The sequence below is a fragment of the Lepidochelys kempii genome, chromosome 3 (assembly GCF_965140285.1).
Source record: "Lepidochelys kempii isolate rLepKem1 chromosome 3, rLepKem1.hap1, whole genome shotgun sequence".
Lineage (NCBI taxonomy): Eukaryota > Metazoa > Chordata > Testudines > Cheloniidae > Lepidochelys > Lepidochelys kempii.
In genome coordinates this window covers 4,347,908-4,487,069 of record NC_136382.1, presented here as the reverse complement: position 1 = coordinate 4,487,069, position 139,162 = coordinate 4,347,908, and the positions used below count along the sequence as shown (strand labels likewise).

The 139,162-nt window shown below is 55.4% G+C and overlaps 4 protein-coding genes and 1 long non-coding RNA gene across 7 annotated transcripts; 2 read left to right on the top strand and 3 right to left on the bottom strand.

Moving 5' to 3' along the window:
- The first annotated feature begins 18,597 nt into the window (after positions 1-18,597).
- Positions 18,598-28,140, top strand: LOC140908094 (uncharacterized). The gene is made up of 3 exons (XR_012157749.2): positions 18,598-19,253; positions 21,498-21,641; positions 26,560-28,140. It is a non-coding gene; the product is annotated as an uncharacterized LOC140908094 (long non-coding RNA).
- Positions 28,141-44,974: 16,834 nt separating this feature from the next.
- SCARA3 (scavenger receptor class A member 3) lies at positions 44,975-75,219 on the bottom strand. Of its 2 annotated transcripts, none has more exons than XM_073335520.2 (7): positions 74,868-75,219; positions 74,716-74,783; positions 63,690-63,746; positions 62,034-62,153; positions 55,052-55,150; positions 53,215-54,258; positions 44,975-48,188 (listed from the first exon to the last, which is right to left on the bottom strand). In XM_073335520.2, the coding sequence occupies exons 2-7, from the start codon at positions 74,720-74,722 to the stop codon at positions 47,758-47,760; spliced, it is 1,758 nt and encodes a 585-aa protein (XP_073191621.2). In that variant the 5' UTR covers positions 74,723-74,783; positions 74,868-75,219; the 3' UTR covers positions 44,975-47,757. The 2 variants fall into 2 exon arrangements, with proteins under 2 accessions (XP_073191621.2, XP_073191622.2); XM_073335521.2 differs by having other exon boundaries at positions 63,690-63,743.
- A 6,383-nt stretch (positions 75,220-81,602) lies between these two features.
- CLU (clusterin) lies at positions 81,603-97,642 on the top strand. 2 transcript variants are annotated; one of them, XM_073335515.2, is made up of 9 exons: positions 81,603-81,711; positions 86,993-87,117; positions 89,187-89,335; positions 91,004-91,174; positions 91,709-92,162; positions 94,109-94,222; positions 95,127-95,353; positions 96,289-96,470; positions 97,409-97,642. In XM_073335515.2, the coding sequence occupies exons 2-9, from the start codon at positions 87,033-87,035 to the stop codon at positions 97,413-97,415; spliced, it is 1,389 nt and encodes a 462-aa protein (XP_073191616.1). In that variant the 5' UTR covers positions 81,603-81,711; positions 86,993-87,032; the 3' UTR covers positions 97,416-97,642. The 2 variants fall into 2 exon arrangements, with proteins under 2 accessions (XP_073191616.1, XP_073191618.1); XM_073335517.2 differs by lacking the exons at positions 81,603-81,711; positions 86,993-87,117; positions 89,187-89,335 and adding an exon at positions 90,070-90,642.
- A 2-nt stretch (positions 97,643-97,644) lies between these two features.
- Positions 97,645-105,954, bottom strand: LOC140908436 (uncharacterized). Its single transcript, XM_073335518.2, has 5 exons — positions 105,085-105,954; positions 102,519-102,602; positions 100,894-101,131; positions 99,928-100,134; positions 97,645-99,213 (listed from the first exon to the last, which is right to left on the bottom strand). The coding sequence occupies exons 1-5, from the start codon at positions 105,571-105,573 to the stop codon at positions 98,996-98,998; spliced, it is 1,236 nt and encodes a 411-aa protein (XP_073191619.1). The 5' UTR covers positions 105,574-105,954; the 3' UTR covers positions 97,645-98,995.
- A 2,092-nt stretch (positions 105,955-108,046) lies between these two features.
- On the bottom strand, positions 108,047-129,519 carry SLC35F6 (solute carrier family 35 member F6). Its single transcript, XM_073335519.2, has 6 exons — positions 129,346-129,519; positions 116,815-116,887; positions 116,126-116,297; positions 113,997-114,209; positions 113,677-113,787; positions 108,047-112,908 (listed from the first exon to the last, which is right to left on the bottom strand). Exons 1-6 carry the CDS (start codon positions 129,420-129,422, stop codon positions 112,427-112,429), a joined length of 1,128 nt encoding a protein of 375 aa, XP_073191620.1. The 5' UTR covers positions 129,423-129,519; the 3' UTR covers positions 108,047-112,426.
- Positions 129,520-139,162: the final 9,643 nt, after the last annotated feature.

Genomic DNA, 139,162 nt, shown 5'->3' with positions numbered 1-139,162 from the left:
AGTGAATTATGAGGCAGCTCTGCTCGATGTGTTTGGAAGGCTCCCCTGCAGACAGATGGCTTCAGAGACAGGGTTATAAATTACAAATGGCAGAGAAAACGAAAGGGAATGGGAAATAAAAATATTATGGCCTTTAAACTCTGGGTCCTTTTCCTGTTTAAGACGATTTCCTGTCTGAGCTGCCCTCTCTCTGTGCTGGGATGCCCTGAATCCAGCTAACACAATGCTGGAAGCACTTAAGGTCTGAAATCTCATGGTGTTTTGCCTCACTTTTATAGCCTGAATAGACTGAGTAAAAACAGCACATTTCAATTAGCTGCCTAAGGGCAAGAAATGGCCTTAAGTGGGTTCTGCTGATCAGTTTGTGGCCAGACATGTTAGTATTTGTTTTAAAATGCAGGCGGGGCAGGATAGGATTTACAACACACCATTGTGTCCAAGCTTTAGCCTTCTAAGAATTCACAGGTGTTACTATACTGCAGATCCCAACCACTCACAACTGCACAAAACTGCTGGAGCTCAAGGAGACTCTCCATTAGCTGTTAGCAGTGTAGGGCTGCTGACACTCGGTGGGGCAGTTCTGATTCCATCCGGTAGAGGGGATGATTTGGTTTTTTTTGTTTGTTTGTTTGTTTTTAAGTATGGCTAAAACCAAGCGTTTTTAAGCTGTAAACTTTTCTCAGCTCCCTGCTGCCACCTCTGGGACTAGGGAATGTGAAGGAACAAGAGGAAACAAACTGGGGTGGGTGTAGCCCTGATGCAAGGCAGAAACAAAGAGCCCACATCTTCATCAAGCCCCAGCCCCTCTGGAGCCTAACCCTGTGGTATCTTCCTGCTTCCCTCTGTCAGCTGCTCCTCTGGAGATGGGGCATGGCAGGGATCCGCTTTATATGCAATCAGATGTGCAGATGATGTCAAAGTGGTGTAATGGGGTGGAATTCTATGGCCTGTGAGATACAGGACAGCAGACTAGATCACTGACTTGACCGTCCCCATGCCACACACCTTGTTCGACACCACTATCTGTGGAGCACTACTATAGCCTTGTTCCCCATTATTCTTCCTCTCAAGACCCTTGCTTGTCAATATCCTAACTCTCTTTTGAGGGCCTTGCGGATCTCTTAAACAACCCCTGACAGACGACACGTCCCTGACTTCTGGCTTTGCCAAAACACTGAGCTTTTACTTAATCAGATGAAACATGACAACAGCATTCAGTAACCCTTCCCCTCGGGAAACCTTATATCACCCGAGCGATTCTTCCTTTCCTCATCACAGTCTAGTTCCCCCACCCTCTCTGTGATCCTTCGCCAACCGCTGCCCCTTCCGATTCAAACCCACCCGCTCCAACGTTCCCGCCGAGCTTCCATCCCAAAATCCCAGCCTCCGTCTCTGCGTGCACCCACCGTGTTCTTTTGGTCGTCGTCCCACAACGTAGCCCCTCCAAGTTTTGCTTAACGCTTACCCTGTGACGCCCCCTGGATCCGTACCATTTCAATGTAGCATAGTCCCTTCTCCGCATCACCATGGTCCCTTCTGGCCTATGAATCTGTAGGCTGCTCTGCATGCAACAATCCGATCAACCTAGCTAACGTGGCTCAGCCCCTGTGCGCTGTCGTTCCATTGACCTAACCCCTGTGTGCACATGGAGAAGTTCACAGAAGAATTCTGTTGAGCTAGTTACCACCTCTGGGGGGGGGGGGTTAACTACGGCGATGGGGAGCGACAACAGTGCAACGGCCGCTCCAGAGCTGTGCTTTTTTGCAGCTGTAGTGTGCTTGGGGAGGAGATGAAAGAAACAACCCAGAGCCAGCGGGGCAGGAGGTGCCCGAGGCTCATCTGTTGCCATCACGTTCAGGGCAGTTAGTTTTCATCCTGCCTTATTACGTCCCCATGCAACGGGGCGCTCTCAGCGCTGCAGACCGTGGAGGGTCTGAGATCTGACGGGCGGGTCACCCTCGCCTGGATTTTGTCCCTCGCCCCACGTGTGATTAACGTGGGGGCCGCTAGATGGAAGCAGAGAACAACGGTTGCTCAGCAGAGACGTCTGCCTCCCAGGCTCTGAAAGTCCCTGGTGCCTGTGACAGCTCCCCGTCCCCTCCCCTCCACGGGGTGTTTCGGGTGGAGTCCCGTGGCGTGGAGTCCCTCTGCCGGCTGAGCATGAAAGGTGAGAATTGCACTGGAGCGGGGCCAGTCCTCTTGATCCAAGAAAACCCCAGGTGAGCCTGAAACATCAGAGGGCTCAAGCCACACAGCATGTAGTGGAGAGGGGTCACAGGTCACACAGCGGTGGGACCAAAAGGTGGCTGAACCTACCTCTTACCTGGAACAAGAGGGGCTGTTCTTCCATCCTAGTGCTGAATATCTTACCCAGGCCAGCAGGATCCCCTTTGCGGGAGTTCTGCATCCTTCTTGGCCTCCGGCTCCCCACCAGACCTGTGTGATCTTCTGCCCCGGCTTTAAAAGCACATTGTAGGCTGGCTGTATAACTGACCCTCCTGGGGCTGGCAGCAGGAGTTGAACCCTGGACCATCAGCATGAACCACTCGCTACTACCTGAACTAAAAGAGCGTATCTGTTAACAAGCAGCTATAGCAGACTTTTAGCCTCGTCTGTGGACGAGCCTCGAGCCTCGCAAACTCCTAATGCCCCTGGGTCTTTCCAGCAGAGCTCCACCACCAGGATAAAAGGTCACATGACAAGATGATTGAGGGGGGGGCTGCACCCGGGCATGGAAGGATCTGATTTGAAATGGTAAATATCTGTTACCATTGGTAACCAAAACCCAGCTGGGGTGAAATATTCCAGCATTATTGATGTTTAACGGAGAGGGGAAGTTAAAAACAGAGATGGAGCCAAAGATCAAAGGTGCTTGGATCGAGGGTTTGGCTTGGCCCAGACAGGCAAGGCCTGGCCAGCATGTTCAAAGCTGGCTTTGAACCTTCCCTCTGTTGGGAAGTGTTTGTGCAACACAGTTGCTTTGTGTCTGTCTACATTGCAATCGGGGCGTGTGACTGGAGCTAGTGTAGACGGACCTGAGCTAGCTTTAAGCTAGCTAGACCAAAGGCCATGGCAGTGTAGACACACCCTGAGTGGGCAGGACCCTGTCTCCCTCTAGTGGCCCCACTGACTATTGCAGCCCGCTGTGTACTCACAGCTAAAGGAGCCGTAACATTAGCTCAGATTAGGGGTAGTCTCTGGTTTTGGGGCAGCAGTTCTTGGGATCTTGCCATGTCTGTATTACTGCAGCTGTGGTTGGTTGCATTTGGATGTAGGGAGTTTGCGGTAAGGCCAACCTCACTTGTTCACGAAGAACGAGTCAAGGCTCCAAAATCACAAGATCGCAAGACTCGTAAATGTTGGGATCTTTCTATTTGCCTTGTTTCCTGAGCCTTGAGTGGTGTTTTCAAGCTTTTCTCTGCCATCACGAGGGTGAGAAACTTTTACTTTTAAATGAAAGCTGCAATCCTCCCATAGTTGCCTGAGGGGGGCCGGAGCTGAGACCTTCAGGAAAAGCACCAGCTAGCACGAGGCTTGCACTAGATCAGGAGACCTGGTGCCCCTGTGTTTGGTTCAGACCCATTACAAACCTACATTGCACCAGTAGACGCTCAGATACTAGAGTGATGAGGGCCATGTGGGTAGCTAAATAATTCGACTGATGGACAGCTGGTGCCGTTGTAGCTGTCCATTCCACCTGCTGATCAGTCAGTCAGAATCAGTCCCTTTATTCCTGAATCCCAAACTCCACAGTCACTGAATTTTGCACAAACCACAGCTAGCCCAGGACTGACCGTTTAAGTCAATGGAAAATTAAAGGCCCAGCAAACAAACTTGGGAATCAACATGTCGACCCTGATCTCCCAGAAATAACCCAGCAAAGCACCTAACTGAGCTGATCCATGTGGGAAAACCTACCCTTCCCTCAGAGCGGCTCTCCCCCATGGTCACCTGGGACTCCTTGCTCTTTCTCGGGTCTCGCTGCCCTGCAGCATCAATCCGGGCATCTCCTCTGGGTAGGTCTGTCTGCCAGGCTCAGCGCGGCCGTGTCTTGCAGCCAGGCACTCCTTGGGGAGCTCTCTCGGTGACCCAGGGGCTGCTAGCAGCACTGAAGCCATTGTCATAGCCCCGGGTCCAGCTTAGCAGTTGGGTCTGACTGGAGTTGGATTATCTGCCTGGCTCCGGCAGAACGACGAGGATTAATTATTTGGATTGCGCTCGGCGCTGTACGACCAGAACACAGAGAGGGTGCCTGCCCGAAGAGCTACATATGTAAGTAGCAGACAAAAGCCAGCAGGTGGAGAGAGACAGAGGAGGAAACAGCGAACAGTTCTGGGTGGGGGATGGACAGAGGTCTCGGCCCACCAGCTGCCTGGCCATCGTCGAGTTTTCTGCAGGCACCAGTCAGAGTTCGAAGGAAGACGACGAGGTGGCTTTGTGGATACAGGAAGCTCCTTCCACCGGTGTGCCGCACAAAGGCATGTTAGGCTGGTATCCTAGGCCGATTGAGGGTAGGAGCCGACGGTGCACTAGCGAATGGGAGGATCTGAGGGCGGGGATGGGCCATGCAGGGCCCTGGAAAGTGCAGCTGAGCAGTTGGTGTGTGATGGGAGGGAGAAAGGGGAGCCAGGAGAGGGAGACATGGTCGAAGTGACGAGCCAGGGACTCGGTCTTTGCAGGAAGACAATCTCATTGGAACGCCAAGTAGCCATCGCCTTCCCACGGCCAACAGAGATCCCAGTGCATGGGCAGTGCCTACGTGATCCCATTGACTAGCTGAGGCCGTGGCTTTGGGTTTCCTAATGGTCCGCACCCAAGGTACGCTAGGTGCTGTGCAGAGCGATGGACAGACACCGTCCCCTGCCAGGGAGATTTCCTGTGAGCGAAAGTCATTCCAGTGCATCCCAGTCTCCGTCCCAGCCTTCTGTAATCTGCCCGCTTTGCCTTGGCTTTCAGTAGGTGAAGATCTGGGTCAGGGAGTCACCTCAAAGGACGGAGGCGGGTGGACCCACGGCCTGAGCGTCATGGCCACAGTGGAGGTGGGAGAAGGGCTGCAGCCTGCACGCCTGGCCACCTCAGTTGTTCCAGGCACCCAAGTGCCTGCAATGTTCAGCCAGCGCCTTCTCAACAGCCCAAACCCATTCGAGCCGGGAGGGCCTCGCCCACGGCCCCGGGGAGGCCCTGGCAGCAAACCAGCAGGAATGATGCACGGTGTTCTGCAAACGCCTCCAAAACAAGCAAGTCCAGGCTGGAGAGCGAGAACGTCCCCACCCCCCGAACCCTGCTGTGCTTTCCCAAGTGCCAGGGAGACAGCCACTTCTCCTGCCACGGCCGCAGACACCTGCCTCTCACCCCAGAGCAGATACAGCACCCAGCTAGAAGACCCAGTGGGGGTTGCTGGCCGGGGTGGGAGCCGAGGAGCATGAGTCTCCCCATGTAGGGCCTGATTCCCAACCACCTGGACCACTGAGACATCCTTTGTACCTGTGCAAAGCGAGAGCCACGACAACGCAAGGTGGGGGCCATTGATGGAGCGGGGTTACTCCTGATTTATGCCAGGGTCAGCGAGAGGAGACTTGGGCCCATGGGGAGGCTGGGTGCCAGTCACTGGGATAAGGAGGAGCTATTGAGCTTGATGGGTATATTTAAAAATCTAGCTAGAAAATTTGGATCTTGATCCAGGTTCCAGGGCACATGGAATCAGTGTTTGTTTCCAGGTGATCTCTAGTAAAGCTGAGCGGCCCTTTGCTGAGAGATCCTCCCCGTACAGTCTGTAACATTCCCAGACACTCCAGCTTTTGCATACCTCTGCTCCAAACTGGCCTGGCACTTTCCCGGAACAACCCTTTTCTAGACCAGGTGATCAAAGTGCTTTACAAACACTGGAAAACTAGTGCATCACCCCTGCCTCCCAATTAGGAATCCTTGTCCCCATTTTGCAGATGGGGAAACTGAGGCACAGAGAGGTGAATTTGTTTCCTTGCAGTCACATTGAGAGAGGAGTAGAACCCAGGAGTCCTGGCTCCTAACCCTCCTTGCTCTCACCTGTTCAGGTATTCTGGCTGACAGCTAAGGAGCACTCCCCCCTCGCGCTGCGCAGAGCAGGGAGTCCAGCAGCACGTGGCTGGAGCAGGAGCGTGCTAGCACTCAGGTTCACAGCCAGGCCTCACTGTACCAGGGCTAACCGACAACGTGTCACCCAGGACAAAGCAAGTGTCTCTTAGCAGGGAGGATGGTGGAATGAGCCAGTGAGCCCATCCCTGTCCCTCAGGGCAGCTGGTTCAGTTCGAGGAGTGACTCAAGCTCTCTGGTGCCTCCGTCCCTCCCTTGCAGCTGGTCAGACTCAGCCCCAGATTGCTCAGTGCCAGGCCAGCCGCTTGCGGGCCGACTGCCCTGCTGGGGTCTCACATGGCCTGGAACGAGAACCAGTCACGCCCAGGCCCAGCAGCCATCGGACGGGGTCAGCTTTTGCTCTCTCCGGGTGTTGTCGATGCCCTAACATGGGCAAGTCACTGAGGCCCAGCTTCTCAAAGGAATGTAGGGGCCTAACTCCCATTGATTTCACTCACTACACCTGAGGATCTGGGCCGTAGTGTCTCTGTGCCTCAGTTTCCCCATCTGTAAAATGGGGGGAGGGCACCAGCCCTGCCCTGTTGCACCACCAGAGATGCTGAGGTGCTCAGATGCTAATGGCGATGGGACCATGTAAGTGCCCAAGAGAGCGATCGGCATCGTGACTGAGCCGGGCTGAACCATCACCAATCCATTGAGCCAGCCCCAAATTCCATGAGCGGGAGCCAGAAGCTGGAGCTCAACCCATCTAGATGTGAGGGAATTTTGGATCCAGGTTAAAGCTCCAGCCCTTGTTTATACAGCAAATCCTGGCACTACCCTGTGTATCTCCCACACCCCACCCACACTCTCTAACGCCTCTCCTTCCTGAGCCTTCACCTTGCCTCTCCGCTAACGCCCCAGGACCCCATGTGCTAGGCCCTGCACAGATACAGAACAACAAGTCAGTCTCTGCCCCCAGGAGTTTCCAATCTAAGTATAATTCCAAGCTACCGGGGAGTCAGTAGAATAGCTCTGCATCTCCATGCAGGGTCCTGGATCCTCACACCTGGTTACGCCATGGGTGGCTCCTGCTCTGCCGAGATTCATTTAAACACAAAGGCTTTTCTGTGGCTTAGGAGCTTTCTATCAAGTGAGCAGCGTTCAATGGGTCCAGACGGTTTTTGCTTGAAGGCAACTGTAAGAATTTCTGTCCCCTCCTGGGACTTGAACCTTAGAAGCCAAACCGGTATTTGTGCCACTCAGCGATAAAGAGCACACTCCAAAAGATCTCAGTGGCACTATGATGGCCCATTCAGCGGAGACTGAGCTGAGCTACTTGCACCAGGATCAGGATCTCCTAGGGGCATCTGGCGCCAGAGTTTTCATTGGGTCTGTTGCAGAGAAAAGGGTCATTGCTAAATGTGGCGTGAGACCAATGTTTACATTTTGGGAGGTGCTCGTGTGGGAGGTTTAGCTTCAGGGCCCAGCTGTGATGCAACACAATGCGGGGGGGGGGGGGGGGCAACACAACGTGGGGGGAGGGGGCATGCTAAGGCTCCGGGTCCCATTGTGCTAGGCACTGTACAAACCCATCGGAAGCGCTCGCAACCTCCAGAGTTTCAGTTCTAGTGTGACTTTCCTGTGGGGAGTATCTCCGTCATCCTCTCCGAGTTAACAGCAGCCATGTAGTAATTGGCGCATGCTTTGCACTACTAGGGCCTGACCCGTGTCAGCCCTTACAGTCAATCCCCAAGGGGCTGGGGCGGGATTGTCCCCAAGGGGATGTTCTCCATCGGTCTGGTTTAGTTTTTATGTGTCCCAAGTGACGGGGCTTGCCCGCTTCCTCTGAGCCCCAGCCAGCTACTGTCAGCAAGCTTTCCCATCACGCCCTGCTTCATTTCCTTGCCCGCCCCTGGTTGTAGCCCTCTGGGAACACCCCAAAAAACCCAGTTCCCTCCTTGGTGTTTAGCCCCGTTAGCACCTTGCAGCCATTCCTCCGGCCCCTGCACTCGGTCGCTGCTTAGCCAAGCGAGGCAGATTTAGATTAAGCTCTTCTAATCCTTCCCCCGGAGTCAATAGCCTCTTTCATAGAGCGGGCCGTGTTTTTCAAGTGTTCGCACATTGAAAGCTCATCTTTTAAAGTTACTTTGTCATCAGAAATGCCCGGTGCCAGCCCCGCAGCTGGGAAAATGTTGACATTGGCTCTGGTGGCTCGAAAATAAAGCCTCCAAGCCCCAAGGCTTTGGCGTTCTCTCAGCACTTATCTTTATGTAATCGCGCACCTTCCTGCTGAGCTGGTGGCATCAGGGGCACTTTTCAGTAACAGGCCGACTGGGGGTGGGGGCCTTTAACCCCACGGGCAGGCCCCTAGCTATGGAAAATTGCCCTCTCCTGCCTCCAGTGCTCCGGCTGGAGTGATGCCATTTTGGAAAGGGGGAGTGTTGTCTGGTGGTTAGCGGAGGGAGCTGGACGTTAAGGTGTTCTGAATACTAATCCTACCTTACCATGTGACCTTGGGCACTTCCTTCACCTTTTCTGTGCCTCAGTTTCCCCAGTTGTAAAATGGGGCTATTACCACATTCGTGAGGAAGGAGGGGCTCTGAGGCTTAGTTCATGCTTCTCAAGCACTGTGAGACCCTCCCATGAAATACATAGGACTGTAGCAAATCTGGACATCACAGATTCTGCCCACCATCACCATTTGGACCGTTATGGCAGCAGGATTAGAAACTTCTTGCTCCAAAATCCCATGCTTCTGCCACTTGAACTAAAGAAGACTCTCCATTAGATGTTTGCAGTACAGGGCCTAGGACACACAGTTCAGCAGTTCTGATTTTTTTCCAAAAAAGGGTCAGGGTAACACAGACACCCCAGCTAGTTCTTCATCAGTCATTTAACCTGACAGTGCCTCTTTGCTTTGCCTGGTATTTCTTCTTGGGGTCTAAAAGTCCCCCAGATTAGGTGCAATAACAATGTGAAACAGCCAGGTGGAGACTGATGGAGCAAGGCAGGTAGAGGATCTCCGAGTCTCAGCTCCCAGCAAGTGTGCACAGAGATCAGGAGACAAGGGGTTAATCTGATGGGGGTTGGGGTGCTCTCACCCCCATTTACACATGGGGGGCTTCCTTTCCAGGGTGCACCAGGAATATCTCTCACCCCTTCTCACTTGGTTTGGCCAGACAGCAGCCCTTGCATGCCGCTCTTGGCATCCAGTGATAACACGAGTGGTAAACGTTACCAGCCGCTCTCTTGGCTCCAGGTGAAAGAGGCTCTTGTGCCGAGGGGGAGGTTTGCCTCCCTGCGTATGTAAACGATCATCCGATTATTCCCAGGGCCTCTGGCTCAGGCGTATCCTGAGAGCCTGAGCTACTGCTGATTCTCTCCTTCTCGCTAAGCGTATTGGGGCTCAGAGGGTGGCGATTTTGTCACCAGTCTTGCAATGCTGGGGGGGTTCCCCTCAAGCCCCAGCTGCTGGAGTCATGGGATTAGGTGAGATCTCAGCTTGCGTTACACCAAGAAAAGGCAGCTGCTAGCCCACCTGCTGCAGAGCAATGCTTGGAAACACAAATGGCAGGCGACCATAAAGGCTCTGGAGCCAGAAGGGAGTGAAGCAGAACCCAAGGGAGTGAAGCAGAACCCACCATCGGTTATATAAATCTCACGATTTTTAAGGTCAATCTCATGGGCCCTGACTCATGAGTCGGGAACCCCCCAGGCTGGCGGGGCTGGGGCGGCTGGAATTCCGGTGCCCGTCTGGGCCTGCCTCCCTCCTGGGATCAGCCATCACCCATGCCTCCTGCAGGGCCAGGTTCTGCCCATTATCACAGGCAGGGCTGGACCCAAAACATTTGGCAGAGCCTCTCAGCTGGAGGCAGCCCTGGGCATATTTCCACCCAAAGTGGGGGTGGCTGTGATGGGGGCTTGGAGCCAGCGCCAAGGGGACCCCTGTGGCTGGAGGTGTTTTTATCCTTCCATCAGGTGTGGCCCGTGGCTCCCCCGTGACAGCCCCTAGGCAGCGGCTGCAGAGCGCACATCTGGGCTTGGTTAGCGGATGGTGCTCAACTTCTGCCAGTCCCTTTTACGCCCCAGAGTCCCTGGAGCCCTGCCTCGCCCTTTCCCTCACTGCTGACCTGTTGCTGCCGTTGGAGACCTGCCAGGGTCTCTGCCAGCCCAGCGGAGGGGGCCTGCCCAGCACAGAATCCCAGCCTTGCCTTTAACCCTCAGGCTGCTGCTGGAGTCCTGGAGGTCGACACCCATTATCTGGACAAAATAACCCAGCTGCATCGTCCTCTTGGGACAGGCACCAGACTGACAGCCCTGGAGATCGCTAGCTACCCCCGGAGCAGCTTCCCCGCCAGCCCCCCCACCTCTGGGACCTGGCAGAACCCCTCCAGGAGGCAAATCTACGGCCCACTCCTCGCTTCCAATAGAGATGTAGATTTGCGAGGGACATGGCTGCTTGGGGGGAGCAGCGCTGAGACCCCCCACCTTCTCAGATGGCAATGCCTTGGGGTCGGCAGGAACCGGGGCCAGTTTCAAACCCAGCCCTCCATGCCCCAACACGGGCTGCTGGGGGTTGAGCTGTGGGGGAAGCCGGCCCCTGGGGCAGGGGGGAGCCGAACCCGGCCCTGGAGGCAATTGGGTTTGCATTAAAAACACGGGAACTGCCAGCCTGGCTCAGACCTGAGATCCGTCCGGCCAACTAGCCTGTCTCTGACCCCGGCCAGCACCAACTTCAGAGGAAAGGCCAAGACCTGCCGGATAATCTAGGTCCAACCCGCCACAGAGACTGGCTGACGCAGGGGCTTTTGAACATCTGGTCACCCTAGGACCAAAGGCCACTCACCCCATGCCTTCCCCCGACCGCTCCTCGCCTCGGCTGAGTTTTGCTAATGCATTTGAAATGTTACCCTCCCTCCCCGGCAGGCGAATGCCCGGGAAGGGCTGCCCATGGCACTAGTCAGCTGCCCTGGCCACGGGAGGCTGCCAAGCCAGGCCCTGCACATTGTCCCGCAGCAGGGGAAGGCATTCACACTCCAGTGTTAACACGCTGGCTGCCGGTGTGCGGTGTTATCATCAAGTGGTTTGCAGGCCTCTCTTGCCAGCCGGGCTCTAGACCCGCCCTCTTCCCCCAGCAGAGAGCCTGTTCCCTAGGGTGACCAGATAGCAACTGTGAACAAACGGGACATCTGGTCACCCTAGTGTTCCCGGGACATCGGTTCCAGTGGGATTTTGTGATTCAGGCCATGCAAGTTTCCATGGACTCGAGGAGATCCTGGGAAAGAGGCTGCCGGCTCCATTAACAGCCCCAGGGGCTTGTTTGGGGAGAGGAAGCGTTTTCGTATCCCTGCCAGCCAGGCCTTTACCCAGCCCTGGTGTAACCTGGAGCCATTTAAAGGGCCGACTGGGGTGAATGAAAGGGCCAGGGAGACCTCCTCGGGCTTTGGGTATAAGATCAGCTGCTCCTCCTTGGATCCAGCCCTGTGGAGGGACTGTCGGCAAAGGGATTTAGCGGCAGGGCTCTTGTCTGTGCAGGAGGCGGCAGAGTGGGCTAGTGTAGAAGGGGCTGTGCTGTGAGACCTGGGTTTTAGTCCTAGCTCTGCTACGGACGAGTGACAGCCCTGCTCTGTGCCTCAGTTTCCCTGTGGGTGCAACGTGATGCTATAAATAGAGTTGGATGGGGAGAGAAAGCCGTTGGTTTTCTTCCATGCAAAATCAAAAGCCCAGCCTTGCATGGGATCAGAGGGACGAGACTTTGTTAAGTTCTCTTGCAATGGCAGAATAGAGGCTTCTGGGTACTGGATGAATCGACTGATGAGGTCACTGGATCGTGGGCAAAAAGTGCTCCTCCCAAACCCCTCCAAGAACCCCTCTTCCCCACTCCCTGCCCTGACCCCGCCCTGGGTGGGAGCATTGTCTTTCATGGGACTCAAAGGGGAAAAGAAAACACACACACACCCACACTCTGGAAAGCTGGGGGCTTCTTTGGTTTCTTTGGTTGTTTCTTTTGAAAATCGAACGTACCTTTGGCTTGAGGCACCATTGCTGAGAGCAGCAGAAATGCCCAGCTCCTGCACATGACCCCACCCCACTCCCAAAACACACAGACACACACACACCCGCTCGGTTCCCAGTAATCACAGACAGTAACAGATCTACGAAACAAGCTGACACCCCAGCCTTCTCCCCACTCGCCGGTCATTACGAGGCTGCTTAGCCCTGGAAGGCGACACCAGCAGGGAAAATACAAACTGGTTGTGGGAGCCTTTTGCTCCACATATCCAGAGGCCTAGCGCCCTGCGAGAGGAGGATCCGCTTAGATCAGGGGTGGGCAAACTTTTTGGCCCAAGGGCCACATCGGGGTATGAAACTGTATGGAGGGCCGGGTAGAGAAGGCTGTGCTCCCCCAAATAGCCTAGACCCCCCCATCCGCCCCCTCCCACTTCCCGCCCCCCTCAGAACCCCCAACCCATCCAACCCCCCCTGCTCCTTGTCCCCTGACCGCCCCCTCCCAGGACCCCCGCCCCTATCTGCCCCCCAGACCCCATCCCCTATCCAACCCCCCCTCCCGCTCCCTGTCCCCCGACTGCCCCCCGGACCCTCTACTCCTTTATCCAACCTCCCACCCCCCTCTGCCACCCCCTTCTTACCATGCAGCTCAGAGCAGCAGGAGCTCGTAGCCACGCCACCGGGTCGGAGCCCGCCACGCCGTCCGCTGAGCAGCGTGGCTGTGGGGGAAGGGGGACAGTGGGGGAGGGGCGTCCCCAGCCGGGAGCTCAGGGGCCAGGCAGGACTCTCCTGCAGGCCGGATGTGGCCCGCGGGCCGTAGTTTGCCCACTTCTGTCTTAGATCCATTCTACACCCATCTCTCGGGGGTTCTGCTGCACACTGCCCTCCGCTGATGTACCCTGGCCCTGACCTTCAGGGGGTGGCAGAGGAGAGTTAGTCTCCATGCTGCCTCTGTCCTTGGCCTCTTTGCTGACTCTGAGTTCCCTCCCCACTTTCTCCCCCCTCCAATTCCCTTTTTCTTGCCATAAAATGTATAACAAATCTGTGGTGGTCAGGAGGGCTAGAACTGGATCCTCCTGTGCCAAAGGTTTCTGCCTGTTGAGCTAATGGAGAACCACCATTAGCACTTAGCAGTATAGGGTTTATGACACACACAGGTGAGCCGTTTGGATTCCAACCAGCAGAGGGCAGCGGTACAGCACACACCATCCAGTATACTACAAGTTCAAATGAAAGCAGACCGTAGAGACCGTTGGGGCTGTTGACAGCTTCCAGTTACACTTTGCTTCTGGATTAGTCTGTATTAAAAGGCAGTGTTGCCTAGTGGATAGAGCACTAGGCCAAAGGAAGCCTGGGTTCTATGCCCGGCTCTGCTGCTGGGTGACCTTGGGCAAGTCATTTCCCCTCCCCGTGCCTCAGTTTCCCCATATTTGAAGTGGGGAGCATGACACTGACCTCCCTTGTAAAGCGCTGAGGAGTGCTACGTAAGCACTGGGTGTTATTACAGGGACTCTCGTTACTGTGGGGAAAAAGAAGTTTCACCGTCATCATCCTGATAAACAAAGAGCAATCTGCTTGGCCCCTCTGCGGCATCGGCAGACACGTCGCAAGCATCGCGGGACCTTTCCTCCGGCTCTTTACTTCTCCGGCCGTCAAGTCAGAATGCTGAGGAAGGAGACGCAGCTCATCAGGGAAAGCAAACCAGTCAATCAATGGTGCCCCCCAGTGTGAGCAAGCTACCTTGTCCCCAGGAGAAGGGACTGGAGCTGCGGAAGAAGTGGGAGATGGGAGACGGGAGACAGGTTAGCCCCATTTTATGGGGAAACGGAGGCACAGAGTGATGAAAATCAGTGTTTTCCACAGCGATCTCTGATTTTGGGTCAGCCTCCCACTGACTTCAGCTGCAGCTGTGGATGCTCGGCCTCCCCTGAAAACCAGGCCGCACTGGTCTCAAGTTGGGAAGCTGAGGCCTTTGAAACCCCTGGCCCCAGTGACTTGCCACAGGGTTGCCCAGGGAATCAGGGGCAGAGGCCGGGAGCAAACCCAGGTGTCCTGTCTCCCAATGTCCCGCTCTAACGCCTAGGCACCACTTTCAGCAAACAACAACAAAGGAATACAATGCAGAATGGGCCATTTTAACGTGGTGTTCACAATTCAAGAGAGTTGTGCCACGAGAATGATCAAAGGGATAGAAACCACGTCTCAGAATGACAGCCGCAAGAAGCTCAGCCTGTTTAGCTTAACACAAGATGGTTAAGGGGTGACTTGATCACAGTCTGTAAGTACCTACATGGGTAGCAAATATTTAGTCATGGACTCTTCAGTCTAGCAGAGAAAGGGATCTCACGATCCAATGGCTGGAAGTTGAAGCTAGACAAATTCAGACTGGAAACAAGGATACATTTTTAGCACTGAGAGTAATAAACCATTGGAACAATTTACCAAAGGCCATGGTGGATTCTCCATCACTGACCATTTTTAAATCAAGACTGGATGTTTTCCTAAAAGACCTGCTCTAGGAATTATCAAGGGGCAGTTCTCTGGCCAGTGCTATACAGAAGGTCAGACTAGATGATTACAATGGTTCCTTCTGGCCTTGGAATCTATGAATATTTTTATCATCCAAACCTGGTTTACCCCAGCAATGGAGAAAGAAATCTGTGGAAGCAGAAGCCACCAGCTGGCACTATGGTTCAGGGCACTGGCCTTTCATATCAGCCAGACCCATCTCCAGCTGCCATCCTACAAAAGCTTGGGTTTGTAGCATATTGGCATTCTTTGCAAAGAAAAAATTAAGAAGTAGCTTCGGTTTGGGATGGAAGACAGTTTGTTTGAAGGCCGACGAGCCGCTCAGGTCATAAGGCAGGATGCGGTTGCTGGTCTCTCAACCATGAGGTCACATGCATCCCACAACCGCACACAGTTCAGTACTGCCGGAAGGGTCTGTTTAGAAGATGTCTGGGAGCGGGATAACGGGGAGCAGGGGCCTGCAGGCCAGGACCCAGGGAAAGCTGCAGAGCTACTGTGCGGGGAGCCCGGGGCTGGGCTAGCAGAAAGAGCTGCAGCTCCAAAGTTTGGAGCCCCAGACTGGGCTAACAGGGAATGCCGTGGCTCAGAATTTAAGGTGGCTTTTCAACCCTGCATCGCGATTGCAGGGAGTTCCCCAGATACAGCCCAAGGCACTTTGGCAGAGTCAAGAAGGCAGGACTGGAATAAGAGGGGCAGAGATGCCATAGGTCAGGATTGAGGGGCACTGGCGTGGAATAGAATGGCCATTTCACCACTTCTGGGGTGTATCATGGCAGCTGTTTAACGGCCCACAGCAACACCACACAACAGTTTAGGACAGGAAGTTGTAGAAGGGCAGACCCACTGCTGGGGCGCCTCCTCGTGGCTGAGTGTAGCATAGCAGGCTCTCCTTCTCTAGAGCCCTCTGCTGACAGTCGGTCCAGGCCCATGGCAGTCGACCTCTTCTCACAACTTGGTCTTCTGGCCAGGTCTTGTTTTAGCCCCACTCCTTCCAGGGTAACAAATAGTCCAACCAACCAGTCCAATAGCTTCACAAAAGATCTTCAGCCCTGGCTCTGGGCCCCAGGATCCTCATGTCATCCATATCCCCTTCTCAGGGCCGCACGCTGCCTTCCCAGTGGCTGGCTGGGGAGGCCCAGGCACTCCCACTATATGGGGTTCCAGTCCGGAGACCCTATAACCAGCTGCCTCGGTCTGCTCCCTCAGACTCTTTGCTGCGGCTTCCCTGGACTTCTGCCTACCATAGCCTGCCAGCGGCCCTCTCCCACAGCTTCTCTAGATCCAGCCTTTCCTCAGGGCTGGGATGTGCAGGGCTCTCCCAGGGGATCCCCCAACAAAGCCAAAGTAGAGGTGCCAACTTTCACCCGTTTCTGCTCTCCTCGGCCTTGGCCTTTCATGCCACCTACGTTCCCCTAATGCAGCCCGTGATTGCACAGTGTATCGTGTAGCTCTGTCCTTTAGCCCATGGATGCCAACTCCACAGGGGCACGCACTCCCCTGGTGTCACCCTGGTAAACCCAGGCGCCAGCCGGGACAGGCTGAGAGAGCATTCAGAACAGGTTCCTAGCAACTGGACAATGACAGCAAGTCGTTTGGAATAACAAATACTAATAAAGGCAGGCCCCAAAGCAATGGCGTTGGGAGACTCATTCTGTCAATTACCCAACCTCTTCCGCAGCTCTCCGAGCTAGTTCTGTACCAGAGGCCGGGGGCAAAGTCTACTTTAATTATAGAGTGAATCAGAGCATTAGCACAGCACTCCGGCTCATCAACTCCATGGCCACCAGAAGTCCCAGGGCATCGTTAACCTCCCTAGCGCCGCTTCTCCGCCATCTTGCTGGCAGGCTGTGGGCTGCCAAGGCGTACTGCTTCATAAACGCAGGCAGCTCGCAGGAGGTGCCTTGCTGGGCGACTCCGCTTGCTCCCAGCCGGTCTGTTTCGGGTGACTAGAACGTACCACCCGAGCCATCAGAGCTGCCTGGCCTGGCCCTACCCACGTCGGTCGAGTCCAAGGGAAGAGCTAGCTGGGCAGTGGCAGACTAGGACTGTCACGTTAGAGAGGGTTGGGGGCGGGTGGGCGCTCAGGATTACAGGAGCAGGGTGGGGTTTGGGGACAGCAGCAGACCTAGGGGTGTACGGGGAGCCCTGTTATATAAACCAGTAAAGTGCCTGAAGCCACTATGGCTTATTGCTAAAAGCAGCCAAGTCAGCAGGCTGTAAATTGGCCAAGTCAGCAGGCTTAGCTTAACCAAGGCAGGAGGAGAGGAGGGGTCTTTGGGTGCCACAGAGAGGGCAGCTTGACCCCGCGTCCTTCCTGATAAGAATTGCCTTGAAGTAGCTGATACATGCATCTTAGAAGAGCAGGATGTGCCCCAGGAATGTCTATTGGGGCCTCAAGGCTGCAAACTCTGGAAAAACCCACCCCTGGTTAATCGATAATCAGAAGGAACCTCTTGCTTGACTATTGAAATGGCTTACTTAACAAGTTTTCTGTAAGGGACATGTCTTTCTATTACTAATGTATAAATAAGGGGGGAAAATTTGAGGTAGTTGGACTCTTTTTGGACTCTCCCTCTGGATACAACTTGCAGTCCCCACTGGCAGACGGAAGATTTGGCCACCGGAAGCCTGCCCCTGTGCCACTCGAGAGCCGCAGTCAGCTTTGGTAATTATCAAGGGTTGGGGTATTTTACTAACCTGTTTGCTTGAGACTAAGTCAAGTTTAGCTTTAAGTGAAAGCCCTCTTGTGTTGTCCTGTTTGTGCCAGCCATCGATCGGCCCCGTGTCTCCCCTGATTTATTTCCTGACCCCACCTCGCACAGAGTAAAGGTTACCAAGAGCTTTGGGTTGAAAGAACCTCGGGTAACAGGGGAGGCCCAGGACTGGACTAGCCGGAGCTGGGTCAGGACTGAGGGGCAGCCGCAGGGGAGCGCTTGCACTGGAATAGCAGGTGGGGCTGCAGATGAGGACAGGGAGACTTTGGCACGGTTGGGTAGAGGAGAAAGAGCAGTGACTGCAAACCTTGCTGGCTCCTGGCTTCACCCTCTTGGAGGCTCTGCGAAAGGGGAAACTGCCTGCATTAGCTTCCCACCCACATGTCCAGCCAGGCAGGCTGGTCGGAAGATTTCAGTCCAGCGAGCCCCAGTCACATGGAACCACCACCAGAGCCCTTGTTGCTTTGCCTTCCCCATACGACTCAGCCTCTCCGTTCAGCCTGAACTCAGCTGGGTTCTCCGGCCGGGGGAGAACCAGCTTGGAAGGGGAAAATCATTGGCTGGAAGACGAAGGGCCGCCCTGATCCCGGGGCACTTCAGCGACAGGTACAGGAAATCAAGCCACAAGGAAGGGTGGAGGGCGCAGAGGAGCGTTAAAAGCACCTTCACCTCTTGATTGCATGTTTGAGTCCAGCAGCAGGCACTGCTAGTTATTTGCCCAGCCAGCAGGGCTGTTTGGTGGCCTCTGTGTAATGAATTCACTGGCCCTCTGGTTAGCAATCCTAGCGGAGGGGCCAGGCGTCAAACTTCACTGGGGATGAATCACCTGCCACAGAGCCCTGTTATATAAACCACACATGCAGTGGGGAAGCCCAGGTCTAGAACCCTTGACCTCCAGGGCCCCAGACATCTAGATCTTGAGCTAAAGAGCAGCTCCCTTAGTGGCACCTTAGAGACTAACCAATTTATCTGAGCATAAGCTTTCGTGAGCTACAGCTCACTTCATCGGATGCATGCAGTGGAAAATACAGTGGGGAGATTTGCAGCAGCAGGTCTGTTGCACACCTTTGTCCCCTGGGGCTCAAACCCAGGGTCAGTGCAGGGTTCCGAACTGAAGTGCAAGGGAGGAGCAGCTGGCGTCTCTCCCCGTCTAACTTATTCCCCCAGTTTCTTACTTCTTCCATTGCCAGTGGATCTTTTCTTTGCCGTCCCCCCCATCCCACTCCTTCTGCAGCGAGGTGGCAGGACATGGGTTATTTGACTGGCTTAACAAAGAGCCCCACAGCCAGGCTTAGGCAATTAGTAACTCTGGGAGGAAAACAGGAAGCAGCATTGCCAACAGCAACAAGCAGCCTGGGGAGCTGGATCCCGCGCCCTGCGGGGGAGCAGAGGGTGGGGAGCGACTGCCTTTCCCACCGGAAGTCTGCAAACACCCTGACAAAGGAACGGAGCCAGGAGGGGAGCCCCTCCCCCCAAGCACCTCTTCTCGAGGTCCGGTCCAGCCCCACGTCTCTGATTCTGTAAGAGACTTGGCAGTGCCGTGCAAATCGCTGTCGCTCCGTCCCTGCTCTTCGCAGCGCTCCGAGCGCCTTCCAACAGCAAAGACGCAGCCTAACCAGTAGGAAAGGGGGCAGGCCAGTGAATGGTGGCCCAGAGCTTCTGGAGGAGTTTTTCAGCAGTAGCGCCTGGCAGGCCTGGTCCTGGGACCACGGACTACGTCGCGCCAGGCGCTGTACAAACACAGAACCAAGAGACAGTCCCTGCCCCAAAGCGCTGCCAGCCAAAGCACTGTATAAGAGACAATGGCTGGAGACAGACGGAGAGTCCAAGGAAACACCGAGATGCTATTGGTCAGCCTGACGGTGGTCTCGGCACACCAGCAGCCGAACCGTTGTCAGGCTTTGTCCAGGCCTCATGGCAAAGGAGGGGTTTGACAGAAGATAACAGGTAGTTTGGTGGTGGGTTACGGGAGTGCCTCCCACACGTGAGGGGCAGCAGGGGAGAAGGCACAAGGGTGCTTGTTTGAAAATGTAATATGGGGGTGATGGAGGGCAGAGGTTGCCCTGTAGCGGCTGAGACCCCAGACAGGATAAAGGACCTGCTACTGCTGCTAGCTAAGGGAGCTGTCCTGTAGCTCCAGAGCCTAGAGGCCTGTGTCTTTGGAGCTGCTGGGCCAAAGCTACCTGGGGAGGAGCACGCTCAGGTGGGAACAGGAGACAAACGCATCCAATGCGGGGCAGCACCTGCTGGATACAGGGAGAGGGGCCGGCCCCTCCAAGAGAGCGGGACTCTTAGGGGCAGGGTGACACCTTCAGCTGGGCTAGTTGGAGCCACGTGACGCTCACGCCTGCACCTTTGCAGGCAGACTTTCACCAGCAGGCACGGGTGCTTCAGCAGGGCCCTGAAACAACTGAAGAGCTTCGCAGCCGCCTGGCTTCGCCTTTCACATGCGTTGGCCCCACTGGTGTAGCGATGACTCTACTGCCCTCTACTGGAGAGAACCAGAACTGCTCCAGTGTGTGTCCCGAGCCCTCTACTGCCCACAGCTGCTGAGGGAGGATCCGATTCCAGCTGGTGTGACAGGGGCCTGTGGAGCGGGAGGGGCGGCATTCTGCCCTTGCTGTCCCTGGGACGTTCAGAGAGGCTGCAGGAAAGTGACAAGGGCAACGGTCCCAGTGGCCCTAAATGGGGGGGCCCAGCTTCCGTGGAAGGATGGCTGGTACAGGGTCGGGCAGCGTGCACGTAACAGAGAGCTTTTGTGCGCTGGGCTCTTGCGGGCTGAGCAGAGCTGTACCTGGCCAGTGTGTGGGCGGGAGATCACCGCGAAGGGCAGCTCAGCAGATGCAGACAGCCACCCTGGAGGAGCAGGAGCGGGCAGCGTGGCCCCTTGCTTGACAGCTGGCAAAGGCGCCTCCGACCCCATTCAGTCCTCCACAGCTGAAGGAGGCGTGGGTGGCAGATAAGGAGGCCGGACAGATACAGGCATCTGGGGGGTCCCTGAGCTGGGTGCGTGCGGAGGGAGGGGGGGTAATACATGTGCTAAGGCATTTCCCCTGCCCCCTGCCTTAGGAAAAAACAGTCTTCTGCAGGAGGCAGCAATCTGTAGTGGTTAGGGAAGGGGAGTGGGGATCAGGACTCCTGGGTTCTATTCCCAGCTGTGACCTTGGCCTCAGTCTCCCCGCTGCATACGGGGCAGCCCCCAGCCCAGTGCCGCCCCGCTGTGTGTGCTCGGTTACTAGTCAGAGTGCTGGGCCCTGCAGCAGGAGACGGTCGCGTTTGCTCTGGAACCTCGATCCTTTGCTCAGCCGCAGTCATCCAGCAGGCTCCTCACCAGGGCCCTGGGCTTCTGCCTCCCTCTTCTCCTTCCCCACACAGCTGTGTGGGGAGCCCAGAGCTCACACAGTGGGGAAGGGGGGCTGTGGGTCTGGATTGAGGGGCATCAGCAGAGCTGTACTGGGAGCCCAGGGCTGGCACAGTGGGGAAGGGGGGCTGTGGGTCAGGATTGAGGGGCATCAGCAGAGCTGTACTGGGAGCCCAGGGCTGGCACAGTGGGGAAGGGGGGTTCTGGGTCAGGATTGAGGGGCATCGGCAGAGCTGTACTGGGAGCCCAGGGCTGGCACAGTGGGGAAGGGGGGCTGTGGGTCAGGATTGAGGGGCATCAGCAGAGCTGTATTGGGAGCCCAGGGCTGGCACAGTGGGGAAGGGGGGCTGTGGGTCTGGATTGAGGGGCATCAGCAGAGCTGTATTGGGAGCCCAGGGCTGGCACTGTGGGGAAGGGGGGCTCTGGGTCAGGATTGAGGGGTATCGGCAGAGCTGTGTGGAGAGCCCAGGGCTGGGGTAGCGGGGATCGGCACAGAGAAGGCTCTGTAACACAGATGGTCGGCCACCACAACCCACCAGGCTGGGGACCCTTTGGGAGGTGCCTTCGTGCTGTGATCTCCTCCTGCATTAGTCCTCAAGGGCCTGCCCCAGCCTGCACTTCCCACGCTCGCCCTGCTCAGCAAATACGGCAGCCGGGCCAAGCCAAAGCACCAGCCCCGTCTGGCCGCACAGCCGCCTCCACCAGGGTTATCCTCCCAGGGCGGGGCGAGGCCGAATGGTATAAAGCAGGGAGTCCTGCGTATACCCAGGAGGAGCGAGAGGAGGGGGCTCTGTAGCTTTTCTGATGCACCCTGCTGCTCTTTCCCACAGCAGGTCTCTGCCCACCTGTGTCCACAGGTGGACCCGGAGTGCAGCCGTTGCTGTTTCTCTCCAAGGCCTCCTGGAATCGCTCAGCTCAGCACAAGCAGCTGCCTCTGTAGCCGTTCCTTTGTCCCTTCCCGCGATCTCTGTAAGGTGAGTAGCTGTGAGGTTCCGGCAACGGGACTCAGAGCAGGGAGGACACCCCGCAAAGGGGACATGGGGTGAACCCCACCAGCAGAACCAGAGGAAGTCAGCTGAAGTTCATAGAAATGACTACAGGCCACAAATGAGAGTAAGACCTCATTGTGCTAGGCGCTGCACAGACATGGCAGGAGAGACGGCCCCTGCCCCAATGACCTTGCAGTCTAAACAGAGATGGGGAAGCCCCACACAAAGTCTGTGGGAGAACTGGGGATTGAATTCAGATCTCAGCTTATTACCCTCAGCACTGGAGCAGCCTTTCTCACACTCTGTGTTATTACACACACAAAACTATGTTCAAAGACATTTATTAAGGCTGCAAAGCCAAGTGCTCTAAAGATAGAGCATGCCAGAATTAAGCTCGCCTGTGTAACCTTAATTCAGCCCCCTTGTGTGTATGCAGTATGATACGGTCTTTAATTACATGCTCACATGCTATGGTTTCCAAATCTCCGAACTTTTCCAGAATCGTTCAGCCTGAGGCCAACACCTGACATGAAAACTTTTAGCCTAAATGGTTGAAGTTTGACAAAGTTATAAGCAGCTGAAAACAGGGTCTTAGATGGGGAAGTGTTTCCAGCCCAACCCACACTGTTGTAAAACGGCATGAGCGTCAATGGACATAGGGGCGTGATAATAGCAGAACCGTAATGCAGGCTCATACAAATGCATCGCACTTATGTGGCCTCTTTAAGCACTTTGCAAACATAAGCCCCACCCCTTCTCTCAGAGGTGAGCATCATTTTACAGATGGGGAAACTGAGGCCTAAAGAGGGGCTGGGACTCTTGGTTAAGGTTATACAGGAAATCAGTGGCAGAGACAGGACTGGAACCCAGGCTGCGTCCTGACTCTTGCTTTGATACCCTCCCAATGCCAGTTCCTGGCGATCTGACTCACAGCCTGGAGTTCTACCCACCAGACAACTCTCCCTCCTAGAGCTTAGAATAGGCAGGTGTCCTGGCTGCCAGCACCCGGCTTTGGCTACTAGACAGCCCTGTGCTACTTACGATCCTCTTTCTTCTCCTTCTCAAGAAATAGAAATCAGGGCTGGCTGCCGCCAGGCCCCCAGAGCCTCCAGGAAGCCAGTGAAACAAGCCCATAAATTTTGCTAAGTGGGGTCGGGTGTGGGGAGCAGCACTGCCAGCCACTTGAAATAAACCAACTCCTCTGCCATGCTGCAGATGGGGAGAGCCATCCAACCCAGCTTTTCCCTTGAGCTGTGTATTTCTCTTGGCACCGGCGGCTGTAGCCCAGATCCCCATGCCAGGGAAACCTGGTACACAGAGTGAAGTTGGCTTGGAGGCAGAGAGGGGAGAGATGGCTGCCAGCAGACACCATCTGTTCCACTTACAGAGAGAGGAAAACAACTCACGCCCACCTGCCCTCCTGTCTACCCCGGCATTTTTATGCTGGGGCCTGAGCTGAGACAGCCAGTTGGGATTTTAAGCACTGCTCTGAGCAGGGTTCGAGATCGATCAGTTTCATTATCCCCAGGTAACCGATGGGCAAACTGAGGCACAGAGCAGTGATGTGACTTGCCAGAGGTCGCCCAGCCGGCCAATGGCAGAGCCGGAACTAGAAACCCATGTGTCTGGGACTCTATCCTCTAGACCACACTGCCTCCTCCTAGGTGACAAGGTTGTCACGGCACCAGCACCTCATCTACACCAGGCCCCTCCCCATTGCCGGCAGCCAGAGCAATGATGGGAAAGCTAGATAAGGTGTGTGACCTGGCTGATCAGCTCCTGGGGCCCTTGTGGGGAATACAGCAGGGGATGGGCTGACTGCAAATGACTGGACTGCTGCATGCCTCTGTGTCAGCATGTCTAGACTTAAGGTCTGGTTCAGTTCCTGTTGAAATCAAAGGGAATCCTTTCCTTGACTTCCCATACGCTGCCAGCCAAAGAGCTCAGCACGGCTGCCCTTGTAGTCGGAGCGCCGTGCTCGGTGTGAGGAGACCTGGCTTCAAGGCCTGGCTCTGTTACAGGTTCCCTCTGTGACCATCCATGGGCAAGTCACTTTGAGGTGAGGAGGGACCGAGTGGTGTACCTGTGCCAGCTAAACCCTCCAGCGCAGATGCAGTGATAGGGCTCTAGAAGTGCTCATACCAGGAGAGCTGATGTCGGTTCCCCTGACTGGCACAAGCTACCCTGGGATAATTGTACCCACGCGAGGGTTCAGTGAAAAATCACCTCCCTAAGCAACAGAGCTCTGCTAAGAACTTCAGTCTGAGTCTCTCTGGGATTCACTTCCCCAGCTATAAAATGGGGGTATAATCATCATAGCAACGCGGGGCTGGAAGGGAGCTTGAGAGGCCGTCTAGTCCAGCCCCCTGCGCTGAGGCAGGACCAAGTAAACCTGGCCCATCCCTAACAGGGGTGTGTCCAACTTGGTCTTACAAACCTCCAGTCATGGGGATTCCACAACCTCTCTGGAAAGCCAGAGCTTAGCCACCCTGAGAGATGGGAAGTTTTTCATAATATCGAACCTAGCTCTCCCTTGCTGCAGATAAGGCCCTTTATGTCTTGTCCTCCCATCCGTGGGCATGGAGAACAACTGATCCCCGTCCTCTCTGTAATGGCCCTTCACGGATTTGAAGCCTATTACCAGGTTGCCCTCAGTCTTCTTTTCTCAAGACTAAAGGTACCCGGTTTCTTCACACTTCCCTCCTGGGTCAGATTTTCTAAACCTTTTGTAGCCAGTTATTTGAGTTTATTGTTCATTTATTGTGTTACAATTAACTAACATGTTATGTCATATATAATCACTGTATGCTAAATAGATATGGTCAATGCTCCATTTTTTACTAAGCTTTGACATTTGGTTTGGTTTTTCCATAATCCATATGGGATTTCATCATTTATTGGCGAAGATTTACCTTCACTTTTAATATGATTTATATCTTCCCCGCCCCAGGGTTCCTTAATTAAGGGAGAGATTCTATTCAATCCACAAAAGGCATTTGTTCATTTTCTTTTATGTCATATTTAAGAACAAGTTTTTTTACCTATTACTTTTAACCTTTCAATAAAATTTGGAAAATAATTCCTCCAAGTTTCTGGACCGCCAGTGGAAAATCCTTCAACAATACAAACTTTCACTTAGTCTTTAATGCGAACCATATTCCAATCTATACAGGCTTGACATATGACTCTGTACCTTGTGTATTGTCAAAGTTGTATTATTGGTCCATGTGGAAAACAAAGTTTTATCCCAAGTCTTATTTGTAAATTGTCTGTTTCCTAGTGGACAGGACCCCCGTTTTTCCTCCTCACCGAAACTCAGATCACATCTGGAACTACCTGGCTCCTTTGGTGGAAGCGGTGGGGATAGCAGACTGAGTGGGCCATAGACACCTGGTCCCCCTCTCGCTGCAGTGATGGCCATTCTGGGTCACAGGTCATGAGCTTCACCCCACCCTGGTCTGACCTATGTGGGGCACCACGGCAGCATGGCTCACACACACCTTCCGAGTCCCAGACCCGGCCAGGAGATATTCCCTAGGTGGGGGGAGGGTTGTAGTCCGTCAGCGACCTGGAAGGAGCGTGGGCGCATGATGGGTGGGGGTCTATCAGGGGACTGCATGGAGGAGGGTACAGAGGTGAGAGTGTGAGAAAGACACAGGGCGTGGATCGATGTGCGGCTGGGGGTGAGCAGATGGGGACATGGCAAGAGTTTAAAAAGTCCTGTAAAGGGGCAGCACAAGTTTCACTGGTCTCAGAGGACCCAGGAACGCCATGTCCCTGAGGGCCGCCTCCTGTTGCCAGCTCTAGTCACTGCCTATTTTCCCGTAAGAACAGAAGAACGGCCACGCTGGGTCGGACCAAAGGTCCATCTAGCCCGGAGTCCGGTCTTCCCACAGTGGCCAGTGCCAGGTGCCCCAGAGGGAATGAACAGAACAGGGAATCCTCAAGTGATCCATCCCCTGTCGCCATTCCCAGCTTCTGGCAAACAGAGGGTAGGGACACCAGCCCCGCCCAGCCTGGCTAAGAGTTCCTTGGGTTGACTATGCATTGTGTGAAGAAATACTTCCTTTGTTTGTTTTCAACCTGCTGCCTTTTATTTTCGTTTGGTAGCCCCTAGTTCTTGTGTTATGAGAAGGAGTAAATAACACTTCCTTATTCCCTTTCTCCACACCAGTCGTGATTTTACAGACCTCTATCATATCCCCCCTTAGTTGTCTCTTTCCCAAGATGAAAAGTCCCAGTCCTATTAATCTCTCCTCATATGGAAGCTGTTCCATACCCCTAGTCATTTTTGTGGCCTTTTTCTGAACCTTTTCCAATTCCAATATCTCTTTTTTGAGATGGGGAGACCACATCCGCACACAGTATTCAAGCTGTGGGCGTCCCATGGATTTATATAGAGGCAATAGGATATTTTCTGTCTTATTATCTCTCCCTTTCTTAATGATTCCCAACATTCGGTTCGCTTTTTTGACTGCCGCTGCACACTGAGTGGATGTTTTCAGAGAACTATCCACAATGCCTCCAAGATCTTTCTTGAACAGTAACAGATCATTTAGACCCCATCATTTTATATGTATAGCTGAGATTATGTTTTCCAATGTGCATTACTTTGCATTTATCAACCTTGAATTTCATCTGCTGTTTTGTTGCCCAGTCACCCAGTTTTGTGAGATCCTTTTGTAGCTCTTCGCGGTCTGCCTGGGACTTAAGTATCTTGAGTAGTTTTGTATCATCTGCACATTTTGCCACCTCACTGTTTACCCCTTTTTCCAGATCATTGGTGACTATGTTGAATAGGACTGGTTCCAGAACAGACCCCTGGGGGACACCACTACTTACCTCTCTCCATTTTGAAAACTGACCATTTATTCCTGTCCTTTGTTTCCTATCTTTTAATCAGTTTCCGAACCATGAGAGCACCTTCCCTCTTAGCCCATGACAGTTTACACCAGCGTCTCACTTACAACGCACTCCCAGCACAGCCAGCTCCTAGGCCATGCAGAGCCGAGGCAAGCAGCCGCCACGGGAGAGATGGCCGTGGGCGGAGTGGCTCTGAAGTTGCCAGCAGGCCTGCAGCTTTAAAAATGGACTGCACCAGAGCCCTGGATGCAACATGCCCGGATTTCGGGGTGGTTTGGATCTGGGGCTGAAATTCTCGGCTTGGGCCCATCACCTGCCGTGAACTACAACCTCGAGGTAGAAGAACGTGCCAAACCTCTTGCTGATTCAGCGTCGGGGCTGCTCGCCCCTTCCCTCGAAGAGTTTTCTACAGACTCTTTCCAGGCTGTTTCCTCTGCCTCGCGCCAGAATCACCCCTAATTAGAACCAGCCTCTGGCTCGGCTGCCGGGGCGTTTGTTTCCCTTTGATGGTGGCCGATGGACATTTGCTGTTTGAAATCCGAGCTGCAGGCGTATCGGTTCCCGCAAGGCATGAAGCTTGTGCTTCAGCTCTGGGAAATGCCTTTGTTCCACCGGGTCATCCTTGCTTTCAAAGCCACGGCAGGAGACGGGACAACAGTCTCCTGGTGGCATGGATTGTGTGACCTGCCTCCCAGAGTTCAGCCCAGCCTAGACACCTGGGACCTGTGCTTTGTCCCTCTGTGCATCGCAAAGGGCCTTAGCGTGGGTGGAACCAGCCCTTTGACAACAGCTCCAGCACAAAGTACGTCAGGGTCCTGCTCTCAGCCCCTGGGGCGGGGAGCGGGTTGGACCGTGGCTGTTCTTCATGTCCCGGAGACCGTCCAGGGCCACGGGCAGCACAGCGTAAATTCAAGCATCCTGAGGCTGCTCTGACTTCCAGCAGGGGCCAAGCAGGACCCCGCACGGCCCCAGAACCCGGGGAGGCTAAAAGTGACATCTCTCGCCCTCCCACCCCATCTTCGCCCCGGACCTGGCTCTGGGGAAGCTCAGATCTGTCTCATGCGTGGATGGCGCAGACCCAGACATCTTGGCACAGGGCCAGCCTGTGCACACCAACCCAAATGCCCCGAGCTTTGGGGCCAATAGACTCAGCTCCGGTTCTGGAACTGGCCAGCAGGGCTTGGGCTGAGCCTGGCTACGAACCCAGAGCTCTCAGCTTGGCTAGCAAAGTGGTGAGCTGCAGGGTGATCACGGTTTGTTCGAGTCTTTGCATTAAAAGCCAACACAGGGGCCAAAGGGCTGCTGGAAAGCCAGCTAGTGGTGAGAGCAGGCGTCTGGGAGCCAGGACTCCTGGGTTCTCTCTCCTGTTCGGGCAAGCTGTTGTGTGACCTGAGGCCCTTGATTTTGGCTGTCCCCATTTCTGGGAGCCCAGCTAGAGACACGCAGGAGCTGCTTTCCAGCACCGCTGGCCCCTCGCAGGCCTCGTTGCTGCCAACTGGAATTGTGGGTGAAAATCAGACCCTGGATCCCAGCATGCACCTGGGCAATTGGGACCCAGCAAGGAGATTTCCCAGTGGAAAATCTGAGCTAAACACGCGTGTCCAGAATAAAAACTCTGGGGCCACCTCGACAGCTGTCACTGGGCTGCAGTCACTCGGCCCTTCTGGAATTCAGATCCTCTAGTTCCAAAAGCCCATGTCCCTGCTACTGGGGCTAAAGGAGAATCTCCACTAGCTGGTGGCAGTTATAAGGCCTATGACACACAGTAGATCCATTAGGACCCCTCCCAGTATAGGGCAGGGACACATGCACACATGCTCACTTGCACACATGCTTACTTGCACACACACGTGCGTACACCCCCACTGGCCAGTTGGTTACGTGCGTATGGAGATGTACAGCTTACTCCTGGCCTTTCAGATCATCCACGGGGGCAACAGAGCTGAGTCTTTGCTCCCTTGTTCCCCTCCCAGGCTGCTCTCCCCCCCCGTCCCCAGCTGATTTACAACGTCAGTCCCTCCCACAGCGCTGAGCCCGGCCGGATCTCAGGGGTTTATGTCAAACCCTCAATTTTAGTTGGCTGCAGCGTTTTGCAACTCATGGCTTGCTGGTTCCCATGGCATCTGCCGTTCCCATTGCGAAGGGCCGGAGGTGCTTGGCTTCCAGGCCATGTAGAAATTAGGGATCAGCGCTAGCGGTGTCTTCCTGCCGCGCAGGGGTTGAGGGGAGAGTGCTGGGGGTTGGGGGGTGAGCGAGGGGCCGGGCGCTTCAGCCCAGAGCTTGCGTTTCCTCCAAGCACAGAAGGGAGGCCTCTGGAGCTGGCCAAGGCCGGCTGGGTCCTGTCTCCTCCACCTCGCTGCCAGCCAGTAGATGAGATACTCTCGGGAGACTCTTCCTCAGTGTGTCTCATTGTCACTGGGTGCCCGGGGTCGGGGGGCTGCCCAAATCCCCTTCCCTGCCACCAAACCCTTCCTGCCTGGCACGTGCAGCCTCAGTACACAGAGCTCTCTGTCCACCCAACCCCCCTCCCCGCTCAGCACCCAGCGCCAGGAGGAGAGCCACTTGAAGATGGCCTGGAGCCAACTGCCTGGACCCCGGCATCTACTGCACGGCCTCGACCCCTTGCCACTGCCAGCCATCGGGCGCCGGCACAGGTCTCTGGAGGGGAGGCTGCTGGGCCTCTCTGTAATTCCCTCCTGGCGTCGCCCGTTTCCCGTGGAACGAGCGGTGACTTCAGGGAAATGAGTCTGGGTTCGGCGCAGGCCGGTCACTCGATCCCAGCAAGCTTTCTGCCACGGGACGAGGGGGTTTCGCCAGCTGGACTTTGTTACAGGCTTTCTCTGTCCTGCGGGGAGCCACCGGCCCATCCAGCCGTGCACCGAGCCAGAGCGGGGTTTGGTCTGGACCCAGGCGGGCTTTGGTACTACCTGGAGCCATGATGGGCAGACTCCCAGGCAAGCTCCTCGCTGTGGAGAGAGCTGCTGCACACCCCACCCTGTGTGGCCCCGTGGGGGTGTTTTCACCCCCCTGTTCATCGGTTCCCATCTGCCCCAGGGACTGAAAGTCACGGCCCCCTGCTTAGCAGCCTTGCTGAAGCGAGACCATGCAGAGGTGGTTTCCTGAGCTTCTGTGGCTCCTTGGGCGGGATGCTGTCGCAGACTCAGACCCATTGAATTTCACCTGCCGTTTCGTTGCCAGTCCCCCAGTTTTGTGAGTTCTGTTCCAACTGGAAATAAACAGGGCCATAGGGGCTGTCCCAGGACTAGGCCAAGGGTCCACATGACGGACAGCAGGGTCCTGCCCCCGCTGGAGAGTCACACCTCTGGCTGGTTGTCCAACACACGGGGACTTTTCCTCCTGGTCCCAGCAGCTCTTGGGCTTGTGCCCGTCGCCGGAGGGGCGCTCTCCCCCGGTAATTTTATCCCAGCAAGGTGTCGTTGCATTCACTCTCCCCATCTGGCTCCAGCTCTGGCTCCCCCTAATCCATGCGGCTAGTGGTTATGCCGCTCGCTTTCCCTTTCATGCACCCACAGTCGCGGGCCCCTGTGTAAACAGAACCAAAGGCCACAGTAGCTACCAAGGCTGTTCCCCGGGGGACTCGTCCGGCTCCTCTTCCTTTCCTGTGCCAGGCCAAGCTACAGCCATGGCAGAGATTCCCAGGACACGGAGAGCCCCCGGAGCCGGTTATCGGCCAGGGCCAGCAGACTGGTGGCTCCAGCGGTGAAAACCGACGCCTCCCAACCTCTGACTGTCACTCTCTTAGCTGCTGGCACTGGGACAGCTGGCGCAGGGGTGGGATCAGATGGATACAATGTGGAAAGGCCCCTGCAGGGTCTGTTTGCTTGACTGAGTTCCCCGGCTGGTTTGATCAGGGCGCTGAGCCAGTCATGCTGCAATGCGGCCCACGCAGCACGTCATGATAGAGAGCTCGGCACCGGGTTCTGGGTCTCCTCTCACTTATGCTGGTGCAAACCGGGCCCGAGGTCGCCGAGTTAGTCCAGTGCCGGTGAGAGCAGGACCAGCCCCGGAGCCCTAACTGCCCCTGGCCCCCACAACTTGCAGCCCCTGGTACAGAACGTGCTGGGGGATGGGAAGGGTGAACATGGCCCTCCAGCTCTCTGGGGCAGCGGAGTGGCCCATAGACAGCCATTCAAAGCTGGGGTTTCGTGTGCGGGGGCTGCTTGCTGTCATAGAATCATAGAATATCAGGGTTGGAAGGGACCCCAGAAGGTCATCTAGTCCAACCCCCTGCTCAAAGCAGGACCAATCCCCAATTAAATCATCCCAGCCAGGGCTTTGTCAAGCCTGACCTTAAAAACCTCTAAGGAAGGAGATTCTACCACCTCCCTAGGTAACGCATTCCAGTGTTTCACCACCCTCCTAGTGAAAAAGTTTTTCCTAATATCCAACCTAAACCTCCCCCACTGCAACTTGAGACCATTACTCCTTGTCCTGTCCTCTTCTACCACTGAGAATAGTCTAGAACCATCCTCTCTGGAACCACCTCTCAGGTAGTTGAAAGCAGCTATCAAATCCCCCCTCATTCTTCTCTTCTGCAGGCTAAACAATCCCAGCTCCCTCAGCCTCTCCTCATAACTCATGTGTTCCAGACCCCTAATCATTTTTGTTGCCCTTCGCTGGACTCTCTCCAATTTATCCACATCCTTCTTGTAGTGTGGGGCCCAAAAATGGACACAGTACTCCAGATGAGGCCTCACCAATGTCGAATAGAGGGGAACGATCACGTCCCTCGATCTGCTCGCTATGCCCCTACTTATACATCCCAAAATGCCATTGGCCTTCTTGGCAACAAGGGCACACTGCTGACTCATATCCAGCCTCTCATCCACTGTCACCCCTAGGTCCTTTTCCGCAGAACTGCTGCCGAGCCATTCAGTCCCTAGTCTGTAGCGGTGCATTGGGTTCTTCCGTCCTAAGTGCAGGACCCTGCACTTGTCCTTGTTGAACCTCATCAGATTTCTTTTGGCCCAATCCTCCAATTTGTCTAGGTCCCTCTGTATCCTATCCCTGCCCTCCAGTGTATCTACCACTCCTCCCAGTTTAGTATCATCCACAAATTTGCTGAGAGTGCAATCCACACCATCCTCCAGATCATTTATGAAGATATTGAACAAAACCGGCCCCAGGACCGACCCCTGGGGCACTCCACTTGACACTGTCAGTGGCCTGTGATCTACAGGAGGTCAGACAGATGATCTGGTGGGCCCTTTTGGATGCTAAAGCATTTAGAGCAGCCTGGGGGTTGCTCTAATTTATATGGGGGGGCCAGGCCTGGCATCCTTCGGGGTACAGATCTGGCCTAATGCCACCCAATGTGCTTACGCTGAGTGTGCTGAAGGTCGCAGCACAGAATGGCGGCAGGGCCTTGAATTCAGGTGGGCTCTTTGAGTGCGATTGTGAGGGAGAGGGTGGGAGTGTCTTGGGAGGCACAGTGTACTGCGGGCTCTGGGATACGTCCTGCTAAGTAGCTGGGCGGGCGACAGCCAGTCGGGATTGTAACGTTGCCTAAACGGGCGATTTCCTGGGTGTTTACTAGCTATGTGGGTAGCAAATGAGCAATCAGAACTGTGAGTTAAAGACTTTGGGGGGGGACACATGCACGCACCCGCCCCCCCACACGTGTGTGCACACGCACACCCACCCACACACCCACGCACACCCACCCACACCCACGCACACGTACATCCACCCCCACCCCATGGGCACAAGCGCATACCCATATGCATGCTCGCACCCACGCACACCCACCCACACCCATGCACACCCACGCACACCCACGCACACGTACACCCACCCCCACCCCACCCCCATGGACACAAGCGCACACCTACATGCACGCTCGTACTCACTCACACCCACTCACACCCACACACAGGCGCACATTCTCTACGCCCGCCAGCCCAAGGCGCGTGAAATCGGTGGGGTTGCGCTCATGAGGACGGTACTGAACGCGGAAGGAAGTGCGGAATCAGAACGGGTGTTTCCATCCAAGAAAGAATACCAAAAGCCCATCAGTGCCATCGTCCAGACAGCCTGTATGCCCTTAACTCTGCCCCCTTGTGTGTGCGTTATGAGGCACGCTCCAATTTCACAGCCACACGTTTTTTTTCTCCAGGACCCTGCCTCTGGGTGATGCCCAGAGAATGAGGCCGGGATATATTAGGACTGAGGCTGGGGCCTACCCCAAGGCTGAGCCCCTCCGCTGATGCTCCTCAGCCCTGAGCACCATTGCTAGTCCAGCCCGTAATCTCCACTGCGGTTCCTGCCCCCTCTCCACCTCAGGGTGCCCGCAGGCTGCGGTTTGCTCTCTAACACGCTCCCTCCCTGCACGCCTCACCCCGTCCCCGTGAGGCACATGGAGGTCGAATCAATTGCCAAGGCCACACAGAAAGTCAGGGGTAGAACCCCAGAGTTCCTGGCACTCAGGCCTGTGTGCAGGCCACTAGGCCATGCAGAGAAGACAATGGAAAGGAGAACAGCTGCCCCCTTGGAATCATGGGGGAACTGATGAGGTGGGAGATGCTCCCCTGATCTGTCAGTCCCCCACCTGGTGTTAGACTAACAGGGGCGCTCCCCGAGCGATCCCCAATCGGTGCTTTAATGGGGAAGGCAAGATCCACCGAGGCCCCAATGTGACCCCTTGATGCTCACTAGGGGCAGCCTCAGAGTGTACAGGGATCCCCTGGGTCTGATCTCGACATAATCATCAAAGGGTGTCAAGTAAGGTCTCTCCTGAAAGCCCAATCATTGTGAATTGTCTGTACTGGTAAAAGGGAAGGAGTAATGTGTCCCCACTAAACTACGGGCTTAAGGGCTGTGAGTTGGGGCTGGTCACCAGAAGGTGATAAACAAGTTTCTTTCATGCTTATCTCCCAGTCTGGCTAGCTGTAAACTGAGTACTGGGTATGTCGCAATGGAGGCCTGTCTGCAGTCCAAGCCAAACCAAGCCATTGTAAAAGCAACAGGAAAGGAACCTGCAGGAAAAAAACAAAACCGGGGGGGCGGGGAGGGCATAACCTGTCTATGAGTGAAGACAATGGATTGTTGGGGGTATAACTTGGGGTGCAAAGAGACACCCTTCCCCTAGGGGACAAGCTGGCCGCAGGCTTGGCTTACAGTTTCACTGGTATCCCCTTTTTCTAGTTAACACTGGCATGATACAAGGAACTCCTGATTTACCTGCTTCATAATCATCCATTATTTCATAGGCTTCAATCAGGCGCTCTCCTGCTTGGCTCGTCTTGAAACAATGTTGATATTCCAGTCTCTCCTGTGACCGAGTCTCTTCTGGCTTTGAATAACCGTGGACCCCTTCTACCTTGTTGTTATTCAGCAGTATAATGTCACTGTCTAATCAGCGCAGTCCCTGCACCTGGAGTGAGCACCGCGGTGTCGGCTGGTTTCAGTGACTGAACCCAGCGTTCCCTGTGAAGGGGGCAGTCGGAGCTACGTGCTGTCAGTGAAGTGGCGCGGTGATCCGGAGGGGTGACTGGTAAACTGGGGGGGGCAGGGGGGACGACTGTTCCTTTGGAAATAGCGGTGTGACGCTGGCAGACCAGATGCCAGCTCGTGCCCAGGCCTCAGTGGACACTTATAAATGCATCGCTGGAAAGCGGGCTTGCTCCCCTGTGTGTTAGCATCACCACAATGGACATCAGATGTTCAGTTGATGAGTGGTGTTTCATGTTTTTTAAAAATGCTTGTAAGCCGCTGCATGTATTGTCCTCAATCACCTGTACCCCAGGTTATAAAGTGATAGCCAGCATCTGCGCTGTAAACCTCTGTGACTACGTAACTCATCAAACAGAGCAGAACATAAGAGCGGCCAGACTGGGTCAGACCAAAGGTCCATCTAGCCCAGTATCCTGTCCTCTGACTGTGCCCAATGCCAGGTGCCCCAGAGGGAATGAACAGAACAGGGAATCATCATGTGATCCATCCCCTGTCGCCCATCCCCAGCTTCTGGCAGACAGAGGCTAGGGACACCATCCCTGCCTAGCCTGGCTAACAGCCATTGATGGAGCTATCCTCCATGAACGCATCTAGTACTTTTTGGAACCCTGTTATAGTCTTGGCCTTCACAACATCCTCTGGCAAGGAGTTCCACAGGTTGACTGTGCGTTGTGTGAAGAAATACTTCCTTTTGTTTGTTTTCAACCTGCTGCCTCTTAATTTCATGTGGTGACCCTGAGTTCTTGTGTTATGTGAAGGAGTAAATAACACTTCCTGTCACGGAGTGTGGGGGAGTCCAGGCCCTGCACCCCTCTTCCTGGGATCCACTGAGACTCTCAGCCAGCCAGTAAAACAGAAGGTTTATTGGACAACAGGAACACAGTCCAAAAACAGAGCTTGTGGGTACAACCAGGACCCCTCAATCACGTCCTTCTGGGGGAGAAGGGAGCTTAGACCCCAGCCCTGGGGTTCCCTGTGTTCCTCTCCCCAGCCCCAAACTGAAACTAAACCCCCCCAGCAGGTTCCCTGCTGCAGCCCCTGTTCACATTCCTGGGCAGAGGTGTCACCTCCCCCTCCCCCTCCCCCTCCTGGCTCAGGTGACAGGTTCTCAGGTCTCCCATCCCCAGGGCACATTCCCAGGTCAACACTCCCCCCTCCCTGCTGAGTCACATCGTCACATCTCTCCCCCCCTTTGAGACTGAACTGAGCGGGGTCACGCTGACCAGTGACCTGGGGAAGTTCGGGGCCCCCTCTCCGGGACAGCGCATCCGCTATCAGGTTGGCACTTCCCTTCACGTGGACCACGTCCATGTCGTAATCCTGCAGGAGCAGGCTCCATCTCAGGAGTTTGGCGTTGGCTCCTTTCATCTGGTGCAGCCAGGTCAGGGGAGAGTGGTCGGTGTAGACGGTGAAGTGCCGCCCGAAGAGATAGGGTTCTAGTTTCTTGAGGGCCCACACCATGGCCAGGCACTCCTTCTCGATGGCCGCGTAGTGTTGCTCCCGGGGTAGCAACTTCTTGCTCAGGTACACGATGGGGTGTCTCTCCCCCTTTTCATCCTCCTGCATTAACACCGCCCCCAGTCCCGTGTCTGAGGCGTCGGTGAACACCACAAAGGGCTTGTCAAAGTCTGGGTTTGCCAGAACTGGGCCACTGACCAGAGCCTTCTTCAGCGCCCGGAAAGCCACCTGGCACTGCTCGGTCCAGACCACCTTGTCTGGCTTCCCCTTCTTGCATAGCTCCGTGATGGGGGTGGCGATGGCGCTAAAGTGGGGCACAAATCTTCGGTAGTATCCTGCCATCCCAATAAAGGCTTGGACCTGCTTTTTGGTGTGGGGAGCGGGCCAGTCTCTGATCACCTCCACCTTGGCTGGTTCCGGCTTTAGGCAGCTGCTCCCCACCCGATGGCCCAGGTAAGATACTTCAGCCATCCCCACCTTGCACTTCTCCGCTTTTACAGTCAACCCAGCCCCCTGGAGTCGGTCCAGCACTTGTCTAACCTGGGACACGTGGTCCTCCCAGGTCTGGCTAAAGACACAGATGTCATCAATATACGCCACGGCAAAACTCTCCATCCCCCTCAGGAGCTGGTCCACCAGGCGCTGGAAGGTGGCCGGTGCTCCCTTGAGGCCGAAAGGCAGGGTCAGGAACTCATAGAGCCCCAGAGGGGTGATAAAGGCCGATTTCAGTCGGGCATCTGCATCCAGCGGCACTTGCCAGTAGCCCTTTGTAAGGTCCATGGTGGTAAGGTACCGAGCTCCTCCCAGCTTGTCTAGGAGCTCGTCCGGCCTGGGCATGGGGTAGGCATCAGATACAGTGATGGCATTGAGCTTCCGATAGTCCACACAGAACCGGACCGACCCGTCCTTTTTGGGGACCAGCACCACCGGCGAGGCCCAAGGGCTGGCAGATGGCTGGATCACCCCCAAAGCCAGCATGTCCCGGACCTCTCTTTCCAGGTCCTGAGCAGTTTTCCCTGTGACTCGGAAGGGGGAGCATCTTATCGGCGGGTGCGACCCTGTCTGCACCTGGTGGACAGTCAGATTAGTGCGTCCAGGCCGGTTGGAAAACAGCTGTCGGTACGGATGCAGCACCTCCCTGACCTCAGCTTGCTGGGCAGGGGTTAGCTGATCCGAGAGGGGAATTGTTTCCAGGGGGAAACCAGCTCTGGTCCTAGGGAATAGATCTACTAAAGGGTCATCTCCCTGCTCTTCCCACTGTTCACACACGGCCAACACCACATTCCCCCTGGCATAATATGGCTTCATCATATTCACATGGTACACCCGGCGGTGGTGCGCCCGGTTCGACAGCTCCACCACATAGTTTACCTCATTGAGCTGCTTGACGACCTTGAAAGGGCCCTCCCAGGCGGCCTGTAGTTTGTTCTTTCTCACTGGGATGAGAACCATCACCTGATCCCCGGTGGCGTAGGCACGGGCCCGTGCCGTGCGGTCATACCAGACCTTCTGCTTCCTCTGGGCTCTGGCCAGATTCTCCCTGGCCAGGCCCATGAGTTCAGCCAGTCTCTCTCGGAAGATCAGGACATACTCCACCACTGACTCTCCATTGGGAGTGGCCTTCCCCTCCCACTCGTCTCTCATCAGGTCCAGGGGGCCCCTCACCCTCCTGCCATATAACAGTTCGAAAGGCGAAAATCTGGTAGACTCCTGGGGCACCTCCCTGTATGCGAACAGCAGGTGAGGTAAGTACTTGTCCCAATCCTGTGGGTGCTGGTTCATAAAGGTTTTCAGCATCATCTTTAGCGTCCCGTTAAACCTCTCCACCAGCCCATTGGACTGGGGGTGATAAGCTGAGGCCCAGTCGTGCCGGACCCCACATTTCTCCCACAAGCACCGGAGCAGGGCCGACATGAAGTTGGAGCCTTGGTCTGTCAAGACTTCCTTGGGGAACCCCACTCGGCTGAAAATGGTCAGGAGCGCATCGGCCACGGTGTCTGCTTCAATGGAAGCTAAGGGCACTGCCTCGGGGTAGCGGGTGGCAAAATCTACCACCACCAGAATGTATTTCTTCCCCGACCGGGTCGTCTTGCTGAGAGGCCCCACGATGTCCATGGCCACCTTCTGGAAAGGCTCCTCTATGATGGGCAAAGGTCTCAAAGCCGCTTTCCCCTTGTCCCGGGCCTTCCCCACCCTCTGACAAGGGTCACAGGATCGGCAATACTGCCGGACCGTGGTAAAGACCCCGGGCCAGTAAAAGTTCTGTAGCAACCTCTGCCGGGTGCGCCGGATTCCCTGGTGCCCTGCGAGGGGGATGTCATGGGCCAGGTACAGGAGCCTGCGGCGATACTTCTGGGGGACCACCAGCTGCCTCCTGATCCCACAGGACTCTACTTCCCTTGTGGGAGCCCATTCTCGGTACAGGAACCCCTTCTCCCACAGGAACCTCTCCTGGCAGCCTCTCCTCATAGTCCGTCCCACACTGAGGTCGGCCAGGTCCCTGAGCTTCCGCAAGGAGGGATCTTTCCTCAACTCGGCCTGGAACTCAGCGGCTGGGGAAGGGATGGGGCCCGGTTCCCTCTCGCTGGCCAGGTCTGAGGCCTCCGCCTCTCTGAGCCGTGCCCCTCGGCCCTCCCTCCCCACCAGGGTAGGGTCCTGCGCCTCCGGTGTGATACCCTCCCCGAGGTCAGGGCGCAGTGCCCCTCGCCGGCTCTGGCTACGCGTCACAACCAGGGCGGCCTGGGGCTTGCTTGGCCAGTCCTCTAGGTCTCCCCCCATCAAAACTTCAGTGGGCAAATGGTGGTGTACCCCCACATCCTTGGGGCCCTCCTTGGCCCCCCATTTCAGGTGTACCCTTGCCACGGGCACCTTAAATGGGGTCCCGCCCACCCCTGTCAGGGTCAGATAGGTGTTGGGCACCACCCGATCTGGGGCCACCACCTCGGGCCGGGCCAGCGTCACCTCCGCGCCCGTATCCCAGTATCCATTGACCTTCCTCCCATCCACCTCCAGGGGAACAAGGCACTCTCTCCGGAGGGACAGCCCCGCGCCCACCCTGTAAACTGAGCACCCTGAGTCCAGAGCCTCCAGCCCTCTGGTGGAGCTGGCCTGGGGTACTCTTCCCTCCGGGGCAGGTGGTAAACTGGTAGGCCCCCTTTCCTGGGTCGTCTGCCCCTCGTCCAGCTGGGTCCCTACCCAGTTAACCCTGGGTAGGTTGGGTCTGCTCAGTTTGTCCCTGAGCCCGGGGCACTGGGACCGTACGTGGCCTCTCTGGCCACAGTGATAGCAGCTCAGGTCACGTTGGTCCCCTCGAGCGGGTCGGAGGGGCCCGACGCCAGGCGTTCCCCGTGGGAGGGGGTTCTCCCTATTTCCCCGCTGGGAGGTCCCGTGGTGACTCTCTCTCTGCATCGGGGGGGGCCTGTTCTTTTGGGGCTCCTCCCGGCTACCCCCGACCGACTGTTCACAAACTCGTCGGCCAGCTGCCCTGCGTGCTGGGGGTTCTCGAGCTTTTTGTCCACCAGCCACAGCCTCAGGTCGGACGGGCACTGATCATACAGTTGCTCCAGTACGATTAGGTCAAGCAGGTCCTCTTTAGCTCGGGCCCCAGCTGTCCACTTGCGGGCATACCCCTGCATCCGGTTGGCCAGTTGTAGGTAGGTGACCTCAGGTGTTTTACGCTGACTCCGGAACCTTCTCCGGTACATCTCGGGGGTCAGCCCAAACTCACGGAGCAGGGCCTGTTTGAACAGTTCATAGTCCCCTGCCTCCGGCCCTGTCATCCGGCTGTACACCTCCAAGGCTTTGGGGTCCAGTAAGGGGGTGAGGAACTGGAGCCTGTCTGCAGGGTCAACCCTGTGCAGCTCGCAGGCATTCTCAAAGGCCGTCAGGAAGCTATCTATGTCCTCCCCCTCCTTCCGCTGGGCCAGGAAGCACTTATCAAAGCTCCTTGCAGTCTTGGGTCCCCCCGCACTCACCGCAGCCGGGGCCCCACTGCTCCTCAGCCTGGCCAGCTCCAGTTCATGCTGTCTTTGTTTCTCCTTCTCCTGACGCTCATGTTGACGTTGTTTCTCCTTCTCCTCCTGCTCATGTTGACGTTGTTTTTCATGATCCTCCAGCTCCCTCATTTTCATCTCCCTCTCCCATTCCAGCCGCCTCCGCTCCAGGGATGGGGAGCTCCGCCGGGAGGATCCCCTGCTGGGTGCCGGGGTCAAGGTGCCCTCGATATTCGCCGGGCTTCCCCCAACCCCTCCCCCAGGCCCAGGTAGGAAGGGTCTCGGGATGTCCTCAGCAGCAGTCTGACCCCTCCCAGCCCGGTCAGGCCCCAGGGCCCACGCTGCGTCTGCCGGGCGGCTTCCCTCAGGGACAGGGATCGGGTCATCCAAGCGATCCCTCTCCTCCAGCTGGGCAATCAGCTGTTCCTTGGTGGACCTCCCGATGCGCAGCCCCCTCTGCCTGCACAGCTCCACCAGGTCGCTCTTCAGGCGTTTAGCGTACATCTCCCTGCTGGCCCCTCGCAGGCCGGGCAGCTTCCCACGGTTTCCAGGAAAAGCCCCTCGTGTGCCAGTCCTTCTCGAGGTCACCACCTCTTTGCCAGGGTCGAGCTGCAGATTCCTCCGCCCCTGGGACCGCTCGCTGCAATCCCCCGGGGGACCCTGTTACTGCAAAAGTCTTTCTCTCTGGTCACACATTCCCAGGGGTTAACCGCCCCCCGAAACCGTCTCTCTCTGAATCTTCAGCACGCCTGGTCCCCGTCAATTCCCCTTCGTTTTACTGCTCCCCAGTCACTTACTGCAGGAAGCGCCGTTCACGGGGTGCAGTAGATCCCACCGCTGCCACCAGTTGTCACGGAGTGTGGGGGAGTCCAGGCCCTGCACCCCTCTTCCTGGGATCCACTGAGACTCTCAGCCAGCCAATAAAACAGAAGGTTTATTGGACAACAGGAACACAGTCCAAAAACAGAGCTTGTGGGTACAACCAGGACCCCTCAATCACGTCCTTCTGGGGGAGCAGGGAGCTTAGACCCCAGCCCTGGGGTTCCCTGTGTTCCTCTCCCCAGCCCCAAACTGAAACTAAACTCACCCAGCAGGTTCCCTGCTGCAGCCTCTGTTCACATTCCTGGGCAGAGGTGTCACCTCCCCCTCCCCCTCCTGGCTCAGGTGACAGGTTCTCAGGTCTCCCATCCCCAGGGCACATTCCCAGGTCAACACTCCCCCCTCCCTGCTGAGTCACATCGTCACACTTCCTTCTTTACTTTCTCCACACCAGTCACGACTTTATAGACCTCTATCATATCTCTCTATAGTTGTCTCTTTCCGAAACTGAAAAGTCCCAGTCTTATTAATCTCTCCTCAGACGGAAGCTCTTCCAGACACCTAATCATTTTTGTGGCCCTTTCTGAACCTTTTCCAATTCCAATATATCTTTTTTGAGATGGGGAGACCAGATCTGCATGCAGTATTCAAGATGTGGGCGTACTGTGGATTTATATAGAGGCAACATGATATTTTCTGTCCTATTATCTCTCCCATTCTTAATGATTCCCAGCTTTCTGTTCTGTTTTTTGGCTGTCATTGCACACTGAGTAGTTGTTTTAAGAGAACTATCCACAATGCCTCCAAGATCATAGAATCATAGAATATCAGGGTTGGAAGGGACCCCAGAAGGTCATCTAGTCCAACCCCCTGCTCAAAGCAGGACCAATTCCCAGTTAAATCATCACCCAGTTAAAGATCTCCTTCTTGAGTGGTAACAGCTAATTTAGACCCCATCATTTTCTATTTATAGTAGGGATTATGTTTTCCAATGTGCATTACTTTGCATTTATCAACCTTGAATTTCATCTGCCATTTTCTTGCCCAGTCACTCAGTTTTGTGAGATCCCTTCGCAGTCTGCTTTGGACTCAACTAGCTTGAGTAGTTTTGTATCATCTGCAAATTTTGCCACCTCACTGTTTACCCCTTTTTCCGGATCGTTTATGAACAGAGAGAAAGCCTTGTAGAATGCAGACGACGGTCTCTAACTAGAAGATGCTAAATCCTGTTCATTAAACACAAATGAGCCATTGTGCTAGAACAGGGCTCTCAACCTTTCCAGACTACTGTGCCCCTTTCAGGAGTCGGATTTGTCTTGCGTACCCCAAGTTTCACCTCACTTCAAAACAACTTGCTCACAAAATCAGACATAAAAATACAAGTGTCCCAGCCCACTGCTACTGACAAATGGCTGACTTTCTCATTTCCCCATATAATTATAAAATACATCGATTGGAATATAAATATGGTACTTACGTGTCAGTGTATAGCATATAGAGCAGTATAAACAAGTCAGTGTCTGTATGAAATTTTAATTTGTACTGACTTGGCTAGTGCTTTTTGTGTAGCCTCTTGTAAAACGAGGCAAATATCTACATGAGTTGAGGTACCCCCTGGAAGAGCTCTGCGCACCCCCAGAGGTACGTGTATCCCTGGTTGAGAATCACTGTGCTAGATCAAGGATCAAAGACTTTTTTAAGTGCATCCCCTCCACCCGCATGAAGCAGGGACCTGTGTGGGAACTGTTGCTATCAGCTTGATTTCCGAGGGAAGAAGATATAAAAATGCCTCACAAGGAAAAAGCATCGTCTCTTTGAACTCTCACGGGGCCAGAGACAGTAGCTAAAGCAGAGACCCCCGGGGTCAACCTGGGTCCGCCCTGAAAGACATTTTGAAGGGACAGATTATTACAGCCTTGTCACCTTTAGGAACCATAGATGGTAACTCAGGTGCCTGTATGTTTCCTTGCTTTAACATGAAAATGACTCTCATTTCTTCTTCCTAGTTAATAAACGGTTAGTTTTATGCCAGGATTGTCTTCAGGCGTTGTCTTTGGTGTAAGATCTAGAGTACCAGTTGATCTGCAGTAAGTGACTGGTCTCTTGGCACTGGGAGCAACCTAAATGTGGTGTGATTTTTGGTGTAAGTGACCAGGGATCTCTAAATCCAGCTTGCCTGGTGGTAACATAGATCCGGAGAGCCCAAGGGGACTGTCTTTGACCCATGGTAAGACTGTTGCAGAGATCCAGGAGTTCACACCACCAGCTTGGGGTGTCTGCCCTGCTTTCGACAGTCTGCCCGGGGGTGGGGACTCACGGCTGTGAGTGCCTCCAGACAGTGTGACAAGCGGGTCTGTGAATTCGGGGAGCATCCAGTGGGCCAGGGGCTGGGCATGCCAGGGTGATGCTTAGAGGGATCGGGGGTCGGGGTGTAGCTATTGCTAATCTGCAGCAAGAGAGCAGGGTCTGCGTAGGCTGGGGGAGGGCAGTGCTTGAGTTGCCGGGGGCTGGTGGAGTCGGGGAGCTGACCTCCGGCAGGCACAGACAAGGTTCCCTCACGCTAAGGGCAGGTGGCAACGCTGGGTACCCCCAGGAAGTGTCACATTCACCAAGATGCCCTGGGGGACCATCCTCCCTCACCCCAATCTGGCAGTCCAGATACCTTCCATCTCTAGTTGATACCCCAGGGCATGGCTGGTGCCTGCCATTCCCAGGGAATGGATCTGGCTGGGGCCAGGTGGGGTGGGGTGGGGGGTGGACAGAGGTTTCAGAAGGCCAATTCCCCTTGGAGGGGAAAAGCCCTGTAACATCTTGAGTCATTTGAGCCACACCAGCTGATCACTGCCCACCTCTTTCTGGAGGGGGCCAGATGTGCCGGAGCGGCCGCAGGAGCTGGGAGCAGTGGAGAGCCTCCCATGTCCTCTCAGAAAGCAGCTCTGTTGTACTGGTGAACTACCCATCTTGGGAGCTTTGCCGCTGTGAATACCCCACCTGCGATCACACCCCGGGACTGCAGGATCGCTCCGTGGTTCTTGTAAACCTTGATGGTCGGTCGTGCCCCTGGAAAGAGCTTTAGTGCAAAAACCATCGGATGTCTGAAATATTTCTTACCCACAATAGTAAGACAGGCGGGAACGTAATAAGCACTAAATAAGTGCACCGAGCATACCCTAGCAACAGCTCCAGGCTCGGCATGGCTTGCTGATCTGGGCGGTGCGACTGCTGCAGCCAGGGTCTGCAAGCAAGGCCCCCACATCAGAGGGGCTGGGTCAAAACGTGTGCGAGCGGCATGTGCCCGGATGCATGGGGGCGCAGTGCTGCTTGCTCAACTTCGGCTTGGCCGATCTCCTGCCGTCATGCCAGAGGGGTGGCGGGGCCGAAGCTGAGTGGTGCTGTGAACCCCGTGCACCCGGTCGCAGCTTCCGCAGTGGGGAGCAGCCCAGCCAGCCCCATTGGACTGGAGCTGCAGACTGCCACTGTGGGGTCAGTGCGGGGCAGGTCTGCAACCCTCCCCCAGGGACAGGACCTGACCCCCACAGGTCTTCCAGCCTCCCGGGGACAGGACCTGATTCCCCCACCTCTCTGGCCCTCCCACATGGTTGTGACCCGCAGGTTGAGTAACCCTGCTATAGACACACCCAGTGAGTCCCGGCTTCATTTGGGGGCGGCAGGAGGTGTCTCCTCTTGGATCCCCAATTCTTGCTCCCTTCCTCATGCGGGGAGGGTCCACCCTTCCATCCCTGCTGTCCCTAAACAGCTGGTCAGCACCAATCTGGGGCCTGCCAGCATGATTGATGCTGAAATCTCCCCGTCAGGAGGGGAGCCCCTCACCCCCCGAGGTGCCAGCCGGGAGTGGGGTGTCTCCAGGAGCCAGCCGTGCATTGGGCAGTCGTCTCTTTGCCTAAACATCAAAGCAATGGGAAATGCCGCACACACAAAGCCAGGGCGCGGGCTCTCCCCATACAGTCGTATCTTTATTGAGCCAGGAATACATTTGCCACTATATCGTAGGTAGATACTGGGGTGAAAAGGGCAGGAGATGACGCAGCCCAGCTGCACCATGTAGCACACACGCGACATCACACCAGCCTGCGACATGTCTCATCGCGGACGGCACCCTCGGCGCTCAGCAGGAACGGGGCAGGACCCGCTCCCGCCCTACGGCTGCCTGGTCCCAGATCCAAGCGCTTGTCCCTTTCTCAAGGGAAGGGCAGGGGACTTTGTCTAGGGGATGGGTTCCTCGGGCCTGGCACGGGGGTGACAGCCAGACCGGGCACTCCCCAGCGTGCTGGTGTTTTAGGTGGGTTTGGGGGGTTGAGGCAGGCTGGGGGATGGGGTGGGACGGTCCTGCAGGTAGATGCCCACGCCAGCCCGGGCTCAGAGCACGAGAGGCAGGGTCTGAACCATAATACAGTGGCTGTTCCGGGGCAGGGCCGGCTCAGATAGCGAGGCTAAGTGTTGTGTTCCCACGGGCCTCTGGGAGGCCGTTTTGCCCAAAGTTTTGTGCCTGCCATGAACCGTGGGCCCCATGTTTGAACAGAGGCAGGGCCTGGGCCCGTCATCCTGGTGCAGCGCTGGGGCCGCCTGCCGGTCAGGGTCTCAGATCCAGGGTCTCCCCAGCCTCTTCACCGCTCCTCTTCCCAATCCCCCCCAGCTCCCCAGACAGCCCGAGACCTCCCCCAACCTGCTTCACCTCTAGGCCCCCCGTCCAGACTGCTCCCCAGCACTGTCTCCCACCAAACACTTCCTCTTCCATTTGGCTCATGACCCCGGTCCCACAGCTCAGCCTCCCCCACCGCCCTGGGTGCTCCCCAAAAGCCACGTTGTGCCTCTCCCCGGCCTTCTGCCACTTCTCTAGGCCTCCCCTTCCTTCCCCACCACTAGCTTCCTGCTCCCCCCTGTACTTCCCAGCCGCTGCAGCTGTGTAAAGTCCCCCCCATGGCTGGTTCCCCCATGCGCCAACAGACATTGACCCCATGGTGATGGATTGCTGAATAGGAACAGACGGGGACTGAGCTGGGCCAGCGGCAGATCTCCCTCCGTCTCTATCTAACCCACCGCTGCAAACAGGCCCGAATGGCTGTAACAAGCAGCACTCTCCAGCCACACCTCTTGAAGCTGGTGGCGGGGGGGGGGGTCTGGTTGTTCCCATTTCACAGATGGGGAAACTGAGGGGGACGTGAAAAGAAAATTAGAAGGGGGCAGATTGAGAAGGTGATAAAAGGAAATATTTTTTTCACACAAGGCACAGTTAGTCTGTGGAACTCACTGCCACTGGAGGCCATTGAGGCCAACAACTGAGCATGAGTCAAAGAGGACTTGGGCATGTCTGTGGATAACAGGACTATCCAGACTTATAACTAACCGTTAGCGATCAGGATTAGCGCTTTGTCAGGGGCAGGTTCTCCCTCATCAGCAACTGGTGGGGGGGAGGGGAGGGTGTCTCAGACCATCCTCTGAAACATCTGATGCTAACGGCTGCCGGAGACAGGATGCTGGGCTAGCTGGGCCGCGGGGCTGAGCCAGTCTGCCAATTCCTGCGAAACCCTGGTCTACTGGCTCCCGCCGCCAGGCGCCGGCTCCTGCAGCTCTCTGCCAGGGACTGCCGCGTCCCGCAGCCGGTATCCGAAGACCCGGGTTCAGTTCCCAGCTGTCTGGCTGACTCGCTGTGTGACCCCTTCCTAGCCTCTCATTGACTCCCACCCAGCTTCTGCCATGAGCACGGGGCGATCTAAACACGATTCCGAGCTGTGCAGACCAGCCACGGAGGTAGCGGTGCTCCTCTTGATCAGCCACCGGCCAGGGAGTCAGGGGCTTTGGGTCTAACGCCAGCCCTACCCCTGGCTCAGCAAGTGGCTTTCGGCAGGTCATCAGGGCCTCGGTAGCTGTCAAATGAGCTTTTCATGGATCCCAAGGCCAGAAGGGCCCACTGTGATCGTTTAGTCTGACCCCCCCTCTCCCCCCCCCCGCATGACACAGGCCAGAGACCTGCCCCAGAATAATTCCTAGAGCAGAAGCTTTGAGACAAAAGTCCAATCGCGATTTAAAAATGGCACTGATGACAAATCGAGCACGGCCCGTGGTAAGTTGCTCTAATGGTTAAGTACCCCCCACTTTGTAAATTGCACACCTTATTTCCAGTCTGAATTTGTCTAGCTTCAACTCCAAGCCATTGCGTAGTGTTGGACCTTTCTCAGCTAGACTCAAGAGCCCATGATTAGATACTTGTAGACTGTGATCAAGTCACCCCCACCTGGCTCTTTGTGAAGCTAAATAGATTGAGCTCCTTGAGCCTGTCACCATAGCATACGTTCTCTGACCCTTTCATCAGTCATGGCTCCTCTCTGACCCCCCTGCAATTTGTCAGCATCCTTCTTAGGGGCTCTCGATGCAAAGGGGCTGGAGGTTTTACACGGGAATTTGGAGCCTGCTGGCTTGGCTGCCTAGGGCACAGTGTCTGCTCCCCAAATCCCTCGATCCTGACTTAGAGGGAACCCTTTTTACGGGGAGCAGGGATTCCAGGGATCATTCGATCCTTGGCCCCTCTATCGCAAGCGGCCAGGGAGGGTGCCATCTGAGATTGTGGGTGATGGTGCCATGGGCCTCTGCCTACCAGGAGCTGAACGGGTACCGACAGCTGAGGCCACCTGGACCAAGCCCAACTGGCTGCCGTGCGGGTCAGGAGGGAGAATCGAAGTGTCCGAATACAGAACTGTGGGATGCTCAGGGATGGCCCCGACCAGCTGTGGCATGAGAGCGCGGTGCCCAGACCCACTTGCAGTGAGCGAGGTCTGGAGCAGAGGCTGCAGGGAAAGAAGTGGATGATGGAAACCAAGGCAATGATGCGACTGGAGGCACGTCCATCTTTGCCAGGCAGCAAAACGCCCAAGCTCTGCCAGTGAAAGGGAGACATGGGAAACCTGCTTGGGCCCAGCTCCCCAGATCCCAGCAGCAGGGCAAAGCCCAGTGCATTCTTGGCAAGGCCTAGCAGAGTCCCGAAGCCAGAGTCTCTCTCACACACACACGCACTCCCATTGACGCACGAAGATTTAGCTCTTTGCCTTTCAAACATCCCCGCGTGTCTGGGTCAAACAGGAACAAGCAGGATCTTGGAAAGGGAAGGGCAGGATGTGGACAGCGCTGGTTTCCCATCCGGGGGGGGCCGTGCTGCCCTTGGCTGTCTCTGAGGGCCTGTGAACGAACAACGGGTGCTGGCTGCTGGGGGCACTGTGCAGGTCAGCATGGATCCAGGTCCTAACAGTGAGCGGGGATCCCAGCCGCTCTGCTCAGGCAGGACGTCCCGGGAGGGATGTGGGGGGTCGGGCTGCCTGCTGGGATCACCGGCTGAATCTCCTGCAGGGCCAGGGGGATGCTGGTGACAGACCTTGGGATGCGCCTCCAGCCAGATGGCACATTTACTCAGCACTGCAGAGACCTCCCCTCCCCGTCCCAGCTGGGCCAGCGTCCCGTAGGGCAGGGCTGCGGGTGGGGCTGGCTTAGACACCCGGCGGCCCCGGTAAGCCTGGGGGCCCACGCACGCCGGGGTCTCCCTTCGGACCCGGTGGCCCAAGCTGGCCTGGTGACCCTGGCTTCCCTGGGATCCCTGGCTTCCCTTGTGGCCCTGCTGGACCCACTGGCCCTGGAGCTCCCTCCAGCCCCTGAGGGCCTATGTCGCCTTTCAGGCCCATCTGTCCTTTGAGGCCAGCTTGCCCAAAGCTGCCCTTAGCACCTTTAAAGCCCGGCACGCCTTTCACGCCAATAGGTCCCCTCTCGCCTTGAGGGCCTGGGATGCCTGGAGGTCCTCTGGAGCCCTGTGGGCCAGGAGAGCCCAGGCCCCCGGCATCACCCTTCTCCCCCTTTCTTCCTGCGGGCCCCTTCACTCCCATGTCGCCTTTGAGTCCTCTGGGTCCAGGGAGGCCAGGCACACCTGCGGGGGAAAGGATCAAGTGGTGAGTGCAGAACATCGTTAACTAGTGTTACCTGGGTTACAGTGTCCTGGCAATGGGAGCCTGAGTGGTCCTCCTGCCCCGCAAGGGGCATGCCACTGGACAGCACTGAGCTCTGCAGCTGGAGACCCCCCCGCCCCACCCCAGGCGGATGACACATTAAGGCAACGAAGGACCAAAGTCCATGGGCACGAATCACATGGGAGATGCCTACCCCATCCTAACCCTGCTCAGTGTCACAGAAGAGAGGGAGCCTAGCCAATGCACCCAGGGAGGGAAGCATCTTTTCTGCCCCTGCTCCCCGCCCCAGGGTTTGGAGAGCGGGTTGACCCTCTGCCAGAATCGTTGGGGTTAATCGTCCAGCTCCCAGGAAATGGCTGGTGTCTGAGTAATTGTCCGATCTCCAGCTGGGGGAGACTGTTGTGGAATTGACTGGCATCCCTTGGGAACCACATGGAGAAGTCCACCAGCAGGAGCCAAGGGAAGGCGCCAGGTGCCCATCCCCTGCCAGCTCCTCCTGTTTACCCTCCCTGCCCATTAGAGATGCCGTCATGTGTTGACTCAAGCGGCCCTGCCAGCAGATAGACACACAGCGAGGCACTGTCTGAAGCTAGGGGCTTTGTGGGAGGAACTGCACCTACTGCCCGGCCCTGCCAGGTCCACAGCTTGTTTTGCATTGCTCCCTTTTTCCATAACAGGACCACAGCAACAAGAATGGCAGCCAGGAGAGCTGGGTGTGTTTGTGCCAGGGAGGCTTCCTGCTCTCTGGGAAGCTGGGATTAACCCTTGCTCCCCCTTCACCTCTAAGCACTAGAGGCATGCTCTGTCTCTGGACTGCAACATGCTGCTAGAGGGGGGTTAGCTAATATGGGATGTCAATAGGAGGTTCCCCGGTGCTGGAGCACCCTGGGCGTCCTGGCCAAATTCCAGCATGGGCAATGTTCTCCCTCTCTATACTCCCTCCTGCAGCTTTCTCTTGCCCTGGCTGCAGTGTGTTGCCAACCAGCTGCTGTGCTCCATCCCAGAGGTGGCTGCATTTCAATGGTCGCTAAAGTAATTCCTATGCCCTGGCTTTCGCCCAGCAGGTTCCCAAAGCGCTTTCCAAAAGGCACCCAGGCTCAACGCTCAATAGGAGAGTGGGGGCTGGCTTGGCAGCAGGGGGAGGCAGGAGAGCTGGGGCCGGGGTGCGGGGGAACATGCGACAGCTGGAAGGCGGGGTTTGGAAGTCTGCCTGTACAGCTGGGGGAATAGTGACTAGGCTGGGGAAGGGTTTGAGGTGGGAGACTGGGCCTAGGCACTTGTCCAGTGGTGGGTGGGGGGGGGCAGGAGATGGGGAGGGAGGGCTCTGTAGCTGCTTGGGCAGGGGTTGGATATAGATGATAGTGTTATTTATAGCACCCCTGTGTGGGTCAGACCCCCCTCATCACAGAGCAAGACACGGCAGACCTGAAATGGGCCGTGGCTTTAGAATTCAGAGCTGCTGCTGCCCGAGGTGACGGGGTAGCTCCCCTGCGAGGCAGCAGTAATAGGCTATTATCCTGCAAGCAGGGCAGCTACGGGAGGGACGAAGCCAACACACGCTCGACAAGCCCGTCACTCCAGCGGCCCGTGACGCTGCTAAGCTCACCCCCACGTGATCAATCCCGCAGTCGTTAGAAAACCCAGGAGACATCGCTCAATCAGACCCCGGGGGAAGGACGGGACAGAGGCTTGGCTGAGATGGTCCAGTGCTGATTTAATACGGGGAGTGAGGGGCTGCAACACACGCTTTGGGGCACTAGGGGGCACTCGCGGGGAGGGTAATAACAGGGAAGCCAGCTGCTGGCCAGGGTGAATTATCTTAATTAAAGGAGCCAGCCCTGATCGGGGAGGAGGGAGGAGAGTGAGCAGGGTCATTGACAAATGAGCGCCCTACAACACAAATGACCGGCTAGACATAGGTGGTTTGCTAATAGATGAGCTGCCGGTGGATGGGGAAGGTCCCAGGCCTGGCCCCCTTGCCGGAGACAGGGCCATTCGAGTGACCGCATGGGGCATGATAAAACTGGGGACGGGAAGAGAGAGAGGAAGCCGGGTGAACAGCAGGAGCCCGTTAATGACAGCAGAGGAGCGGGCAACCCAGTAAGGGTGCAGCTGAGGTCGGTCCATGAATGCCTCCAAGTCTGGCAGGGCTGGGTGGGCCACGGCCGAGAGAGAGCCCTGCGGCCGTGTCTCGTGGTGTCCTTGCAGAGCCGGGCACGCAGCCAGCCCAGCCCGCGCTCTGCACATCCCATAATCAAGGATAATCCGTCTTCCCTCCAGAGGCAGCCCGGAGGGCGGGCAAGACAGCATCAGCGGCCCAGAGCCAATGGTGTTGGAGGTGTGGGGGGGATGCTTTGGGCCTGGGGGGGGTGTTATGGTGTATGGGTGAGTATATAGGGGTGTAGAGGGGAGAGGATGTTGGGTGCAGGGGGGTGTGTTGTGATGTGTGTGTTACGGTGTGTGGGTGAGGGTATATGGGTGTAGAGGGGAGAGGGTGTCGGTTGGAGGTGCATTGTGATGTGTGTGTTACGGTGTGTGGGTGAGGGTATATAGGTATGAAGGGCAGAGTGGGTAGGGTGTGGGGATGTATTGTGATTGTGTGTACGTTATGGTGTGTGGGTAAGTGTATATGGGTGTAGAGGGGAGAGGGTGTCGGTTGGAGGTGCATTGTGATGTGTGTGTTACGGTGTGTGGGTGAGGGTATATAGGTATGAAGGGCAGAGGGGGTAGGGTGTGGGGATGTGTTGTGATTGTGTGTACGTTATGGTGTGTAGGTAAGTGTATATGGGTGTAGAGGGGAGAGGGTGTCGGTTGGAGGTGCATTGTGATGTGTGTGTTACGGTGTGTGGGTGAGGGTATATAGGTATGAAGGGCAGAGTGGGTAGGGTGTGGGGATGCGTTGTGATTGTGTGTACGTTATGGTGTGTGGGTGAGGGTATATGGGTGTAGAGGGGAGAGGGTGTCGGTTGGAGGTGCATTGTGATGTGTGTGTTACGGTGTGTGGGTGAGGGTATATAGGTATGAAGGGCAGAGGGGGTTGGGTGTGGGGATGCGTTGTGATTGTGTGTACGTTATGGTATGTGGCTGTTTGTATATGGGTGTGCAGGGGAGAGGGGGTTGGAGCTGTGGGGGGATGCGTTGTGATGAGGTATGTGTGTGTTATGGTGGGTAGGTGAGTGTATATGGGTGTAGAGGGGAGAGAGGGTTGGATGTGAGGATGCGTTGTGATGTGTGTGTGTGTGTTACGGTGGGGGGGTGAGTGTCTCTTGGTGGGGAGTGGAGGGGTGGGGAGGTGCATTGCGAGGTGTGTGTTACGGTGGGGGGGTGAGTGTCTCTTGGTGGGGAGTGGAGGGGTGGGGAGGTGCATTGCGAGGTGTGTGTTACGGTGGGGGGGTGAGTGTCTCTTGGTGGGGAGTGGAGGGGTGGGGAGGTGCATTGCGAGGTGTGTGTTACGGTGGGGGGGTGAGTGTCTCTTGGTGGGGAGTGGAGGGGTGGGGAGGTGCATTGCGAGGTGTGTGTTACGGTGGGGGGGTGAGTGTCTCTTGGTGGGGAGTGGAGGGGTGGGGAGGTGCATTGCGAGGTGTGTGTTACGGTGGGGGGGTGAGTGTCTCTTGGTGGGGAGTGGAGGGGTGGGGAGGTGCATTGCGAGGTGTGTGTTACGGTGGGGGGGTGAGTGTCTCTTGGTGGGGAGTGGAGGGGTGGGGAGGTGCATTGCGAGGTGTGTGTTACGGTGGGGGGGTGAGTGTCTCTTGGTGGGGAGTGGAGGGGTGGGGAGGTGCATTGCGAGGTGTGTGTTACGGTGGGGGGGTGAGTGTCTCTTGGTGGGGAGTGGAGGGGTGGGGAGGTGCAGGGTGATGTATGTGTTACGGTGGGGGGGTGAGTGTCTCTTGGTGGGGAGTGGAGGGGTGGGGAGGTGCAGGGTGAGGTGTGTGTTACGGTGGGGGGGTGAGTGTCTCTTGGTGGGGAGTGGAGGGGTGGGGAGGTGCATTGCGAGGTGTGTGTTACGGTGGGGGGGTGAGTGTCTCTTGGTGGGGAGTGGAGGGGTGGGGAGGTGCAGGGTGAGGTGTGTGTTACGGTGGGGGGGTGAGTGTCTCTTGGTGGGGAGTGGAGGGGTGGGGAGGTGCATTGCGAGGTGTGTGTTACGGTGGGGGGGTGAGTGTCTCTTGGTGAGGAGTGGAGGGGTGGGGAGGTGCATTGCGAGGTGTGTGTTACGGTGGGGGGGTGAGTGTCTCTTGGTGGGGAGTGGAGGGGTGGGGAGGTGCATTGCGAGGTGTGTGTTACGGTGGGGGGGTGAGTGTCTCTTGGTGGGGAGTGGAGGGGTGGGGAGGTGCATTGCGAGGTGTGTGTTACGGTGGGGGGGTGAGTGTCTCTTGGTGGGGAGTGGAGGGGTGGGGAGGTGCACTGCGAGGTGTGTGTGTTTGTGACGTGTGGACTCCAGCCGTGTTTTCACCAGGGCGCTGGCAGGCCGTGGTTTCCCTCTGCGCTGTGGATGCCACCCACAGCAGCAGCAGCGGTTACCCCAGCTGCCCGGGGCCGAGCACGTCACAGCGGCTAGGGCTGTGGGGAGCCCGGCTGGAGACACCATAAAGGGGCCCGCAAGCGCTGAGCCCCCTCCCCACCACTGAAAACCAGGCCCCTTCCAGTGTCTCCTGTCAAGCACCAAAGATCACTCATCACTTCTGAAATCACGGCCCTGAGATTTTTGTGGTAGAACCAGTGGCCCAAGATACCCCCAAAAGCCCCTGTCTGCAGCCAAAATCCTCCCATTCAGACACAGAACAAGAGCTAGCTCCCCCATTTGGGTCACCTGTCTGCTGCCTCAGTTTCCCCCCTGGGCTCCCTGGTGAACGCACACACACTCGCGTGGGTCACCACCACAGAAGAGCTTTATGAGCTTGCTACTTCTTCCACCCCAGGGGCCTGGTCCTTCACCGCTGGCAGTCCTGGGTTCGAGCCCCGGCCAAGATGTACCCACGTGCAACTCGCCTCGTAAGATGGTGACGTTGCGCAGGATCTCCCCGTGCCTGACGTCCACCACTTTCATTTCCTCCATGACCATGGACAGGTTGCGGATGTCGAAGTCCAGCCGGGCGCTGAGCAGGCTGAACTGCTCCCTCAGCAGGTCCGTGGTGCCCAGCATCAGGCTGACGGACTTGTTCAGGTAATACATCTCCTCGGCGTGGGAGTGGAAGCCCAAGGTGCAGGAGAGCCGCACGTCGTCCAGGTACTTGAGCATGCTGTGCACGTGGCTGTCTGTGGCGTTGATGTTGGTGAAGATGGTGCTGATCTCGATCTCGTGGGAGGTCATGCGCCCCTCCAGGGTCTCGAACTGCTCCGCCGTCCGGTTCTGCGTGTACCTGGTGTGGTACTGCAGGTCGTGCGTGTTCTCCTCGTGGTCGTCCAGGAAGGAGGAGATATTATCCAGCTGCAGCTGGAGCCCCATCACCTGTAACACCAGGTCATGCATGCCTTCTGAGTTCTGGCTGATCCTCTGCGAGGCCAAGCTCATGCTGGCCTGCATGCTCTTGACCAGCTCGCTGGTCTTGGAGGAGGTGGCCCTCAAGCTTCCGAAGAGCCGGGTATAGTTCTGCCACTCGGTCACGACCTTCTGCAGTGTCCGCGTCTCCTCGTCCATCTTCCGCTGGATGGCGTGGATCCACTCCGAGGTCTGCCCCACCGTGAAGTTCATCTGCTCCACCACCGCCTTGACGTCGTACCGCTCCTGCAGCAGCCCCTTCAGGGAGTCATCCAGAGCCGAGGTGGCCGCCTGCCAGCCTCTCACCTGGGCTAGGAAATGCCCCAAGGTCTGGTTGACCTGCCGGATGGAGAATGAGCAGCCGTCCATCTCACTGGTGATCTTGCTGCTGGTGGATGAGAGCTGCTGGTAACTCTGCGAGGTCCGGTCCAGCAGGATCTCCTGGACCAAGAGCATCTTCTGAATCTCCTCCAGCTCTTCCTGCAACTTGCTTATCTCCTGCCCCAGCTGCCTTGTGTCGTGGCAAAAGGAGCAGTTCCCCGAGGATTTCTGATCTGAACGAGAGTTACATAGCTCTGTCATGCTGTGCGCCAAGCAACGACACACAAGTCAGCTGTGGAGAATGGACACATCCCCCTCGGACTAGACCCCGGTGTCTGCAAGGCTCTCTCCACAACACGTTCTTCTCCCCATGTGCTCTGGGATTCCTACTAGTTGGACACAGGTACTGCTAAGCCACATGTGGGCAAACTACAGATCTCTACAGTGGGGGAGGCCCAAGAACCAGGACTGCCTGGGTTCTAATCCCAGCTCTGACACTGACTCCCTGCACAGCTTTGGGCAAGTCACCTATCACCATGTGCCTCAGTTTCCCCCACATGTAAAACAAGGATAGTGATACTTAACCTGCCTTTGGAACACACTTTGCCATCGACCCATAGAGTGTGCTCAGGATTATTATGATCCAGCTTTCCCATATTTCCTACGGGAACTTTTACAAGGAAATTGTGGGAGAGATGTAGGCCTTCCCTCCTCCCCCTCGGACTTCCTCCTAGTTCTTTCTCCAGTCAGGATAGAGGCTCACACTGAAGGCTCTGTAAGACCTTCCCTGCACCAGCCCCCTTCCAACTGCTAGAGCAAACAGCAGCTTCCACCCAGCTGACTGGCAGCAGAATTGCCCTTCCCATGCGGTGCTTGCACCACTGACCACCAACCCCCCTAATCCCATCTGACTAGTGACCCCGCAAAGTCCCTGAACTCCAAGGGCTACTCTGCTGCCCGAGGGTTCGCAGCCCATGGTAAGGAGATATAATGGGGCCAGTGCTCCGTGGGGATCAGAACACTCACCGAGCTCCTGGAGGTTCTCCTGGACAGACACGATCTTCTTCTCATAGTAAGTCTGGGTCGAGCTGATGTCATCGGCTATGGAATTGACCTTCTTAAAGACTGCGGGGAAGAGAGAGATGGGAATATGCGGGGTGGTCTGTGCTTTCAGCTCTTCTAGGTAAAGTGAGTGAATAATGATATTTTTCTGGAAACCAATTTGTCCGAAATGGATTCTCTTCCAATAGAAAGAGCTGTTAGTCGGTTTTAGCATTAGCAGACATTTTGGACCAAATCCCCAGCTGTTAGAAACTGATGAAGCTCCTCTGAACTCAGTGGGGCCAGATTCCTCTCTGGTGTAAATAAGCATAGCTCCATTTAAATCAATGGGGTCAGATGCCCAGCTGGCATACATTTACACCAGCTAAAGTCCTGACCTCTAATCTTTTGAATATATAAGAAATGGAAGAAAGTGGAAGTTGACAGTAATGAAAATAAATCATAAGCTAGGTATTGGAGAACGATGATAAGGGACGCAAAGGGACACATGGAGAAATCCATGGCCAGCAGAGTTAAGGACAATAAGGAGTTTTCTAAGTATATTAGGAACAAAAAGAATCCTGACAATGGTATTGGTCCATTACTAGATGGAAATGGTAGAACTGTCAATAGTAACGTAAAAAAGGCAGAAGTGTTCAATAAATATTTATATTCTGTATTTGAGGAAAAAGCAGACAATGCAATCTCAACATATGATAACACTCTTTCCATTCCACTAGTATCTCAGGAAGATGTTAAACAGCAGCTTCAAAAGTTTACATTTCTAAATCAGCGGGTCCAAGAGTTTTAAAAGAGCTGGCTGAGGAGCTCACTGGACCACTAATGTAGATTTTCAATAAGTCTTGTAACACTGAGGAAGTTCCAGAAGACTGGAAGAAATCTAATGTCAGGCCAATAGCTAAAAAGGACAAATGGGATCACCCGGGTATTTATAGGCCAGTCAGCCGGACATCGATTCCAGGGAAGACAATGGAGCAGCTGATATGGGACTCGATTAATAAAAAAATAAAAGAGGGTAATGTCATTAATGCCAATCAGCATGGGTTTTTACGGAAAATAGATCCTGTCAAGCTAACTTGATATCTTTTTGTGATGAGATTAAGAACATAGAATATAAGAACTACCATATTAGGTCAGACCTATGGTCCATCTAGACCAGTATTCTGTCTTTTGATAGTGGCCGGTGCCAGATGCTTCAGGGGAAATGAACAGAACAGAACAGGGCAATTACTGAGTGATCCATCGTCCAGCCCCAGCTACTGGCAGTTGGAGGTCTAGGGACACCCAGAGCGTGGGATTGCCCCCTGACCATTTTGATTAATAGCCATTGATGGTCCTATCCTCCATAAATTTACCTAGTTCTTTTTTTAACCCAGTTATACTTCTGGCCATCACAACATCCTCTGGCAATGAGTTCCACAGGTTGACTGTGCGTTATGTGATGAAGTACTTCCTTTAGTTTGTTTTAAGCCTGGTGTCTGTTAATTTAATTGGGGGAGCCTTGGTTTTTGTGTTACATGAAGGGGTAAATAACACCTCATTACTCACTTTCTCCACACCAGTCATCATTTTATAGACCTCCATCATATCCCCCCTTAGTCATCTCTTTTCCAAGCTGAAAAGTCCCAGTCTTTAACGTCTCTCTGCAAATGGAAGGTGTTACATACCCTCAATCATTTTTGTTGTCCTTCTCTGTACTTTTCCCAATTCTAATATATCTTTTTTGAGATGGGGCAACCAGAACTGGATACAGTATTTAAGATGAAGAATTATTTATTATTCAATTCAAAGCCAAATGCACTGCAGGCCCCACAAGAGAAAGGCTGGTCCAGTGGTTAGGCCACCAGTCTAGGACTGGGGAGACCTGGGTACAAGTCCCTGCTCAGCTGTAGACTCCCTGTGTGACCTCAGGAGAGTCACTCAATCGCTCTGTGCCTCAGTTTCCCCATCTGTACAATGGTGATCGCAGCCCTGCCCTGCCTCACAGAGGATAAAGTGAGGTGCCTGCCTCACAGTGAGGATAAAGATTGTGAGGTGCTGTGATACCAGGGTGATGAGCGCCTGGGATGGGGTGTGCACCCCACACCAGTCCTGACAGAGTTAGCAAGGGCCTGAGAAACTAGTTAGGTTACCTGGTGGCACCTGAGAGAGGGAGGGCCAGGGCTAACTGAGAGCAAAACCCAGCCGGGGAAGGGCTGGGCCAGCACCATAAAGCCAAGAGGCTGAAAGCAGAAGGGGCCTGCAGTTGCTCCAAGAGGCATCCTGGAAGAGGAGGAAACGCAGCAGGAGGGTAAGTCTGGGGATCCTGCCCTGGAATAAGGCATCTGGCCAGTAGCCAGGAGGGGGGAAGTAGTAGCTATGGGGAGTGGGGAAGGCTCCAGTGGTGAACCCAGAAGCAGGAGAGAGAAGATAGGGAAGGAGCCCAAGGAAACAGGGATGGGGCTAAGGACCTTGGCTGGAACCCATGTAGCATGCAGGCCTGGGTACCCCTGCCAGCCACTGGTGCAATGGTACAGAGCTAGAAGGGTTGAACACCGGCTGGCACCAGCATTCGGGCAGGAATCTGGTTGGACTTTGTAACCCCGGAAGGGGTGGTCTAAGTGATGGGCTGGCCGGAGGGCGAAGTTACCTGCAGAAAGGCTATTGCGGAGCAAGCGCCAAGCAGCCAGGGGACACCTGACATGGCCGGAGCGACACCCCCCAACCTAGATGTGCTGGTGGTGAGTGGTGACCCCATTCCAGTGCCACATAAGGACCACAAACAGATAGAACCCTGCCCTCTGCACAAGGAGCTTTCCGAATCGGCTTGCTTTTCCGCAGGAGCTCAGCAACCCCCAGGGAATGAGGGATGCTTCTGTAGCCCGCCCAAGAGCACCGGGCACTAAACAGAGAGACAAGTCCTCATGACACCAGTGCACAGTGGTGTAAATCAGGATGGTGGCACTGGGCACCTGCTTGGTGCTGGCATGAAGCTCAACATCTGTGCCCGGAGGATCTTACGGTCTAAGGCCACTTCTGACCTGGAAATTTCTCATCCCACCCATCCTAGAGCCTAAGGCCAGAAGGGATCACCGGATCAGCTACCTGATCTCTTGTGTATTCCAGGCAACTAGCCCCACCCAGCTCCTGCCCACAAAACCTCTCGCCAGCCGTGGCCAAACCTGCGGCTTCAGAGGAAGGAGACAAAAAAACCCAAACCAGAATACACTGAGGGGGAAAATAGCCCTTCCTGACCCCTGCAGGTGACCAGCAGAAGCTCTGAAGCATGAGAATCTGCCTAACCCTAAACCTGGGGCAGATTCTTCCTCTCCCCTCTGCCTTTCTTACCAAGGCAGGTCTGACCCTGCAATCGGATCAGCCACTGGGGATGGGCACCGGGGTCTGCGCAGCTCAACACAGACATGATCCAGACTACGTTCGTGGTTAAGAGAGAGCAGGTGTGTGTGTGTGTGTGTGAATATTGGCCCCCGGGGGCAAGAGCCATTTCCATGCTGGGTGCTGCTCTCTTTCCAGTGGGAGCAGCGGCGGCTCCCCATCCATCTCCCTCTGCTGATTTCCTCCTAGATGTAATTTACAAGCGATGAACGTGACCAGAGAATGTCTATTTGTAATGGGCGCTGGACATGCGGGAAACCTTCCAAGGCACTGGAGCGGCCAGCCGTTGCTGGAGCGTAACAAGGGGAGGAGAAAGCGGAGCCAGCATTGGAAAGGATTTGCTCGAATCCTTTGGGTGGGTGGGATTGACGGGGCTGCACCCTCAGCCAGTGGAAATCGGGGGGAGCTGCGTGGAAGTCAACAGCGCTCGGCCACTTTGTATCAGCTGAGGTCTGGCCCACTCATGCTATTTCTACAAAGGACCATCTGGCGTTTCCAACCCGTGCCAAGCGAGCCAACCCCTGTGTCAGCTTTGCAGAAACGCTGTCTCCCACATCACCTCCCTTTGCCAAGAGCTTCTCCCGTATCATGGCTCTGTGGTGGGCCTCTTCCCGTCCAAACCTGATTATGGAGGCAATTTTCATGGGATGACAAATGGGAGCAGCAGCCAAAGGCTAAAACGACACTAGCCTCCTGCTGCTCTGGAGTGCGGGGTGGGCAAGGAGCCCAGAGCGGGCGGGAATCAGACCCGCCAAGGGAAGCCAACCCTTCTTCAGGAGTTTGGAAAGGGAAAGGTTATGGACCAGGGAAAGGTCACCTACGCTGGGGCATTCGTTGAGCTGCTGCACCAGGGCTCTGCAGGCCAGGGGAGAAGGGACGGGTGCTGGCGGGCAGACAGGGTCAGGAGAGGTTCTGGGTTTGGATCGGAGGTCCCAGCCCGAAGCACTGTCTCAAGCGCGTTAAGTCTGACCATTGACTCAGCCCCTGACTGGGCGTGTTCAGGTTCAGATCTGGGAATAGGCGCCCCCCAGGCTGCGGGTGCTAGGTTCTGGTTTGGCCCATTGCAGAGACATGGGATTAACAACCTAGCTGGGCTGAAGACGGAGCTTGTCAACTGTACAAATGGGATTCCAGGATGGGGAGGCCCAGGAGAAGACTCGATGACCCAGATGGGCCCGGCCAGGCCTGTGTTCCCAGCTCCCACCCTGATGCCCGCGGGAGCAGCTTTCCTGTAAGTGGACGCAGTTCTACGGCGAAGGTGGTGAGTTTGGATCCAGCTCTTGGTTTGGCCCCATCATCTGTGACAAAACAACTTGTTTGTTCTATCTAATCTCTCGCAGGTACCTGCAGGGCCCCCATCACCGCAGTATCTGGGCTCTTCACAATCGTTAATGGATTTAGCCTCTCCTTGCCCCCGCCCCCCGCTAGCTTCTCGGAGCCCAAGGAATGTGCCAGGCCCCTGCTCGGGGATGCCCAGGGAAGGGGAAGCCCCTTTACCCCAGTGCCGGATGAGGCCCTATCTAATGGCACTGTACTGCATCAGCACAGACTGCAGCTGGGTCAGGTCCAGCCGGCCGGTCTCTGCGGGCAGCCTGGCTGTGGAGCAGTCATCGCACAGCATGGCAAGATTGCCTCACCATGTCAGCGTGGCAGCCAGCTGGTGCTGCAGGGCCAGCCCAGCAGGCCTCCACTCCCCTGGTGCAGTGGGCCAGCCAGATGGCAGGGATCCATGGAGAAGACCTGTGCTCTGGTGGCCCATCCTAGCTGGGGAGGAGGAGAAGCCCAGGGTGTGTAGGAACTTCCATGGAGCAGGGAGGAGAGGGCTGTTCCAGGCCACCCATGCTTAGCTCCTCGCAGCTGGTGAGAGAGCGGAGCTCAAGCAGAGGTTCCTCCGATACCCAGGGCTGTGGGATCTGGCAGCTCTCTGCCCAAAATAAAACACTGCAAAACAAGCCGAAAGGAAACCACCCGGCCAATTACTGTGCTTAACTGGCACGAAGGCCCTGTCCCAAACAAGAGATTTCCAGGGCAAAACTTCTGGCCTACGGCTCTGAGGGACTGTGGGTGGTCTTCGCTTGTTGTGGGAGGCAGAAACCTACTCTGCGACTGCGGAATTTCTCCAGGGCATTGTCTCCAGGATCTCTGCTCCCCGGTGGGCTGCAGGTCAGGGGAGCCATTCTGCTTTCCCACAGAAGCAGCCACAAGAAGACCAAGATGCCGGGCTCACTGGTGAGCGGGGCCCTGCCGGGATGCTCGCTGGGTCTCAGACCATGAGCTCTGTGCTGAGAATCAGGGGATGGAGAGGGGGTTGGATGCTGGCTTGGTTTGGACGGGTGCTTGTCTAGTGCCCGGGGCACTGGAGATCTGGGTTCTCTTCCTGGCCCTGCAAGGGCTTGAGGGACAGCGAGGGAACAGACACAGCTAGATGGTGATGGTAGGAGGCAAAGGGGAGCACTTGTGATATAAGAGGGCTGATGGGTGGGACTGAATTATGAGTGTTCAGGCAGTGGATTGGAGCTGGTCATTGTTATGAACTAGGGGTCACCAAATGAAATTAATAGGCAGCAATTTTAAAACACACAAAAGGAAGTATTTTTTCATACAACGCACAGTCAACCTGTGGAACTCCTTGCCAGAGGATGTTGTGAATACCAAGACTATAACGGGATTCAAAAAATAACTAGATAAGTTCATGTAGGACAGGTCCATCAATGGCTATTAGCCAGGATGGGCAGGGATGGTGTCCCTAGCCTCTGTTTGCCAGAAGCTGGGAATGGGCGACAGGATGGATCACTTGATGATTCCCTGGTCCGTTCGTTCCCTCTGGGGCACCTGGCATTGGCCACTGTCGGAAGACCGGATACTGGGCTAGATGGACCTTTGGTCTGACCCAGTATGGCCGTTCTTATGTCTCTATGGCATGAGGGCTCTGCAGCATATAACAAATCCCTGCAGCAGCAAGCCCCGTTACCCACGAGTGGCTGCTGGAGCAGTTGCGGGAACATAGACACCATAAATCTTGGGCTTTACGACTGGCTGCATATGGCCACACTCAGAACTTCACAGCAGCAGTGGGGACAGCACCCAGAGCCTTCTGCTCCCAAAGCCCAGGCCCCTGCTGCCATAGCTAAAGGGGAGTCTCTGTTAGCAGTAGAGGGGCTATAACACACAGCAAAGCAGTTTGGATTCTATCTGCTAGTGATGTCAGGGGTGCACATGCATACTTAACCCAAGCAGGCGAGTGGTCAGGCCCTAGTGTTAGGAGACCCAGGTTTTAGTCCAGCTCTGTCACTGATCCACTGCATGAGCTTGGGCAAGTCACTTCCCCTCTGTGCCTCAGTTTCCTCATGGGTAAAATGGGGGTGATTGTCTTTCTCTCCCGCCCACCCCCCTTTGTGATGTGAGGATTTCAAGAGCTAAATACCACGATTATTACAATCCTCCAAGCCCCATGGTGACCAGGTGGGTTTCCCAGGCAGGGAAATCCCGTGTTACGCTGGTCCGCTCGTGTTTCCTGGGGAGGGGCAGGCAGGAAGGAAAAGGGAGTCAGGTCCCCCGAGGCTGCGCTCACCCAGGGACGCCAGCACCATCACGGCGATGATCAGCAAGACGCAGAAGACGTACAGCCCTTTGACGGAGGTCTGGAGCGACAGGTTCTTCTGGCACCGGCTGCAGTTGGTCCGTGTCCTGCCTGAACACGGACAAAGGCGAGAAGGGAAGGTTGGACTTTTCTGGCACAAGGCCTGGAGTCCACCCTCCGCAGATGGGCAGGAAGGATGCACCCCTCAAGCCCCTCTGTTCGCCCCCACCCTGCCACACACGGCCCTCCCGGTTGTGAGCTCTGGGGCAGCTAACCCTATTTACATCCCATCAGCTGGCCGCGCAGCGCCATCCGGTGGATCTCTTTAAGCAGAGGGTAGAATCAAGGACGTCCCCCACAAATCAACCCATTTTGTCCACCAGATCTAAGAGCATCTCCCTGGGTCCCCTCTGGTACTGACAGCAGAAAGGCCAGGCTGGGAGCCTGAGGTAACGGCAGAGCTGGAGAGAGGGTAAAGAAAGGAAAAACGCAGTGTTTCTGCCTCCTCCTGGCTCTGTGTCCTTTGTTTAGAGAGTCCCTCCCCCGCATCCCTCTTCCAAAGGCTATGAACAAGGATCCTGCCCTGCAACCTGCAGTTGCCCACTCTGGGATAACAGTCCCATGGGTTGGCACGGCCCAGGTTTTGGGGTAGGAGCCGTTCGCCCGCTCCAGCCGGGGCACAACCAATGCTGGGGTTAGCTAGCTGGGGGTGGACAGGACACGGGGCTGGAGGCCAACTTCCTTTGAACGCAATGGAAAGGCTCCCACTGACTCTGGTGGGCCGAGGACTAGGCCTGGATGCATTTGATCTGCCCCTGCCTGGCCATGACGAGGGCCGGGTTTGTACAGGTTTTTGGGCAGCTCAAGACGCAGCCGGGTGCTGAGGGGGATTTTTAAAAGCACCCTGAGGTGCCTAAAAACTTTCAAAAACCCAGGCCTAGGGTCCCAGCCAGCCAGGGCCGAAGCCCACTTGTCAGAGCCCGCCCTGAGCATCTCCTCAGTCACCTCCTCTAGCCAAAGTGAGGAGAGATCGGGGTTCTCCAGGGCTGGCCGAGGGCTCTGAACCCAGCTGGCTGGGCTCCCTTCTCCAGAGAGCAAGCATCAAGCCCGGAGCACAGGACCTGGGGCAGTCCCTGCCCTTCCATTAGGTGATGGTACTGACAGATGCCTCAGGCTGGTGGGACTTCATAGGGACCCCCCTGCCATATAGGCAGCAGCCCCCCTCCGTGACTGCCTAGCCCGAGCCAGGGCTCAGCAACTGTGCAGACTGAGAGTGAATCTGGGAGCTGGAGAACCCCAGGGTCCTTTCGCGTCCCGACGCCGGACACTACAAGCTACTCCTGTCTCTGCTCTCCTACACCTGCCCGCCAGCAGAGGGAAAAGGCCACCATTCAGGGAACAAAACCTGCTCGCCTTCTTCACACCCTTCCCAAGACAAGGCCCTGGTTCCCTCCCTCCCTCCCCCTCAGTTATGGGCACCTGGGCTAATTAAAGTTCTCCCCCATACAGCACGTCACAGCCTCGGGGCCTCGCCATGTGGAGCGAGCATCTAGGGAGCATCCCTGCATTGACCACGGGGAATGGAGTGGGCGACACCTGATGGGCCTTCGCATGCACCGAACTTCCCAGGCCGGTCGGTGCCCTCACCGTCTGGTCTGTATCTGAAGGATGGCATGTCGTCGTCTTCTCCAATGAGGTCTTCTTCTGAAAGACAGGCAGATGCTTCAGAGCTTTCCCTGACTTTGCTCCACGGAATCACTAGCCGTGACGGCAGAGGGCCAGACTGTGCCACCCGTCCCCACCCTGTGTAGCCCCTTACTCTACAAAGGACTCCAGTTGGATGCCACTCGGCCTGAGTAGGGGCAGCAGAAGCCAGCTGGCGGTGGAAGGTGCAAAGCTGGGTCCATGGTTACGATCTATTTTGGGCCTTTCTCCCATAAACTCCTTTGGGCTCAGTTCCCTCGAGCTTCCTCCCGGGCCAGCCAGGCGGTTTGGAAGGTGGGAAGACGCCCAGGCAGGCTGCGTTGGAAAACACACCGCCCGAGCTCCGCTTTGTTTCTAAACAAGTGACGCACGTTCCCAGCAGCTGCAGTTAGCTAGAGCGAGCTGCAGTCCCACAGGTTTCCCTGCCAGCCACTGGTTGGGCTCGGCTCAGCAACAGGGAAGGAGCCTGTCCTGTTCCCAGCATTGCTCTTCTGCCTGTAGACATCTGCTGGGTCCTAAAGCCTTTCAGCCTGTTGGCAACCATCAAGGGCTAGATTAATCCCGGGATCCTGACTCCAATGCACTGGAGCCTATCCCGGACTGCGGGGAAAGCGCTCGGGCTCATGTGCATCTTTGACCCCAGGTTACTGAGAGCAAGACGCTTTCCCGGCGTATGCACAAGAAGTAGAGATGCAGGGGTGCTGCAGCACCCCCTTGTTTTATGTGGGGCCACTGGCCCCACTCCCCAGCTGCTGGCTCCATGCATAAAACCTGGAGGTGCTTCCTGCCCCTATGCCCTGCTCCTGGACCCCTGCCCACACTCTGCTCCCCAACCCCTCAGCTCAGGTGGGGCTTGGGTCTCAGTCGCTGGCCGCTGGCCCCCGCTTGCTGGCCCCATGCCGGCCCCACCCCCGCTCCCAGCCCTCTGCTCCCAGGGACTGCCCCACTACCATCCCTGTGCCCGGGGCTCTGCTCCTGGGGCCCCGGCCGCTGGCCCCGCTCCCCTACCGCTGGCCCCAGGCCTGGGGCCCCGCGCCCAGCCCCACGGCTGGGGCTCAGTTCTTCGCCCTGCATGTGGGGTCCCAGCTGCTGGCCCCTGCCCAGGGCTCCACTCCTTGCCCCACACCCGCCCCCAGCTGTGGCTTCAGCCCCGGCCCCTTACCCCTGTCTGGGTCCCCCCCTCCCGGAGACACAGCCTTGCTCCCAGCCTCAGGACTGGCTTTCCCATGATGCACACTAACCTGTGGAACTCCTTGCCACAAGATAGCACTGAGGCCAAGGGCTTAGCAGGCTCGTGCATTTAGATGGATAATGAGAATAACCCCAGTACATTAGACAGGACAGAAAAAGGGATAAGGGATATAAACTCTCCTGCTTCAGGGGAATCCCTGACTGATGGCCGTTGGGAAGAAACTTCCCCTCTGGGCAAGTTATTCCATAATTGCTCACCAGGGCATTTCTTGGATCTTCCTCTGAAGCAGCTGGGACCAGTCACTGGTGGGGACAGGACGCTGCCTTAGCTGAATGTTTTGTGAAGCTCAGCAAAGATAAGTGCTAAGTATCTGCTCGAATAGGAGGCATTTATATTTCTAGCTAAGGCAGCGCTCTCACGAGAAGCACCCCTGCTGGGCCAAAGCCACTCATCAGAGAGGGGGAGAACACCAGACCTGACATAGTCCTACTCTGGGACACCAGCCCCAGGATGGACACTGACCCACAGCCCCTGCTACCCCAGCTGGGGCTCCCCACCCTCAGCTCTGCCAGTGCCCCCCAATCCTGACCCGCAGCCCCCTCTTCCCGTTGTTCTTGGGCAGAGGCTGCCAATCACATACTGAGCTCGTGCAACAGACAAAAAGGTTGCTAGGGCTTCGACACGACCCAGACCCACGTTCCCACGGCGAAGGAATCGGGATTTGACCGGAGGCCTCCAGCAGCCACAGGGTTGATGTGCCCACCACCCGGCCCCTTCTGATCTGCTCTCCTCATCATGTCACCTTCTGTTACAAACTCCCACGCCAGGCCAGTGGGGTGTTGGAGGGGGTCAGCTGATGGGCTGGGCTGGAGCCAGCCCTTAACTCCAGTCGTGGCACCAGGGCTGGATTTGGCCCAGTTGTTGTTTTGTGGATCAGGGACGCTAGGTGCTGTACACATGCACAGTAAAGAACATGCCCTGCCCTGCCCATCTCACACTCTAAGGAGAAAAGACAGAATGATTAACCCCATTTTATAGCTGGGGCCCAGAGACACACAGAGATCTAGCACCTCACCCAAGAGGCCGCAGCAAAGCCAGGAAGAGACACCGTATCTCCTGAGTTCCAGCCCAGTGCACTAGCCAACACTTCCTTCGCACTGAGCCCTGAACAGTGCAGGCGTTTGTGAAGGGACCAGCCCACTGGGGTTTCTTGTTAACCAGCAGGAAGGAAGAACCTGGCGTATCTCCCATGCTGAAAGATGGAGGGCTCCATCCTGACTCCTCGAGGGGCTCAAGTTATCACCCCCAAGTTCTTGACCAGTGCAGGGAACAAGGCTTCAACCCCTCCTGGGTGGAGAGGGCCCGGGGGGTCAAGGGGAACCAACGCAGCTGAGGGTCTGGCCCCATTGACCTGAGTCCTCCTCAAAGCGTCATTAGAAAGCGGAAGGCCCCTTTCAAAATCCCCCCCTAAATCCAGCCTCTCTCATTCAGAATCTGCAGGGCTCTCCTCCCATGCAGACTGAGACCCCGGGCAGCCCTGCTGGGTCAGATCCAGAACCAAAGGGCAGGGCAGAACACGTGGTGGCATTGTTCACAAATGAGAAGATGCAGTCAAGTCCCTCTGGCTATGCCCCGCAAATGGCTTCTTATCCCGACTTGTCCCAAGGATCTGCTCCCCAGGTCTGGGTTGGACGGAACCGAAATCCTGCAAAATTTCATCACAGGGGACTCCCTAAACCTCACCTGTATCTGAACCAAATCCATGTCTCTTGGTAACGTAAAACATGCTGTTATGGGCAAACACATGCATGCTGAGGAAAGAATGACACATCTTCCTTTCTCCCCTTGACCTAGAGAGGCTGGTAAATTAATCACAGAGACAAGGAAAGACTGAAATACACAAGGAGTGATCCAGGCCGCTCACTGCCTCTGTAGCGTGTTTTGTTTCACACGAGAACGGTCACAGGACAGGAAAGGGGAAAAAAGAGATCTCGTCTGAGTCTAATTTCCCCTGACACTGCAGATAATATGCACAATTCAGCTCCTCATCATCGAGTCGCTGCATTGAATAAAGGCACTAATGAGGCCTAATCTGCTTCCAAATATTTCCTGAGCCGTAACGTTCGGAAGTGGGTTCTGAGGGTGGTTGGACTGGGGTTTCGCCTTGGCATGTCAGAAACACGGGAGAGCCAACTGTGAAATACCGATTGTGCTTTCAAACCACTTCCCACTAAACTCCAGGGCTGCTGGGGAGAGAATGTTGAACATAGACAGGATTTTGGCTTAGCCTCATCCCAACTAAGTATCTTACTTTAGACAATGCCATGTCCAGAGGCTTCTTCGTTACAAGATGTTGTGCTTTAAAGAGTCAAAGGATGGGATGCATTTCTGCAGCAGCCCTTGCTGACAGATGACCTGTGCCCCATTAGGGTTGGAATGTCACCCTGGAGGTAATAAAAAGTGGTGTTTATTAACATCCATCTGGAGCACAGTTTGTACATTGTTCTGGATCTGAACCCCAATTCTTAGCATTCTCCCTGAGTACAGTCATAGGTAGGTTACAGGCTACATTGACTCTGACAACATGCTTTGGAGTTTCTTTTAAATTACAGGGTGTAGGGGGGGAAAAACCTCAGAGGTTAAATTAGATTTATGTAATTAGGATTTTTACTGTCTTTCCATGGACATGGGAATTTCCCACTTGGCTACCAAGGTCTAGACAGATGTCTAATCAATTAGGGAATTACATGAACATTGATTTTCCTGATCAGTCCTAGTGCCCAGGGAAGTCAGATGACGGCTAGGAACCATCTGTCAGTCTTGGATGTAACCAAATTTACTTAACAGATATGTCCAAAAAAATTCCACTGAGATTTCTAGCACATGAAAGAGCCACATCTCACGGCTTTGATGTAATTACCATGAAACAGGACGGTTTAGCCAATAGGATCAAACTATGCAAATAGCTGAGAGTCAGTTTCATGCTGAGTGGCTGAATCCCCTGCCAAAGCCAGAATTCTACCCATCAAGAAGAAAGAACAATCTGTAATTTACTGCTTGGAAGTGAAATTGTAAAGGCTAAAAAAAGATTCTCTCCCTTAACCAGGGCCCGGGGAAGTTCTGCAATATGGGGGTTATGAAAACTTGCTGCAGTTCTGATCTGCAGCTGGCTCCATCCCAAAGCTCTAATCTCAAAGTGCAAAAACTCCGTCAAAATCCCCAGGTTTCATATCAAAACTAGAAAGGCACAAAAATAACCAAGGAAACACTGTGACATTTGCAATAGCTTTCTGTGGACAAAGGCCAGTCATTTACCTGTGAGTAGGTTCGCAAACCTGAATTACTGTTTTCATTCTGTGATCAACGCTACTTTCTATTCATTCTACAGGAATGGTCAAACCTGCAGGTTTTGAGATTTACAAATTCCGCGGAGATTCTCTCACATGGCCCTAGACTCATGAACCATGCAGAACTGAAAATGACACATGGCTTGATTCTGTTCTCAGTTATACCTGTGTAATTCCCGAGTAACTAACCCCGCTGACATCAGAAGAGCTACACTGGTGTAAACCCAAGGTGAGCTGAGAACAAGGCATATAATTGATGTGACTCCATAAATTAGTCGCAGGTTTGCGCCGATCTAGGTTCACAAGATGGAAAAACCCTCCTGCACCGTGGTCCGAGAGCTTAGTTTGAACCAACAACCTTCAGTACCAAAGCACAGACTTGAGCTAGAGGAGTAACTCCATTATCTGGTGCCACTAGTAAGCGCTTATCCTCTGTGGATGCATAACACCCACATTACGAGGATACCCAGCCCAAGTGTGGCTTTATAACCCCTCGCAAAACTGGGTGAGTTCTGCACGTTCACAGGCTCCTTCACAAACATTTCATCTGTCTCTCTTTGCAACACCTGATCTCTAGCAAGGCCAAATGTTACCAAACAAACACCCAGGAGGGGAGAGGAAACTATTTGTATACAAGATTTTAATTTTTGTAGTTTTAATCCTGTGTGTGATTATATTAATGTGTGGTCGGTCAGGTATTTTTAGCAAAACAACCCAGCAAGTGGTCTCCTGGTTGTGACTGAATCAAAAAGCCAATTGATTCGTGCTCTGTTGATGCCTGTGATCTCACCAGAGACCTTCCCAGGGTGCACATATCGCTCACAGTCACCTGCGCAGCCATCCCGCTCCTCCACCTTCTGTTCCCCCTCTGTGTACGACATCAAGGCAGCCTGCAGCCCCGAATGGGCACACACCCCACCTCTCAGTGGTGTCAGGGCACGGTGTCAAGCTGGGAGGCCAGGCCAAAGCGGGTTGTAATCACCCAAGAGCCATGAGGTCAGTTTGCCTGGCATTAACCCTGGTGCTTTGCCTTGGTCATTGGAGCCAGATGCCCTGCCCCAGCAAGACCCAGCCGTAACAGATTCCGGGGTACAACGTAGCTGCTCCCTCCAGCAGAGCTCCGACTGTGCTCTCCCCACAGAGAGACAGAGAGAGAAGAGGACAATTCCCGCCAACAGTAATGGGACGTGTAAAGTATTGGGTGAGGTTCTCAGGAGGTCAGGCTAGAAGATCATAAAGGGTCCCTCTTAGCGTTAGCATCTGAAAAATCCCAGAAGCAAACTGCCACCACAAAGAATAACACTTTGCATTTCCACAGCACTGCCACTGGAAGACGGCAAAGGGCTGTTATGAGAAACATGGAGCCTCCCAGCCCACCACTGGGAGGCCAGTGTCATTGTCCCCATTTCATAGATGGGGAAACTGAGGCACGGGGGAGCATGACTTGCCCAAGACCACAAAGTAAGGTCAATGGCAGGGCTGTGAATAGAATCCAGCAGCTGAGATGTCCTGTGTGTGGCCTAACCACGAGGCATGCTTCCCCTCTCAGGTCTTTCTCCTCTCTCTGCATCCATCCAGGAACACAAATGAGGAGGCCAAGCCGAACACTGTACAAATGGGACACGCAAAGCATCAAGCAACTGACAACTTACTTGCCACTGCTCAACCATAACTCAGACCTAGTTCTTCTGTTATTTACTTGGACAGCATATTATGAACACGTATGAAATGGTGCACATGAGTCCATGTCAACTATACGTGCAAATTTGATGGAAGACACTCATGTTCCTGATAAGGTGAAAGACACTGAGCAGTCCTGCAACTCTATACTGCTTCTCTGGCTCACTTATTGGATGTGGAGAAGCTAGGAGTGTGGTCTGAAGATAATACTGGTCCTTAAGCTATAATTAATGCAGCAGTGGGAGGTCAGGATTATTAAGTGTGATTTTCAGTCCTCTGATGTGTGCACTGAACATAAGAATGGCCCTACTGGGTCAGACCAAAGGTCGATCTAGCCCAGTATCCTGTCTGCCGACAGCGGCCAATGCCAGGTGCCCCAGAGGGAATGAACAGAACAGGTAATCATCAAGTGATCCATCCCCGTCAACCATTCCCAGCTTCTGGCAAATAGAGGCTAGGGATGCCATCCCTGCCCATCCTGCCTAATAGCCATTGATGGACCTATCCTCCATGAATTTATCTAGTTCTTTTTTGACCCCTGTTGTAGTCTTGGCCTTCACAACATCCTCTGGCAAGGTGTTCCACAGGTTGACTGTACGTTGTGTGAAGAAATACTTCTTTTTATTTGTTTTAAACCTGCTGCCTACTAATTTCATTTGGTGACCCCTAGTTCTTGTGTTATGAGGAGTAGTAAACAACACTTCCTTATCTACTTTCTCCACACCAGTCATGATTTTATAGACCTCTATCATATCTCCCCTTAGCCGTCTCTTTTCCAAGCTGAAAAGTCCCAGTCTTATTAATCTCTCCTGATACGGAAGCCATTCCAGACCCCTAATCATTTTTGTTGCCCTTTTCTGAACCTTTTCCAATTCCAATATAACTTTTTTGAGATGGGGCGACCATATCTGGATGCAGTATTCAAGGTGTGGGAGTCCCATGGATTTATACAGAGGCAACATGGTATTTTCTGTCCTAATTTCTATCCCTTTCTTAATTATTCCCAGCATTCCATTTGCTTTTTTGACTGAAGCTGCCTATTGGTTGAATTGAAGGGAGCGTGCGGGAGTGAGTGGTCCGACTGTGTCCCGATGCTAGTGGGCCTGACGACTGGGATTGGGTTGGGTGTGCATGTTGCCTAGACTCAGAGAATTGCAGATTTTAAAGCCAGCAGAGACCGTTTTGATCATCTAGTCTGACCTGCATCACACAGGCCCTACTTCCTGTCTGAACTAGACCAGCTGTTTAAAAAAACATCCACTCGCGAGTGAAAAATTGCCAGTGATGGAGATATGATCTCTCTTGACTTCAGTAAGACCTTTGATACTGTCTCATGTGATTGTCTCATGAGCAAACTAGGGAAATACAACCTAGATGGAGCTACTATAAGGTGGGTACACAACTGGTTGGAAAATCATACTCAGAGGGTAGTTACCAATAGTCCAGGCCAGGCTGGAAGGGCATAATGAGTGGGGTCCCACAGGGATCTATTCTGGGTCTGGTTCTGTTCAATATCTCCAGAAATGATTTAGATAATGGCAGAGAGAGAGTACACTGATAAAGTTTGTGGATAATACCAACAAACATAATTAAAGATCTAGAAAACATGACCTACAAGGGAAGATTGAAAAAGTTGGGTTTGTTTAGTCTGGAGAAGAGAACATTGAGGCGGGACACGATAATGGTCTTTAAGTGTGTACAAAGAGGAGGGTGATAAATTGTTCTCCTTATCCACTGAGGACAGGACAAGAAGCAATGGGCTTCAATTGGAGCAAGGGAGACTTAGGTTGGACATTAGGAAAAACTTCCTGTCAGGGTAGCTAAGCACTGAAATAAATTGCTGAGGGAGACTGTGGAATCTCTGTCAAGGGAGGTTTTTAAGAGCAGGTTAGACATAGGCGCCAATTTCTGCTCCCACCGGTGGGTGCTTAACCCCCCTTTGCCATTGTCCCCCCCCCCCCGCCCGACTCCACCACTGCCCCCATTCCAACCCCTTCTCCAAAGTCCCCACCCCAACTCCACCCCCTCCCTGCCCCTATTCCGACTCCTTCTCCAAATCCCGGCCTCGCGTCTTCCCCGCCTCCTCCCCTGAGCACGCCACATTCCTGTCCCTCCCAGCATGCTACCAAACAGCTGTTTGGTGGCGGCCGGGCAGGAAGCACTGGGAGGTAGGAGGAGGAGCGGCGACACGTGTGCTCAGGGGAGGACGAGGAGGTGAGGCATGGGAGGGTGGAGAGCTTGGCTGCCGGTGGGTGCAGAGCACCCACTAATTTTTCCCCGTGGGTGCTCCAGGGCTGGAGCACCCACGGAGTCAGCACCTATGCGTGGCAGGGATGATCTAGATCAGCAGTTCTCAAACAACCCCATGTTAATGAGGTCACGAAATCTGGCTTAGACTTGCTGGGGTCTGGGGCTGACGCTGAAGCCCGAGTACCACTGTGCGGGGCCGAAGCCTGAGGGCTTTAGCCCTGGGCATCAGAACTCAGATTACAGGCCCCTGCCTGGGACTGATGCCCTTGGGCTTCAGATTTGTCCATCCGTCTGTCCCCCCTCAACTTGGGGCTCAGGCTGGCTCAGGCTTCGGTTCCCCCCTCCCGGGGCGATGTCGTAATTTTTATTGTCAAAAGGGGGTCAAGATGCAATGAAGTTTGAGAACCTCTGGTCTAGATAATACTTAGTCCTGCCTCAGGCAGAGCACTGGACTAGATGACCTCCCGAGGTCCTTTCCAGTCCCAAATTTCTATGATTCTATGAATGCACTACCAACCCTTGGTAAATCGTTCCAAAGGTTAATTATCCTTGAATTGGCTTTAACTTCGACCCCTAGTCATTAGACTTTGTTCTGCCTTTGCCAGTAGCTTGAAGGGCCCCCTAATATCAAAGATCTTCTCCCTGAGTAGGAACATACAGACCCTGACTCGGTCACCTCTGAGCCTTCCCTTCCATGAACTAAACAGAGCAAGCTCCTGAATCCTTTCATTGTAAGGCAGGTTTTCCAGACCTGTGCTCCTGATTCCTAGTTAATGCTTGCAGTGTTCTGAGCAAATGCTCTCGAGCGCTAAATTAACCAAGGTTTCCATGTGTGACTCCACAGACTTTGCAAACAGATATTCAACGGGGCTTGAATTTCAGCCTCTGACAGGGTTGCATTTAGCACCAGTTTAAAAAACTCCCTCTCCTTTACACAGGGGCTGTCGGAGCCCGGCCATGTGTGTCATTTGCCAAGGCAGGAAAGCTGCCCTCTGACTCTCCATCACACACGCACCATCGTGGCGAGCGGCTCAAATATTAGCCATCTGATGGAGTGCACCGGGCAGCAAGTTTACAGTTTACCTGGAACTCTCAGCCCTCGGATGGTTATTTCTGGGCGGCCAGTTTGGAACGTGCCCATGCTGCCTCCCAGCACCTGGGGCACGGCATTTCTCCATGACCGGCATTATAGTTGCGGGGTGGTGGGGGAATGGCTGGACCCGCTCCAATGAGAATCAGCCACCGTCATCATCCTAAACTCTGCCTTTGACCCTAGCGAGCTTTACACATTGTATGCAGGCAGTGCAGCCCGCTCTGGGGTGGAGGGATCGTGCTGCATGGAACTCAGTTTATCTGCCTTGAAAAGACAAAAGGCGGAGCCAACCCTCCCATGTGGCTGTCGGGTCCTTACCCGGCCCCCATTATCACGGCATCCAAGCATGTTACCATCGCAAACCCTTTCTCCTGTATTAACCTTCCTGGGCAGGGAAACTGCAGCTTTAGGACCTTGCAAACCCGCCACCTAGCCCCCTAAGCACCCCCCCCCCCGGGGTCGCAATGCTCTCCAGTGTCTCTGAGCAGGGGTGAAGATACTGCAGCGCCATCAGAGGATACAGGGCGGCAGGGGGCTGCCAGGCGGGCACTCAGAAATCCCTGTGAGCTAAGATGCAATCGGAGAAGCTTCCATCCTCCCAGGCCCGGAACAAACTCACTCCCAAGCCCTGTCCCGGAGCTGGCAGCCTGCCATATGCTCTCCTGCGCACCAGGAAAGATGAATCCCTCTAGGCAGCGTGGATGGTGTGCAGTACCAGAGCACAGCATCCTTGCTCACCACTGCTCGACAGGCAGGGCTGACAGGGGTGAGGAGGGCAGCGGCTGGCCCTGGGGGAAGGGAAGGCAGCTCCTCGCATGGCTGATCTTGCACCAGTCCCCATGGACACACACAGCACTGAAGGGATGACGTCCTTGGCACAGGGATGGGGGACGCCCTGGATCCGCGCTGGGGGCTCCCTCTTCAGGATCCTGCCACAGGCAGATGGAGCAGGGGGGTTGGGACAGTGAGGGGCTGGTCGGAGGGGATTTCTCAGCTCCTGACCCCAGTGTCTCAGCCCCTTCCCCACCTTATACCACAAAACTATCCCTTGTCCCCTCCCCTCTCTGCTCCCAAACGCTCTCTCCCCGACCCCTGTCTGCCCCCCTTGCTGTCCCCAATTCTGTATCTGAATTCAATGCAATGTCTATACCGAGGAAGGTTCTCTGGCCTGTGTTAGACAGGGAGGCTCAGAGCAGGGGGTCCCTTCCGGCCTTGGGATCTGTGAATCTGTTTCTCCTCAACCACCCCACTTTCAGCACCCCCAATTCACTGGGTCCATTCCCGGTCAGCTGCCTCCCCGGTCCCCTTAACCCTGGGCTGGATACTCCCACCTCGCCCAGGGCAGCCAGGAGACAAAAGAGCACCTTGTGCCTTGCAGGGGCTGCTGTCCCCGGGTGCAGAACTCACCTTTCATGGTCCTCTCGTCAGGGGCACGGAGGGGCCGGAAGCTGCTGCTCCGTCCAAGCAAGCGGGTTCTGGGGAGAGAAACGCCCAGGAAGGGAGGCTGGTCAGCCCCTGTATGGGAAAGGCCCCACAGCCGCCTCCCTGCCGACACGTACCCCCCTTAGTGCTCTGAGCCGGGGTCGCCTCTCCTCGTGGGCATCCCCGTCTGGCCTGCTTGGCTTCAACGAGCCGAGTGCATGATCCTGGCTCCTCCTGGCTCCCCCTTTCCTCTCTCTCTTGCTCTTGCTCCTTGGTCGGCAGCCCAGATCAACTTCCTCGCTATTTCAAAACCACCCCGAGCAGCGGGTCCGTGCCCCGCCGTCTCCCCCGGCAGCCTCCACTCCTCCCATGGCCGCGGCCTGGGGGGCTGGCTGGGGCGAGCCAGCGTCGGAGTTCTCTCCGCCCGAGTTCGCCCACCGGAATACGACACACAAAGTATGTGCTGGAGAAGACAGGCTGCTCCCCGCTCCCTCCCGCCAGTCCTAATTGCTAACAAATGTCCAGGCTCCAGCAAAGAGCGGGGACTCTGCTGTGTGGGAGGAACGGGGCGGGGGCAGCTGGGGTGGGGATTGGGGTGGGGAATGGGCCTCCCCAGAGCTGGGGTTTAGCTCGCTGCAAAGTTCGGTCGGCTCTGAGCCTCTACAAAACTGCAGGAGCGTTTGGAGCCAGGGGGTTGGGTCTGCCCGTCTACAGAAATCGGGGACAGCTGGGATCCAGTTCAGACCCAAACTCAGGGGGGAGGGAGCTGGTCAGTGATGCTGGTCCTGCCAACCCTAGGGGCCAGATCCTAAACGGAGCCAGCACCTGGCTCGGGGAGGGCACGTTTCCCGATCTGGGGTCCTGCGTCAGTCCATTTATACGGGGCATTTGGGGGAATGACGTTCAGCTCTGGGGTGCTGGGTCTGTCGGTCGCAGAGACAGGGAAAGTGGAGCCGCATTAATCCTTTCGCGGCTGCTGCCATGTTGGGTTAGCAAGTGAGCGGAGGGGCTGGTACGCAGAGAACGGGCAGCTTCAGTTCCTCACCTGAGGAGCGGCTCCCACATCTGCTGCTCTCGAGGGTGTAGCACGGTCACCAGCATTTCGCAACGGCTTTTCGGGAACGGGCAGCTTGCACCCAAACCAGTTTGGAAGCGAGTCCCAGCGTCTTGTAGACAACAAATCCTGCATCTCGGCAGGGGGGTTGACTACATGACCCTTGCGGTCCCTTCTAACCCTGTGGTTTCAGGTTTCTAGGATTCCCTGCTCTGAGCAGTCCCCCGTCTGGAGTGTCTCACCAAGGCCCTGCCAATACTTGCTGGGGGTGGCGACGGAATCCAAGGGTGCGTCTAAAAACAGGCCCTTCTGGTTGGGAAGGGACCCCCCAGGAATTAGAGTCTCTGGGTCTGTAGCAAGTCATGGCAAGTGCACAAAGCACAGGAAGAAGAATGCAGGGCAATGGCGTTATTTCCTGGGGGTCTAAGTTAAGTCCCAGTGCACTTCACGAGGCAGAGCCGGTCTGACCCCTCCGTCGATGACAGCTCGGGCCAGCGAGTGCACCATGGCCATGGGAAACGGTCGGATTTGGAGGCACTCTGGTGGGGACTTTGACCCCAGATGGCCCACCCACCAAGGCTCCTGGTGTATTGCAGCAACACCAAGGGCTCCTGGGCAGGGGCCCACAGAATTCTGAACAATGGGGTCCTAGGCAGCTTGGGGGACATGGTGGGACCAGGCTGAGAACTCCGGGTGGTGTTGCAGATAGCAGCCCCCATGGCGGTGAAGAGCTGGGGCTGGGCTGTAATGACTCTACCAGGGGTGCAGGGCACAGGGAGACTTGGTGACTCTCTCTGACTCATGATTCGTGCTGCCTGGTCTCACCACGCAGGGTCTCCCTAAGCCCTGGCCTGGACTCCACAGTCAGGGAATCCTAAACTTCCTATTTGGGGTGCTGGTGTCTCTGAGCCGGCACCTTGGGCATAGCAAGCCCTCCTTGCTCTGGGCAGGGTCCCAGTGGATGCCTGATCCCATTTGCAAGTGAGGAACGCCACAGTAGCGGGGTCGATGGGAGCCAGGCAAAGAGGCCGATGCTGCCTCTGCATGCTTCTCTCTAGCCTTGGAGCCAGACCTGAGAAGGGCTGCGTGACCCCTTGCTGCCCTCTGCTGCGGGAAAGGGAAGCGAGAGCACAGAACGCAGCCTTTCAAATCCAGCGCTCGCTTGATGGCCCTACAGGCTGAAGGCCCCTGACACAGCATGGGCAGCACGGGCTTCCCCACCGGAGGAACCCTGCTCTAGGGCTGAGCATGCTCCATGCCTGCGATGGTGCAAGGGGCTGGGCAGTTCCACTCTGATCTTCAACGGTATTTAGGCACTTAACTTCCATTGATTTAGATAATGGCATAGAGAGAACACTTATAAAGTTTGCAGACGATGCCAAGCTGGGCAGGGTTGCAAGTGCTTTAGAGGACAGGATTAAAATTCAAAGTGATCTGGACAAACTGGAGAAATGGTGTTAAGTAAATACGATGAAATTCAATAAGGACAAATGCAAAGTACTTCACATAGGAAGAAACAATCAGTTGCACACATACAAAATGTCTAGGAAGGAGAACTGTGGAAAGGGATCTGGGGGTCACAGTGGACCACGAGCTAAATATGAGTCAACAGTGTAACACTGTTGAAAAAAAAGCGAACATCCTTCTGGGATGTATTAGCAGGAGTGTTGTAAGCAAGACAGGAGAAGTAATTCTGCTGCTCTACTCAGCGCTGATTAGGCCTCAGCTGGAGTATCGTGTTTAGTTCTGGGCCCCACATTTCAGGAAGAATGTGGACAAATTGGAGAAAGGCCAGAGAAGAGCAACAAAAATGATGAAAGGTCTAGAAAACATGACCTGTGTGGGAAGATTGAAAAAAACTGGGTTTGTTTAGTCTGGAGAAGAGAAGACTGAGAGGGGACATGAGAGCAGTTTTCAAGTACATAAAAGATTGTTACAAGGAGGAGAGAGAAAAATTGGTCTTCTTAACCTCTGAGGAGAGGACAAGAAGCAATGGGCTTAAACTGCAGCAAGGCAGGGTTAGGTTGGATTTTAGGAAAAACTTCCTAACTGTCAGGGTGGTTAAGCACTGGAATAAATTACCTAGGCGGGTTGTGGAATCTCCATCACTGGAAATTTTTAAGAGCTGGTTGGACAAACACCTGTCAGGGATGGTCTAATACTTAGTCCTGTCATGAGTGCAGGGGACTGGACTAGATGATCTCTCGAGGTCCCTTCTAATCCCAAGACTCAGGCACCTAAATCTGCTGAAGTTATAGGCCTCAGATACCTCTCTCCTTGGGCCTGAACAAGACTCCACTAATTTTGCCTGATCAGTAGCTGCTGCATGATGCCAAAGCTGGGTTAGATTTGAACCCATGACTTAGGGGCATGCTACCCCTAACAGCCCAGGGAGCCATCTCCCAAGAGATGCACGCTTAGCCAACCCCATGACCGAGATCCAGATGCAGCCCAAGCTCTCTCAGGAGCCAGGGGAGGAGAGCTGCACTGGGGGAATCAATCCAGTTCTAGGTCATTATAGACCAAAGCCTGAGCTGGGGAGTTTACCGGCAGAGTCTCATCCAAGTGTTCCCAGATTCCTGCAGTGTTTGGCCGGAATGTGCTGACTTGATCCTGTACCGTAAAGCACCATTATACACCACAAGCCTATACACAGGTGCCATCAGGCCCCACTCACATGTGGTATTTATGCTTATTAGGGATGTCATTAGGCCCTATATATTCCCTTGGCCCAGTCACTTCACTGCCAGGTTTTAACCCAGTTCAGCTAGCCCCAGGGCCAGGGCAATTTATAGGCCCCCTAATGCCACACTCTAGTTAAAATAAACCTATATGTGGGTTACATTATGAAATTTACCAACAGCACAACCACATCTAGCCCTCCCGGTCTGGGAAACTGCCGGAAGCAGGCTGGGCAAAGGGGGGGGCAGGAGAAAGGGCAGCAAGACTGGAAAAATAAGTTGTGCAGCAGAGAGATGGGAAGGGTTAAAAAGCCACGTGTAGCCTCCGAACACCTGCCAAGCGTCCCCTGTCCGCAGTCCTGCCCGGAGTGACAGAAGGGACAGTTTCCTGCAATCTGCTTGGAAAACCTTATTGAATGATGTTTAAATCTCTTTGGAGTCCATTGTGCTAAATACAAAGGGTTTGTTTTATTGTGGGCGAGGATCGTGGGTAACCTTTCTGCAGGGGATCAATGGGACATGAACTCTGGGAAGTGTTCTGAACTTCAAAGGATTCGACAGTGACAAGAGGGACTTTGGAGACAAAGAGTATGAAGTGCCTGGGGAAAGTCTAGCGGGAGGCGAATGGAAATGCAAATTCCCAACTCCAGTTACGCAAAAACTCAGGCTTTGAAGCTACCCCCTGATGAGGGTGATTGTCTGCGGATTACCTGTTCCTAAAGATCAACGGTCCAGGTGATATAAAGAAACAGGCCAAGTGGCCCAACTAATCTGAGTTGAGGCTGTTGCAAACTTGCAGCCACAGCAAAACCCTGTGGTGGGGCTGGAAGGACTGACTCTTCCCAGAGCCCTTGTTGGAATCGGGGTGATCTTTGGTAAGCCCGTTAGCACTTGTGTAGGTTCTTTGAGTCTTTTTACTATGTTCTCTTGGTAATGCTTTCACCTTAAGAATAAAGGCACTTGCTTAGAAAGGGCGGGGTGGTCACTTCTAACTGGGGGCAATTATGCTCTTTATGGCCTCCGAAGAGAGAGCAAAGTGTAGACACTGGGCTGTTTAGGCAGTCTGGCTTGCTGGGGATATCACAGTGTAGGCAGGGAACTGTGCAGCCTGGAAATACCCCAGTCAGGAGGGAGAGAGATGTGGGTCTCCACCAATGTTCCCTCTAATTTTTGACAGGCCGTGCGAGCAAAAAATTTCTTCTGTGCAAATTTTTGATGGGCCGTGTGCGCAAAAATTTTCTTCTGTGCAAACTGTTGTGCTTCTGTGCAAATGTTTGTGTGCGCGGTGTTTCGCCGTGTGCACAGGCTTTAGGATCTGTGAGCACGCACATGCACGCAGCTTAATGGGAACAGTGGTCTCCGCCCAAGAGAGGTGCTGGCTAGGAATCAGAAGCCCAACAGGGGGTGCCTATAAGTGTGAAGTACAGATGCAGTTACCCTGAACTGTGACTCAGATTCAAATGTTAAGGCCAGAAGGGACCATCATGATCATCTGGTCTGACCTCCTGCACATGGCAGGCCAGAAAACCTCACCCACCCCCTCCTATAATAGACCCACAACCTCTGGCTGAGTCACTGAAGTCCTCAAATCGTGACGTCAAGACTTCAAGTTACAGAGAATCCAACATTTACATTAATTTAAACCTGCAAATGAGCCCACACGCAGAGGAAAGAAAAAACAAACAAACAATCTCTGCCAACCTGACTCCAAATACAGCGATCAGTTAGACCCTGGGCATGTCTGCAAGCCCCACCAGCCAGATACCTAGGAAAGAATTCTCTGTAGTAACTAAGAGCCCTCCACATACAGTGACCTATCTCTGGCCACTGGGGATATTTGCTACTAGCTGTCGCTGACGGGCCACATGCCGTTGTAAGCCATCTCATCATCCCATCCCCTCCATCAGCTTATCAAGCTGAGTCTTGAAGCCAGTTAGGCTTTTGCCCCCATTGCTCACCTTGGAAGGCTGTTCCAGGACTTCATTCACCTGGGAATGAGCCACCCACCTTCTAAGGGCTGCTGTGCCATTCCGCCCCCAACCTCCCCGCCCCCCATTGTGCCTCTCATTACAGAAGGGCAGGCAGCTGGGAAGGAGGAGCACAACTTATCTGCTAGCCCCCAACGGAGCCAGGATCTGGCTGGACAAGCTGTGAGGAGGGAGACAGGCCTCAGGAGGTGATGCACACAGCAAAGAGACTGGTGGGGGTCCCATTGGGGACCTTATGTGGAGACGGCTGGTGGCCATGGGAGGATGGAGGAGAAGGGAGGAGGCTGTGGGTAGAGAAAGAAGGGAGGAGGAGGGAGAAGAGAAGATGTAGTTGGTAGAGAGAGGCCTGAATGGGTTTGCGGTTAATGGGGGGAGGGAGAGGGCAGGACTCCTGGGTTCTATTTCCAGCCCTACCACTAACTCTGGGCCTTAGTTTTCCCCTTCCCAAAGGGGGACGCTCTTCCTGAGCCGTCTGTCGGGGGGAAAAGGGGGCAGGAGCATCATCCCTGGTAACATATCCCTAGATGGCCAGACAGGCCGGCTCACTGCCTGAGGCCCCAGAGCTAGCCGAAGACAGGGAAGGGGCAGGCAAACCTGAGCTCTGCGGCTCCCACCAGCTCCACCCCCTGCAGGGGGGCAGGATCGGACCCTTTAATCTCTCCTAAGGCACCTGCGGCAGAAGGGGGCAACCTGGGCTCCTAGCGAGGGGCAGGGGGGAAAGGAAAGGGGCAGCGAAGTGCCTGGTGTTTCCCAAACCAGGGTATGGGGCGGGGCTGCAAACAGACCCAGCACCGGTCACTGTCGGGGCCTTGAGCCCCCATGGTCGCTGCTGGCCTGAGTGACCCCCAGGGGGCTGGGCAGGGCTGACTGAATGGGGCAGGGCCTCAGGGGCACCCAGTGGCTGGAGCAGCCCAAGGCACCAGCCTGGACCGGGGGGACCCAGGCAGGAGCGCATTTACGGCCCTGCCAGAGAGCGGGGCGGCCGGGCGCCCCTCACCGCAGCCTCGCTCCAGCGGCCCCCTTCAGCCGGGGAGCCGCCGGGCCTGCGGCTGGGCAGGGAGGCGGCAGCCCGGCCGTGCGCGGTGCGAGGGCGCCCACTGGCGGCCGCCGCGGCGGGAGGCGGGGGCCGGCGGGGCCCCCTTCCAGGCCGTTCTGCGGGCGTGACTCAGAGCGCGGCGGCGGTGGGAGCCGGGGCTATAAATACGGTGCCCAGCGCCGCAGTCCCCGCTTGCGCAGCGCAGGACGCGGAGCCGCAGAGGTGAGCCCCGCAGGGCTGCGGGGGGCGAGCTCGCGGGGGGCTGGGGCTGGGATATTGTTTGACCCCCGCCGCCTTAGTCGCGCAAACTCCGCGGGCCGCCGGCAGCTGCCCGTGCGCCCTGCCGGGGTGAGGGTCTGCGGCCAGGCGTGTGCGCGTCGCAGGGGCGGCCCTCGCCGCTGGGCAAAGCTGCCGCAGGGCACGAAGCTGGCGCTGGGCGCAAGGGCTGGAGCTGGAGGCTGCGGGGAAGGGGCGCTCTCCGCTTCCCCAGCGCCCGGGGCTGTGCGCGCCCTGGGGAGGGCAGAGAGACGGGTGGGGGGGCTCCTGATCCGTCCTGGGTGGGTGGGAGGGGGATGGATCCATGCAGCGATCTCTAGGGAAAGAGGGAGCCGGGTTAGGCTGGCTAGTGGCCCTAGCTCACCCTGCCCGTCTGGGGAGAGGACCTGCACACCCCTTTTGCACCTCAGAGAAGGGATGGGCTTGCAAGGGCTTTCGCTGACCGATTGGTGGGTGTAACTAAGGGCTGTGCACTGCTTGGCCCAATGGGGTGGGGGCATTTAACTGTCTGCCCCCCCCCCCCCGCCAGCTCTCAGCAGCATCCCCTGTGTTTCCACCTTCCCTGCAGGTATGTAACCCAGGAGAATTCTTTAATGGTTCTGAATCCTCATGCTTCAAGGCTCCCCTCCTGGCGTCAGGAGGGAATTCCTACATCTTGGCCAGTTCTGGGGCCTCGAGTGGGAATGGGCTGCTCTTGGACATGTCATACTGGGCTACCGGCCCTATGATTTGCCATGTCATGGCCATTTCTAGCTTTTCACTGGCATGTCTTGCTTACGGTGACATGAAAGTGGGGTGCTAATAATCAATGTATGAGAGAGAAGGCCCCCTGAGCGTGAAAGAGTGATACAGTTAGTGGATCTTGGCATTCACGGTTGGTTCTCGTGATCAGACCATTGGCCTGGCAAACCTGGGAACTTGGCCTCTAGGAGTTCCCAGTGCCAGACGCTTCAAAGGAAGGAGAAATTCGCCTGGTGCAATGCAGTGAGCAACAGTGTTGCTGCCAGGGACTATTTTATTGCAGGTCTTGTGATAGTTGCTGTTTTCTTTCAAAACCCCAGGAAGTCACATCCTGGCTTTCTTGTTAAAAAGTAACCTTCCAGCCCTGCTAAGGGCAGAGAAGCTTGAAAATGGGACCTCTGCTCGAGGCCCGGAAGGCCAATTAAAAAAAAAAATCCAGCTTTTGTTTTTAATCTCCAGATTGTTTTAAAACAAAAAGAATCTCTTGGGGCTCTGACTCATAGTATTTAAACATTGGGAAAATTACCATAATGCACCTCACCAGTTGAGCAATGCAGGGTGGGGGGGAGGATAACCACAATGCACCTGGCTAGCTGCCTAGTGTGGGGGTGGGGAATGCATGGATGTTTGGGGGGGGAATTCGTCAAAACCAGGAGTAGTTTCATAGCAGCGCCTGGTTCAGGGAGCCTGCGCTGGTGGGGAGTGGGAGTTCAAGGTAAAGGCACAATGCTCTCCAACCACAACACTGTACAGCTACGCCACTGTCCTTGAAGCAATTGCTCTGTAGGGAGGGGGGCCCCACAGGCCATATTGTTCCCCCTCCTAAACCACATTGAAGAGATTTACGTGGGACCCATGGAATGCCGGGGTAATGCCCAGGGCTGCAGTCAGGTTGTGCTCCGGGCTTCCATCACAAGCGAGATGAGTCTCCAATCTTATCCTAACTCCAACTAGATGCTGGACAACTTTAGATGAAAACAACCCCCCAATTCAGCAGGGTTGTCGATCTCTGTTTCACTCAGGACTGCCGCATCAGAGCTGTGTGTGCGAAGGCTGGGCCTGGAGGAGTAGGGAGGCTGTGGGGTCAGGATTGGGATGGGGGCATCTATGGAGCTGTCTCAGGGAACTGGGGAATAGCAGGGGGCTGTGGGTCAGGATTGGGGGACATCTGCAGCACAGGGGAGTGCAGGCTGGATTAATGGAGTAGCTTCGTTCCTTCACTTCCTACAGCTCTAAATAACCCTGGAGCCCATGGCACTGGACCAGTTCTGATCTCCCTGGCTTGCCTTGTGTTTCTTTCCTTGTCCTCCTGTCCAGTCCCCCCTCCCTGTGAGAGGTGCTACTTTCCAGCTCACCCCCCCCACCCCCCCCGGACTCCTACACTTCCCTCTACCCCCCTCTCCGTTGCCGTGCAGCTCCTGCTGCTCAGCCCCCTCTGGGCCAGCTCTGATCGATCCTGCTGGCTCTGGCCCTGAGGGATCTGGTGTTTCTGGCAAGGTCGTTCAGTATCTTATCACTTCAGTGTCATTCGCTTGGGCTGGGTCCAGCCCCACCGCAGAGCTGGAGCTAAACCCAGTCTGGCTGCCGCCCCACTTCCCCAGTGCTGCTGGCAAATGGGGCCACCTGTGCAGAATCCCGCTTGATGCGGGACTCTGCATTGATTCCTGCTGTCTCCAGGTGTGAAAATCCCCAGTGACCACCCTGTCCCCTATAAAAGCCCCCTATGCCAAAGGCTTAATTCAAAGCAGCCCCCGCTGCCTAGGACTGAAAGGGAAGCCCAGGGAGCAATGAGCATGCAGTGAAGTGCATGCTACCTGCTGATCTGCGAGGCAGTGTCGTTCAGTGGCTACAGCATGGAGCTAGGAGACAGGAGGGTCTGTGTGGCCTGTGCCTTGCTCGACTTCAGTTTCCCCAGCTGTTGCATGGGGATTGTGCTACCAGCCCATCTTTGAGATCTGCTGATCAGAGGTCCTGATCATTAACTTTATTTCTGTTGATCTCCACTCTCCTGGTGTCTGACGCACTTGCCCCCATTGTAACCGGCTGTAGGCGCTATGCTTGAAGGCAAACCTGTCCGGCATCTGGTTCTGACAAACAGGCGAGCTGGGCTCTCGCCAGTGGAGGAAAACCTTTCATGGTCTTTCCTGGCTGGAAAGTGCAGGAAGCTTTGCTCAGCCTCGGGGGCTCCGTGTTTTGTTACGCATCCTCCAGCTGGATTTGGGGTGTGCGAAAGCGAGGGCTGAGCGCTGCTCTGTGCCTGCATCCCGCACGGCTGTAGCGAATGGGAGACAGCAGAGATGGGCCTCTGCTGGTTAGTTTTTTCTCCTCCTTTAGTCTCTAGCTTCCGTCAGGATTCGATGGAGCTGCTCACGAACACTGCGGGCGAGAAATCTGAGGCAGCCTGGCCCCAGACTCCCCCAAGCCCATGCCAATTGCGTTGTGATTCACTAACCTGTTGGAAAGAGTCCCCCCAAGCAGGGCTGGAACTGGTTGTCCTCCAGCTGCTCACAACATTGGTTGGGGGCTCTTATGTAAGATCTTCCGATTGCTGCACAATAGAGATGTTCCCAGACATCAGGTTTTGGCATCTGCTCCCGGACTGAGTTCATGGCTGCAGTAGCTCCCCTGGCCAGAAATTCGTGGGCATTTGGGTCACAGCAGGGACACCAGGGCCTTGTGCTTGTATAAATAAGCAGATACCCCTGGGTGTGGGGGGTTGAGTCATTAGAATGAGTCATAGCTCATTTTTCTCCTGTGGTTTTTTGTTTTGGTTCTCAGGGCAAAGCCTGGCTAAGCCATCGTAATTCTGAGCGACAGCCTGTCTTGCTCATGGTTGGAGCAGTCACTCTTCAGTCCTCCTTTATTCAATCCTCTTGCTTTGAAATCTGTGGGTTCATGCGAATCGGGGACTCCTAGGGTGCAGACCCTCCTCTGCCTGTGGCCAAAGAGCCATCTCCCCTGAGCCGAGAACAGCCCTGCTCCCCCCATGAGCATTACTCCGTGTCCCCGGTCTAGACATCCACCCCAGCAAGTCTTTGATGTGGCTGGGATAGAGTTGGAGCTGGATCCAAATGCCCCAGACCACTGAGCACTCAGAATCCAGATCCTATTTTTCCAGCTTGCTGATATCAAAATCCCTCCCTAAAGGGTCATTAGCAGGATAGAACCTGGGACCTTCAGCACAAAAAACATGGACCGTGATCTAAATGAGTAACTCCATAAGCTGGTAGCAGTAGTTGGCTCTTATCCTCTGTGTGGACCAGCCCTTGAGGTATTGGAGATGCTGAACCAGTGGGTTAAACAGTCACTTCAATACAAGCACTTATCCAGGGTCTGTGCTGGGCATAGCTATGGTGCTAGAGGGATAAACAGGCTGCTGTAATATGTAGCACTTAGGAAAGACCTGATGATTTCATGGTGCTTCCCAAACACCTGTGTGAGGTAACCTCTCTGCCTTCCACTGTAGTGTGGGGATAAGTGACATGCCCATGGCCATGACGGGAGCCTGGGTCAGAGCAGAAGTTAGAGCTTAGTTCTTCCTGGCTCCCAGGCCTCTGGTCAGGCTGGTGGAGTTTGGCTCTCTTGTTAAACCCCAGACAATTTTTAGCCGTGTATCTTGAATGCGTTTCTGTCTCTCGGGCATCTGGGCTGGAGCAGCCTGTTCTAATCATTTAGATGCAGAGCAGGGACTAAAGCTGTCAACGTCCCTAGTCACCGTCCAGTGTTAAACAAGGCTGGGGGTTAGCACCATGGCAAACCTACCTTTTCAAATGGTTTGTAAAACCTATGAAAGATCTAGAAAAGCCGTTGGAGTATTTGAAATGTAAAGTATCGAGTCAGGCTTTTGTTTGAACAACATCCCTTGTTCCTTTTACCTGGAGACCATTTTTAGAAGGAAAAGCCCCCAGTTTGGCCGTCTCTTAGATGGCGTCAAAGATGGCAGGTAGTGGTTGGGACACATCTGGAGGCGGCGATCTCATCTGGGTTGCTCTCTCTGGCCTGTTCTGGCCAGGACATCTCTCAGGGGGAGGCTGAAGAAGGTCCAGGGGAAGGTGGGGCCCCAGTTGGGATGGGGAAGCTTGCTGGAGTAGCCTGTCTGTTTTTATTTTTATTTTTCCCCATTCAGTTATTTTTTTTTCTTCTACAGATCCCAAAAGCGAGTGTTGGGCAGAATAGCCCATCCCCTCGTTATTTTGTCCATGAATTAGGCCTAAACTCTGACATACTTATTTCTGGCTCCAGGTCCTGTGTGTTGTCATGAGCATAATTGCAACACTGTCCTTGAATCAGATCAACTGGCCTTTTTGTTTAGATTCATTCAGTCACTCTGTCTCCTTGTACCTTGTCCTGGCACGATTTGTCCTCCTAGGTTATTGTAACATCCTATGAGTGTTCACAGACTTGTGACCGCTTGAGCTCCTGTTTGGGTAAATATGTAGGCCCTCGGCCTGGGGAGCCTGCCCAAGTTCTCCTCCCTGTCTTTCAGGCCTGCACAGGACCTTGGAGTTTGCTCGGGGGTGAGGAAGATGAGGCTGCTGCTGCTCTCGCTGCTGGGGCTTCTGCTGTCCCGGGAGGAAGGCCAGGCCCTGGTTCCACCCAATGAATTGCAACGTAAGTGGCATTGGTGAGGCTCCGTGCGCCAGGGCGGAAACTCCCCAGGTGGCTGGGGCTGGTGGGATCGGCACATGTGGAGTAATTCAGGACATACAGGACATACAGCGCCACTCAGGTGCAGGGCCAGGCAGGCTGTGTCACGGAGTCCCTGGGCGATGCTCTGGAACTGCTCCCCATGAAGCCAGGCAGGACTCTGGGGCAGTCGCCTTCCTGTGAGCAGCCTGTCTTCAGGACACACAGCTCACCCAGCTTCCACCTTCCTGGGTCTGACCTCGGAGCATTCAGCATCCTCTGCCCCTCCGTGCACTTCCCCCAGCGAGTCCGGGGCTCCTGGGGAAGCCAGAGGGTCCTGCACCCCAACTTCGCAGTCAGACGTGACTCTCAGCCAGCCAGTAAAACAGAGGTTTATTAGACGACAGGAACATGGTCTAACACAGAGCTTGCAGGTGCAGAGAACGGGACCCCTCAGCTGGGTCCATTTTGGGGGCAGTGAGCCAGACAACCATGTCTGCACTTCACTCCATGTCCCAGCCAGCCCCAAACTGAAACTCTCTCCAGCCCCTCCTCCTCTGGGCTTTGTTCCTTTCCTGGGCCAGGTGGTCACCTGATTCCTTTGTTCTCCAACCCTTCAGCTCTCACCTTGCAGGGAGGGAAGGGCCCAGGCCATCAGTTGCCAGGAAAGAGGATGTCGGCCATTCTCTGTGTCCAGACCCCTGCACACACCTGCCCTCTAGGGCTCTGCAATGATCATACACCCTTACCCCACCACCTAGATACTTAAGAACTGCCTAGGGGAAACTGAGGCACCCCCACAATATTCGGAGGAAACATTAAGAACAGACCCACTTCGTCACAGGCTGTTACAGGGATCAGTTTCTCTGATTTGTGCCCCATGCTCCAGCTGACAGGTGCCCCGCCAGCCACTGACCACGGCTGTTACTTGGGCTTTCCTGCTAGGGCTTGCCTTTAGGACCCCCAAAAAGCGGCTCTATTTATCTATGGCGCCCATCACCATTGTACTGATTGCCTGTAAGAGTCAGGGGAGCAGCGTGTGCATGGGGGGTTAAACTGGGGTGTGGGACCCCAGTGTTTATATGGAACGCTCAGGGGAGGGGGCTAGGCTGATGTGGGTTTAGATCTGAAATGTGGCAAACCTCCAGGAGTTTGGCTGAGTTTCTCTTCGGATTAGGCTGGAAAGAACCAGAAACTGGGTGCAAGAGCCCCCAGGAACCAAAACAAAAGATCAGGGATGAACCTGGTCAATTTACTGAGGGCAGTGGTGGATTCACCATCAATGATGTATTTATTTTTTTTATTTTTAAATCAAAACTGGATGTTTTTCTTAAAGCTCTGCTCTAGGAATTGAGGGGTAGTCTCTGGCCTGTGCTGTACAGGAGATCACAATGGTCCCTTCTGGCCTGGGAATCTAGGAATCTGTGGTCCAAACCCCTGAGGCCAGGACCCCAAGCTCTGGGGAAATCTGGATCTGGGCGGTGTGGGTCAGGACCATCTAAACAAACTTCTCCCCCAAGTCCCTGGCATCAGGAGTGTCTTGGGTCCAAGCCAGGTGCTTGCATCATGAGATCATTTCTCCCACAGCTTCCTGCTAGGTAACACCGCACAAGTATCAACTCTTCAGGGTTTGCTAGGTCGGGTCCTGTGGACAACGATGTACCCGAGTAGCAGACCTGAGAGCGGGCTGTTGCGGCTCTGAGAGAGGAGTGGGCTCAGGGGGACTGGGTGGGATCAGTCTTTACTCTAGATCTTTGGCACCAAAATTCAGTTGTTCTTGGCTACCTCCCTCTGGCACGGTCCCAGCCAAATCTAAGCAAGGTTAAAACGGAGCTGGGCAAATAAGAAGTTTGTGTGAAATTTCAGCTGAATTGGATTTGACCCTTTTGGGGGCAAATAGGCTTTGGAGATGCAAATATTTGGGTGGGAAAGATGTTATGTCAAATCTGGGCAGCCATCTTAGAAGAGGTGTCCTCAGCAGAAGGCCATCTTAGCGTAGCTCTCCTGAGGCAATTAACTTAGTCTCCCCTCCCCCCCTCCCCCGCCCCTTTCAGAAATGTCTGTAGCAGGGAGCAAATACATAGACACCCAGATCGAGAATGCCATCAACGGGGTGAAGCAGATGAAAAGCCTCATGGACAAAACCAGCAAAGACCACCAGGAGATCCTGACCACGCTGGAGGAGACCAAGCAGAAGAAAGAGGTGAGCAAGTGGCAGGCAGGGAAACCAATGGGAGAATATCCCTGCAAAGCTTGCCGCTGAATCTCACCACGATTCGGGCCACGGGGGTCCGATGGTTGCATGGAACGTGGCCAAGGATGTTTGGTGAGGTGCCAGCTATGCCCGTTTATACCATCCGTGACTTTAACTGCTAGAGCTCAGAGCTCCTTCGCAGCGGGCAGTCAATACTGACTGACAGGTGCCCCAATGGCAGCACTAAGAGCCTCTCCACACCCGTGACTTTAACTGCTAGAGCTCAGAGCTCCTTCGCAGCGGGCAGCCAGGATTGACTGACAGGTGCCCCAAGAGTTTGCCCCGTGGAGGCGGCACAACTCAACGCTAGGCTCTTAGTACTCTCACCTAATGGCCAGGCTTTAGAGCCAAAACGGCTGAGGTTCTTTAATTGTGTTGGCTGCTTTACAGTAAACCAGAGAAAACAAGTCAGGCTTATGCATAAATGGTTACCAAAATTTATTAAGCTAGATTCTAATCATGTGGTTACAAAATTGCTAGTGCCTACTTATTTAAATGTAGAGATGTTACACACACAAACAAGTTACAAAACTGAAGCCACAATCCCAAAGAAAGAAAACAAAGTATAGAGCTCTATTTCAAAATATGTGTACACTAAAGATAGGAGATCAGGTGTGGGTGCTTCTTACCCTCCTTGCATCTCTCGATTCCAGCGGTGCCAAGCCAGGATCGGTCACTCAATTCCGCGGAAAGACGAATAAGGGACAAGGCGTAGGGACCCTCTTAGCTGCAGAAGCCTTGGGAGGCTGTCACTTATCTGACCAGCAGATAGATAGTGAAAGCACTCAAAAATCATGGTGCTGTAGGTCCCCTACTTATACCTCTGTACTCCTTTATTCTCTTTCTCCTTTCTTATGCCAAATTGAGGCTGGTCTGTCGGGGTGACGCCAGCTTTCGCAAGAGTAGTTTACACTTGCAAAGGAGAGAAACAATAAGTGTCGACGACTGGACATTTCTTTTATCAGGATAAATATTTTCCCAACTAGGATGTTGGTGTGTGTGCATCACGCTATTTAGTAGGGGCTAACAGCCATGTCTGTCACAGGGCCTCTGCCTGCTGTGAGCTTAATCGTTGTATCTGTTCCCAGAGGCACATTGTAGCAGCACACCTGTGCTTTCACAGCTTCAAAGGCTGTGCTGGAATATATGTTAAGTGCCCTGTTCCTGCTTCCTCCTGTGTTTCCAGCAATGCTGGTCTGAGGGGGGGCTGGCTGTCTGGCTACACCACGCTGGAGGAGACCAAGCAGAAGAAAGAGGTGAGCAAGTGGCAGGCAGGGAAACCAATGGGAGAATATCCCTGCAAAGCTTGCCGCTGAATCTCACCACGATTCGGGCCACGGGGGTCCGATGGTTGCATGGAACGTGGCTGCGTCACTTATCCTCTCTGCATTGGGAGCTTGGGGGACAATCTCTAATGAATCCACAGCCCCCCTGAGGTTCCCTGGGTGGTGGTGGTGGGCTTCCCATGCTAGTCAGCAGCAGCTTCCTGGCAAGAGTGGGGCTAGAACTATGATTCTCCTGCACTAAAGACCCAGGCTCCTGCCTCTTGAGCTAAGGGAGAATCCCTGTTAGCTGCCCAGCCCCTCACAGTCGGGGCTTTAACCCATTCACTTCCAGCAAGCCATGCAACTAGCCAAGGAAACGGAGAAGAAGCTGACCGAGAAGCCGGATGTGTGCAATGAGACCATGCTGGCCCTGTGGGAGGAATGTAAGCCTTGCCTGAAGCAGACCTGCATGAGGTTCTATTCCAGGACGTGCAGGAGCGGCTCGGGCCTGGTTGGCCGGCAGGTGAGCGAGCTGTTCAGTCTAGGCCCTTCTCTAGCGCTTGGCATCATGCTGTAGAAGAGCCTGGACCTCTTTCCACCAGGGTGTGGGACACAGTGGAAGATCAGCAGGGCTTGTACGGGAGAGGAGTAGCATGTGAATTAGGTGATGTGGCTGAGGATGGCGCCTTTAGGGCTCCTTGGCACCAGGAGACCCGTGAGCCTGTGCTTTCTTGGTAGACAACCTCAATCGCTCCAACTCTGAGATGGACAGAATGCACTGGGGGGGCTCTAGCCTTGATTATCTCCCGGCCGCTGGAGAGCCAACAGGAGTTAAATGATGGCCATTGTCCACCCCACCTTCCATATGGATGTGGGTCCGCAGCACCTGTTCTCTGTGGTCCATAGCAGTCACTGACTTGGCCCAGTTGAGGCTGGTAGGGAGCAGGTCTCCCTGTGATGCAGCGGTGTGGGCCCCAGCTCTGTGTAGGGTGGGTGGCGGGTGGGTCTGCAGAGGCCTGCCAGCTCACTGCGTCCTGTCCCTGCCTTGCTCTGGTAGCTGGAGGAGTTCCTGAACCGCTCCTCCCCCATCTCCATCTGGGTGAACGGCGAGCGCATCGACTCCCTGCTAGAGGAGGACCAGCAGCAGGGCCGCTGGCTGGAGGACCTGGAGGAGCGCTACAGCATGGTGGAGGACAGTGTGGACGACCTGTTCCAGGAGAGCACGCGGGCCTACGGCCGCATGGCCCCGTTCTTCCGCTCGCCCTTCGCGGGGAGCTCCCGCAGGGCCATGCATGCCCCCTTCCGCTTCCGCTTCCCCTTCGCAAACGCCAGGGTGGTCCGTGACACACACCCCTTCTTCTCCCCACTCCGGCACCATGGCTTCCACCGCCTCTTCGAGCCGCTCTTTGAGATGACCCAGCGCATGTTCGAGGGAGCCCAGAAGGCCATGGAGCAGGACGGCCAGTGGTTCGAAGGCAGCCAGGACCCCCTGCTGGGAGGGTCCACCACAGGTGGGGGATATTCAAGGGCCTAGGGGCAGATCCAGCAGAGCTGGGGGGCGGGGGGGGGTAATGACCAGGGCTGGAGAACCTGCCCCCAGGCACACACTAGTCACCAGGGGCGAGTCCAGAAGGAATTGGGATTCCCTTATCTAGCACTAGCCTTGTGCCAAAGACACTGTTTTAAACAGTGAGTGTGGTTAACCCTTGGAACAACTTATCTAGGGATGGGGGGCAGGGGAGGTTCTCCATCACTGGCCATCTTAAAATCAAGATTGGATATTCTAGTTCAGAGAGGAACTAACTCAGGGCAGTCCTATGGCCTGTGTATACAGGAGGCCAGAGTAGGTGATCAGTGGTTCCTTCTGGCCTTAATCTGTGGGGTCCCCACCCCAAGAAGGCCTCCACTCTGGGGACAAATGGTCTGGTTTGCATAGCTGGCCCCACAGCTGGGCACCTTGGCAGAGCCCAAGGTAGAGCTAGAGGGGAAACTTTTCCATCCAAATGTTTGGGTTCAGCAAAAGGGGGGTGTGTGTGTAGGGGGGGGTTGTTTTTAAGAAAATCAAAAAATGTTGAAATCCTGGAATTTCCCACCACATGGAATGTCTGGTTTCCGCCCAGCTTCAGCTCCGCCCTGAGCAAGCCCCACACTGAGTCGTCCCCCCCCGTGACCCCGTTATATTTTCAGCAATGGTCAGGGCAGACTGCAACAGCAGTCCAAGTCCCATCTGCTGCTCACAAAGGAGGGGGAGCGGTCTCCCACCCCCACACGTGCTCCGATCCCTGGGTTTATTTTGCGAGGCAGCCGCTCTCATGGAATGAACAGGCTGCAGGAGAAGGACACTGGTCCGCTCCCTGCTGAGCAGGGGGGTGGCCTTTCTAGTTCAAATAGCCCCTTGGGGAAACGGCACGAGGCGCCCCCAGATCCCATGACAGAGGTTTGCTCCCGTGAGCTGAGCACAAGGCGGTGAGCGGGGGAGAACGCTGACTTCCGCTCCAGCATGGGGCGAGTCGCTTCATGTCTCTGCCTCATGTTCCCTAGCCATCGAGTGGGTCTGACTCTGACAAATCCATGGGTACCTAGGGCTCAGAGATTGTCTCTAGGCTGCACTCGGGCCACTGGGAAGTTTGCAGCAAAGCTAGACCCTGTAACCTCCCACTCCAGATAACAGCACAGGCCCTGGCCATTTGAGCTAAAGGGGTCGCTCTGTGGGCTCATAGCAGCACAAGGCCTATGACACACAGATGAGCAGCTCTGATTCTGTCCAGTAGAGGGCAGTGCTGGTTGCCTCACCTCCCTTACCCGGGTGGGCAAGACTTGATTAACTAATGTATTAATAGTCTGAGGATGAAAGGTGCCAACAATACCACTGGAATTACTCCAGGAGACAGGAGGTGATGTATTGCCTCCTCTTGGCTTGGCTTGAAAGCAATCACGGAGCATTTTCAAACCCTCTTGTAGAATAAATAAATGTCAGAGCCAGGGAATTATGGCAAAAGCAATCTGAAGCTTATTTACACTCCTAAGTAGGTAATTCACAAGTTCATAAATCATTTGCCAGACTTAATAGGAATAACAGGACAGACTATATAAACCTTCAATTCTTGTGTGGGTGTCTTAAGGATAGCAGTTACTGAAAAGACTCCAGGGTCTGGTTAATTGCTATATTTCCCTGGTTCTGAATGGCTGCAGTATTCTCTGTTTCCCATCCTGAGCTGCTATGCAGAGTTGCTGTGCTCTAAACAGCTGCCACACTCCACCCCAGAAGCAGCTGCATTTTAGTGGGGCAGGAAGGCCTTACTGTCTACATGACTAGTACTTTGTAAACAGCATTGGAGTGCAAGGTGCTGTACGAATGCATGAGAGCTGGTGCATCTGGCAGTGTCAGGCGGTTTTGCCCGTGCTGAGAAGTAAAGCTATACCGCTGTGGTGTCTCCTCCCTCCCACACCCCTTCAGAGACTCTCAACTCCAGCGACAACCGCATGGTGTGCCGGGAAATCCGCCGCAATTCTGCTGGCTGCCTGAAGATGAAGGACAAGTGTGAAAAATGCCAGGAAATTCTGTCTGTAGGTGAGCAAAGGAGACCCAGTATAACCAGGGGCTGGTAACTGCCTGTAGCTTCATAGATAAACACACCACAGGGGGAGTAGAACCTGCTTCCTCTAGTTCCATCCCTGCCTGGTCAGCACCTTTCACTGGCTCTGGGGCGTCTCACCCCTCTTGGGTGAGATAAATGGGCTCTTCTCCAGATGCGATTTCCCCCCCCCCCCCCAATGTATTTTGTGTTTCTAGATTGGGCAGGTTGGGTGCAGAATATTGCAGATTTCAGTACCGATCCAATATCTTAGACGCCGATGTGTAACCAGCATTTAGGCCCCCACAGATCCAGCACCAGGTTCTCAGTGGTGTAAACTGGCACAGCTGGAGCAGAGTCACACCAATCGACACCTCCTCAGAGCTGCCGTAGACCTCGGTCACCAGCCCACATGTAACATGGAGGGGAACGGGAGGGGAGGCCTTCTGCACCAGACCCCCCAGGCCTCAATCAACCGAGCAGCCGGTGGTTCTGAGCGCCAAGTGGCAGCTGGCCGGCTCCAGGTTTGGTGATGGGGTGCAAGTGGACTCAGGTGCTGTTAACCTCCCTGCCCTGCATTAGCCAGCAGGGGAGCCAGGCTGGAGGGCCTGGTGCTGTTAGGGGAGATGCGATCGTGTCCTAACACGTCAGCGGCGCTGGTCGGTTGGCTTGGCTGGTGGAGTAACCAAGGGCCGACAAAGCCATGGAGCCAGAGTCCCGCACTGATCCCTTGGCGGGGGTCTCGACAGGGTTTAGACCCACTGTCAGGGCAGTAGGCAGGGAGCCAGGTGTCCTGCTGCCCTCCTGCTTTCAGGGATCCTGGCAAGTCTGTCTTTGACCCCTTCTTGTGTCTGTAATGCCCTCTTCTCCCCTGCCGCCCCCCCCCCCCCCGGGTTGAAGACTGCTCCCAGACGGACCCAGCCCAGGGCCAGCTGCGGGAGCAGTTTGAGGACGCCCTGCGCCTGGCGGAGCGCTTCACCCGCAAGTATGACGAGCTGCTGAGGACCTTCCAGGAGGAGATGCTCAACACCTCCAGCCTCCTGGACCAGCTCAACAAGCAGTTCGGCTGGGTGTCCCGCCTGGCCAACCTCACCCAGAACGGCGACGGCATGCTGCAGGTCACCACGGTGGGTCCCCGCTGCCCTTCCTGCGCTGCTTGGGGGGGCCCTTGGAAGGGGTGGGGGGGTGCCATGGGCTGCTAAGATCAGTGGACAGCATGGGAACCATAGATTTCCCTCCCCTGTCCTGTCCCCCCCTCTGGCCCATGGGGCACTCCCTGTGGTCTCCAGAGAACTGGTGGGTATGTGACCCTCCCTCTTCACCACAAAGAGCCTGGACTGGAGGCAGCTGACTGCAAGGAGGGACCAGCTGAGGGGCAGAGCAGGGGACTAGGGGGCATGGAGGAGCAGGGTGGCCCATTGGAGCCTGGCATTGGGTGCTACCTGGTTGGCACCAGCTGGTGCCGCCCAAATGAATGAGGCATCAAGGCCAGTTGGGAAACCAACCTTTCCGAGGGGCTCTACGCTGCCAGGACTGGCCCATTCCCCATGGCCCCCTCCCCAGCTATATCCCCCCCACCCCGGGGATCCTGCATCACGCTGCCTGTGTGACCAGCTGGGTGTGGTGCTCCTGAGTTCGGCTCAGCTGCAAGCGCTGGCTCCCATGGCCCCCTGTCCCCTCCCCTGAATAGCAGAGAGCTGGGAAGAGGCAAAGTGGGTCAGGAGTGGGATGCATATAATCAGGCAGCTGTCTCCAGGGCAAAAGTGCTTCTCTCCCCAGACAGCCTGACACAAGCCTTTGAGCTGTACAGGGCCAGCTGCGGGCAGGGCCACGCGGGGCTGCTGCCACTGGCATCTGCCCATGCTTCAGGGGCCCCAGGCTGGACTAGAAGCAGGGGGGCTGCGGGTCAGCAGTGAGGGGTCCCGGTGGATCTGAGGGCTGGACTGGCAGGGACAGGATTGAAGGGCACCAGCGGAGCTCTCCACTTTCCCCCGTCCCCTAGTGCTGGATGCCTAAAGCCCTGGGCCTGTGCTAACAGGCTCCTTCCCGCTTCCTCTCCTAGGTGCTTTCCAAGACCCCCAACCGCAAGGATTCCCCCAGGCCTTCTGACACCCAGGTGACTGTGCAGCTCTTCGACTCGGATCCGCTGTCCCTGACGGTGCCGGGCGAGATCCCCTGGGACGACCCCAAGTTCATGGAGGTGGTAGCGGACGAGGCTCTGAAGCACTACAAGCAGAATGCCATGTGAGTTCGCAGCCCCGGCACGTAGGCTCCCAGCCCGGAGCAGCTGCTGAGCTCAGCCGAGAGCAGAAAAGCCTTGCTTAGGCCAGAGTGCTCTGGGGTGTTAGCTCGTCAGGGCTCATAAGCTAAGTAGGGTCAGGCCAGGTCAGACTTCCCCTCCCCTTAAAATCCTTCCCCCAGTCTCAACCGCGATAAGCGGCTGCTTCTCTCATTCCCATCCTATGTTGTATAGTACTGCTGTGTTCCACTCCAGAAATGGCTGCATTTCAGTGGTGGGTGGGCAGAGGTTTGCAACCGTGAGCGTCATAAATGACCTTGGGATGGAAAGGGCCAGAGAAATGACCAGTCACCATCAAAAGGAACCCTGCTCCAACCTCTCCAAACCCCCATCACTCATTTGTACTGGGCTGCGTTATATGATTTGTATTCTAGCAACACACTGTTAGGTGCTGCACAAACCCACGAAGACCATCCCTGCCCTAAAGAGCTCATGCTCTAAACAGACAAGACCGACAAAAGATGGAGGGGGAAGGCAGGAAATAGTCTCTGCTTTGCAGCTGGGTATACTGAGGCAGACTCCATGACTTGCCCATAGAATCAAGGGACCTTGAGAGGTCTGGTCCAGTCCCCTGCACTCATGGCAGGACTAAGCTTTATCAGACCATCCCTGACAGGTGTCTGTCCAACCTGCTCTTAAAACCCCCCAATGACAGATTCTAGAATTTATTCCTGGGCAATTTATTCCAGTGCTTAGCTACAAAGCCTGCAGCAGAACTGGGAGCTGAGCCCCAGACTAGGCCTTTAGCACCAGGCCAACTCTTCTCTGAGGAGGATCTGATTTCCTTAACCCTCTCCTGGCCCCCTGCCACCCTACACCCCACTCCGCCACCCCATAACCTGTGCTGTGCTAAACTCAATGCACCATCTCTTCTTTCCAACAGTGAGTGACACCGTCGTCTGCCCTGATCTTCAGTCTCGTCTTCGGAAGAGATAAGCCATAGCCTTCAGCAATGCCCTTCTCCATGCTGCATAGACCCCCTAGAGCTGCGGAGGAGCCCTCGGCCTGGCACGCAGCCCTGATTCGCGCTCTGCACTAGTAGGTTAAACACTGTACTTTGCTGCTGGGTTGTAGGGACCCAAAACGAGAAATAAAATTTTAGATCTGACACGGAGAACCTGCCTGGCTTGGTGTAGTTTATTGGCTTGGCCTCTGCGACCAAAAAGGCACAAGAAGCAGGGGGGTGAGGGAAATGCGGTGGCTCTTTAGTGGCTGAAGGAGGGCGCAGGTGAGGTGGGCTTTAGAGGGCATTCCAACCCACTGGTCCAGATCAGTGTAGTCATTATTCCACCATATGACCCATGCTCTCAGCCCAGATCTACCACACCTTCCACGTGCAGCACTCCCTGGAGGTGGGTCGCAGGCAGGAACCCAGCACGGGGCTTGTGCATTTGAAAAGCACAAGCCTGCAGCTAACGGTGCAGCTCCACCAACCGCAGGCAGCAGCCTCAGACGTGGGCCCTAGCCTCTACGGCCAAGCTAGGAGCCCCACTGTGGCACAAAGGAGAAGCCCTCAGGTAGCATATTCATGGGTGCCATAGCAGCCCTGCTGCCAGGGCAGGGGGGGATGTGCAGAGTGCTGGTTAGGACAGCTCTCTAAAATGCCCCACCCTTAACCACATGAACAGCCCCTGGGGCTGGCTCCAGCCAGGGGCTGTCAACCCACAAGTGGAAAATCAAAGAACTATCCACATCCACCCCAAGCTGCAGCCAATCTGGCCCTACAACACCCTTTCCCCCAGCCCGTTGGGGCCCAGGCAGCTAGCTCAGGTTGGAGTTTGAAATACCAGGAAGGGCCCATGGGCAAGAACAGGCCAAGAGAGAACCTTGGCCAGAGCACAACGCTCATTAGGTGGGCCGCAGAGCCTCCCTTGGTCGCCTCCTGCAGCCAGTGGACACTCTGGCCCTGACTGCGCTGGGAGGGACGTGTGCCCAGTGCCGGCGAGACAGCTGGTCCCAGAGTCCAGCCCAAAGCGCTTCCACGCTCACCAGGCCCCAGCCCAGAACCCAAGAGAGCCAGAGCTTGTCTCATCACACTGCTCGCATGAGATCCCTGCAGGGACTGATCCATGTTCACAGGGGGCTAGGGGCAGCTTGAGGGGGTGAGCAAATTGGGGGACATGCCCAGACAACACCCATAGCACAGGGAGGGGGCTAGCTGTGTAACGTGGCAGGCTCTAATACATCTGCACAGCTCTGAGGCCAAGCGTGATGTGGGAGGGGATGGACTGACCCAAGGGTAGTTGGGGGGCAAAGGTTTGTAGGAACAGTGCCAGGCCATAGAAGGGCATTCCCCCAGGTAACAGTCCACTATGCTCCAGTGCTGGCCTGGCCCAGGCAGGGGTGGGGGTCCCCCAAGCCATCCCCACTAGGACTTGTCAGGGCAGCGCAGTCACCAGGGCTTAGCCCAGCCCCACAGGCACTCCACACTGCAGCTCGCAGATCCTGGTGCCCCCTCGGGGGGTGCCCCCTACTGACCACCCATGGCCAGTTGCTGGAGGGCGGCAGCCACAGAGGCGACGGCGGCGGTGTTGGCCTGGCAGTGGTAGAAGCCGGAATGGGTGGAGAAGCAGCCGTCCACGGTGTGCAGGAGGCCCGGGTGCTGGGCCTCCCGCTTGCTGCTGGCATAGAGCTCGGCCCGCTCCTTGGGCTGGAGATGCAGCACCACCAGGATCGTCTTCCTCGCCGCTGGGCCGCAGAGGAGAGAACAGGAGTGAGGGGCAGATTAAGGTTTCCTGGGGCCTTAGGACGCAGCAAGTAGGAGGGAGAAGTCCTTCCCCACCCCTTCCGCCTGTGACCCCACCCTCATTCCACCCCTTCTGCCTGCAGCCCCTTCCCCAGGCCTGCCCCCATTCCATGCAGGGTCCCCTGCAGCCACAAGACCAGAGAATCTCCATCCCTGCACCACAGCCCCAGGCCACAGTGGGGGTCTGGGTGATGAGGCTTCCCCTGACTCTGCCCAGTGCTTTGGAGCACTGGGGCTTCTGGTGGGGGCCTCCTCCACCCAGCAGCTGTGGCCACCGGAGGGGGCTTCCCCCAACCCCGTCTGGCAGCTGCTGCTGCAGAGTCGGGTCAGGGTGTGGGGACTTTCCCAGCCCTGGCAGCCAGGGCTCCAGGCGTCTGCCAGGAGCAGTGAATTTTTTCCAGAGGCCCCCAGGCACGGGCCCGGGGGCTAATCTGCCACTGTAAGTTAGGGGGCAGAGCACAAAGGGGAGGGCAGGGTCAAGGAGCGATGGCTGGGGTGGGGATTGAGGTGCACCAGCCAGGCCAGTCCCTGGCCATTCAATGCCTGCACCAGGGTCCACCTGTTTAATGGGCTCTGCTCTTAGTCACCTAGTTTAAGGGAAGTGGGGGGTGACTGCTGGAGAACGGCTCAGCCCATGCAGGGGAAAGGCTACTCACCGGAGATCCCCTCCAGGGCATTGCTGATGTCTGTGCCCAAGCGGGACGAGATGGGGCAGAAAAGCAGCAGCGGGCAGCTGGAGTGCAGCTCGTACTCCCCTGCCTGCAGGGAGATGCCCTGGGCCGCAAGGAGCTGAGCCACCTGGTCCAAGAACTGCCTCTCGCAGCCAGCCGTCTTACCACTCGTGCAGACCTGCAGGGGCAAGGCTGGCAAGGACCAGGGTGGGTTAGAGACCAGTCTCCCCTCGGTCCTTGGCTCAGCCAGCTCCAATGAGAGCTAGCGGGATGGAGCGGCAGGGCCGTGTGCCCAGCTGTACGCTAGGCCCAGCTCTGTTCCTGTGCAGGGCAGTCTGCCCCCAGTGGCTGCAAACCCAAAGGGGTATAAGCCCTAACCCTACTATGGGTAAGGGCAAATCCCTGATGCCACAGAAGACTGGTACTCAAGGGGGCTGGAGGAGCCTGTCTCTTTTAACCCTGCCAAATTGATCCAGCTGTTCTCAAGTATCAATTTGGTTCAGGGGGGAAAGCTGGGGCTCTGGTATGAGTTTGCTGGCCCTCGTTCCCCCACTTATCCAGCAGCGCTAGCTCCCCCCGCCCACCTCCCCATACGCACCCAGCAGTGCCAACCCCCCAACCCCCCCCCCCACACCCAGCAGTGCCAATCCTCCTCTGCAGCTCCTGCAGCCTCAATCCCATAGGATTGTGGGTAAAGACGGTCATGGGGGGAAGAGGGGCTGCAGGAGGGTCTTTCAGCTGTTTCAGGGGCCGCAGTTCAATCAGGGTGGAACACTGCTGCCCGAATCAATCGAGGCGACCCCAGCCCCACTGCTCCCTCGGCTTGCCTGGCTTTAGGTCTCTGGTCCCTGCTCCTCCCAGGGGAAAGGAACCCCCATTCCAGCCCTACCCAGGCTCCCCGATGTTAACCCGGTCAGGCGAAATGCCTGCCCACGGCATGCCAGTGCCTACCTGTGCTCCGGGTGGCCAGGGAAGGCGATGTCTGGGAGGTCCAGGGGGACGATGCCCAGCAAGCTGGAGGCTGGCTGGCTGGTTTCAGGGGTGGTGGGGCTGCCAACCTGCCCTTCAACTCCTCCACCTCCCGCCGTAGTCTCTGGTTCTCAACGAGCACGCGGCTGGCGATTCTGACGGGCGCGTCTAGTGCCTGCAGGAATTCCAGTGTCTCGGGGTCCGAGGAGCCTTTCAGAGCCTGCGGGGAGTGGAAGGGGCTCAGTGCTATTCAACATCCCAGCACAGGGGACAGGCACCAGCCAGGGAGACGGTGCAAGATCCCGGTCTCACCAGGGACCAGGACTCCTGGGTTCTCTCCCTGACTCGCTGCGTGACCTTGGGCAAGTCACTCAGGCAGGCCCAGATCCTCCAAAGCGTTTAGGCGCCTAACTCCCAGTGCTGCGGTGTCTCTGTGCCTCAGTTTCCCCAGCTGTACAATGTGGATAATAGCACATCCCAGTCGCTGGGTGTTGTGAGGATAAATACATCAAACCCTGTGAGGAGCTCAGGCAGATGGAGCCTGGGAGGCAGCTGGTACTGTCTAAACCCAGAGAGGGCCATGGGTCAACCAACGTGACAAAGGAGCAGCTGAGGGCTGCCCTACAGACGGGTTTTGTACCAGTAGAACTATGGGGGACAGAAAGCTGATTCTTTACTGAGTCATGCTGATCAAAGCCCCAGTGTGGACACAGTTAACCGGGATAGAGGTGCCAGATATCAGGAGAGCTTAGTCCCTGGGATTTTTAAGTCAAGGTCAGTCAAACACCTGTCAGGGCTGGTCCAGACAACACTTAGTCCTGCCTCAGTGCAGAGGACTGGACTAGACGATCTGTCGAGGGCCTTTCCAGCCCTACGTTTCTAGGAGCCTCCGTGTTTCGCAAAGCAATGCTCCAGTCCAAACAGGAATTCATCCGAGGAAGTCCTGCAGCCTGCGGTAGGACAGACTAGATGACCACAGTGGTCCCTTCTGGCCTTGGAACCTACGAACCCCCTTCTTGAACAGAGCTAGCTATACCCATATAAGCACCTTTATTCAGTCCTGGCATAACTGTGTCCACACTAGGGGGCGTTGTACCACTCGAACCCGGAGTAGCTAATGCGGTACGACTCCTATATGCTGCAGACAAGGCATGAGATGCAGAAACGCTTCCTGAGCCGAGCGTCCCAAGCGCAGGGAAGCAGGAGAAAGAGATCCCACAAGTCGTCGGGAATCGTCAGCCAGCGATGAGGAAAGAAATGGGATCTCACTCTACCCAGCAACCTGGTCCTTCGATCGCCAGCTCTTTGGGGTAGGGACCGCCGTTTTGTACAGCACCCAGCACCATCCTGGACCAGGACTGGGGTGCCAGGCTCTATCATATTAGAAATAAACGATAGATGTATTTACTAGTTATTACTCGTCCTTGTCGGTAGATCAGTGACAAATGGATGCAGGATCGAGCCCCAGAGACAGCGTGTAGCTTTACCCTGGGTGTCTCTTACTCTGAGAGGTACACAGTAGTTTGTCTCTAATATGAGCCGTCGTGTGTAGATTTGATCATGTTGACAAAGTCTCAGTGAATCTGAATGGTCAGAAAGTCCCTCACCTCCAGCTGAGCCTGCAGCCTCTCCACTGTCTTCCGGAGCTCTTGTGCTGGTCCAGTTGCTCCCCGGGCTCTGTTAGCACCGAGCTGAAAGACAAAGAGACAATCGAACAATAGCAATAATGCCCAGTGTTTTGGCCTGGTTTCAATCTCTTTGTCCTTTGCCATCACTTGAGTTTCAGGGGACATCAGAGGATCGCTTCAAATCAAGGGCTCAATCAACCCACAGGTTCTGGAACTAGGGGTGCTGGGGGGCTGCCGCAACCCCTGGCTTGAAGCGGCTTCGATCATATCCAGGGTTTACAGTTTGGTTCAATGGCTCTCAGCCCCACCACGATACAAACTGTTCAGCACCAGTGAATCAAACTGTGGAACAGTCTCCCACTGGGCATATATCTGAACTACCCACAGCCCTGGAACACAGCTGCAGTGACGGGGGGTGGGGAGTGGGGGGGGGCGCTGTGTGCAAGAGGGACCTAAAGTGCCTTTTCTGTCTCTATCTTTTGTGAGTATCAACTGCTTAAGGAACAGGGCTGGGAGTCAGGCCTCCTGGGTCCTATTCCTGGTTCTACCACTGGTGGACAGCCCTTCTTTCTGCCTCAGTTTCCCCATCTATAACAGGGGACTATGGTACTTCCCTTCCCTCCTGGCAATCCTCAGTGAATTCACATGCCTAAACATGCAGCTAAGCCAAAAATTGGGAGAGTGGTAAATAACGAAGAGGACAGGCGCAAGCAAACAATATGCAGTTTAATAGGGCTCAGTGTAAAGGTATACATTTGGAAACAAAGAATGCAGGTCACAGTTATAGGCTGGGGAATTCTATCCTAGGAAGCAGCGACTCTGACAAAGATCTGGGGCTCGTGGTGGATACTTGGCTCAACATGAACTCCCAGTGTGATCCTGTGACCAAACTAACACGGCTCTTACTCTGAAAAGAGGTAATGTGATCCTGGGATGTATAAATGGGGAATCTCTAGCAGGAGCAGAGAGGTTATTCGACCTCTGTATTTGGCCCTGGTGCAACCGCTGCTGGAATCCTGTGTCCAGTGCTGGTGCCCACAATTCAAGAAGGATGTTGATAAATTGGAGAGGGGTCAGAGAAGAGCCATGAGAACGATTAAAGGATTAGAAACCTGCCTTCTAGTGACAGACACAAAGAGCCGAATCCATTTAGCTTAGCAAAGAAAACATAAGAACAGCCACGCTGGGTCAGACCAAGGGTCCATCGAGCCCAGTATCCGGTCTTCCAACAGTGGCCAATGCCAGGTGCTTCAGAGGGAATGAACAGAACAGGGAATCATCAAGTGATCCATCCCCTGTCGCCCATTCCTAACTTCTGGCAAACAGAGGCTAGGGACACCATCCCTGCCCATCCTGCCTAATAGCCATTGATGGACCTACCCTCCATGCATTTATCTAGTTCTTTTTTGACCCCTGTTATAGTCTTGGCCTTCACAACATCCTTTGGCAAGGAGTTCCACAGGCTGACTATGCGTTGTGTGAAGAAATACTTCCTTTTGTTTGTTTTCAACCTGCTGCCTGTTAATTTCATTGGGTGGCCCCGAGTTCTTGTGTAATAAGGAGTAAATAATTACTTATTTTCTTTCTTCACACCAGTCATGATTTTACAGATCTCTATCATATCTCCCCTTAGTTGTCTCTTTTCCAAGCTGAAAAGTCCCAGTTTTATTAATCTCTCCTCATCTGGAAGCTGTTCCATACCCTTAATCCTTTTTGCTTCCCTTTTCTGTACCCTTTCCAATTCCAATGTATCTTTTGTGAGATGGGGTGACTTGATCTCAGTCTATAAGTATCTACATTGGGAACAAATGTTTACTAATGGGCTCTTCAATCCAGCAGAGAAAGGTCTAACATGATCCAATGCCTGGAAATTGAAACTAGACAAATTCGCACTGGAAATAAGACATCAGTTTTTAATGGTAAGAGTAATAGCAACCATTTCCCAAGGGTTGTGGCCGACTCTCCATCACTGCCAATGTTTAAATCAAGATTGGATGTTTTCCTAAAAGCTCTGCTCTGGGAATTAATTATTCTGGGGCAGTTCTGTGGCCTGTGCCATAGAGGGGGTCAGAGCAGATCATCACAGCGGTCCCTTCCTGGGCTTTGAGATTCCTGGATGTCAAGGGAATTAGGCTCAAATCCTCAAAGGCATTTAGGCTCCTCCCTTCCATCAAAAATCAACAGAAGGGAGGAGCCTAAATATCTTCCAGGATCTGGGCCTTAGTATCGAAACTTGGCTATTTTTTTAAAGTCCTAGTTAACTAGGGAGAAAGGCAGGGAGGGGGGAGCCCATTCTAGAGTTATTCCTGTCCCCCAGCTCATACCCGGCACCTCTCAAATAACAGCCCCCCCCCCCCACCCAGTTGCTATTGCTCGGGCTGTCGCCCCAGGGCTGCACCCAAAGCATCTTCCAGCGCCGCTGGCCTAGGCTGGCCCCCTAACTGTGCCTTCCCAGCCCGCCCTGCAATGCACCCAGCTCTGGGGTGGAGCGCCGCCGCAGCCCCACAACCAGGGCCTGAGGCAGGGCCGCACTGGGCGTCCTCACCTGGGGCATCGGGGTGTCCGGCTCCCCGTCCGGCCGGTCCCTGCGGCTGGACGCCTCGGGGCCCTTCGCAAATACGGAGAGGAGCCAGGCCATCAGGACGGGTCCCCTCCACTCGGCGGGGCTGGGGTCAGCGCCTCCCCCCGGCGCCGCAGAGCCGAGCTCCGGCCCGCTCCCGGGCTCGGCTCCTGCGCGCTGGCCAGGCTCGGGGCTCGCCCCGCCGCCGGGAGACTCCCCTGCGCCCGCCTGCCCCTCCGTGCGGCTGCAGCGCGCCCCTTGGCCGCTCTCGGCCATTTCCTGCCAGGCGAAAGCGAAAGCAGCCCGGCCCGGGAGCCGGCGCGCCCAGCCCCGCTCCGCGCAGCCCGCCGGCTCCTCCCGCGGCCGGGGATTTCCGCCCCCCTGCGCCCTGCAAACTCCCCGGTGCAAAGCCTCAGCTGGACACAAGCAGGCGCCCGGAGGCGTGGTTGACTCTGAGCTTCCGCCCTGTGACATTAACCCTTGTGGCCTTTAGCAGGCGATGATGCTTTAGCTTCTTGTTATGTCACCATGGAGCTCTTCACACCCCCCTCCCCCCGCATAGTTAACCTGTGGAACTCATTGCCAGGGGACGTTGCGAAGGCCAAAAGTATAACGGGCTTTTTGCGAATACAGACTAACACGGCTGTTACTCTGAACAGTTTCCACGGTATGCATCTGATGAAGTGAGCTGTAGCTCACGAAAGCTCATGCTCTAATAAATTAGTTAGTCTCTAAGGTGGCACAAGTACTCCTTTTCTTTCGGCTTCAGAAAAGAACTAGAGAAGTTCCTGGAGGACAGGTCCAGCAATGGCTGTTAGCCAAGACGGTCAGAGACGCAACCCCCTGCTCTGGGTGTCCCTAGCCTCTGACTGTGAGAAGCTGGGCTGGACGACAGAGGGTGGATCATTTGAAATTGCCCTGTTCTGTTCATTCCCTCTGAAACATCTTCGGGCACCGGCCACTGGCAGAAGACTGGGCTAGATGGATATTGGACTGACCCTATATGGCCATTATGTTCAGAACTGGGGAAGGTACCCAGATCTTAACACCCTAACCCTCAATTGTCCACTTAATTTTGTTTTCTCCTACAGCAGGGGTTCTCATCCTTTTGGGTCTGAGACCCTCCCAACATGCTATGAAAACTCCAGGACCCAGTGAGGGCTCCTGGCTTCAGCTACGGAGCGGGCGGGGGTCTCAGGGCTTTAGCCCTGCATGACTGGAGGCTCAGGGCTTCAGCTGCTGACCGTAGGGGGGCACCTCCAGGTTTCCTCCTTGCAGGGCACCAGGGCTCTGAGCTCCCCAGCTTTAGCCCCTTGAGGCACGGAGGCTCAGAGCTTCTGCCCCTTGAGGTCACAGGAGCTTGTGAATCTGGGTTTAAGGAAGTATGGGTTGGATGAATGCACTATAAGGTGGGTAGAAAGCTGGCTAGATTGTCGGGCTCAATGGGTAGTGATCAATGGCTTCATGTCTAGTTGGCAGCCGGTATCAAGTGGAGTGCCCCAAGGGTCGGTCCTGAGGCCGGTTTTGTTCAATATCTTCATAAATGATCTGGAGGATGGTGTAGATTGCACTCTCAGCAAATTTGCGGATGATACTAAACTGGGAGGAGTGGTAGATACGCTGGAGGGGAGGGATAGGATACAGAAGGACCTAGACAAATTGGAGGATTGGGCCAAAAGAAATCTGATGAGGTTCAACAAGGACAAGTGCAGAGTCCTGCACCCAGGACGGAAGAATCCCATGCACTGCTACAGACTAGGGACCGAATGGCTAGGCAGCAGTTCTGCAGAGAAGGACCTAGGGGTGACAGTGAACGAGAAGCCAGATATGAGCCAACAGTGTGCCCTTGTTGCCAAGAAGGCCAATGGCATTTTGGGGTGTATAGGTAGGGGCACTGCCAGCAGATCGAGGGACATAATCGTTCCCCTCTATTCGACATTGGTGAGGCCTCATCTGGAGTACTGTGTCCAGTTTTGGGCCCCACACTACAAGAAGGATGTGGATAAATTGGAGAGAGTCCAGCGAAGGGCAACAAAAATGATTAGGGGTCTAGAACACATGACTTATGAGGAGAGGCTGAGGGAGCTGGGATTGTTTAGCCTGCAGAAGAGAAGAATGAGGGGGGATTTGATAGCTGCTTTCAACTACCTGAAAGGGGGTTCCAAAGAGGATGGCTCTAGACTGTTCTCAATGGTAGCAGATGACAGAACGAGGAGTAATGGTCTCAAGTTGCAGTGGGGGAGGTTTAGATTGGATATTAGGAAAAACTGTTTCACTAAGAGGGTGGTGAAACACTGGAATGCGTTACCTAGGGAGGTGGTAGAATCTCCTTCCTTAGAGGTTTTTAAGGTCAGGCTTGACAAAGCCCTGGCTGGGATGATTTAACTGGGAATTGGTCCTGCTTCGAGCAGGGGGTTGGACTAGATGACCTTCTGGGGTCCCTTCCAACCCTGATATTCTATGATTCTATGGGTTTCGGCCCCACGCTTGAGATCCATGGGGGACACCAGGGCTCAGGGCTTCTGCCCCATGGGGGATTCCAGGGCTCGTGGCTTCAGCTCAGCAGCTCCACACTTCAGCCCTGCGGGGGGCACCAAGACTCTGGGTTTCACGCCACGGCTCCTGGCTTCAGCCCCTTGGGGGTGCTGGGGCTCAGGCTTCAGCTGCAGGTCCCCATGGAATCTCATACAACCCCCCCAGCCCCAGGGGCTCCTGGTTGAGAACCGCTGTCCTACAGCACGTGTGAACCAATAATCTGACCCAATTTGTATTTAGTGCCGACACGCCGGTTACCTTCCCCAGACCAGTACAAGAGCTCTGTGAAGCTCAAAAGCTTCTACTTCCCAACAGATGGTCCAACAAAAGACTTTCTCTCACCTACCTTCTCTCTTTCCTATCCTGGGACCAACACAGCTGCATCGACGCCACAAACAGTCTTAGGCTTGGCAGAATTTAATTTTTTTTTATATAGTGTCCGGGGCTAATCTCTCTGTTTTATTCTGAAGCATTTGTTGATGTTTATCAATGTAAATGTTCACAATTGTGGGAAATCACGGTGGGGAGAGGCCCGCACTTATTTAATGGTGGTCGACATTCATAATTCAAGAAGTGAAAGCTTGATAAATGGTTCAAAGACAAATTGTCAATGTCACATGTCAAAATACACATTGAAATGATCCTTGAATCAACAAAGCAAATCTGGTTTGATGGTTCATTGATGCGGCCATTTGTAACCAGCCTAATTCCAAGCTCTAAATCACTGGATTTTCACTCTAAGTGCAAGTTTTCAAGCAGCGTTTTTCTTACTTTGATGGTGTGTAAATTTTCATTGTTATCGATGAAAACATGGTTCGCTCAGTTTGTGAAATTGACGTTTGCCGACATAAATCCAACGCTTCCAAACCTGCCTATTTTATAAGGCTCCCACCACCGTGGCAGCTGAGTCCCTCATGATCTTTAAACCGAAACACATTTGCACAAATCTTTGCGGTCCTGAAATGTGAAGTAGGGCAGAGTGCTGTCACTCCTATTTTAGGGAGGGGAAACTGAGGCACAGAAAGGCTAAGTCTACAGCTCAAGTGCCTGCAGGGAATCTAGGTTGGAGTAGACTTGAACTCCTGTCTTCCAAACCCTAAGCCATCCGTCCTCTCATAATTAGCTTATGGTTTCCTTGCTCATCCTGATCACTGTATTCGCCTGCTGCCTCCTACCTTATACTTCAGGCCAGGGGCTCTCTCTCTAAGGATCTGTACAGCACCTAGCGTAACAGGACCACAATCCTGATAGATGCTCCAAGCACCACCCCAGTAAGCTGCACATATGCAGCAAACCTGAATGCAAATTGTTGAGAGTTACAGACACCGCAGAGGGAGTTCCTAAGAGAAGGAGGCTATGCGGCATGGCAGCCCGGAGAACCGACCCCTTCACCTAGCGACAGGGGTTCCTCAGTGGGGAAGGGGAGGAATTCAGCCCAGGGTTGAGGGCCAGTGCAATGCCAAGGCAGCCCCCAAGTCCCACTTCAGCCCCATAAGCAGGACTTAATTTGTGCCTCTGCCTTCCTTTGCCCCTCTCCTCAGAGCCAAATCCCCCCCGTGAGCCATTGACCAGGGATGCATTCTCCCACAGCTCTGCAAGGAAGTGCAACCCCCAGCTCCCTGTCATGGCCTCCTCATGCTTCTTACTGAGAGGAAAGAGGTGTCGGATTGGTAGCACCGCCTGCAGGAAATGGGGGTCCCTGATCCAGGGAAAGGGCCCCAGACACTGCTGTGCAGAGCATTGCATTGCAAGGGACACCCAGGACCCTCTGCTGCAGCCTCTTCTCAGGGTTTAGCTGATCGCCCTATTTGGGGTCAGGAAGGAATTTTCCTCCAGGGCAGCTTGGAAGAGGCCCTGGGGGTTTTTCACCTTCCTCTGTAGCATGGGGCACGGGTCACTTGCTGGAGGATTCTGTGCTCCTTGAAGTCTTTAAACCATGATTTGAGGACTTCAATAGCTCAGACATAGGTGAGAGGTTTATTGCAGGAGTGGGTGGGTGAAATTCTGTGGCCTGCGTTGAGCAGGAGGTCAGACCGGACGATCATAATGGTCCCTTCTGACCTTAGTATCTATGAATCCCAGGCTCTTCAAGAGCCACCCATCACCCGGTCATCGGGGCGCCTGCTGCAGGCTGTGCCCAGTGCCCCCAGGTGGCGGAGTGGGGCCGCAGCAGCAGTGACCTGTCCAGCCAAGACACACAGGGCAGAGCCTGCAGAGGTGACATGCCAACGGGGGGCATCTCTGCCAACCCAGCCAGAAGGTGCTTTGCCCCAGCATCGGCTCCAAGGATGCTAGTTTCCCCAGGCTGCACTTCCACATCATAGGAGCCAGCAGGCCCCGCATGCAGCTTCTCTACCCCTCTCGGCCCAAGTAACTCGCCCCCTCCTCTCCCCGGGGATGGGCTGGAAGTGAGCATTTCCGCAAAGCTGGAAGGTTTGGGGGATGTAACATCCACCTTAGCAGCCCTAAACATGGGCATGGCCCTCTCTGTACCACTGGCCTGCCACGCTGCCGACATGCGGGCAGCAGAGGACGTACGTAGGGGATTGCACACAGCTGGCTACCGGGAAGGAAATCAGCTTCCAGAGCTGACTGGGGCCTAGGGAGGGAGGATCCCACCTGGCATGCACTGCACCAGGGCAGATCAGCTCCTGGCCTGAGCCCCGCAAACCGAACAGGAAAGCAGGTGGACAGAGGGAGAGCAATGGGGCTGCTTTTACTCCATTGTGTAAGGGAGAAAGGTTTTGAATTTTATTGGAGGTTGGGAGGGTGTGGGGGAAGGAGGGAATGAATGAGCTGGGGAGGAGAAATGCAGAAGAGAGTGAAGAGAGAGAACCCAGGCTCCCCAGCCGTTCAGCTGGACCCTGTTCTGCAGGGTCCTGGACAAGCCTTGGGGAATTCAGAGTCACACTACTGAAGTGAGTTAAACGTTCATGAAGGAGGGTTAATACCACGGGGTCCATTGTGTTAAACATGCAAAAGTGTGCTCCTGGAGGGGGGGACACGACCCTAGTTCCTCCGGTTATCAGCCCTTTGAAGCCAGCCCCTGGGGAGAAACGCAATACAAGTCCAAACTCCATGCTCCAGGGGCCAAAGAAAAGATTTCTGGATAAATACCCTGATTTTAAACCCACGCAGGGCCTTCCTCCTGATCCAGCACAGACAGGACCTCTGGTCCATAGCAGGTCCCAAGCCTCAGGGCAGGGGTGGGAGGACCAGGCCCCATAAGCCGGGGTGCTTGGTGTGAGCTGAAGCTGTGATGAGCTAGAACCCACACGGAAACCCCTGGAGCATGGCGGTGAAGGACCCAGAGCCCATGGGGGGAGGGGGGGGAGGGAGAGACGACACGGGGGGGAGCTGGGCACGCAAGTTCCTGTGATGGTTTCTCTGCAGTGCCTTTACCTTAACCCTAACACAGGCCAGCAGAGGAAGTGCTGTACGATCGCTGTAACGCCGGCAGGCACCGGGAACCAGCTCAGAGGGGAAAGCAAGCAGGCCTGCCCGGGCAGCCTGGCCGTGCTGGGCACAACCCAGGGAAGGCAGGGAACCCTGGTCAGAAGGGAGAGAGAGGGGGCTCCACCCCAGAGCAGTAGCAGCCTGGGGGCTGAGAGCAGGTGTCCTCGCTGAAGGGGGAATACAGGCAGGGGGCTCTGAAATGTGACAACCTCCCTCCTGCGCTGGAAGGGGCAGGGAAAGCAATGAGGACGGGCACGGGGAGGTACCTCGGGGCGAGGCCCTGGGCCAGTTCAAGGACATTGAGGGACGGTGGAGCCCCGGTAAGGGCTCAGCTCTGCATGGGAGGAGGCAGGAGGGGGAAGCTGGCCAGCAGGCCCAGGCACCGCTGGGCACAACCCTGGATGCAGCAGGCAGAGGAAGCCCCAGCAGGAGGGTGAGCGATTCCGGTAAAAGGCAGACAAGGCCCAGACTTCTCCCCCGACCCCAGGCAGCTGCTGCAGAGGGGGGTCCCTGGTCTGTGCTTTACTGGTTACAGGAGACAAGGCAAGATGGGCATCATGTCCCTCCCCGGCCAGGCCACGCCTGTATCGCCCCAGCTGCAGGGCGGGTCAGGCTGCGAGCGCCCTGGCTGGGGTGAGTCCAGCAGCTTCGATCGCTCTCTGCCTGGCATGACAACCTTTCCCTCAACAGAGGGAGCAGGGCAGGAACCAGCCCGCAGGGGCGTGGTGCCTATGTACACACTGCATGCCCCAGCCCCACAGCCGATTCCAGCCAGCCCCTGCAGGGAGGACGCCATTTTGTAGAACAAAATGGCCCCCTCCACCCAGTGTGACCTTGCACACGCTGTCTGCACAAGGTCACACCCTGCACGCATGCGCGGAATGGCACATCTTCCTGCACATGGCACGGTGCGCCCCTGCCAGCCACCTGTGCTCCACTGGCCCCCGGCAGCCCAGCTCCTAGGGGCCAGCGGGCAGCATTAAAGTCCCCCAACACCACCCTGGGTGCAGCAAACAGGGCCCCACCCTGCAGACGGCTTCAGCTCTGTGCCAGGAGATGGCTGAAGCAGAGAGCTTCCAGGGGAGGGGAATAGAGACCTCCATGCATGGGAGAGTAGGCACTTGCTGGGAGATGAAAGCACCACCCCCTTCTTCCCAGCTATACAAGGCAGAAGGGAGATCCCCCGCAGATCAGGGCCCCGCCGTGCCCAGAATGCCTGGGGGCCCAGTAGAGCCAACAGAGCGGCAGGCTCGGTGTCCCAGACCGTGCCAGGGGGCTGGGGTGGGGGGAGGCGAGGGCGGGGATCTGGCATCCACGCCCCATGGGGTCCGGCTCCTCAGCTGTCCCCGTTGATGGGTGCCCTCTCCCCTCCCAGCAGATTCTCCCTCTCGGCCTCAGAGCCCACGGCACCCGCTGGGGGCCGGCGCCAGGGCAGCCTGGCAAGCAGGGGCTGGTGCAGGCCGTTGTAGAGGGCGGCGCCGGCCAGGAGGATGAGGAAACCCAGGATCTCCAGGCCGTGGAAGGTCTCCCAGCCCACGGCCAGGCTGACGGCCCAGATGACCACGGTGCGCAGGCTGTCCAGCACCATGCGGGTGGTGGCGCTGATCTCCTTGGTGACGCTGATGCCGGCGAAGTTGAAGAAGGCGATGCTGCTGATGTTGCCCACCAGGGCCAGGGCGATGAGGGGTTGGCGGCCGATCTGGCAGAAGGCATCCAGCGTGTCCTCCAGCACCTGCCGCGGGCTGCCGCTGAAGCTGCCCGCCGGGATGTAGTACATGGGGATCAACAGCAGGGACAGGATGACGAAGCCAAAGAAACCTGGGAGGGAGCAAGGCAGGGGGTGGTGATGGGGGGGCAGAAAAACCAGGCGCTGCTGGTTGGGGCTCATTCCTCAAGAGTCCCCTCCACCCCCCTTTAACATGGGGCCTTTCCTTCCCCGGGAATCCATCTGGGGCCCCTGAACGCTGGATCTGGGTTTTGTGGTGGGATGGATTTCAGGAGAAAGATGCAGTTTTTCAGAGGCTGTCCTGAGTCACGCAGGATCCAGTCACCCCCCCGCCAGGCACAAGTGAGCTGCAGGGGCGGGAAATGAACCAGAGTTTTAAGGAGACCTCCCCTGGACCCACCCTATATTCCTCCCCCTTGCTGCAGTATCCACCCCCGACGCTGTTTCAGTCACATGGAAAGCAGCCTAGCTAAAGACAGCTCTTCCAAGCACCCCCAGCCCCATTTACTGTGACTGGAGTGGTGGGTGGCAACAAAGAGACCCTTGCTCCCCTCCCGCCAGCTGCCAGTTTGCCCTTGCTGCCTGGGTGCAGACCCCGGACCCCATGTTTTCAGCGGACAGGGACACTTCAGGTGCCCCCCATAAACGCTTCAGTCCCCACAGCCTAGCGCCAGCCTCAGAGGCTGCGATGCAGGATGCCGCCTGCTGCGTCTCCCAGTGCGAGCGGCAAGGGGGCTCGGCCGCAGGCTCCCTGCTCGGAGTCAGTAGCCCAGAGCGGCCCACAGGTCACCACAGCTCCTCCACCTAGCACCCGGTATGGGGCTCCCGCCACCCAGCCCCCTCCCCCCGCTGCTACCTACCCTCCGTGCCGACGGCCCGCAGCGGGTGCACGTCGTGTTTGTAGATGAACTTCTCCTCCAGCACCATCTGAATGGCGACGATCACCTGGGCCATGATGATGAGCAGGTCACCTGGAGCGGGGCGGGGAAGAGAGAACGTGGGGGGGTCTCCAGACACAGCGACGCCCCACCCGCCGGGCGGAGTAACCGCAGCAGGGATCTATTGCATTCAGGACCCGCATTCCCGCAGCCAGTCCCACCCAGAAAAATCTATCCCCAGTGACGACCCCCTCTCAGATTCCTTCGTGGCCCTCCCAGGCTGTCTCCCCCCCCCCACGTACCTGTGATGACCTCGCTCAGCTTGTGCGTCTCGTCGCGGCTGCCGAGCATGTCCGCCAGCCCCACCACCACCAGCCCGGCCATGGTGACCAAGATCCCCAGCCACTGGCTCGGCACCAGCTTGCGGCCCAGGAAGGCCACCGAGAGCAGCCCGGTGAAGATGATCACGGCCCCGCGCAGCATCTGGAAGCTGGAGGCGCTGGTCATGTTCAGGGCTACGGCGAAGGAACGTGCTTGTGAGTGGAGCTGCCGGACCAGACACGCCTCAATCCTGACCCCCAGCTAGGCCATTCCTCCCCTCTCCCCTAGATGCACCGCAGCCCCATTGCTATTCCTGTCCTGCCAGCTGTCTCCACACCAGGCCATTACAGGAGCCCATTAAGCAAGGGGCTCACTGTTCCCCTGCAGAGTAGCACGCGGGTGGGTGACTCCTTGGGGGGAGGGATAGCTCAGTGGTTTGAGCATTGGCCTGCTAAACCCAGGGTTGTGAGTTCAATCCTTGAGGGGGCCATTTAGGGATCTAGGGCAAAAATTGGGGATTGGTCCTGCTTTGAGCAGGGGGTTGGACTAGATGACCTCCTGAGGTCCCTTCCAACCCTGATAGTCTATGATTCTATGACTACGTCGCCTTCTGGTGGCGGGAAGCCCAGAGGATAAATGCCTTTATACCAGTACAGCTTGCAGAGCATCTCCTCCAACTCAAACGCTAGAGCTCTGGTTTATCACAGCCGAGGATCCCGGTTCTAGCCCCCCAAAAGGCAGCACGATGAGGCCTTTTAAATCTGGGAGGCACGGAGGGAGCGATTGTGCCCAGCAGAATGTTTCAGCCGCGGCATCCTTCCCAGCCTGCAGTCAAGGCTTCCCCCGCTCCCCGTCCCTCCAACGGCTCCAGCCTGCGGGAGAATGCGGCTCGAGAACACAACCACCGGACGTTAAATAGGATTTAATCAGCATCAGTCTGAGCGACGTCTCCTTTGACATGCTCGCAATTAATTGTGCTTCATCCATCGCGCGTGGGAGGGTCACTGGCACAATGCCGCTCCCAGCGAGGGAGTTTTTGGGGTGACTTTCATTGGAGCTTTGGGCTCTGTGCTGAGACCTTGTGGAAAGGGCCCCTCCCCCTCTGCTCAAGGGCAGGACAGCTTGCGTTTTGTGGTGGATGGTTTTATTTCCTGATTTTAACGTGACCGAGCCAGCTGAGCAAGAACCCCTTTCCGAGCCTTCTCTCGCTGCTAGGTCCAGGAGCAGCCAGAATGAGATTTGTGCCCCTGGTTTTAAAGCCCATTTCCCCCCCAGCCTTGCCCCTTGTGTTATTTATAGCTGGCAAAGTGCACGCAACTCACAGCATTTCCCACCCACTCTGCACAGGGGTGAATGAGGATGACCCAAGGGGCAGGGCGGTGGGGAATCGGGCCCTGAGTTTCTAGGGGGGGGTTATTAAAACTGATTATTTTCATAAAGGACATCAGAACATAAGAGCTTCTTAGCCATTTGCGGACACAGGGCTTCCGTCCTCACCTTGATTGGCTGGAGGAAGGAAGTGGTCAAAGCAGATGATTTGGGGGATGGCTAGCTTAGAGGAAGGACTGTGCCAAAGTTAGGACGCTACCTTGGGAATCAGGAGGCCAGGGTTCAAATCCTAGCTCCGCCAGATTCCCTGTGCGACTGTGGGCAAGTCGCTGCCCGTCTGTGCCTCAGTTTCCCCTCTGTACACTAGAGCTAATAGCTCTGCCTCACAGAGGGGTCGCACGGAAAGCTGCACTCCAGAGTGTGAGGTGCTCAGACGTGACAGTAACGGGGCCAGATAAGTACTTAAGATAACTTCAGTTTCTGCCCACCTAGGAGAGGGCACCCCCTACAGGAAGCGGGCCTCATTCCGAGAGAAGGTGCAATCTCCGGAGAGCTGACCGGGGAACACACATTGCTCGGTGGCCTGTTGGTTTGGTGTCTCTGCAAAACAGATGAGCAATGCAGTGCTCCGGGGGGATTAACTGTGGGGCGTTAACCCCCCCAGGAAGGACCACCTGCAAAAAGGCATGACGTTCCACAGGGTTTTAAAGACAACTCCACTTGCCCCTTGCTTATCAGGTGCCCCCTTCCGCCCCCCAGGCCCGGAGCACCCAGCACTTACCCACATACATGATGCTGGTCCCGGTCATGTCGCACAGCGCCGGAGGCAGGAAGAGCAGTGGGTTGAAGGGCTGCGCGGGGGCCAGGCTGGGCTCTGCTCGCCGCCGGTCCCTGCAGACCAGGAGGTAGAAGGCAGCCAGGCAGGAGAATTCGCCCAGGAACATTCCCACGGCCTGAAACACGGACACGGCAGCTCTGTGGGGAGGCGGCTCGGCAGAGACGGGGCGCTGGTATCTCAGGGGCAGCCGCAGCTCCGCACCCAGTGACTGCTCCCCGGAGCGAGGCAGACCCGGGAAGCTCTGCCGCCCCACAGCTCCAGCCTCCCCCTCAGCTGTGCCAGTGGATCCCACAGGCCCTGGATGGCGGGACAGGCCAGAGCTTAAAACATTATACCATCAGCTGCGCAAACCTGCTGATCCGGGAAGGGGAGGAGAGATGGGGAGGTGGGGGGAGGACATGACACACACCCCCAGAATAACCCCCTCTGCTCCCCGAAAGGCGCTGCCATCAGGGCGGGCCAGGGAGGAAGCATGGTCAACAGCTGGCCTGAACCCAGCTCTGCTGAGCCCCATCTCCCCTCCCCCCGCCAGGGGGGCTGGGAGGAGAGATCTGCCACGAGCGGGGCGTGCGTGAGCCCTCCGAGTCCGCACGCCTGGTGAAAGCCACGGCCCCGTGGGGCGCCGGCCGTACCTGGAGGAAGGGATGCTGGAAGCTGTGCTCTGCAGTCCCACCGCAGCCCCCCGCGTTGAAGTTGTCAGCCCATCTGAAACCGAGACGGGGTGGGGGGGAGGGTTGCCGTTAGAATAGGAAACCTGCAGAGCGTAAATCCCGGCCCTTCCCCTTTCAACGAACCGGGGACCTGCTACAGTGACCCCAGCTACCGCTAAGCCAGGGTCCCCAAATGTTTTACCTCACGCCACCCCCCCCGTGTCCCCCCAAACCGGGGCCAGGAGCAGGGCCACGGCTCTGGGAGGGGGGGACACAGACAGGGGTAAGGGGGCTGGGGTCATAGCTAGAGGCTGAGGCCGGCAGCCAGTGCCAGCAGCCGGGATCTCGGACATGGGGCCGGCAGCAGGGACTGGGTCCAGGAGCGGAGCTGGGGGTGCTCCCTCCCTGCCCCCTGTGGGGGCTGGCCCAGGCCCCAGCTGCACCCTCCCGAATGCTCCTCCATAGGGGCGCATGCCTCCCCAGACTGGGGACCTCTGCGCTAAGTCCTGCTGGAAAACACCAGCGTTCTGAGGGTTAACAGCCGGGGCCGGAGACTCTTGCATGCAGCTACAACCGGGAGACAGCCCCTTCTGACCGACCAGATCCGCTCCGGGTCGAGCAAGACTCACTCCCACCAGCCCAGCGCAGCGCTGGCAGAGCGAGCTGGATTCTCCTCCGGCTCACGCATCCCCAAGAGCGGCGCTGCCCAACGGACACTTTTCAGAGCAGACGGGCAGCCCCCTTCCTTTAGCCTGCAGGGGAAACCAGTGCGCAGCCGTAACGGGGCAAGGTTCTTCCGCAGCTGGCGAGGAAAAGTAGTCTCTAAGTATCGCACTAGGTAGCGGAGGGATCTCTGGTATTTACCGAGGAACATGGCTCGGCCGAGGACACTTCCCCACCGGGCACGTGGAGAGCAAACTGCGCCAAGGGAGTGCTGCGTTTTAAAAATGAACAGCTCTCGGCACAGCTGCATCGCCTCGGCCCGCTTCTTACTGGGAGCGTGGTCCAGGTATTAGAGCAGGGGCCCGAGGCCCAGGACTCCTGGGTTCCAGCTTGCTCCATCAGCCCAAGCCATTATTCGCTGTTTCATGGCTGGTTGGGGAATATTTGCCTCCCAGGATGCTGGGAGGGGAGGTTATCCATCTGGAGATCTTTGGATGACAGGCGCTAAGGAGAGGACAGGCTGATCTCTGCTTCAATCATGTCTTAGCCCTGTACCGGCCCACTGAGGATTACTTAGGGCTGGCTGAAAGACAGGAGGAATTCTTTGCCCCCCACCCCCTTTTCTCATCCAATGAGATTTGTAAAGGTCTGGACAAGCTCTTGGGTTACCCCCAACCCACTGCCCTTTAGGAAAGTGCTTGAGGTCACGGAGCGGCTCACAGCATTTCATAAACAAATGAGCTTTATTCAATACCCCCCCACAGATCACGGTATATCCAGGACGGGGAAAGCGCCGTCTTCCTGTCACACAACCTGGCCTCTGCCCTGGGCAGCCTGCACGACAGAACTGAGAGGTGGAAAGTGTTTCAGGTCAAGTCCAGCTCCCTGCAAATGCAAAATCATGGCCGACCATCAAGGCCCCGGGCCCAGCACCCGGCAGTCTGGTGTCAGCAAGTTCTCTAGCAGCGTTTTTGGACTGAATTTAAAGGGATTCATCCAATCTGGGCTGTGTCCTTTGCACTATGTGTTTTGACATTATGTGTTTTAAGCTGCACCCAAGTTCTCCATGTGTTACGTGTTCTGACAACATAAACCCCACATTGCTGAAGATTAGATTGCAAGGCGGAAGGTGAGGGGTTTTTGGAGGGAACAGCTGGGGCTTTTAACAGTTTGAGTGGGTAGGAGAAACCCACCAGCTGGATGGCTTTTAAGCGATCAGCAGTGAGACAGTTGGCAATTTAAGCAGAGTTAACACATCAACCTGAAGGGGGCACTCCACCCCTCCCTTAGCGGGCGTTTCAGCCTGGCTGCCACCCCAGAAGGACTACACTGCATCCGTTTGCATTTGGAAGGCTTACCTGACAGCCATAAATACCAGACCCTTGCAATTCTGGAGCAAAGGATAGATTTTGCAACTAAGAAGCATGCTGCAGAATACACAGGGCCTGGCCTACTGGACACATACTGCTGCTTTATCTAGCCTAATATGTCACCAGGACTAGACGGACAATGAATCAGAACAGAAGGGGACTGCATTTGTCTCACTCCAGTCACCTTGGCTGCCCAGATTTCTGTTCCTAGAGAATAAGTCCAACTTTTCAGGCGGGATCACTAGGCTGGAGCTGTTCCAGTTAGTCTGGGCCAGTGATGCTCAGGGCTCTCTTTGATGGGAGCCGTTGGGCGTGCTTCACAGGCTTGCAGATTTGGGGAAGCGGTTAAGAGCAGCAGCGTGCACAGTCCAGCCGGGGAACAAAGGGAAGAGCCTTGCTTTGAGAAGCTGTCAGAGCTCTAGCTGCGTAGGCAAGCCACAGAACACTGTCTGAGCAAAGTCAGGGGTTCAAGTCCCCCATGGCCATGACACCCACCCAGAATGACAGTGCAGTATCAGGGACACCTCCCAGCAGTGGGCAACACAGTGCCCCACGTACCCACACTGCTGTCGGTGATTTGGAGACTGACTGCAGCTGGGCCGCCCTCTCCAGCCCTCACTTCTGGGGCAGGTTGGCAGAGGGGCCATTGCCTCAGGGGACCGACGTCTCTGCAGTTCACACTCAGCGGGGAACGCTTGCCCCGTCCCAGGAATATTTTCAAGAGTTTTGAATTTTTTACCATCCCGAATTGGAACCGCAACAAAGATCTTGACGTCTGTGGCCGAACGAGCTGTCAGAAGATTTTTGTTTGGGTCAAGCCAAGTGTTTCATTTTGATCGTCTCTCTTTTTTCTTTTCAGCCTAGCAAGCTTACGTTCTGAAAAGAAGTCACTTTGAACTGGAAAACTTGCCACGTTTCTCCCAAGTTGGGAGATTCGTCCAAACCAGCCCCATCTTGTGAACCCTTTCTGCTTTGACAAATTAGCATTTTTGGGGGACAAAAAGGGATTTGTCAGGGATTTGTCAAAGAGTTCCCAGCCAGTGTTACAGTTTACAAAACTCCTGACATGCAGCCAAGATAAAGCGCTCTTTGGAGACCACCCCAGCAGCAGATACTTCCCAGGAGGGAAAAGGTTGCTTTCAAAGGGGCCTGCAGACACAAGGGCTGTCACGTGGCCAGTCGTTGTACAGACTCGCCTGCAAGCCCAGTGGTGAGCACAAAGCTTTAAGTTTCCTGGCACCAATTCCAGCCCCACCCTGGCAGGGAGTGACAGTGAGGCGAACCGGACACCTCTATGTAACAGACAGAGTAAGAGAGCACTGGCCCCTGGGAATCAGATGTCAGCTCCGCATTAATCTTCACTAGATCAGCCATGGTTGCGGGGAAAGAGAGATGCCTAGTGAGAGCCGGGGATCCCTCCAACCAGGGAGCAGCACCTCCTTTGCAGACAGGTGATCCTGTGCATGCGGAGATAGGAATGGCGGGGCAGCCCTTGGGGAGGTGAAGGCTGAGCCAGCTGTCCAGCCGCCTCCCATCCCCTTGCCCCGCAACATTAACCCATCTGGAGGCAGGTTTCTGCATCCAGCAGCGACAGGCTAGCAAGAGAGAGGGGCCCCTCCTCTGCCCCAGTGTGTCCAAGCCATGGGGCCAGCTCCAGCCCAGCACTGCTTGCCCAAGGGCAGCTTTCAGAACAGCACCATCGGCCGCCCGGGGGGTTTGCATCAGCTGCTGGCAGGGGACAGGAAGGGGAGAGCGTTCTACCCCTACGAACGGCACTGCCTTTGCCCCGGCTGCGAGACGGGCGGAGGCTGATCCTGGGCCCAATTCCCCCTGCCCTGCCCCTTCACACCCATGTTACGCAGGCGCCAGGCAAGGAGAGACAAGGGCCTGTGATTAGCTTCCTTCCCCAATCACGCTCGTTCTATGCCACATCCTCGCTCAGCTGCCAGCAGGCGCGCTGCTCAGCGGGAGCTGCCGGCCCAGCATCCAGTTCCGCCAAACCAGAGAGGGAACAGCGACGGGGTCTAGGCACCAGCTCTGGATGCCAGCCACTCCTCACGTGACAGATCAGAATCCTGGCCGCAGCGACTTCTCTGCCTTGGAAAGACGCAGGGCTGAGCCGGTCTTACGTTCGAGGCTCCACCGGCCCCGTGCTTCAAGCCGATGGTCTCCCTTGCCCCTCCAATACTGGCACAATCACCTCCACCCCAGAGGTGGCTGCAATTCAGACCCAAGGTCTCACCAACTAGCTTCCTATCCTCTGATCGGACGTGCTTTCGGGTCTGCCTCTGCGGGACTCCTAATTTGTTCCTAGACGATGACGGCCAGGGGAGGTGGGTGACTGGGTCTAGGGATGGATCTGTCTCGCCAGCAGTTTAACTAGTTCCCATGTGCGCCTAACACCTCACCCCCACCCCCCAGACACCCACACATCAGAGAGCCAACATGAACCCGGCTAGCTTAGCTGAGGAATTCACAAGGTCAGTCCCCAGGTAATTACACAGAGGTGAGAGCTCCAGGGGAGGTTCAGGGATGGATAGCCTGTTCTCAGAAGTGCGGAGCAGAACGGGGATGCAAAGTGCTACCTGGGGAAGGGAAGTTTGATATGTGGGGAAAGGGGGTGTTTCCAGGGCTTTGTTCTCAGACCCCCGAGCTGCTGAGAAGAGCCGAGTTTGAAGCCTGAGAAGCCAAGGCCCCCGTTTCCACAAAACAAGGGGAGTAACCAGTGGCAGGGCAAACACACTGCTCCAGGCTTCCAGCCTCTCCATCTTCTCCGCCCCCCTTCCCCGATCTTTAAGCGCCCATGATTTGCCACACACGTGTCCACCCTTCATAGGGGCAGAGCTGCTCACAAAGTGCCCGTGGCACACACACACGCCGTCTGCTGTAGTGGATGCTGGTTACTCGCTGTCGCGCTGCCTGGAGCGGCTCGCGACCGTGAGTGCCCACCTCCGGGCAGACTGTCAGAAAAGAGGGCAGACACCCCAAACGGGTGGGGTGGTCTATAATCAGATTTCCCCAAGAGAATGTGAACTCCTGGGTCACTAGACCAGTCTTACCACGGAGTCACAGACACTCCCCTTGGCCTCTCCAGTCTTTCTCGCCACGCAGACAAACTGGTCTTCGTGATCAGTGGTCGCTTACGTCAAAAAGCGCACCGCATCAGGTTGCTCCCAGTCCCAAGATACCAGTCATTTACCCCCATCAATTGGTACCACAAATCTTACACCAAAGACTACTCGAGAACTGGCTACCAGTGTTAACTAACTAATGATTTATTAGCAAAGAAAAAGTGAGTTATTGAGGGGCTAAAGCAGGTAAAATATATGCACAGGTGAGTCAGAGTCTATCATTCCAAATGGTAGCGGAGATGTAGCAATCTGCCAGTTTCCCCAAAGTCTCTCAGAGCTACCCAGAATAACCCTGGGGATCTCCCTCGTCTGGTGCGCCGTTAGAATCCAGACAGCCCAGAGACAAGGATCTTTCCCTGAATCCACACTTCTGTCTTCTTCTCCCAGAAAACAAGCTGCCAGGGTCACTACCCATGGGTGGGCTCTGAGGACAGAGAGTGAGAAATGCATCTAGAGTCTTCTCTCCGATCACCACACACAATGGCCACTTGCTTTGAAAGTGACATTTCCTGCTAAAGTTCCTCATTTGCATTCTCGAGGCTCTCTCTCCCCATCGAGGGCTTATTAAGGCTGCGTCTACACTACACAGCGTTTAGTGACGTGGCTGTGTCCGAGCCGCTAAAAGCCGCGCAGTGTAGCCACTGTCTGTCGGCTCTCCTGCCGACAAAACTCTTCCACCCGCCATGAGCAGCATTTGCACTCTCCTGCCGACCACGCGCTGTTCACACTGGGACCGTGGCGGCAAAACTTGTGTCTTTTTGGGCGGGAGGGGAGGTGTTGGGTTTAACTCCTCTGAAAGACCACCGTTTGGTCGTTCAATTGCCAGTGTAGACACAGCCTCAGTGACGGGGTACACGCAGTGGAAACGTTCGCTGCTCCATTATAGCGGGAGACAGACAAGTGAAAACGCTGCAGGCATAGGAACCGACTCCACGGATACGCCAGGGCTGGAGCACCTGTAACCCACACACCTCTGGGCGTGGTGCTCTGTCCCATCTAGTGGCACCAAGACCACTTCGAGATTAATGAGTCTGCTTTACAGCCTTAGCGAAGAGCCACATGGCTTTCAGCTCATGCAGGAGAGACTCACACATTTAGTTCCTGAGGTCCCAGGTTCAATCCCTCCTGCCTGCCAACGACCGAGGTCTGTTGGTGTTACACACACATGGAAAGGCAGCCACGTTTCCGCCCCCCCCCCCCCGCGCCTGCTGCAATCAGCTGTTCCGTGGTGCGTGTGAGGGAGGGAAGGAGCAGGGACGGGGCACGCTCAGGGGAGGTGGTGGGAAGAGGCAGGGTGGGGCCTGGGGCAGGGGTGGGAAGAGGTGGGGCTGGGCAGGGCCGAGCACCCTCCGGGTTAGGTTGGAGAGGAAATCAGCACCTATGAACGCAGGTAACATCCCACTAGTTTTCAGGAAGTTTAAACACCAAACACAAGCACTTTGAGCTCATAGACAAGTGACTCGACCTGGCTTCCACCTATGCATCTGTCAGCACCCAGCGAGGCCGGGGCTTCGGCATGAGCGGGCACCTAGTCTGCCAGCGTCGCACTGGCAATGCTGATGAAGACAGCTTTCGAGTATTAGCAACGGTCCCCTGAGCACCGATCCCGTCGCACGGACTTTAACAGGAGTTAGCTATTAGCAGGGTGGATAAAAATCAATGATTTTTTTAAAAAAATCTGTTTTTTATTTAAATCGGATTTTTTTGATAAAAAGGTTTTTTCCTCAAAAATCAATCTAAAGATAGTTTTAATTAAGATACATTATAGCTCAAAGATCTCATCATGGAATAGGGATTATACATTCTAATTCTATAGTATGAGACAATATATTCATGTCACGTTTAAGAAAAGTTTTGTAAATGAGTTCCAAAACTTTGTGGATTAGGGACCCAATCTTATGGGGTTCCAGGGGCTTCTGTAGAGATTATTTAGGTTAATTTTTCTATCTACCCAATGGGAGTCAGTGCTCAGTCTAGAAAATACCACCAGAGATGCTTAGTTTTGCAGTTCTCAAACTGTGGATTTGTGTCTCCAGAGATAAGATACTTGTTAACAGCAAAAATTATTTTAAATAAATAAATAAATATATAGAGGTGAGAAATTGTTAAATAAAACAATTGAAATGTCTGTCTGGTGATGTTCTCCTCCTAATACAGCCTGGCAAGAAAGTCCTCCAAATATTAAAGATTAACCTTTTGAATTGGAGATAGTTCACCTCCCAATGACTTCCTCAATATCTGCTTCAATTATCTTTGGTAAATGAAATAACCAAACAATCATTTTCTGATATAGCTGTAAAACTCATCTGAAAAGTTTTCAAAATAAAACATCAAAATTAAAAGTGTGTAGTGTGTCCCTTCTAAAAATGAAACCTACATCTATCTCTGAGTTGTGAAGAATATGTATTGAGGTTATAACAACCAACAAGAAGGCACTTTTATGTAGAAATCCATGATTAAATCGAGTCTTTCTGACTAGTGATTTAAATCAAATCCACCCTGGATATTAGCAACGTTTTGGAGCAGGGAGAGGTACCATGCAGGCCCACAGGCCCCCCTTCCCCATTGAAAGCCCCAGCTGCAGGCAGATTTGTAGGGCTGCAAAGGAAGGAAGCCCTGGGACATGTCAAGCCCAGGCCCCTAAGCTGCAGCCAGGGTTTTCCATGGAGAGCAGGATGCTGGGAGTTCATGGGGCTGCACGGAACCCCTCCCTGGACTCTACCTTGGATCCTGCTTCCCGTGGCCCTGGCTGCAGGCAGGTTTGTAGGGCTGCAGCCAGGGAAGCAAGCCCTGGGACATGCCAAGCCCAAGAGGCCAGGTGCCAGGGCAGGACACAACCCAGAGAAAACAAGAAGAGGTACCATGCAGTTCCACATTCCCCAGTACTCCGTCCCCAGTGGAAAGCCCCAGTATCCAGGCTGCAGGGCCCCCTCCCTGCTGCCCGACCCACTGGCCTCCCCTCCCACGCCGCAGGGGCGGGACTCCTGTGTTACCTCCTGTGCAGGTGGCGGGCCCCTTGCCACCCCAATCTGCTGTCCCAGGCACGGGCCTTTCACTCCTCAGCAACTTCCGGCTAACACACTTCCCGGGGAACAGAGAGTTTGAGACTAACCGGCACCCACCGTACGTCACAGAAACAAAGGGATTTCGACGCAGTTTCCCAAACAGGAAAAAGTCAAAACCGTTGTATATGAAAGTGAAAGGGCTCAAAAGCGGGTTTGACTGCTCCCAAGAGGAAATATTTTGGAATTTCCATCGTGTGGGAACATTTTTTTTTGTTCTGACTCTAAAGTTTTTTTTTTGTTCCAAATATCACAACATCCCCAGGCGTGGCCATTCCGGTTCCCAACCTGTGCAACATATGGGGGGCTACTGCCACGTACAGAGGCCACCATAAGTCTCCCAGCCTCAATCAGTCCAACGCACTCTGGATGTAAGTACAACCCCTATCAGATCAGCAACTGTGACGAAGCAGGACTGTTCTTAACGTTTCCTCTGAATAGAGTGGGGGTGCCTCAGTTTCCCCTAGGCAGTTCTTAGGTATCTAGGGGGTGGGATAAGGGTGTATGATCGTTGCAGAGCCCTAGAGGGCAGGTATGTGCAGGGGTCTGGACACAGAGAATGGCCGACACCCTGTTTCCTGGCAACTGATGGCCTGGGCCCTTCCCCGCCTGCAAGGTGAGAGCTAAAGGGTTGGAGAACAAAGGAATCCGGTGACCTCCTGGCCCGGGAAAGGGACAAAGCCCAGAGGAGGGGGGGCTGGAGAGAGTTTCAGTTTGGGGCTGGCTGGGGACATGGAGTGAAGTGCAGACATGGTTGTCTGGCTCACTGCCCCCCAAAATGGACCCAGCTGAGGGGTCCTGTTCTCTGCACCTACAAGCTCTGTTTTAGACCATGTTCCTGTCGTCTAATAAACCTTCTGTTTTACTGGCTGGCTAAGAGTCACGTCTGACTGCGGAGTTGGAGGGCAAGACCCTCTGGCTTCCCCCGGAACCCGCCTGGGTGGACTCGCTGTGGGAAGCGCACGGAGGGGCAGAGGAGGCTGAATGCTCCGAGGTCAGACCCAGGAAGGTGGGAGCTGTGTGTCCTGAAGACCGGCTGCTCCCCAAGAGGAGACTTCCCCAGAGTCCTGACTGGCTTCGTAGGGAGCAGTTCCAGAGCATCGCCCAGGGACTCCGTGACAGCAACGGCCTTGAGCCACTTGTGCCACCGGCCTGAATTTAAAAATCGACCACGCAAATTAAATTGCCCGTGGATTCAAGGTCACTTCTAACCGGGGTGGGGAAATCAGGAGAGGCAAAGCTGAGTTTTGTTGGAGAAGCAGAGAGCATGGGTTGCATCTTGCACCACGAGTGTAGGTAGCATCTGTGCCATGCTTTGAGCACCAGGAAAGATGTGTTAAAATGCAACCTCAAAGCTCAGCAGGAAAAGCTAGAGGGACCGGAGGTCACAACCCAGACAGTCACGAAGTAGGGCAGGGGGCGTGTGACGGAAGGCGCCCCGGTATGTCACAGAGTGGAAGCCGCTTTCTTGACTTTGCTCACGTCTTTCACGCTAAGTCAGCAGAGTTTCTGCACAAGTCAGGGCAGAGCCTGACCTCACCTGCCACATGACCAGACACCCATCAACCCCGCCAGCTGACCACCACACTGACTCAGCTCTGCATTTCGCAAGAGGCATACAAAACGGTTAATCAGAGGTTTCTGTTGAGACGCTTGCCAAGGCAGGGGCTCAGGAGATGTGGGGTCGCTTCCTGGGCCACCTTGGGCAAGTTGCTTTAATTTCCCCATGACTCAGTTTCCGCATCTGCGATTTCATTCATTGCGGCAAAGCGCTCGGATACAACAAAGACGGGGTAGACAACGCTCGGAGCTAGCGCTCCGCCCCCCTACTCGCCTGAGGGCGCAAGAAGCCGGGAGATCAGAGCTGGCTTCCTATCCCTCTCCCCATGCAGGCTTTGCAGGAAGGGAAGAGGGCAAATCCCCACTCTCAGCTCTTTCACTGGCTGCAGAGGGAAAGGAAGCCCCATTTCTAACCAACTGCATGTCCTTGGCTTTATAGCACTGCAACCTGTGCAAGGCCTAGAAACCAGAAGCAACTTAACAGCGAGTTTACACACAGCCCCACGGCAGGAATTAGCTCCAGCTTGGTGAAGAGTCAAGTCCCATAGGTGGGACCAGCCCATGGACAGATGCATAAGTTGTAGCTGTCGGGCCGAACAGGTGCAGCTGTGTGGGCCGGGCTAGGAGATCTCAGCGCATACTTGATTGGCAGTGGCCTGGCATTTTGGGGGCAGGGAGAGAAATGGGTGGAAGAAATCTCCCCTCCCCATATGGTGCAGCGCTGCCCAGCAAGGGATATTACGACTTCCCTTGCAGAGCGGGGCATTGCCACCCTCAGAGGAGGGACTGTTCCGTTTCCGGGCGCTATTCCTCACGCTGAGCCACCTTATGAAAGGAGAACCCCAACCCGGACAGGATTCGACCTCGGCAACAGGTTAACTCACTTTGCTGTGCCTGGCGGGGGGCTGTTCCCGGCTGACCTTCAGAGCATTAGCTCCGCATCAAAGGCCCGTGGCTCCGTGCCCCATTACTCCAGGGCCAGAGCCGGGCTCCCCGCCGAGAGCCTTCTGGAGCCGAAAGCACGGGACACACACATGCCAGTGGGTTAAGCGCTGGCCACACACGGCGCAGCAGGTGGAGAACTGAGGCACGGAATGGGCCGTGTCCACACGCACAGCAGCAGGACCTTAACCCCACCGGGGTAGTGACAGGGTTACAACCCCCCCTCAACATGGAGCAAAGGGCCCATCCCACCGCAGCTCCCCCCATGGGAAGGGAGGGCCATTCCCCCAGCTCCCCTAACCCTGCTCCCAGGAGAAATAGGGTCCCTTCAACACCCAGCCTCCCCCCATTTACTGAGGGCTGGAGGGAGACCGAGGGCCCCGCCAGGGGAGCCCCGATCACCCAGATCAGAGCCTATCTCCTGCCCTCCCCACCAGACAGACCAGGGGGGAGCCCACAGAAAACACCCCCTATCTCTTTGCACCCCGCGTTGCTCCCCGGGACCCGGGGACAGGGCCCCCCCCGCCAGCAGCGCCCCCCGCGTTGCTCCCCGGGGGCAGGGCCCCCCCCCTCCAGCAGCGCCCCCCGCGTTGCTCCCCGGGGGCAGGGCCCTCCCTCTCCAGCAGCGCCCCCCGCGGGCAGGGCCCCCCCCGCCAGCAGCGCCCCCCGCGTTGCTCCCCGGGACCCGGGGGCAGGGCCCCCCCCGCCAGCAGCGCCCCCCGCGGGCAGGGCCCCCCCCGCCAGCAGCGCCCCCCGCGTTGCTCCCCGGGGGCAGGGCCCCCCCCCTCCAGCAGCGCCCCCCGCAGGCAGGGCCCCCCCCCGCCAGCAGCGCCCCCCGCGTTGCTCCCCGGGGGCAGGGCCCCCCCCCAGCAGCGCCCCCCGCGGGCAGGGCCCCCCCCGCCAGCAGCGCCCCCCGCGTTGCTCCCCGGGACCCGGGGGCAGGGCCCCCCCCGCCAGCAGCGCCCCCCGCGGGCAGGGCCCCCCCCGCCAGCAGCGCCCCCCGCGTTGCTCCCCGGGGGCAGGGCCCCCCCCCAGCAGCGCCCCCCGCGGGCAGGGCCCCCCCCGCCAGCAGCGCCCCCCGCGTTGCTCCCCGGGGGCAGGGCCCCCCCCCAGCAGCGCCCCCCGCGGGCAGGGCCCCCCCCCGCCAGCAGCGCCCCCCGCGTTGCTCCCCGGGACCCGGGGGCAGGGCCCCCCCCCCGCCAGCAGCGCCCCCCGCGTTGCTCCCCGGGACCCGGGGGCAGGGCCCCCCCCCGCCAGCAGCGCCCCCCGCGTTGCTCCCCGGGACCCGGGGGCAGGGCCCCCCCCCCCTCCAGCAGCGCCCCCCGCGTTGCTCCCCGGGACCCGGGGGCAGGGCCCCCCCCCCCTCCAGCAGCGCCCCCCCCAGCAGCGCCCCCCGCGTTGCTCCCCGGGACCCGGGGGCAGGGCCCCCCCCCGCCAGCAGCGCCCCCCGCGTTGCTCCCCGGGACCCGGGGGCAGGGCCCCCCCCCGCCAGCAGCGCCCCCCCCCTCCAGCAGCGCCCCCCGCGTTGCTCCCCGGGACCCGGGGGCAGGGCCCCCCCCTCCAGCAGCGCCCCCCCCAGCAGCGCCCCCCGCCTTGCTCCCCGGGACCCGGGGGCAGGGCCCCCCCCCCGCCAGCAGCGCCCCCCCCCGCCAGCAGCGCCCCCCGCGTTGCTCCCCGGAACCCGGGGGCAGGGCCCCCCCCCTCCAGCAGCGCCCCCCGCGTTGCTCCCCGGGACCCGGGGGCAGGGCCCCCCCCAAGCTACGCTCCCGCTCCGCGGCGACTCACTTGGCCGAGAGGGTGTTGATGGAGCCGGTGGCCAGCATGAGCCCGGCCAGGGAGAGCTGGTACCGGGTCCAGGCCATGCTGCGGCGCCGGGCTCGCTCCCCCCGCCGCCCGGGCCCGCCGCGGCAGCTCCAGGGGCGGAGCGAGCCCCGGGCGGGGGAAGAGGAGTCGGAGGAAGGGAGGTCACATGACCGCAGTCAGCTGAGAGAACCAGCCCAGGCCCCTTTTTGCAACCTGACCCCCCTCCCCCTCCCCCACCCGTGGGGGGGGGGGGCCCGATCCTCGCCCGGCCCCACCGAGCAGCGGGGCTGGGGCCAGGGGCTGCCCGGCCGCAAGCCCTGGGATGGACTGGAGCAGGCTCGGGCCCCCCGGGCTGCCCCCCGTGGGGCAGGGCAGCAGGCAGGGCTTGGGGGGCTCTGAGCCGGGGAACCGTGCCCCACGGCCGGGGGGCGCAAACCTGCCAGGGCTCAGGTGGAAGGGGTGGGGGGTTGGCAGGCAAGGCTGTGCCAAGGAGAGACGGCGCCAAGGCAAGATCCAGGAAACAGGCCTCGCCTTGCCGGGCGTCTACAAGGTGGTGGGACCCGCCCTGGCTGCGTTTTCTGGCGGCTTCCTGGCAAGGGGTGACAGTAACTTCTGTGCAGATGGTTGTTGACCCAACAGAGCAAATCTCACCCCGTCACGGCTCTACCCAGCCCAGTAACGTGGACAGATCCCGAGGCCAGACCACTGTGATCATGTAGCCTGACCCCCTGGGTAACCCAGGCCAGAGACCTGCCCCACAATAATCCCTAGAGCAGCTGATCTTTTAGAAAAACAGCTGGTCTTGATTCTAAAAATTGCCAGTGATGGAGACTCCACCAGGCCCTGGGGTAAATTGTTCCAATGGTTAATTACTCTCACTCTGACAAATGTACGCCTTACAGTGTTTCCCTCTGAATTTGTCCATCTGCAGCCATTGGATCGTGTTAGATCTTTCTCCGCTAGATTGAAGAGCCCTTTCTTAACACAAATATTTGTTCCCCATGTAGGTAAATAGAGACTGTGAGCGAGTCATGCTGTAACCTCTTTGTTAAGCTAAATAGATGGAGCTCCTTGATGTTGTCATTACAAGGCAGGTTTTCCAGTCCTTTAATCATTCTCAGGGCTGTTCTCTGAACTGTCTCCAATTAATAAACCTTCTTCTTGAACTGTGGACACCCAGAACTGGACACAGGATTCCAGCAGCGGTCGCCCCAGTCCCAAACCCAGAGACAAAATGACCTCTCTGTTCAAGATCCCCCGTTTATGCATTAGCTCTTTTGCACTGGAAACTCATGTTTAGCTGATTATCCATGACCCCCCAAATCTTTTTCAGTCCCTGCTTCCCAGGATTGAGTCCCCCATCCTGTAAGTGCAGCGTGCACTCTTTGTTCCCAGACGTACATGTTTACATTTAGCAGCTTACTAAGTGATCCAGATCTCTCTGTATCAGTGACCTGTCCTCTTAAGTATTTACCACTCTCGCAATCTTTGTGTCATCTGCAGACTTTACAGTGATGATTTCATGTTTTCTTTCCGTTCATTGATAAAAATGCTAAATATAGGGCCAAGAACTGATCCCTGTGGGACCCCTCTAGAAACACACCCAGTCAGTGATGATTGCCTATTTACAATTATATTTTGACACCTATCACTTAGCCAGTTTTAATCCATGTAATGTGTGCCATGTTAATTTGGTATCATTCTAGTTTTATAATCAAAATGTGATGTGGTACCAAGTTAAATGCCTTACAGAAGTCCAAGTATATTACATCAGCCTTATTACCCTTATCAATTCAACTTGTAATCTCATAAAAAAGATCTCACATTAGTTTGACAGGATCTATTTTCCATAAACCCATATTGATTGTCATTAATTACATCCTCCTCCTTTAATTCTTTAGCAACTGAGTTCCATACCCGTTGGTCTATTGTCTTGCCTGGGATCCGTGTCAAGCTGACATGCCTATAACTACCTCAGGCATCCTATTTACCCTTGTAAAATAGTGGCACAATGCTAGCTTTCTCGCAGTCTTCTGGCACTTTCCCAATGTTCCAGGACTCATTGAATATCAGCAGTCATGGCCTAGCAAGCTCATCAGCCAGCTCTTTGAAAACTCTTGAAAGCAATTTATCTGGACCATATCTTCCAGAAAGGCATTCAGTCTTGATATGAAGACATCAGACTTCCTTTGTTTGTTCCAGGGACCATCACAGTCCTGTAACCTGGCTGCCATCTTTGGCTCAGACCTCTCTGTAGGCCCTCACATCCAGACTATCTCTAAATCTTGCTGGTTTTTTTCTGCATCACATCTCTACGGTTTGGCCTTTCCTATCCATGCCCACAGCTGCACTTCTCATCCCAGCTCATCCTCTGGCACCTTGGTTGCTGCAACAGCCTCCTCTCTGGTCTTGACAGACGCAAGCTTGCCCTGCTCTGGTCCATTCAGAATACTGCTGCCAAAATCATTTCCCCGGCCCATCGCTTTGCAGCCCTCCATTGGCTCCCCTTTCTCTAGCATACCTTCCTGGCCAATCCTCACCTACCTCTCATCTCATTCACTGCTGAGATATTGACTACCAGCTAGGTTCAGAAAAGGGCCACACAAATGTTGAGGGGGATGGAACAGCTTCCACCTGAGGGGAGATTAATAAGACTGGGACTTTTCAGCTTGGAAAAGAGACGACTAAGATGGGATGATTGAGGTCTATAAAATCATGAGTGGTGTGGAGAAAGTGAATAGGGAAATGTTATTTACTCCTTCTCATAACACAAGAACTAGAGGTCACCCAATGAAATGAATAGGCAGCAGGTTGAAAACAAACAAAAGGAAGTATTTCTTCATGCAACGCACAGTCAACCTGTGGAACTCCTTGCCTGGTGATGCTGTGAAGGCCAAGACTATAACAGAGTTAAAAAAAAGAACTAGATAAGTTCATGGAGGATAGGACCATCAATGGCTATTAACCAGAATGGGCAGGGATGCAACCCCATGCTCTGAGTGTCCTGAGCCTCTGTTCGCCTGAAGCTGGGACTGGACGACAGGGGATGGATCACTTGATGACTGTCTGTTCTGTTAATTCCCTCTGAAGCACCTGGCATTGGCCGCTGTTGGAAGACAGGATACTGAGCTGGATGGACCACTGGCATGGCCGTTCTTATGCTCTTACCTCCGATTCGCCCATGATGCCAAGGTCTACCACCCACTTGTTCAGTTTTCATATAAGCACCTTTGTGTGCTCCCCCTGCCGCTCCTCGCCTTTGGGACAAGTTCGTCACAAACACCCACAAAACGACCTCATTATCCTCCTCCACTGCAAAACTCTGCTGGGCTGTGATGCCTGCAGAAAACTTCATGACAGGGTGCTGCTGGGCCCAGACCACTGCCTGTCGTGGGATCGATAGTGTCTCATCGCTTCCTTGTACTCCCCCATCTGCCTGTTTCCACCTGATGCCTCTTGTCTTATACTTCCACTGCCAGCTCTCTGGGGCCAGGGACTGTCTTTTCGTCCTGTGCTTGTGCAGTTCCGAACACACTGGGGTCCTAATCTGCCACTAGAGCTCCAAGACACCGTACGGACGAGGCCTTTGCCTGTGGCCATGTTGTAAGGCCTAAGGCCTTTGCCTGTAGCCATAGGAGGAAAGCAGCAGCCATTAGGCAAGAAGCAGAAAGTCACATCCTCATATTCCATCTAAATTACATTAAAACAATGTAATATCGGGCCGTGACGGAGACACTACTGTCCTAATAACACCCACCACCACCAGATAAAGAAACAGATCTTAAGATGGTTAAAGAAAATGTAGTTTGCTAGCATCCTGTCCGGCAAGGAATCACTTATCAATAGTTGTGGCACCTTAGAGACTAACCAATTTATTTGAGCATAAGCTTTCGTGAGCTACAGCTCACTGCATCCGATGAAGTGAGCTGTAGCTCACGAAAGCTTATGCTCAAATAAATTGGTTAGTCTCTAAGGTGCCACAAGTACTCCTTTTCTTTTTGCAAATACAGAGTAACACGGCTGTTACTCTGAAACTTATCAATAGTTTTGCTTGTGAAATCCTCATTTCTTTATTGTTCTGTCTTTATGGTCCCCACTTCTCTATTGTTTATCTGTATGGTCTCTGTCTGGTTCTTTGATTGTTTCGGTCTGTTACGTAATTAATTTTGCTAAGTGTACATTAATTAAGGTGGTGAGGTAGGACTGGTTAAAGAATAGGATTGGTTAGAGAATTGTTTACTAATATTTTAGCAAAAAGATTGGTTAAGGTACAGCTAAGCAGGAGTCAAGTCTGCTGCAGTTTCCACGGTAAACATCTGATGAAGTGAGCTGTAGCTCACGAAAGCTCATGCTCAAATAAATTGGTTAGTCTCTAAGGTGCCACAAGTACTCCTTTTCTTTTTACTATATAAACTGGGGTCCAAAAGGAAGTTCTTGGGAACCAGCTCCAGGACACAGCCCCAAGATCAGAGCTGCCAGACCTCAACACCCTGCTAACCACACAGCGCAGCTTCTACCTCTCCCCCCAGCTTAATGTCATCTGCAGACTTGCTGAGGGTGCAGTCCCATCGCATCATCCAGATCGTTAATGAAGATGTTGAACAAAACTGGCCCCAGGACTGAGCCCTGGGGCACTCCGCTTGATACCGGCTGCCAACTAGACATCGAGCCGTTAATCACTAACCGTCGCGCCCAACAATCTAGCCAGCTTTCTATCCACCTTATAGTCTATTTTTTGAATCTGTACTTCTTTAACTTGCTGGCAAGAATACTGTTGGAGACCATATGAAACGCTTTGCTAAAGTCAAGGTACATCATGTCCACCATTTTCCCCATATCAACAGAGCCAGTTATCTCACCCTCAATTTGCTCTCCAAGTCAGCAGGCTAGTTCTGTGCCGTTCGTTGGTTGTCGATGCCTGGCTGATGGATCTCGCTCACCTGCTCCAGGGCTAAACCTGATGGACACGTGCAGCTAGGAAGGGAATTCCCCTCAGGCCAGACTGGCAGGGATCCTGGCAGGGGGGTTCATCTTCCTCTACAGCGTGGAGCATGGATCACCTCATCCCAGCACATCTCACCTGCCCTTGCAGGGGCCCAGGGCGTTGGTACCCCCTTGGTCATCCCCCTTGTCTGCCTGTGACACACAACTTGGCCTCCCTTTGGGTTTAATTCAGGGGCATCTGGATGGAGTGTGCCCTTGTTGCCAAGAAGGCTAATGGCATATTGGGCTGTATTAGTAGGAGCGTTGCCAGCAGATCGAGGGACGTGATTATTCCCCTGTATTTGGCACTGGTGATGCCACTTCTCATAGAATCATAGAATAACAGAGTTGGAAGGGACCTCAGGAGGCCATCTAGTCCAACCCTCTGCCCAGAGCAGGACCAATCCCAACTAAATCATCCCAGCCAGGGCTTTGTCAAGCCTGACCTTAAAAACTTCTAAGGAAGGGGATTCCACCACCTCCCTAGGTAACGCATTCCAGTGATTCACCACCCTCCTAGTGAAAAAGTTTTTCCTAATATCCAACCTAAACCTCCCCCACTGCAACTTGAGACCATTGCTCCTTGTCCGGTCATCTGCTATCACTGAGAATAGTCTAGATCCATCGTCTTTGGATCCACCTTTCAGGTAGTTAAAAGCAGCTATCAAATCCCCCCTCATTCTTCTCTTCCGTAGACTAAACAATCCCAGTTCCCTCAGCCTCTCCTCATAACTCATGTGTTCCAGTCCCCTAATCATTTTTGTTGCCCTTCACTGGACTCTCTCCAATTTCTACACATCCTTCTTGTAGTGTGATGCCCAAAACTGGACACAGTACTCCAGATGAGGCCTCACCAATGTCGAATAGAGGGGAATGATTATGTCCCTCGATCTGCTGGCAGTGCCCCTACCTATACACCCCAAAATGCCATTGGCCTTCTTGGCAACAAGGGCACACTGTTGACTCATATCTGGCTTCTCGTCCACTGTCACCCCTAGGTCCTTCTCTGCAGAACTGCTGCCTAGCCATTCGGTCCCTAGTCTGTAGCGGTGCATGGGATTCTTCCGTCCTGGGTGCAGGACTCTGCACTTGTCCTTGTTGAACCTCATCAGACTTCTTTTGGCCCAATCCTCCAATTTGTCTAGGTCCCTCTGTATCCTATCCCTGCCCTCCAGCGTATCTACCTGTCCTCCCAGTTTAGTATCATCTGCAAACTTGCTGAGGGTGCAATCCACACCATCCTCCAGATCATTAATGAAGATATTGAACAAAACCGGCTCCAGGACCGACCTCTGGGGCACTCCGCTAGATACCGGCTGCCAACTAGACATGGAGGCATTGATCACTACCTGTTGAGCCTGACAATCTAGCCAACTTTCTACCCACCTTGTAGTGCATCCATCCAGCCCATACTTCTTTAACTTGCTGACAAGAATACTGTGGGAGACCGTGTCAAAAACTTTGCTAAAGTCGAGGAATAACACGTCCACTGCTTTCCCTTTATCCACAGAACCAGTTATCTCATCATAGAAGGCAATTAAATTAATCAGGCATGACGTTCCCTTGGTGAATCCATGCTGACTCTTCCTGATCACTTTCCTCTCGTCTAAGTGCTTCAGAATTGATTCCTTGAGGACATGCTCCATGATTTTTCCAGGGACTGAGGTGAGGCTGACTGGCCTAGTTCCCAGGATCATCCTTTTTCCCTTTTTTAAAGATGGGCACTACATTAGCCTTTTTCCAATCTTCCGGGACTTCCCCCGATCGCCATGAGTTTTCAAAGATAATGGCCAATGGCTCTGCAATCACATCCACCAGTTCCTTTAGCAGTCTCGGATGCAACGCATCCGGCCCCATGGACTTGTACATGTCCAGCTTTTCTAAATAGTCCCGAACCACTGCTTCCTTCACAGAGGGCTGGCCACCTCCTCCCCATGCTGTGCTGCCCAGTGCAGTAGTCTGGGAGCTGACCTTGTTCGTGAAGACAGAGGCAAAAAAAGCATTGAATACATTAGCTTTTTTCACATCCTCTGTCACTAGGTTGCCTCCCTCATTTAGTAAGGGGCCCACATTTTCCTTGGCTTTCTTCTTGTTGCCAACATACCTGAAGAAACCCTTCTTGTTACTCTTAACATCTCTTGCTAGCTGCAACTCCAGGTGTGATTTAGCCTTCCTGATTCCATTCCTACATGCCCGAGCAATATTTATATACTCATCCCTGGTCATTTGTCCAATCTTCCACTTCTTGTAAGCCTTTTTTTTCTGAAGTATTGCATCCAGTTTTGCCCCCCCTCCCCACAGAAAGGATGTGGACAAATTGGAGAGAGTCCAGCAGAGGCAAGGAAAATGCTTAGGGGGCTGGAGCCCATGACTTACGAGGAGAGGCTGAGGGAACTGGGCTTGTTTAGTCTGCGGAAGAGAAGAGTGGTGGGGGGTGGGGGGGATTTGATAGCAGCCTTCAACTACCTGAAGGGGGTTCCAAAGAGGATGGAGCTCAGCTGGTCTCAGGGGTGGCAGATGACAGAACGAGGAGTAATGGTCTCAAGTTGCAGTGCGGGAGGTCTAGGTTGGATATTAGGAAACACTATTTCACTAGGAGGGTGGTGAAGCACTGGAATGGGTTCCCTAGGGAGGTGGTGGAATCTCCTTCCTTAGAGGTTTTTAAGGACCGGCTTGACAAAGCCCTGGCTGGGATGATTTAATTGGTGTTGGTCCTGCTTTGAGCAGGGAGTTGAACTAGATGACCTCCTGAGGTCTCTTCCAACCCTAATCTTCTTTGATTCTACGATGGAGAGGCCGCAGCTGGTACAGGCCATGGCGACTGAGTCCCTGTGTCCCCCTTGAGGACCCAGGCTCCAGCTCCTCCGGGCAATGGGAACTTGGTCTCAAAGGGGCAGGCTCCCCGTGGCTGGCAGCAAATCCGCCAGTGTCGTCCCTCGTGGAAACATGGGCTCCTCCAGAACCTGAATCTCCATCGGACCCCTTCCCGAATCCCATAATAGTTTGCAGAGGGGTTGGGTGGGAACTGAGCCCCTGGGTGCACACACAGGGACAGGCTAATGGGAGCTGGGATGCAAGCTCCATCCCCTTTTGCAGCCGCTCAGGATTTGGTGGGGGACGACGAGAAATTCCCATGATGCTCTGGGCTTGCTAGCTCCCCTAAGGCTCCAGGGACGCAGATACCTGGCCCTGAAGACTGGTAAGGTGGAGGGGTGTTAGGGGGCTTATTCCTTCACCCACTTACTTCCCTGGTCCTTCTCGCATGAACAGAGAGCAACAATACCCCAAGTCCAAAGGTGCAAACAATTCGATGTTTATTGGGGTGAACTTCCAGCAAGCATGATTCCAGTTTCCTTCCTTAGCGTCCCCCTTCCCAGCTCTGACACCACAGAGCCCTACACCTGTGTCCCTGTTCCCATTCCTGCCCTTAGCCAAACATGATTCCAATTTTCTTACCCCCATTCCCTGTTCCCATTTCCCCCTTTAGCAAAACATGATTCCCATTTCCCCACTCCGATTCCCTGTTCCCATCCCCCCCTACACCCCCATTCCCTTCCTGATTGACTGTAGACTATATAGTAAAACTTGAGTTCTGCTTTGCTATACCTTAATCAATCATTTTCCTGAAATTTAACTAACCAATCCTAACATATTGTAACATTTTCAGAGTAACAGCCGTGTTAGTCTGTATTCGCTAAAAGAAAAGGAGTACTTGTGGCACCTTAGAGACTAACCAATTTATTTGAGCATGAGCTTTTGTGAGCTACAGCTCACTTCATCAGTTGCGTACTGTGGAAACTGCAGCAGACTTTATATACACACAGAGAATATGAAACAATACCTCCTCCCACCCCACTGTCCTGCTGGTAATAGCTTATCTAAAGTGATCATCAGGTTGGGCCATTTCCAGCACAAATCCAGGTTTTCTCACCCTCCACCCTCCCACACAAATTCACTCTCCTGCTGGTGATAGCCCATCCAAAGTGACAACTCTTTACACAATGTGCATGATAATCAAGCTGGGCCATTTCCTGCACAAATACAGGTTCTCTCACCCCCTCACCCCCCTCCCAAAAACCACACACACAAACTCACTCTCCTGCTGGTAATAGCTCATCCAAACTGACCACTCTCCAAGTTTAAATCCAAGTTAAACCAGAACATCTGGGGGGGGGGGGGGGAGGAAAAAACAAGAGGAAATAGGCTACCTTGCATAATGGCTTAGCCACTCCCAGTCTCTATTTAAGCCTAAATTAATAGTCTCCAATTTGCAAATGAATTCCAATTCAGCAGTTTCTCGCTGGAGTCTGGATTTGAAGTTTTTTTGTTTTAAGATAGCGACCTTCATGTCTGTGATTGAGTGACCAGAGAGATTGAAGTGTTCTCCGACTGGTTTATGAATGTTATAATTCTTGACATCTGATTTGTGTCCATTTATTCTTTTACGTAGAGACTGTCCAGTTTGACCAATGTACATGGCAGAGGGGCATTGCTGGCACATGATGGCATAGATCACATTGGTGGATGTGCAGGTGAACGAGCCTCTGATAGTGTGGCTGATGTTATTAGGCCCTGTGATGGTGTCCCCTGAATAGATATGTGGGCACAGTTGGCAACGGGCTTTGTTGTGTAACCCTTCTGCCCGTCAGAGTTGGCAGCAACAAGGGCCGGGTTCAATATCTAGGGGTTCCATTCCAATAACACAATGCAAACCGGCTCGAGCCCCCACCCAGTGACCTGGGACAAATATATACCACCCCCGCTGGGCGCCTCCAAGAGGCGATACTTCCCCTCTCGCAAGCACATAGTCTGAGTG

Bases quoted from the DNA above. Each gene is read 5' to 3' on its own strand.
- SCARA3 (XM_073335520.2), bottom strand. The intron at 54,259-55,051 runs GTGAGTGTTCTG...ACTCTCGTTCAG, and splicing joins GGAGAACCTCCAGGAGCTCG to ATCAGAAATCCTCGGGGAAC. The intron at 48,189-53,214 runs GCGAGTTGCACG...TTTCCCCCGCAG, and splicing joins CAACGTCACCATCTTACGAG to GTGTGCCTGGCCTCCCTGGA.
- CLU (XM_073335515.2), top strand. From the start codon at position 87,033: ATGAGGCTGCTGCTGCTCTCGCTGCTGGGGCTTCTGCTGTCCCGGGAG. The intron at 89,336-91,003 runs GTGAGCAAGTGG...ATTCACTTCCAG, and splicing joins AGACCAAGCAGAAGAAAGAG to CAAGCCATGCAACTAGCCAA. The intron at 91,175-91,708 runs GTGAGCGAGCTG...TTGCTCTGGTAG, and splicing joins CGGGCCTGGTTGGCCGGCAG to CTGGAGGAGTTCCTGAACCG.
- LOC140908436 (XM_073335518.2), bottom strand. From the start codon at position 105,573: ATGTCACAGGGCGGAAGCTCAGAGTCAACCACGCCTCCGGGCGCCTGC. The intron at 101,132-102,518 runs GTGAGGGACTTT...CACTCCCCGCAG, and splicing joins GGCTGCAGGCTCAGCTGGAG to GCTCTGAAAGGCTCCTCGGA. The intron at 99,214-99,927 runs GTGAGTAGCCTT...TCTGCGGCCCAG, and splicing joins TGCCCTGGAGGGGATCTCCG to CGGCGAGGAAGACGATCCTG.
- SLC35F6 (XM_073335519.2), bottom strand. From the start codon at position 129,422: ATGGCCTGGACCCGGTACCAGCTCTCCCTGGCCGGGCTCATGCTGGCC. The intron at 113,788-113,996 runs GTACGTGGGGGG...GCCCCGCTCCAG, and splicing joins GCTGAGCGAGGTCATCACAG to GTGACCTGCTCATCATCATG. The intron at 112,909-113,676 runs GTAGGTAGCAGC...GCTCCCTCCCAG, and splicing joins GCGGGCCGTCGGCACGGAGG to GTTTCTTTGGCTTCGTCATC.